At 39.0% G+C, this 101,615-nt stretch overlaps 1 protein-coding gene across 2 annotated transcripts; it reads right to left on the reverse strand.

The window, feature by feature from the left end:
- Nucleotides 1-21,768: 21,768 nt before the first annotated feature.
- Nucleotides 21,769-99,252, reverse strand: LOC110469774 (guanine nucleotide-binding protein G(t) subunit alpha-3). 2 transcript variants are annotated; one of them, XM_085568373.1, is made up of 8 exons: nt 96,085-99,252; nt 74,624-74,666; nt 70,570-70,711; nt 66,397-66,554; nt 62,485-62,613; nt 58,310-58,439; nt 57,961-58,114; nt 21,769-57,273 (listed from the first exon to the last, which is right to left on the reverse strand). In XM_085568373.1, the coding sequence occupies exons 2-8, from the start codon at nt 74,626-74,628 to the stop codon at nt 57,083-57,085; spliced, it is 909 nt and encodes a 302-aa protein (XP_085424499.1). In that variant the 5' UTR covers nt 74,629-74,666; nt 96,085-99,252; the 3' UTR covers nt 21,769-57,082. The 2 variants fall into 2 exon arrangements, with proteins under 2 accessions (XP_085424499.1, XP_021384540.2); XM_021528865.3 differs by lacking the exon at nt 96,085-99,252 and adding an exon at nt 81,880-87,041.
- Nucleotides 99,253-101,615: the final 2,363 nt, after the last annotated feature.

Raw genomic sequence — 101,615 nt, forward strand, 5'->3', positions numbered from 1 at the left:
TCTTGACACAGATGGAAAAGTGATGAACACCTGAAGGGGAGATGGGAAATAAAAGGGACAAGATACAAGTGTTATTCTGTGTTGGTTCCCCATCTATTTACTTAATTTCTTTTGATCTCAGATTCACTCTGTGCAGAAAACTTGGAGCCTTTTTTTTATGCTTTCCTTTTCTTTTCCTCGGGAGAGAGTGTGGACTGAAGAGGGGAGGGGAACATCCTTTGGGACTTACCAGGCATTCATCTTCAGCAGCTGAAGGCAGAAATAAAAATCTCTTCTGGCTTGGTTATTTCATAATTTAACATTATTATAAGTTTCTTCCAACCACCTCTAAAATATTAAATACTCTTGCCATAATCCTGGCAGCGTGATTCTCTGTATAACTATCTTTGGGTTTTCCCCTACTTACAGCTGCTATCAAATGTGTTTAATGACAGTAATTTGCTGAAACTGACTCACTAAAGTTGTCCAGGAGGAAAAAAATACCATTCTAGATTCCCTGTTCCCCTAAAACACAAATCAGGGGTGAATCTGAGCCCTCTCTCCCCAACTAACCATGAGCTGTAACTTGTACATCAGGTTGCCATTGTGGGTTTTCCCCCCTCTCTGAAAGGATTTCTGCCTCTTGTGTCCTGAACACCTGGAAACAGCTGTGCCACCTGGGCTGAGGGAGTGGGGCTTTGCACGGCCTGCCAGAGTCCTGGAGCATCCCCTGGGCTGGGCATCAGCTGCTGCCCATCCGATGGGCAACACTGGAAACACCGGGGCAATTTGCACTTCAGTCTTCCCAAAAGATGCATCAGGATTAAAATTCCAGCCTTGTAATTTCTTTCTCATGGTGTTTTTATTCCCACTGATGTAAGTGAAAACAGGATCTGTCCAGACAACAATAATTATTTCCCAATGATGGTAATGGGCACAGTGGGAAAGTACTCTTGCAACAAAGATTGTAATGCATGAAGAAGCCAGTGGTTCTGGTTGCTGAGGGACTGCTTTAGTCCTTAGACCCCCTCCAGGGCTGGGGCTATCTGTCATGCTCTGTCACTGCAGACAGCTGGTGCACAGCAGGCAACGAGCGTGTTGCTGTAGGCTTTTGTGTTGCTTTAAGATTTTTATAATTAAATATGAAGCAGCAGTTGAGGATAATACAAACTTGACAGGATGTTTTCTCAGTAAACCAGCACAATTCCATTGGCTTAGTTTACAATAGTCAGCCCTGATGTACTGGGATCCTGGCTAGTCGTGGTTACACTGCTTTCTCTACATCAGTGTATGTGTAATTTCTTGATTTCTTTGTGCTGAGGCTACAGAACTTAGTCAAGGTTATGGGGCATCTTGCTGCATGTTTTCAAAGTAGTGTTCATAGTGTTTCATGGTGTTATGATAACCCAAATAATAATAATAAAAGTTCCAGGGTAAATGGTAAGTTGGAGAGGCATGATGTAGTGATTGAAGTCTGGTGTTTGTCAGGCTTCCACAAGTGGGGCTCGAGCTCAGCTGGGGAGCTGAGAGTTTGAGGCTCTCCTGCTGCAATCTCAGTCCTTTAGAAGGGGCTGTAGCCTGATTTGCTCCATACAGAAGTAAAGATTTAGCAATGTTTGCATTATCTTATCCTATCAGTTTGAGCAGGTTTGCCTGAAATTTGCCCTTAAAATACCGCTCTGCTTTTTCTTATTGGCTTTCATTTTAGTGAACATGCATAAATGTATATCCAAAACCCTTGTATTAGAATAAATGTTTTAATGTTTGGTATAGTGGGTGGCTCAATGGTTCCTGCCAATATAACCACAGAAATTAGCATCACAAATAAAATCGTGTCACTAGAACTGAGCTTTGCATAAGTCTGATGTTTGACTGTAGTATATTCCAAAGAAAGCTGTTATACAACCCTTCCAGGTTCTTCTAGCATATACACATATAAAATATTTTAACTAAATGTAGGACAAAATGTGTCCTAAGAATTTTCAGATTTCATTTACTTGACTGGTTTTTTATATAGCTTTTGGCAGGGAGAGTTGTAGGAAAAGCACTTGGTGTGTTCTACATGTTTTGGTTAGTTTTGCTGATTATATAACTTTTCTCTGAAAGTGTAAGACTGTTATCTATCTTTATCTCAAGCCCATGTTTGATCTCCCTTGCTAGGCTGCTATTCTTACTGCGGCAAAGCACACAGAGGTTTAAGCAATACAGCAAATATCTCTTTCCAGGGCTCACACTCTTCCTTAGCAACTCTTACCCCACATTGCATTAGTCAGCCACTGCCAGAAGTAGATACTGTTATAGTCACTAAGTTATGCTCAAGGATTTGTGTCACTGGGACAATTTCACATAAGCTATTGTTGCCTAAAAAAAAAACAAAAACAAAAAATAAACCCCACCAAACCAAAAACCAAAACTTGCAACAGTGTTAAAATAGTAAGATAAAAAGCAGGTCTTTAACAGAAGCTTCCAGGTGCCTCCATGTCTATGGGCACACCTGGCATCAGATTTCTACAATTTGTTATAATATTAGCAAATTTTCATTAGTCTAAAAAATATTGTCCAATTAGAAGAGCAGTTGGTTAGACAATTTCCCCCAGGTTCTGCTCCATTGAGTTTTTCCAGAGGCTTTCTTGTTTTCTGAGTTCTAGTGGAAAAGAAAATGTCTTTGTCAGGCTTCTTCTTCTTAAGAATAAGACTAAACAGAATTCCAAGTATGCATTAGAAGGATTAGCTTATTATTCTAAAATCCAAGAGAAAGTGCAGGAAAAATACAAGGAGCTATATAACCACACATTGACACTCTATGAAGCTACAAAATATGAAAAATGTATAAAAACCTAAAATTTTAGCTATCACTATAAACATGGTGATGGTAGGAATTAATTAATTAAAAGGCAACTTTTGGTCTATTCCCCTGAGTGGTGTCACATAATTGCAAAGAAACTGTCTCCTATGGTTTTGACTTTGTGCCCACGACAAGCACATGGTGGAGCCAGTGTTGGAGTTGGGGAAAAGAGGTGAAGATGCTGGAGAATTCTCATGAATTCCATGTCCATTGCTGAGGTCAGTGTCCAGGCTTTCAGCTGGACCAGCCACCTGCCTCCTCTGTGCTGGAAATGGCTCTGCAGGCAGAGCATCCCCTGCCACCAGAGCTGTGCTCCCGCCCTCTGCTTGGAGTGCGAGACAAACCTAGGGCAGGGTTATTCTGGCAAGGTGTTACAGTGGCTGTCTGGCACTGAAGTGTGTTGAGGTCTGTCATAAATTCTGAGTGTGCTGTGTTTGTTCCAGAGTACCTGGAAAGACTGAACCATTTGGAAGAACCATGAGTGCATCCAATCAGGAAACAGTGAAGCTAGTTAAGTTTTGGACTTTTGAATTTGATTTTAATGGATCAAGGACTCCTCTGTTTATTTTATTTTTTTATCTGTATGCAGCTTTTTATGAAAATATGCAGGAATATTGAAGCTCTTACATGCTTTTAAGGTTTTTTTTTGGTTGAGAACTTTCAGCCACTGCACAGAATCTGATATCCTTCTGACACTATCCAGTGCATCCATCCTCAGTAACAAGGCAACAAAAGTTAAGTAGCTGCTACCTTGAACCTTTACCCCAAATTTTACTGGGGGCAGAACACTTACCTTTTATTGAAATAAAGACTTTATTTTCACTATTTCTTGTTTCAAAACTCCTCATTTTTTCTCTAGTAACTGAGGTACTTTGATGCTTTCACTTCCTATTGAAATGAATAGAAGAATGTACATTTGAATCCCAGCCTGGTTTCAATTTGGAAGGAAATGTAACAAGACTATAAAAAGCAGAGGACTGCAGTGTAGCAATCCACATGGGGTGTTTTTGTAGAAGTGAAGCATCATTACTAAAGCCTGCTTATGTAATTTTTATTTTTCTGAATACATTATTAAAAGAATAACATTGTCATGACACAGTGTCTGGTGGCCTTTATATTACTTTTCTGAGCAATTACTTCATGGCTGCTATTCAGGTTCCTACATTATGTAGTTTCCCATATTATTCTCAATGTAATCCAGATTATTTGCTCACTGAAAACACTGTGCTAACACTATAGAAATGTAAAAGATGCATCCTACCTCAGCTCCTGATTAAGCAACGTGTCTGGTGGATGTAGCCATGATTGGTTTTGACATGTTGAATATTTCAATTTTTATAAGACTTTGATCAGCTACTTTGTGCAGACTTTTTTTTCTTTTTTTTTTTTCCCCTTGTACCAGTTTCTGCCTTTAAACATAATTATGTCAATTTAGAGCATACATTTATATGGAAAAAGAACCAGATTGCCATGGCTATGCTTTGTCAGATACACATAAGAAACAAATTTACCGTAGCCTTTAGGAAAAAGAGATGTTGAAGAAATGTTTGAATCCTTATAAAAAGGATATATTTTAGATGAAAACAGCCTTCCTGCAAGCTGTAGATCTGTTTCTTTTCCTTCAGATGTTCCATAGTTGTAAAGGTGTATAATTTCAGAGGATGTCACAGTTGTCATGGTGATTGCATTAATATTGCATGGGCATAAAGTGTGCAATAACATCATGTCAGCTCCTCTTGCCCTCAGGCTGCCACAAGTTGCTAATTTTTTTTCCTTCAAAATTGTGCTAATTTTCCCCTATGAACCTTCCTGTTACAAATATAAGCTCTTTAATTGTTCACTTTTAATTTGCATAGCTAAATTGCCACTCTGTGAGCAGTCTGTGGCAGTGAGAGCAGCCCTGAGGAGAAAGACTTGGTGGTGTTGGTTGATTAGAAGATTGACAAGAGCCAGCAATGTGCACTTGCAGCCCAGAAAGCCAAACATGTCCTGGGCAGAGAGGGCAGCAGGATGAGGGAGGTGATTCTGCCCCTCTGCTCTCCTCTGCATTCAGCTCTGGCATTCAACTTAAGAAGGATGTGAACCTGTTGAATCGAGTCCAGAGGAGGCCACAAAGATGATCAGAGGACTGGATACCTCTCCTGTGAAGACAGGCTGAAAGAACTGGGATGGTTCAGCCTTGAGGAGACTCTAGGGAGACTTAAGAGCACCTTCCAGTACCTAAAGAGGTTACAGGAAAAAAGGAGAGGGACTTTTTACAAGGGCATGTGATAACAAGGTAAAGAGAAATAGCTTCAAACTAAAATAGGGTAGATTTAGATAAAATATTACGAAGAAATTCTTCCCTATAAGGGCGGTGAGGCATTGTAACAATGCTGCCCAGGGAAGCTGTGGCTGACAAGCCCTGGAAGTGTTCAAGGCCAGGCTGGATGGGGCCCTGAGAAACCTGGTCTAGGAGACCTGAAAGGTGTCCCTGCCTATGGCAGAGGGTTTTGAATTAGATGTTGCTTATGGTCCCTTCCAACCCATCCATTCTATGATTCTACGGTTTGCTGTAAGGAAGGGACTTCTAAAGATGCAAATTTATTATTTAGTTGCATTGCTTAGCTAAGACTGGGAGGAAGAAAGAATTGTGGATGTGATAACTTAAAGTTAGGGAATTATTCTCTCTTTTATCTGCTACATTTCTGTCCTTTCCCCTTATATTTTAGTCATTTTTCTGTTTCAAGTTTGAACTTGCACCTTTCTGAGTCAATGAAATTTTGATCAATGGCAATCAGGTGAACCTTCCCATTATCTTTTAGGATAAAACAATAGCAAGAACCGAAAACCACAGAAATTCCCATTGATTCAAGCTGTGTTGCAATTGTGAATATTTTGGTAGCTCAGCTCTTCAATGCAAGTTGAATTTTGTGAGATAGCGAAGACCATGGGCATACCTGGCTTCTTCCTTCTCTTTAGTTAACTTCAGTGGGCTTTGCTAAAGCTCCTAAGGATGCAAGAGATGTCCTTCCTTCTGCTTCCTGCATATACTGGGTCTCATCAAAAGTGGAAAATGCTGTGTGAACAGCTAATCCCAAAAGCATGTCCCCTGCTTGTGTACACCTGCACTGCCTGCATGTGTTTTGTTGTATTTTGATAAAACCATTTTGAAAGGGCAGCTGCTGCAGCACTGAACTCCCTGCTTGTCAAGCACTATCTGAGAGCTGTCTGAGTCAATAACCTTCTGCTCCTCCATCTGCACTAGCTGTCTTTGACTTGGATGTTTAGTTTAGGATTTCAAAGCCCTAAGTAAACCCTCTCTGCCCAAGCATATGTTCGTTAAGTGGCTCAGGGAGATTAATTTCTTTCCTGATTCTGTATGGTGACTACTCTGGCACCTTCAGTGCCTGTAGCAAAGTCCACAGAGTGAGTGGGAGAGGAAATCTCCTGCAATACATTTACACTTTATATGTGAGCAGTGCATTGTCTGCTCTCCCTCACATAAAAAATTGTGTTGATCAGATTTCCTGCCTGTGATACACTCAGTGTCTCAGAGGGGTTTGTTAGTTGTGCCTGTTCAATATTCATAAACATAAGGCTGTGTTTCTGCATGTAGCATGCTGTGTCCACATTGCATAAACTTGTTTTCACCTTTTCCTTACACTCTGGCTGCCTTCTGCCCAGCTTCAGCCCTGCTGGTAGGGAAGTGAGTGTGCCTGGCCAGAGCCTTTCCAGCCAGCACCCCTGAACTTGTCTCCTCCTTCCTCTGCACGTGCTGGGCTTTGCTCTCCTGCTGGCTCTGTTTGCCCTCAGCTCATGGAGAAGTTGGCAGCTGTCTGTGCCTGGTAGCTTTATAGTCCATTGCATTCCTACTTTTTGGTATGAGTAACCTTGCCTGGAGTTTGGCATAGACAACTCTCTGTTGGATGGAGTCATAAATACTTCAGTTCGAGCTGCAGGTGTAATGCCTTAGATGATGAGTAATGGGAGATTGCAATCAATTCACTTCTAAGAGCCTTATAACTCACACTCATAAGGCAAGGCATTTTTCCTCCAACTGTTTGGAGCATTAAATCCAAAGCTCAGCATTAGAGACCTAGGAGGGCCCATCAGCAAAGTGTCACATGCATTAAGCCATGAGCAGAGAGCCTCTGCACAGCAAGCACCACAGTATTTAGGAAGATGCAGTAGCTGTGCTCCAGATCACTTACTCAGTATTAAAATTCAGCTCCTCAGCCTTATTTTTCAGCACCTGAAATATTTCAGCTGCCTTTATTTTCGTTCTCTTTCTATTTAAAGTAAATCAGGTTTATTTTTTAAGCTCTAGCTTATGAGTCACTGTTAATGGGAAGGTGGAGAAGGGCCAATAACGCATTTGATTGAGAAGATCTGTTCTGCTGGGGGTTTTTGTGAGGAAATGAAAACCACAAACTGTAATAAATTTACTTATTAAATAAGCATTAAAGTTTTTGCTGTAAAATAGGATTCTTCATGATTTTTTCCCCCGAGTCAGCAAAGTCCTGTATTTCTAGAAATAAGAAAGTGACTCCATTTAGCAAAGGGCTTTTAACTGGTAATACTACAAAACAAGAGGAACACATGGTCTACCAACAGAGGTCAATTTCACTGATTCAAGAGGCATCACCACAGATACACACAGAATTTCCCTTATCCTTTGTAAGGGCTGTGGGGTTTTCAATATCACTGTAGAAGCAGAAAAATGAAAAAGCCTTAAGCCTTTTAGTGAGTTTCTGGCAGTACTAGAAATGGAAAATATCAGAAATCAGGAAAGATGGTGTCCAAGACACCATTCTGCTATACAGAATTATGCCTTGCTGACATCTTTCATAGGAAATTACTCCATCAAAATGAAATAAGAAGAGGTGTTGCTGCTACTCTGGCATGGACCAGTAGAGCTTTTTTTTAAGCACATACACAATATATGGACAGCTCCATTGCAAATGGTGCTCCCAAGCATATTTTCTGGAGGGTATAAGGGTAACCAGAGCCACCTTCTTCATTACTACTTCCTCTAGATATTTCTTGCTGTTGAATGGTGGACACAAACTGCAGTATGGCCTGTAGCCTGAAGGCTGTGAAAATCCAGCCTTGACACCCTGTAACAATCATTTGTGCACTGTACAGGTCACATAAATCTCTTTTAAAAGTATCATAGTGCTGCTGGTTTTAAAGTATGCTTATTTACATTCAATGTAGTTTTGGTACTGCTGTGTTCATGTTCAATATAAAATAACCCACACTTTTTAAGAGATTGTCAGCAATTTCTTGCTCTTAGAAGTCAATAACCTTCCAGGTTAGCTGAGCTTAGCTGTAATCTTGGTAGGTTTTATTCCTGATGTCATCTTTTTGTGTCCTGCTGGTATGGATTTACAATAACCATTTCATCAAGATCAAGCATATTAAGCACAGATAAGTCCATAGTTTGAAAAAGGAGGCACTTTTCATACTGATGTAGAAGTCTCTATTTGTGTAATGGACACTTCTCCCTTGTCACTCTTGTCACTGTTGGTGTGGCCAAGATCCTATTTGATTTTCCTGTAGTCAACAGTAAATGCCCTACCTGCTATGAACAGATTTAAAACACTGGCTGTAATTAATTTACCCTGTCCTGTAGATAAATCAATGTGCCCTAATCTAAACACTTCCAGCTCACTTTATCCACCTACATAACTTTGCCTCAAAATGCCTCTCTTTGATTGTCTGATCAGCAAAAGGTCTGACACTGCTTTCCTTCATCTCCACAAAACCAGTGCTTTCATTGCACGGGCAGGTGGCTGTGCTGGGCCAGTCTAGGGCAGGCTGAAGTAGAAGAGTCCTGGTAACAGCACTCTGGATGAAGTTTAAAATGTACATAAATCTAGAAACATTAAAATGTCTTTGCTTTCCATGCTATGTAGTTATAAGTACAGCTGGAAAAAGATATTTTCTTCTTTGTCCCAGTATAAATATAAGCTAATGACAAATTTGTAACAGATTCTTAACCTGTGACAAAAACCCTGCAGTGTATTGATGAATAAATTGATTTCATTTCCCCAAAGGGAGCTATAGGCTCAACATTATCAGCTGGGGCAGCACTGCAGCAGAAGGTGATGTTGTATAGTAGTATCTTTGAAATGAAATATTTTATCATACTGTTTTATTGCTTACTATCTTGAATAATGGTTCTCACACCATGACCCTGGATCGAGGTAATCTGCAAAAATCATGAGAGGTCTGCCAGTGTTCCCCAGCCTGCTCTGCACCGGGGCACAGCAGACCTGAGGGGCCCTGCCTGGTGCCCTGTGCTGCAGTGAGAGACAGAATCACAGAATCACAGAATGATGAGGTTGGAAGAGACCTCTAAGATCATCAAGTCCAACCTATGCCCTAACACTGCAACTAGACTATAGCACCAAGTGCCATGTCTAGTCTTTTTTTAAACATATCCAGAGATGGTGATTCAACCACCTCCCTAGGAAGACAATTCCAGTATTTTATTATTCTTTCAGTGAAAAATTTTTTCCTAATATCCAACCTGTACCTTCCCTGACGTAGCTTGAGGCTGCGTCCTCCTGTTCTGCCAGTTGCTGCCCGGTGGAAGAGACCGACCCCCACCTGTCTGCAACCTCCCTTCAGGAGTTATAGAGAGCAATAAGGTCACCTCTGAGCCTCCTCTTCTCCAGGCTAAACAACCCCACCTCCCTCAAACATTCCTCCTTCACCCTTTGTGCTCCTCCTGGCTGCAGTGGGGTTTGCATCAGGCCTTGCTGCAGGAGGGGGTTGCAAAGCCCCCGACAGCGGCGGTCCGGCTGTGCCGGCCACGGCAGCGCATCCAGGGCTGCTCTGTTCCCTTCATTTGTCTGTTCTGCCAATTGCTCTCGTTCTTCCCATGGAGAAAAGACACACCATCAAACTTGGCAGAGGGTGAAAACCTTACTCATGCATGCTTGCTTTGGCTCCGATATCCAGCACGTGGAAAGGGTCAAAGTCCTGGAGCAATGGCCCAGTGAGCCGAGCTGATAGAAGGCAAAGATGCACATCCTGCTTCTTCCTGAACAGGGAGCCTGCAATATAGTTGGCAAGTAAAACTGTGCAAAGTCCCTCCCACAAAGCATTTTCCAAGGTAGCAACTGGGATATCTGGAGCTTGAAGGGGTGCCTGTGATGCAGGTTTCTGGAAGTGCTGGGATAGCCAAGCTTTAAGGAGAGATACTGTGCTAGAAGTGAACAGAGGAAGCAATGTTCTGCTTTGCACTCCAGCCAGCAATAATCTCTTTTCCTGCTGAATGCTACATTTTTTCATTATAAAAACATTAATCTGTAGGGTATTGGGACATGGTCAGATCCTGCCAAGAACAAATTGTTAAGTAGTTGCTGTGCTTATTCCCTCTTAAAGCTGTAACTGTTGGTTTTCATTTTGCAAAATAAGTATCATGGGGCAAAAATGTATTGGCTGTGGCATTATAACCATTTCCCAGAAAGATTAATTCTAAACTGAGAGACTTGGAAACAAATCATTCTTAGAAGGCTCTGTTTGTTTAGCAGCTGTTGTTTATATATGAAACAAAGGCTGTTTGGTTACAATTGTATGATATACCCTTACATTTCAAAACAAGGCTGACTTTAAAGTCCCTATTTTCAGTTAACTTTAGGTCATGGTACAATACATGAGTTTCAGGCTGACAAGGAACTGGTCATTCCTCCACAGGCTCTCGCCCTTTGAAGGGTCAGATGCAAACTGCACCACCCAGAGGCACCACAGCAGCAATTCCTCTCTTAAATTGTGCCCTCTGCTTTCTTTGGTGGCTCCCAAGTACATTCAGCACTTCAAATTCCCATTTGTGTGACCCTGTGACTATCCAACCCCCCTAAAGTGTATGACAGAAAGTTTCAAACAGGGATGTGCACCAGCTGACCTTCTCATTTAAAGGCACTTTCTGGAATTGCCAAAGAAAGTGCAAGGGCTTCTGTCAAGTGTATTTCTAGAAGGTGCCTGTTTGTTCCATGGCACAGACCTAAAGCCCATCACATGTACAAGTCCATTTACACAAATCAATTGTCTACTGGATCTATTACAGCATAATAGCTTTCAATTAAAAATGATAGCAATAATGAATATGCTGAGATAATGAAATATGTGAAAAAGGGAAGAATCTGGAAACGCGCAGTTTGCCCCAGCCCGAGGGTTAGCACAGGCTGGCACAGCTCCTGCCAAGATCAGCAAGAGTTATAGCCTTCCACAGCAAGATCACTTTGTCCTTGGACTTTATTGACAGTTATGTTTTGTTGCAGACTAAAAGTGAAAATACTGTCAAATACTCCATCAGCTCATCAGACAGCTTGTTTTCCCCCCATACAGTTAGATTTTGAAGCTGCTGCCAGTCACTGCTATGGAAGCTGTGTCATACTGCTCCTATTCCCAAGTTATCACAATTTGGGAATGTTTATCTATCTTCCTGTAATGACAAATATTGCTATTGTGCTGATGATAAATACTGGAGTCATTTTAATAGTATTTTTGCAGTAATTTATAAGCATTTGTAAGGCTGAGACAGCACAAGGGAACATAGAAAACCTAATTTTTAGCACCTGTGTCTGCAAGAAGAGGAGGGTTACAGCCTCTCCAAGACAGGAGTCCTTTGAGCCCTTTCATATTTGGCTGGATGAACTTTCCAGTAATTCTGAAATAGTGTATTGAGAAAATTCTGGATTTAGTGACAAATGACTTAATAAATCCTTTCTTTAGCCTTTTAGTTGATTTCCACCAGAGAGAGATATTTAATTTTATATGTCATACTCGCAGGTATGAGGCTACCTCCACCAATCTTTTTGTAGTGTTACCTCTTGGCTGGTTATTAAATTAGTGCTGTCTACAAATTTATTTGGTCATAAATTATTTGGTAATTATTGAGAAGTTCCTTTCACCCTGTGTGTCAGATGGCTGTTGGGAAGTAAAATGGAAATGAATGATTGAATGATATTTTTTCATGGTAATTTAAAAGTGCTTGGGAATAAGTGGAATATAAGAAAAACTGCTATGTTAAATATCTGAATTTTGATTTTAGTATAAATGTCAAAGAAAATAAGGTCTCTGGACTAGACATCAAACTTTTTATTTTAAAATCAGATTCTTAATATATTTGGTTCAAAATAATTGGTTCAAATATATTTGGTTATATTTGGTTCAAAATAACCTGTTGAGAGATTTTATATCTAATCGACTTAATTAATTGCTACAGCAGTCCTCTTTCTTTTATTCTGAAATTGGAAATGAATAAGAGCTTAAATGCCCTCAAAATATGTTTGGCTCCAGAAACCTTCTTCAGCTTCCAATGTTTACAAGCAACTAGCAGCACTGCCATGGGGATGTTGTCTTTGGCCCAGCAAACAGGGATGGTATTTCAGGTTTTCTTTCTCTCGAGACACTGTGAGTGCCACTGGGCACTGAGCACACTGCAGGTCTGCAGCTTGGCTCACCACGTCTTTGCTGAGAATCTGTGGTGGGAACAGAAGGATTTTGAAGCTGGAGAGAGTATGGGCTCTTATGTGTGGAGTTCACAGCAGCTAAGGAGTTCACATGATGTTAAGATGGAGATCATGGAATATCCTGAGCTGGAAAGGATCCACAAGGCTCATTGAGTCCAACTCAAGATGCTGCTCTGCAGGATCTGCTGCCTTTACACTCCACTTGTGCTCCTTTCCTGAAGAAGCTATCAACTCCCAGCAACCAGCCATCTTCTAATATGAAATACAAGTCATGCAGCTTTCATTATTTTTATGATTTGATGTCTCATTTTTAGTGTTGCTTGTCAAGAATCATTTACATGATGGCGTCAAGGAAAGATTGAGGGAGCATTAAGTAACTCATGAGCAGCAAACAAGCATCACAGGCATGGCAAAGCATAAACCCAACTGCTGTACATTGATTTTAAAACAAGGTACTGTCCTGGTTCCAGCCAGGACAGGATTAATTTTTGCAGTAGCCAGGAGGGGTCATGGCTAGGACCTGAGTGTTTTTCTACACCACCTCATTGTTTTTGGGGCTGAAGTAAGGTACTCCTGTTGAGTAAAAGTGGCTGAAGAAGGAAGCCCTTGGGTAACACCAGTTCTGAGCATTGCTTACCTCTCTCTTGTACCCTTGTAATTTGAGATGTGGTGATCACAGAGATGATTTTCAGAGTGTATTTTTTATATATTTGGACCTGCTGTTTAATCAGGCAGAACATTCCTATCCAAATATGTATGTATTTCTTAGTCTGAAAAGCTGAGCTGATTTCAACCCTTTCTTTTTGCTACTCCATAATGTTTGAAGGGCTGTGTGCAAAGAGGGCAAAGTTAGCCTTGGCTTAGAGGAGAATTATGTCAGTCACAGAGTGGGATCAGTTTTTAAATTATGCACAGATGCATGTCTTTGCTGATAGGATCTGTCAGACCATATGAATGAACACAAACATATTCCTGCTTGTTAGACGTGGCAGTGGAGGATAAGACCTGGAGCTTAATGAAGAGAAAGCACAAGCTTCTCCTGTCAGCCAATGTGGAGACGGAAGCAGAAAACCTGGAGGTTTAGGTGCACCTTCAGTTAATCCATATGGAGCTCAGCTCACTTTCACATAGAGGTTGCCTACAGATTCTGTGTGCTCTGCTTGCCCAATTCATTATCACAGTGCAACAGTTCCTGCAGTCAGGTTATTGCCATTTACCTGCAGCCAGGTTAATTTTTAGCCTGATCAGTCTGGTCATACAGAGAAATTGACAGTTCTCTGTTCATGGTTTGTCTGTTCATGGTTTGTCCTCTCCTCCAAGTTTAAAACAAACAACCAAACCAATCAAAATAATACAAAAAGAAATATCAAATATTAACCATTCAAAATTTGGATGTAGTTGGATAACTTACATAGCATAATGTTTTTGGACATTTATATGACTTTGATTTGAATTTCATCTCATTGTTAATGCCAGGCTGGAAGGGGCTCTGACCAACCTGTTCTAGTAGAAGGTGTCCCTGTCCATCTTGCATTTCTTACCACCATTTTTTTCTACCTTTTTAAAATTAAGGGTTTCTCAGTGGAGATATTGAGCTGTTAAATGCTTCTTAGATGAGTGAGGAGGAAGGCTCAATCTGCATGTGTATTTTTATATTTGGAGCCACAGCTCTGATGCCCTTTCTCATGTCTTCAGGACTGAGACACTACCTGCAAGCACTGTTAGATGAAATCCTCAGACTTTGGTAAGCAAACAAATAGTTCTGATGTTTGCATCCTTCCAACTCATTTCACCACGCTCAGTTTTCTCTGAAGTCCATGTCCTCAGAATGTCACCATCCTGCTGCACAGGTCTAAAAATGCATGTCTGACACTGAAATTCATAGTTTTATTCTGATACTCCAAATTTAATCTGTAAAATCCTTATTATACTGGCATATTTAGCTAAGAAAGTGAAAAAGGCTCTTCCATGGATGTCACTACTTGAGCACAATACTGAAATCTGCTTAAGAAAAATACTAAGTGATCTGGACCATAAAACTGATGTCTTCTATTTCATTGTTTTTCACTTTTTTGCTCTACTCTTTTCCTGATGAGTAGCTGATAAATTAATTTTGTCATAGGTTTATGAGACTATTGTTCTTTTACCATGGAAGTAAAAAAAGGAATATTCTCAGGTACCAAAAACTCTCTTGTCTCCAGAATTTTCATCTTGACTAAGATTGTTCTATTGGAAAAAAAATCAGGAAAATATTAACCACAGATGTTTCATACTGGTATAAACAGAAGGTTTTTTTTAATTATACAACTTATAATTACTTTCAAAAAAATCTTTTCTCCGTGCCTCTCTTTTGCTAGACCTTAGAAAGCTGTGGTTCCACTCAACTTCCCTGGAGGGGAAGGTGGCAAGACTTGTGAATTCATCTCCCTTTCATCTGTAGTATATTAATTATTTTTCAGCTTTTTTTTTAAGACTTCCACAGCTTGTAATGGCTCCTGTTTAACACAAAAATTATGTGACAGAGCAGGAAAACAGAGAAACATCACTTTTGCTGCTTGCCATTTGACTAATTTTTTGTGTAGTTACCTGGGAGAAACCTGACCAAACCAAATTAATCCCAAGGCCCCTTGAGTGAAGAATGTCCTGAATTTCAGTGTTTCCAGGGAGTGAATTCTACACCACACAAGAAATGCGCAGCCCTGAGCTGGTGTCCCTGGCTCATGCAGGGTGTCCTGCTTTGGCTGTGATCAGCAGAACAGCTCCCAGCACCCACTGCCATCCACTCATCTCTTTTGTTTCTTCCCATCCTGTTCACCTCTTAAGATTCTGTGCTACCCTGAATTTTACCTCCTGCTTCTATGTCTCTCCTTTCAAGCTGGCTGTGAGTTTCTCAGCTGATTGAACTCTCGCTGGGAGATAACTGCACATTGTTTTCATGATCAGCAAGGCCTCTCATCCACCAGGTCGTCTTAGCAGAAAAGAAATCTGCAAAATATTCACAGTAGATTTAGTTCAAGCCACAGACAAGGCTTGAGCATAAAAACCACAATGAAAAGAGAGAACTTTTCTCTGTGTGTTGTCCCTGGACTCTGACTGATGCCAGCCAGCTCTGCTGAATGAAAGTGTGGCTTCAGAGCTTCCAGCAGTGATGAGCATTTCTGCCTTTACAAATGCAACCATGAAATTCTTCACATACAGAGTCAAACGTGCCTGTCCTCTCACAGCCTGAGCCGGCTTTGTCAGCTGGCATCCTCTTGTGCAGGCCTGAGGAAGCAGAGTGTTTCTCTGTATCTGAACTGATAATTTTCTGTGGCTATTTTTAGAGACCTGAGGGTGGACTTTTGTTTTTTTCCATTTCTTTCGCAAATGAAATTTCAGAGTGCCTCACTGAGTTTTGACTGCTTGTTTTATTTCTTGTGTCTCTTCAGTTATCATTACTCCAGGGTGATTCACACTGCTTTCTAAATGCATATGTTTGGATGCCTATTGTGGGGAGCTTAGCAACTGCATCATGCTGAAAGCCCAGGCTGGCTGAGGCACGGCTGATGCTGAACCTTTCCTTCTCTTTGCTGGAAAAAGGTCACTGCTGTGAGCTCACGAGTGAGCAATGGTCCAAAATGTTTGATTATCCTGCTTTGCACCTCTGCCTTCTTCTTCCCACATCTTCTCCTTTCCTGGCCATGGTGCCTTTTCTTTACTCTGTTACCTCTTACCCTTCAACTGAGATTTTGCAGCACTGACAGTCATGGACCGAGACACCACAGGTACATCAACAGAACCCTTACTCTTGGTCACTGGTTCTTCATTTTAATTATGTGACAAGAAGTCACAGGCCAGACATTCCTCTGTCACACCTCAAATTACTCCCTTATTTTTTATTGCATTTTCAGTGAGTAAACTGAACAGACAGTCTTCAAAACTCAGGACTTGAATCCCAAGCTGTGTCTACAAGTCACTTTGACAGAGTCTTAGCCTAGATTCAATTCATTCTAGTAGACTTCAGTCATATCCTTTATTCATAACATGAGTTTCTGGTTTTCTTCTTAAATCTGCAGGCTAAAATAATGTAAGGTAGAATATTTTATTTCTGGTGACTGGCTGACTGATGATTTCTAGAAAATTAAAAATAAATAAAAATGAAAGAAAGGAAGACTTTAACTTTTTAAAACTATGTCTGCTGTCAGTTTATGCTTGTCAGCCTGCTCAAAAGAAAACACTGATACAGAATGGAAAACTGCTTGTTAGATTTTAGGCACAAGCAAAATCATAGACTGACAAACTGCAAAAATCTACTTGTTTTTGAGGAAAAAAATGGTTGTTTAGACAACAAATTTCTACCACTGTTGAAATAGAGACAGAATAAAACCTGCATAATGACCCAAATGGAGGAGGCAGGCTCTGATAAATGGGTAGCAATGGAAAAGGAGGCTCCATGTTTCCCTTGAGTTGCATGGCAAACATTAATAAGTTCTTCAAGGAAAGCTTCACTAAAGACTGAATATACCGCTGTAGTCTTCAAGCAATTATATTGAGACATTTTCTACAGCAAAGCCTGGATAATTTTAGGACAGCATGCTCTTTAAGCCATCGAGGTGCTGCTGCTGGACCCGCCCTTGGTGGCTGCTTGGCTGATGCCAGAGCTCCCATCTGCTCTCATTCACTCCACACAGAAAGCTGCTGCATTTTGTTAATCTTTCTTTATCTTGCTTTACCTATCCACCATTATCATCTCCTTTAGGTTATTTTACTGGGTTGTAATAGCAGTGTGGTTAGGTTTATCCTCTTTGCCCATGAGCAGCTTGGTGGGGCATCAAACACTCAGTAATAGGCCCACCCTGTGAGGACCTCAGGCTGGGATTGCTGCAGCTCGGGATCCACCAGCCTGCAAGGAGCAATCTCAGTCCTTCAGCAACTTGTGAGAACCTGAACCCCAAAAACAAGAGCCTTCCTTTCAAACCCTTTGCTTTCCCAACTTGTTAGTGTATAAATTCAAGGCTCCACACCTGCAAGGTCAGCACTGAGACTGGGAGATTTATTTCTCTTAGCCAGTCCCTCAAAGCACCCACTTCTGCAGGCACAAATTCCCTAAATGGAAGAGCTTTCATCTCGCTGAAAGCACAAATGGAAAAACTTCTGGCAAGGTGAAGGAGGGTAATGATTTTTGGAAGGTGTTAGCTGGGTAAGAACCAATATCAGCATCAAATTTACTGAATTATGTGGGAAAACATGTCTTCATTTATAAAGGGCAAAGGGGTCTTCATAACCTACTGTAAACACAGAAGAGGAAATACAAAATTAGACACTAGGTGTTAAAAAAAAAGAATGTGTTTATGATGCAATACGTACAAATTTTCATGGATACCAAGAAGTATATTTTAATTTATTTGCTGAACAGACCACAGCAACTAAAATTTGAGCAATAAAACCAGCAATGGCACATTAGAATATTTTGGAGACTTGTCTTCTGCTTCAAAATGGAATTGTTGATCTTTTTTCTAAAGTAGAAATCACAGACCTGCTGTTCCTTCTCTTAATTGCAGCCTGGAAGTTAGGTAGTGTTCTGAGCTAAATTTTTCTGATGAAGGTGAATCCTTGCAATTAACAGTGTTAAATTCACTTTTAAGATGAATCTAGCAAAATAAATCTGCCATTTTGCATATGGTAGCACATGTGATTGTTCAGCATGAGTGCTGCCCTCACATATCTTAGTATAGTTAATTCAACTCTTAGTATAGTAAACCCAAATGCCAAAAACATTAAATTGGCTGGATTAAAATAGATTTTTACACGTAAAATAATCCTGTTATTTTTTTTTCTTCCTCCCATTTTAAAGATTTCTGATCTTGAGCTCACTTCATAGAAAATAAAGACCAAACTTCAGTGAAATATGTCTTCTAATTAGTGCCTGATGAGAACGGGAGTTTGATTTTGGCTTTTGGGGGTTTCTCAGCTTCTGAATGAGGCAAACAGGCTGCAGGCTCCACTTAGTCCAGGTGTCTTGATGGCTGGATTACCCACTGCACGGGAGTAAAATTCTGCCTCTCTGCTAGCTGTCTCTCTCATTCTTCCTTTCCACTCATACTTGTTTTGTTCTATCCCTAATCACATGTTTCTGCAAGCTATTCTTTCTACATGCATTGGGTATCACAAGATTATTTGGTTTAAGGTCATGAGACTTCAAGTTCTGCTTTTTTTCTACTTTTAATTGGCCTCTTAGAATTCACCCTGTTAAGTTGAACTCTGCTGAGTAAAACAGAAGAGCTCAGTCCTGGTCAGACCTCGCATCTCAAGTGAAGCTGGTGATGAAATGCACCATTAAAAAAAAAAAAATGCTCCTATGAGGCCCTAGAACACCAGTGCTTGCAACCCCACACTGCTCCATCCCAGTAGGGTTTGAGACATGACTCCTTTCTTCTCCTGATATGAGCCACTAATTTGAGTGGAATTGTTTGAATTACATGAGAGGATGGAGCTGAAAGCTTGTGCTTTCAGCACTCTGCTTCTTGTTCTGAACTGTGGCAACTAAGTGTCATGTACTAAATTTATTTGTCCTGGAATGAGAAGAGGGACTATCATCATGGTAAGACCCCCATGACACTTTTGTTGTTTTGGGTAATGTGTGTTATTAATTAACTCACGTCATAGTCTTGTAAGGAGGAGTTAGCCAATACAACTGAAAATAGCAGGAATTTTTGCACTCAGGGTTTGTCTGTATCAGTGATTTCTGAGAGCATCCCCATGCTTCCTGTGCCTCCATTAGCTCTGGAGTTAGATGCCAGTCTCTCATTCCCTCTGGCCCTGCTGCCAGCTCCAGAGCACCTCCTCTCCAAGGGGGCTGAGCTGCTGCAGTGCCTCTGCAGCACTGGGCTCTGTGGGCTGTCCCAGCCTTCCCAAACAGAGCAACTGTGGCCTAATTTAAAACTCTAGTGGAATTCCAACGCTTGAGTTGGTGGGTTTAGTCAGGACTTTTTCATTAGTAAAAGAACAATACCTCTCCTTTCTTCTACAAATCCATGTGTGCAGCTCTGTTTCTGCTAGTGGATCTAAGCTGCTCTGTGTTACTTACAAGCAGGGTGTGTTAAGGTCATGAAAGGAAGTGGAATGTTTGCAATACAGTGCCTCCACCTGGTTTTGAAATTACATCTTTCAATCTTTTAATTAATTTTCTGATTTTTAGTCATAATATTTCCAAAGTGTGTGAATAAACTATCCTATGGCAGGCTATAAAAAGTTAATAATGGAAATATAGAAGCATTCTACTCTACTGAAAAGATGCTTCAGGATTTCCATTGGCAAATCTCACTACCTATAATTTGTCAGTATAAATCATGACACACCTTTTGGTGCTGTAGAGTAAATAATTGTATTCATAAAACGTTACCGGGGGTGTTAAAAACTACACCAAACACGACAACAGCCATTGCCTCCCATACGATGCTACATGACCCTGGTGCTGCATGGCCCAGGTCATTAACCCAGAAAGCAGCTATTGATTAGATGTCACTGTGTTTGTTACTGAAGGGCTCTGACATTAACTCAGGATTCCTTGCATGGCATTTGCTAAGTGCCTCTGTTTAGAGTTCAGGACCACACACAGTTTGGTTGTTTGGGTTTTTTAAATTGAGATCACTGTTAATAAAACTCAGTATTTGTCCTTGCTAAAATTTATTACCTTGTCTTTCCTTCATTTTCTTCTCTTATCTTGTATATTTGAATTCCTCACTTCCAAAGTTTAGCCTTCAGTGTGAACAGTTCTGTTTATCTTCATAATAGAATTAGTAACCAGATATATCAACTAAATAAACTTGTCTCATAGGAGAAAAAAAATCTCCCACTTTCTTAACCATCCAGGGAAGTAGTTGCTGGATCCTGCATATATTCTGGATGAGATCTTATCCCAAAATGTTTTTGTACTACCCTGATGCTCCAAGAGCTCATTTAGAGCAAACATGCCATCCAGGAAACAACGGGAGGGCGCTGTATTCTTGCCAAGCCTCAAATATTTGCTCTGAGACAGCCTTCATCAGCTGCTTGCAAAGCTGCAGTGGGGCCAGGCACCAAAACACTGCCCTTCAGGCTTGGCAACCCATTTAGGGGACTGCCATGCATTTTTCAGACATGGCCACAAACATTTATTTTCTTGCTAGGGCAGTGGCTTGAGTGTAAATTCCTTCTGAATTCTTTAAAACCTTTTTTTTTTTTTACGTTTTGTGGTTAGATGATTTTCAAGGAATTAGAAAAAGAAAAAAAAAAAGATGGCTTGAAATGTCCCAGAGTTGATCAAGTAAAATAAATCTGGTGGAGTAAGGATTACCACCCTGACACATACAGCTGCTCCACAAGCCCTGTGTGGGAGGGGAGATGCAGGGCACAAATCTCCCAGAAAGGGAGGGGGAAATCTCTGGTCTGTCATGGCATCCATCCTCCAGAGCACCCCAGAAGAAGCCACAAAAGTCTCCTTATTCATGGCGTGTCTGGCAAAGGGTGAGGTCAGCTCTCGGTAAGAATGCCCCAGCTCTGAGCTAAGCAACTTCTGTGTGGGGGTGGTGTTTTTGTTAACATCAGCACAGCAAGCATAAACACAGGTTTCGTGGAAATTTGATGATCCTGATAAAATTATTCAGTCCAGAAGATAAACAACAGCACATTTGGATTCATTTAGTCTACCATTTTCTTTTCTTTTGACTATAAAAAAATGTGACTTGAAAGAAACTTCTGCATAATATTACAAGTGATCTTGCAGCCTAACAACACGTTTTATTCAGAAAAATTGAATTTTTTTATGGGAAAATGCCACATGATGCTCTGAGAGGTAGAGGAAGCTCATGACCATGCTTTATCTAAGGGATTAAGACCTCCCACCATGGTTGCAGATCTTGGCATCTTGCTCTTCTGCAGCAGAGGAGGTCTGAACCTGTGGCACCAGAAATGCAAGTGTTCTGCACTGCCATCCCCACAAAGCACCACACCAGCTTTTATATTTATTTTAATAGATAGATTTTGGATGGTGTTAGTTACCCATAGATGCTGAACTGCCAATGAAGCTTCGTAGGAGTGAAGATGTTGCAATTCAGATTATGCTCCAATGCTGGTAATCACAAAGTGGGTATCAACACTCTTCTGCTATCTTATCTTTGAAGATTCCTTTGCAGCTTGTTTCAATGGGTGTGTGCTGGTGAAGAGCACAGTACCATGTCTCTTAGCAAAAGGAGTTTGTTTTATGGCAAAACAGCTATTCAGTAAAGCATATTTTCAAAGTAAAGCACTTACATAATAATCAGGCTTCACTTTATTTTGGAATATTAAAGTTTTCTTGGACTGAGATAAAGTGATCAATCTAGACATAAGAATTTCATTTAACCTGGTAGCTAAACAGAGAAAATATCAAGTGCCAAATCCAGTTTGGACCTGCAGCTTTGCAAAGCCTCTGTCCTGAAGCTGCATTTCAAAGTAGATTTTGTCTGAGAGATAGTGGGCTTCTTTTTTTTTTCTTTTTTTTTTTTTTTTTTTTTTTTTTTTTTTTGTGGGAAAGGTGGTGTTTCAGGCTATTTCTTTTTGTTGAAAGACTCTCAAGGAGAAATTCTACAGTAATAAGGAAATTAATAAAATCTAATTTTTTTCTCCTGTGAAATTTACTGATTGATTCAGCTCTCCTTTTAGTCCCATGACACATGAGGTAAATTGGAGGAGGCAGTAACTCTATTAACAAATAAAAGATACAGGGGATGGCCCCTTTAAGTAAAGGATGGTTTACTACCTTAATAAGAGCCATGGTGTGATGCTTCTGCCCTTGAGCACTCTTTTCCTTCTTTGATGTCTTCTATCTATTTATAAAGTGCTCTGAGATTACAAGGATGAAGCACTCCATATAAAGTACAAGGTTGTTGTCTGTCTGCATTAAAAAACGGCAAGATAATTTATGATTTAGAAAGAGGGGGAAGGAATTCAGCAAAGAAATCAGCTTGCTATGTTTTGCTATAAGATATGAGAAAAAATTGATAAAGCTGACACACTTTTCCATTACAGCCTAAATTACATACATAGCTTCAGAGAGATTCATCTGGTTTTCTACTCAGAGCAAAAGAACGTGAAAAAATAGAAACCAAATCTTAACAATAAAAAAATTGCTGAAAGTTGAAATGGATGCAGAACTGTGGGTTCTGGGCTGTAATTACAGTCTAATTCAGGCAAACTGCAATTATACATAAATAATAAGTTGGAGTTACACTGCCCTGTGGAGATGAAGTACTGAAACCAATCTCTGTTTAAGGGAAACTTGCTACACCAAAGTGGAATAAAACAAGTTGAAACAACAATAAAAATTGCTTGTTCTGTGCAGCAGACTTTATTTTATTAAACATGGTGAAATTAATACACCTACAAATATCTAATATAATGGTTCTTCTGGCTAGTATAATGGATTTTTAGTTTTAAGGATCAAATCAAAACACAGAAGATACCTCCAGGATCTGTTCAATAACATGTGACTTTTTGATGTTGTTTCCAAGGTGTGTAAATCCACACATGCAGGTAACCAGGGTGACCACCAAACCACAGCTGAAATGCACGGAGTAGATTTACTTCATTACCTTATTAACAACGCCAGGTGTCATGGGGACACATGCTCCATCAGGCTCAGCTCATCCCAGAGCCCACAGGCACATGGGGGCAGAGGCTGCTGGAGGCTCAGCTCATCCCAGCAAGGTGTGGGTGTCAGCCCCTGCCTGCCCCACTGCACCAAAGGGCTTCATCAATGTGCAGTTTATCACAAAGCTGTGCTTTTCTGGTCTCTGAGCTTTTGAATTCTCTCTCTCTGTCTCCATTAGGAGGCCCAAGTGTGCCTGTGACAGTGTGTTATCTCTGCACAGGGTGAGGATGAACAGCACTAGGCATAATAACTGGGATTTCCCCACTCCAGTATTTTTAGCATTCTCAGCTGCAAGGTCACTTGAGTGAATTTACCTCTTTGACATCCTTGTGCTTTTAACCCTTTCCTCCCAACACAAGGTTTTGTTTTGTGTTCTAGGCAAGGCCTACCACTTTTATGGTGCCCAGGTCCTCTTTGGCTGAGGAAAGCTTTGGAGTTTAGGAATCCTACTAGGACTGACAGGAGTCTTGACTTGGCTGAGCTTCTATGATCTTAACGCCTGCTCTGTGTCACTGAGGCTGGGTGCTGGGTGCTGGGTGCTGGGTGCCCTGCACTGGGTGCAGCAGCTCCTCCAGGAGGGCCCCAGGCTGAAGCCCATCCCATGCTGGATTCCATCTGCCACGAAGTCCATGAACCTCCTCCTTCTCAGCTCAGTGCATCCACTGGCAAGACCTTTGGGGCAGTCCACCTTCAAAAGGGCTTCAAGCACATTGAACCAAACGGTCTCAATCCAGCAGAGCTGCCAAGCCCATCCTTCATTGCCCTGTGAAATTACAAGTGAGTTCAGCTGTCGTGTTCATTTGTACACAGAGGCCAATGAGCCTGTCACACTGCCTGCTGTGCCAGGTTAGAAAGAGAAGATTAAAAATGACACTCTTTTTTCTTGTGTCCCACAGATAAGAGGTTTTCCAGTTCCTTTATTCTCAGGAGTTTAGGAGCTGTTTGAGACTGGCTGTTACGAACAAATCCAGTTAGCTGATTATCTGCTGAAAAACCACCCTAATAAATACCAAAGATTTTGAAAAAAACCCCAGCCCCAAGCCCTTGTGTCTTTCTTTGTATTTGAATTTAGCCATCACTCCTCTGGCTGACATATATATTACATCAAGTAGCAGAAACGAGTGAATTATTGGACATGGTGTTAATTTATTCTTGCCTAACTCTGGGCCCTGCATGAGGGCAGCTATTGCTCTGTACGTGGCAGATATTTGATATGGTGTGTGTCCGTCTATTGTGACTCTGTAAAGCTTCTGAAGATTAACAAAGAAAGGATGTAGAAATATACTGCCTGAAATGTCAAACACAAAAGTGAAATAAAAAGTAATATATAGGAGAAATGGGCACATTAGTACCTAAACCTTTCAGGGAACCACATAATGCAGGTTCAATTTTTGACTCCACTATCAGTTTTTTATGTGACCTTGGGCAAATCATTTAACTTCCCTCTCACTATTTCTCTACTGTAAAACTGAAATCAGGCTTTGTCAAAGGAAAGGGAAAGAGATAAGCCTTGTTTCAGCCCAGAGATCATCTCATGTGGACAATGGAAATATGAATCAATTTCTTTGAAGAAAATGATTTATATGTTCCTCCTGTTCTAGTAATACAATTTGCAGTGCTTAAATTTTCTCTCTTTTCTATTGTAGATCTCATATCTCAACAAAATAGATTGTACTGAAAACTAACTGCCCACACCTCTCCAAAGCCATTCACTCAAATGAAAGCAGATATTTGACCTCTTGACGCATAAAAAATAAGCATTCTACTCAATTTCTTCCTCCATTAAACTGATAGAGTTTTTCTTAGAAGAATTACCTTTGGCAAAATATTCATTTGTTGTACATTTTCAGAAACTGTGGCAGAAATTGGATCCGAACAGTGGCTTACATATTTCAGCAGCAGCTATAAAAATATGGAGAAGATTAAGGTATATCTCTCTTGTCACCAGTAGACTTTTGCTAGACCTCCCTTGGGCTGATAGCACTTTTAAAACACCTGCATGTCCTAGGATTTATAGCCTAACTGTGTGCAAGTGAAAAATTACCCTAATTGGTATCAAAAAGTCTTAGTAAATATATTAGTTTGGAGATCATTTATTTTGTTTCATGCTGAACTGAAATAATATGTTCTGCCTTGAAGAACTACTTCTGTTCCACAGTTTAAACACATGAATAAATACTTAAATCACTCTTTCCTGTGACAAAGCTCAAAGGGGGAATCTTGGCCACTCTACCAAAGCCAGTCGAGATGTGGTGCTGCATTCCAGCTCCTCAGGGCTCATGAAGAGCTGAGCTTCATCCTGGACCCACCACGCTGTGGTCAGGAGAAGACTTTGTGCTTGGATGGCTCTGTAACCTCCTTGCTGTATATTTCAGAAAAACCAGGGACCTGAACTGCAAAACAAAATGCCTCTAAGCAGAATCAAATTTATGGTAAAGAAAACAGGCATTTTTGACTTCTTATAATGTGGTCATCTGGAATATCTGTGGGGGAAAAAAAAGCATAGGATTATATAATTAAAATTACCTAATATTGAACTTACATAAAGACATTGAACAGGGTTATTTACCTATTTCTGTCACTTCCTAACTTTTCTGTGTCTAACTTGGCATCTTTGGTTGTATCCCTTACTGTTCATGAGTAATCTGGGCAGCACATGCTCTCTGGATGAACAGATTTTAAAAACGTCATTATTCATATTTTTATGAGCAAAACTTCCTCCTCAAACATCAGTATGTACAAAAATCACAGTCATCTGAGTACTCATGGGAAAGGGACTGGAACAGTATGAAATGCAGAAGTTATGCTCTATCATATCTTCATCTTTCATAAAATCATTCATTCTATCGACAGCTTTTTATTTGCGAGTCTCAGGTCTGTCTAAATATCTACTTATTCAGAGAAAGTACAGCTCCACTGTTTTCCCAACACTAAAAAAAGATATATTTTTATGTGTTCATCACAGTAAAAATGTACTCCAATTTTTTTTTTTAAACAATGACTGGACAGCCCCTTTCTTTACAAGAGCTCTTTCTCTTAGAAGTTGTCTTTCAATGTGTTCCTGAATTTTTTAGGATTATGCACTGATGTAGTACAGGAATAAGGCTGAATTGAAGGATTTTATTCTAGGAAAATGCAGAAGATATTGTCTCCTTTCTGTCCTGGAACAGTTTTTAAAATTCCTTTCACATTTAGGGGTCAAGCCCTGAGGAATATTTAAGGTAATATGCATTATGAATTGAACATGGCATGTTGACCTATTTTTAAATAGACTCTATTTTTTAGTAGATAAATCATTTTTTTTTCTTTTTTCATAAAAAGTTTGCATCCAGGCAAAGGATACCGCAGTACTTGGTGATCCAGGCCTATGAGTTGTTCTGCCAGGTTCTGCCATGTTAAATTTGCACACACCACATCATCTTCTTGACCTCATTTACCTCTAAAGACGCAAGTGCCTGAAGCAAAGGATATTTAGTTTTAAAGCAGTTGCTTTTGCTTCATATGTTTAAAACTATTGAATAAAGTCTCTCTGTAAAAAGGCTTGTGTCCCTGCAGTGACTGATTGGTACGTAGAAAACACCAGAAAGTATTATCCTCTACTGGAGCAGCAAGTGGGCAGCCTTTGACAAAAACATGAGGAGACAACAGATATGTTAGTTGCAAACATTCCTTTTCTTAACCTTTTCTTTCATTGCTCATAAAGGGAAAAAAAAAAAAACTTTTTTAAAGGATTTAATGTGCCAGAATGGCACAGATGTTATGGTTTCCTGAAGGCCGTGAGTTCTAAATATAGAAGTGGGTGCTGGCAGAGGCAGAGGTCTGCTCCCCCTGGAATGCAGATGATCCACTAAATTCCTTGGAGAAATGCACTGAACCCCTTTGGTCAGAGAGGGTGTGGTTACATGGACAAGGTGCTCAACAGTGTTTCTGCTTGAAAAGGGATTGGTACAAATAAAGAGATAGGAGCACTGAAATGCAGGTGAACTGCAAAAGAAATGGCATACTTCAAAACAGCTCAGGTGACGCACAGCTTATTCCCCTCTTTCAAAATATTAGTTCAGGCTCTGCAGCAGCTGGAGGGCTACCTTCCTTCCTTCCTTCCTTCCTTCCTTCCTTCCTTCCTTCCTTCCTTCCTTCCTTCCTTCCTTCCTTCCTTCCTTCCTTCCTTCCTTCCTTCCTTCCTTCCTTCCTTCCTTCCTTCCTTCCTTCCTTCCTTCCTTTCTCTCTTTTCTCTTATTTCCCTCCATCTCTTCCTGCCCATTCCTTCCCCCTGACCACACATCTTTATTTGTATTCTGGCTGTCTAAACCTTTCTCCACATTAACAAAAGCCAGGGCATTTCATTAAAGCAAAAAAGAAAAATGAGGTTACATAGAAAAATGAAGTTACACACCCTCCAATGTGAGTCACAGGAACCAGGGCTAAAAAAGACAGTGTAACAGTTTGTCCAGTTTAAGGGACAAATCTGAAACTGAAAGTGTGTGTGACTTTCTCCAGTGATTCTAATTTATACACATGGTTGACATTAGTTGTGGAATCAGAATTAAACTGTGTTGTATTTTTGATAAGGCCTTGTAGGGCACTAGAAAGTTCCAGAATTTACTCATGTTATTTTTTACTTAACTTTTTTACTTCCTTAAGTATTAATACATCTCTATTATTACGCCACATTAATTATTCTAGTTTATTGCTGTTGCTGTTTCTGGTGCTTGGTGTCGGAAGCTTAGACATATTTTTTGTGGTTTAAATCTCATGGGTATGCACTGCTTGCCTGAAATCAATAATAGTGAGAACCACTGACTCAAGGCTTTTGTATTTTTACTCAGTCTATGCATAATTTGGTTTTACTTTGAAGGAGTTTCGCTCAACAGTTGAGCTGGTGACACATTTCTGTAACAAAATACACCTTGCTCACCTCCATGGCCATCAGAGAGCTATGGGAATAATCTGGAAGTAAGGTTTTTGTGACTAAAATGAATTTTTGGGAAACATCAGGTTCTGTCACTGAGAGATAAGTGTGTATGTTCAATGTGCTGCCAAAACCTTAGGGATGGATCTCACCAAAGGAGACTTTGTGGAAATTTTGGGATCTCTGATCACTATTAGAAGCATGGCATTTATGCAAACAGCCTCAGCCAGCATTCACAAAGCATTTGCCATCAGAAGCTGTGTGCCTTTGGCAGTGCTCCTGTTCCATGCACACAAACCCACTTTGCCAAGTCCTGGCAGCACCTGCCTTGCTGACTGCCACCACCTACCCACGAGCAGCAGAGATTGCCTCCTCTCTGGGCTGAGCTGCTGAGTCAGGAGCATGTTTCCCCCTCCTGCCCCCAAATTCATCCATGGGGCTGTGAAATAATGCTGGGATTTGCCTTCTATGGCTGTTGGTGAACAGGAAACTCTTCTGAGAAAGGTGATGGTAGAAGTCACTCAACCTTTGTCCCTCCATCTGAGGCAGATGCCTGTCATACACACTGGAGGACAGTGTGTGTCCCTGAGGAGGACACACAAAAGTTATATTCCTCTCAGCCATTCTCTGGAATGTCCTTCAGTTTGGTGGCCTTTCTTTGCTCCCTGTGTCTTCCCACACCAAGACATCCTTCTTTAGAAATGACTGGGTCCAGGTAAAGTGAGAAGGGAGGTGTTGAGTGTCCCATTCGTCAGCTTTGGGTTTCTTTAGGTCTGCTGTATTCTCAAACCCCACCTGCATTCTGGCACAAAATACTGGATATATACTCTGGCATTCTCGACTGCACCCTAATCTAGTGCAGGCTAATTCACAGATTTGAGGAGAAGAACACACCACATGCATTCAAATCTAATTCAGTCTTTTTGCTATTTTCATAAAACCAGTGTGTGATTCATAGAATGCTAACTACATATTTTCTTTTGCAGCCACTCATTCTATGCTCACTTATGGAAGTAATTTCCACCTAAGACTTGCTTTCACGGCAGTGAATTTTCTGGTTTCCCTGTCTGACCCTTTGTTTGTGGTCTCCCAACACCCATCCATTATAAAAGCCAGCTTTACAAGCTCAAACACAAGCTCCCCATGAGCCAGCATCCCCTCTTCCACAATGGAACAATGAAGAAATGGATATATGTTTATTGCTGCATTGATGATTTGTCTTCAAGATTCTTTTGCATTCAATTCTGCACAATTTAGTCTTTTATTGAAGCTCAGCTTCATTACATTTATTGCATTTCTTCTAAATATTATTTCTGTTGAAGGAAGGAAGAAAGTGATGAGATCATCTGTGTAAAAGTATGACACTGGGAGTGTCATTATTGCTTTGAGATGGAAAAAATAACACAAAGGGAAGCAAAATGTTTCATATCCCTACAGATACTTCATCATAGTTTCATTCTGTGGGTCTCACAGTTCCAAACATTTCTTCTTCCAGGGATGACCAATTATGAACTTGTCAGTGATATAATGAATTTACTACATTTCAAGAGCATTTCCAGATATTAAAAGTTTATTGCCCTTTATGTAATTTTTACTTTTTCCTAGAATAGCTTTTTTCTTTTTTTTTCCAAATTTTTGACCTAAAGTAGGTTATTTTCATAGATGGGTGCCTTTAAGAAGACATGACATTGTTAATTATGTAGTAAATTATATTAAGAAACAAGATTGTTGATAGTGATATGAGAAAATACTATTTATGTATTCTAAGGGCACAAAAGTTTGAATTAAATCTTATTTGAAAGTATTAATTAATGATTCTGCTGTTGCTAATATCTCGCCTACAAAGAGATATAATTTTATGCAGTGCACAGGAAGTGATTAAATTAAAGGGATAAAATATTGATGTCTCCAGGCCCTGAGCTGGTACTGTAGGTTAGAAATAAAACATGAAATGTTGAGGCTGATAATTGTAACACAGATAATTTTACGGAGATCTTTTTGTCCTTCTCTACGGTTTCTGTTTTTCATCCTGTTTTCTGATGGTTGCCACAAGAATGCAAACACAAATGTGAAGGTGGCCATGAGTCAGTATGAGAGTGGGCTCCTGTCTTTTACAAAAAAGACATTTCCCATCAGCAAGATCTCACAGCCTTGAATTTGTGAGTTTTTAAGTAAATGACAGGTAGTGACCAATTCAGTACCCAAATGATACAGCAGTGGTGCTCTGGGGGAGATGACCAAAAACACCCATGATGCAGATGTGTGGAGTAGGTTATGGTAATCACATTGACCTCTCCTGTATTGCACACTGAGATGGAAATGGCTGTGCCACAATTCAAGGAAATGTGATTTGCTTCCCAGCACTCTGATTCAGCCCCAGCACAGGGATCAGCTCTGCCCCCAGCACTCTCCTAAATGGTGGCTGCTTTGGCTGGCATCACTGAATGAGGCTGGACAGAAAAGGATTAGAGGATTATTCTATTCACAGACATAGAACAGGAAACATTAAAATTACTAAGACTCTTCAGCTCCCTTCCAGAGTCCTTTTTTAGGTATTGGGATAGTCTTGGATGCAAAGGGAGTTAAGATGTGATGTGAGGAACCAGTTTAATTAAGACTTAGAGCTCATTTGTATTTCAGTGGCATCTGTTGCCACTTTAAAATTTAATGGAGTCAGATTCTTAAAGATTAAGGTATTAGTATTTTCCAGAATACTGGTTAAAGATTAAGTCTAATCTTGATTTGTAAAAAACATATGGATAACACGAACTTCACATACATACTTGGCCACTTTCAAAATAAGACATTTTATGAGCTTACCTGAAATGTAGATGTGATGTGATTATGAAAAGCAGATGTGGTACATGTGTATGTGATGAAACCTCCAGTTATGCATTTATAGGCACTAGTAAAGGGTGAACACGTAAGTCACTGACATCAACTCTATACTTTTGCAGCTTCCTTGAGATTCAGACTTTCATGCTTGTGGGTCTCTACCAACTGAGAATCTTCCATGTTTCTATAACTCCATGATTTAGTAATGCCTGTGAGTAATGCTGAGCCTGTTGCACTGTACCTGTAAAAATATAGATGCTTGTACACACAAAATATCTGTTTCTTTACATGCTTTTTCAGTCTCATTTTCAAATTATGTCATATTGCAGAGTGCTTAGTAAGATAGCCAAAATTTTGTTATTACTGTTTGTACCTCATAGTTTTGTTACTGGGGCAACTGGGGACTTTTGCTATGGAAATGCTGTTTTCAGACTTTGAGATATTGGCAGTGCTGCACAGACTTATTTCAATTCTTAAATAAATTTTTGAGATGAAACTGGAATTAATGAGTACGCTTTGAGAGAGTGCTGAAATACCTTGATGTAAAAAGCTAGACTAACTACAGCAGCAAAATAACGAAATGGCAGTAAAATGAACTTCCAAACATTTCAACATAAATAAGACTAACTGTCAGAAGGGAGAGAATCTGCATTAGTAATTTGCTGGACCAAGATTTCAAATGTAATTTGATGTCTTGATGGCTCCTGAAAGACAATTGAACATTGAAACACTGAAACCACAATGAACAACATTCATTTTCCACTGAAATACAGTGGACATTGAAAGAAGATGCAGAGTGCCTCCTAGATCCAGACCTGCACTAATCTTTCATGATTCTCTGTTTTATGCTTCCTTGCCCTCTCCCTCCCCCCCTTTTTTTTTTTTTTTTTTTTTTTTTGGTCTGATACTAATTTCTTATACATCATGACGGGTTAAGAACCAAATCTCAAAGCTCAGCTTCTCTCTGATGTGCTTTGACTGTGTGACGCAACAGGAGCAGCAGCTTCAGAGCATCAAAGCTGGAGCCCCAACTTGCTGGTATCACTGAAGGCCAGGCAGACCTCCTGCTGTCCTCCTGCAGCTGCTAGAGGTCTGTAAGGGCCATGTGCCAGTGGTCAGACAGAGCAGAACTGTATGTGGTCCTCCTGGGTTTTACTGGACTGCCAAAGTCTTTCCCAGGATGCTGACTTGGGACCCACAGCACAGTTCTCTGCTGATATTTGCCATTATTCCAGCTGCTGTCTACAGTGGCTTCTCCTTCTCCTTTGGAGGAATGAAATATTCAGTACAGAGGAATGAACAGAGGTGAGGCCTTTCACATATTTTTTACCACATCCTTTTCTCAATATGCTCCCACACAAAAGGTGTCTTGACTTTAAATACAGATCCATTCCTAAGCCACTGTTCAAACTGAGCTAAAATAAGTCATAGGTATTTGATGGGACAGGAGAAAATAAGGAGTCATCTCATCTCAAATTATTAAGAAAAACAATGTGATTAGTATCCTCTTACCCTTCTTGTCTTCAGTACAGCTGCTTCCATCACAGCTGGTCACCCTTGGAGTTCCTGCAAAACCCAAACCAGGAAAATAGGCACCTTTATAGCAGCCACCTGGCCTATTTTATCTTTATAAGACTTCTTCAAAAGTCATTCTTTCTCTCCATGAGCTAAACAGCCTCAATGAGTGGCTCTCTGCCTGGAATGCCTACATTTAATGAGATGAATTCCAGTGTTTCTGACATTTTTTGCCACGTAATGAAGACTCCCCTGGTGGAACAGACACAGGTACCTGTTTGTCACTCACACTGCCAAGAAGCATTGTGATCAGGCAGTGGGAGGAAGTGATCACTCTCCATGCTATTTCTGGACCAGAAATGCATGCCTCACTAGGAAAAGTGCACTGGGATTTTTATCTTAGTAAGGATGGATAGGGAGGGGGAAAAGGCAGCCAGCAATGCATAAACAGAGCATTTGTATCTCTGTCAGCATCAGTCTGACATCTCTGACCTTCTATGCTCATCAAAAAAACCACACATGCGGAGAAGCCAAAATTGTAGAAAATTTAAAACACAGCATGAAACGAAACTGAATGGTAAATGAGAATTTATCAGAAACGTGATTTCCAGAATTAGGATGCCTCTTGTTACCTGTTCTGCCCTATACCTGATGCTGTTCTCTGAAATACCAAATTACACTGTTCCTCACTGGGTTTTCTCTCATATTTGCTGGTTACTCAGCCACAAAATCCTGTTTCTGAGTGTAAGTAACAGGAGAAAAAAAATTTCTTGAGGCTTTTGTTTCACAGCTCACAAGCTGGTCCCAGCTGCATGTGAATCATCTCCTGGCTGGACACAACCCATCCATGGCTTTTTGAATTCATTTGGGGAGGCAGATAAGAGACAGCATGCCACCTACTTGTAGGCAGGGATTTTTCTGGGATTTAGTCAACTTGCCAAAAGGTACTTCTAGGTTTTTTTTTTTTTTTGTCCAATGTAAAAAGTGCCCTAGAGACTGCACAGAACTGCTGCACTATCTAATTAACATTAAGTGGAGTATTTTGCATGGAAGGTCAGAGAAGAATCACTCCCATAGTTTGTTTGCAGGGACAAGTCCTCAATGTTAGTGGTTTTGATTCCCATCAGGCTCTGACCTGGTTGCCACAGCCAAAGGGAATGTTCTTGGCACACTGAAATAAGTATGTTTTAATAATATTCTAATTTTAAAAGTCTTTTTTTTTTATTCCCAGCATTTTTCAATCAGCCCCACATTCCAGTTTCACTAGTGGGCTGTTGTGAATCACATGAAGTTCTTATTCAGTGGAGAATGCCTCTTGGGTTTCAAATAAGGGTTTCAAAAGCAAGAAGGTGAAATAGAAGCCTGGAAAAGATGACATTTTACAAAAACCCTTACAAACTTTAGTGTTCTGAATGCTGCAGCCAAAACCTAACTTGATAGAGAAATATATGACTGGCTGATTGATCAATAACCTGAAATTAATTCATCCAGACAGATTCTTCAGGGAATTCTCACACTATGAAACTTCCTGGGTGGTAAATCGGATTGATGAATCTTCAAATGCTAGTTATGTTAACATGAGCTAGTTTAAATTTGTCCTCTGCCTTGTACTTGCTCTAATTGCCTACAGACAGTAAATTGAATGCCATATCTGAGCATTGGTATGGTGTGTGCTGTGATGTAGATAATAGAGAACAGATAGCATGGAAAACTCAGTCTGTGATAGGCACTCACATGTCAAGTCTAGAAATACAGGGTTTGATTTAATAGGAATTGTGACAGTAAATTAGTGACAGCAGGGATATTGCTCTGTTTCACATGTAGGAATTCTGGCCTGCTACCAAAGGACAAATTAATACTCAGAACTGAGAAAAGAAGTGGTTGTTGTATTTTGTTATTCCTGATTCCCTCAGCATGTAAATGTAAAAGAGGAGAATCCTGCAGCTCCCCAGCTCCCTCTCAGAGATGCTGAGTTCTGCTCTGACTCTTGCTTCAGGCTGGGGTCATTAACATGGGAGGCAACAGGAGCTGTGAGGGAGCTCAGACACAGCCCCAAGATATTCTCAGTGGTGGAGGCAGGCAGGAGGAGCTGTCTGAGCCAAAAGGCTTCTCAGAACAGATGAACCACACCACCAAAAGTGAAATCTAACCAGAACTGTGTCTGCTTCTCTTAATCACAGGAAAACATGAGCTGAAGCAAGACAGGTATTTTCATTCCTGTGTATAAACCAGCCATAGGTAACGAGTCATGATGAAAGGAACTCAAGTCTCTGAATCTCAGAGGTAGTCCCCCACTTTAAAAAGTTGTTTGGCTCAGGCTCTTAAGCTTCCCTTGCGCCAGTGAGGAATAAAACCTTGTCACATTCAAGTGCAAGCCTCAAGGAATGCCAGGATGAGCTTCCCCAGGCCAGAAGAGCAATGTGAGGTGAGGGACTTGGCAGGGCACTGGTGGCTGAAAATAAAACCACTAAAAGTGAGTTGTGATCAACTCCTTCAATTAGGCTTTTAATAGAAGAGCTGCTGGCTGTGTGTTCCTTTAGACTCTAGGAGTGCTAATCCTAGTGCTCTGCTCAGGGAATTCAAGTCACTCATAAAGGACTAAAATATTGGATTAGAAGATCTGTAGAGAATATTTTTGTGGTGGTACACATAAGTTTTAAAAGGATGTTGTAATTTCAGGTAAATTCCCACTTGCATTTCCCTAATGACTGAGCATAGCCTGTGGAGAACCCAGCTGGAAAGCTTTATGATGAGTGATTCCAAGCAAACTGGTGTCCTCTCCCTCCTCTGGGCAACCCTCTGGGGCTCACTCTCAGAAGTGAATATCCCACTGGATATTTTATGTCAGTGTTCCTTTGCAAGCTTTTCCTCAGTGTATAGACTTGGCAGCCTAGAAAGTAAAGTTGAGTGGTGGGAAGGACTCAGTTAGTGGGGCAGAGGAACCAAATTTAAAACATTAAGTCTTAAATTTACTTCCTGACAGGCATGGCCACATCAGAGGGAAGGAAGCAGTGACTTCAGTCCTGCTATAAGCATTTAATTTCCATGTGTTCTCACAGGGTGCATTTTGTTCCTCAGCAGATGTCCTGAGGGAGATCTGGTTATATATATACATTTCAGAGAGGGTGCAGTGAACAAATGTGAAGTGTTTGGTGTGATATCCAGACTGCAAACTTTGGAAGCAGATGTGCAGTGGGGACAGCTGGCTTTAAAAATAATTGTGTCAACACCTGCTGTCATTTCTGTAGTGCTGCTTGTCTAGGGCTTGAACCTACACTTGCCCTTTTTTGAGCAGTGCCCTAAAGAGGAGGCTGATGCACAGAAAGTGTTCACAGTCCATACCTACCAAAAAACATAGACAAAAAGCCTTTGTTATAATTTTTATCTATTTTTTATCAGGAAAAAAAAAAAACAAAAACCTAATTTAGTAATCATAATTATTTTTGAGATTCTACTATTTTCAGACCCTGAATTTCAAAATGGGTAGGAAATCCTCATTGTTGGCCATATGAAGTGATGTAAAAGGGAAATAAATAAAGAATATCACAAGCCTGAAGTTGAGATTTATCACAATTTGAATTCCTTTGCAGTTCAAGTATACGGCACTCCTGATAAGAAAGATCTATTTCCTCTCTGTTTTTACATATCAGTAACATTCAAGCATCAAGCATCTTTCATTTTTCCTGTCCAACTAACCATTAATATGGATGATGCTGTTCAAGGAATTTGAAAGAATCCACAAAACCACATGTAGATGTGCTAGAATGCAGTACCAAAACCCAAATGAACCATTCCTGGGGCAGCTACTGCTTGTATCATCTGTCCCAACCCATTCAGGGCTGCCTGAATCAGACTCTGGTAGCAATTATGGCATTTTAGATTACAGTAATTTAAAATCCCAATACCTTCTCACCAAGGCTAAAATCACACACTAAGTGGACTATTACCAGACTTGCTGCACTGAGGTGCATTTAAAAGGTTGTATCTGTCTGTAGCAAGGATGTTGACAATTCCTTCTAATAGCATTTGGCAATTTATAATTACTATGTTCTTTCTGAATACCTTCTGTCATGTTCATGTTCAACCAGAGATTTCCAAACAAAATTATTCATACAGAGCCATAATTAATTGGAAGAAAGCCAGCTGTCTAAAACAAACACTACCATTAGCATCTTTGGCAAGCCCAAAAATAGTCTCTAAAGATGCTATTGTCACAATGAATAAGCTTTTAAAACAGTATAAAGATGTGTGCTGCATGTTAAAGGAATTATTCTGCTCAGTCCAAGACCTTGAGACCTTATATTAATGAACTTTAGGATGGACATGAACCTCTGGAGCAAGTCCAGAGGAAGTCATGAAGATGACCAGAAGGTTGGAGCACCTGTTCAAGAAGAAAGGCTGAGACAGTTGTGGTTCAGCCTGGAGAAGAGAAGGCTCCAGGGAGATTTTAGAGAAGCTTCCAGTAGCTAAAGGGGGCTACAGGGAAGCTGGAGCATGACAGGACAGGGAGGACTGGCTTTAAACTGGAAGAGGGAAGGTTTAATTGGATATTAGAAATAAATTCTTTACTGTGAGATTGGCAGAGCACCGGAGTGGGTTGCCCAGAGAAATTGTGGATGCCTGATCCCTGGAAGTGTTCAGCACCAGGTAGAAGGAGTCTGAGCAACCAGGGCCAGGGAAAGATGCTTCTGCCTGTGTCAGAGAGGTGGAATGAGATGACCTTTAGGGTCTCTTCCAACCTAAACCATTCAATGATTTTACGACTTTATCACTAGAATAGCATTTTGTGAAGCTAAGAGGACTACAACATTGCTGTTAGTTGTTGTCTGATTTAAGGACCAGGTCACAGGACACATTGCCCAAAGTTCAAACAGAACCCAAAATGCCAGCTTAGCTCACCTGGAAGCTTCAGTTTTGGAGCACAACTAGAAGGAATGAGTTTTCACTTATCTACCATTTGCCATCATTTCTATGTATGTGGGAAGCTGTGGAATGTGCAAGTTCAGTACTCAATATTAGGGTGCAATGCAGAGACTCTAATCAGCCTTACCTTATTTTCCTTTGGTCTATCTGAATTGTGGGAAAGGGCACACACCTTAGATAAGCATGTGAGTGTGTTACTGGTATAATTCAGGAAGGAAAACCATTTCAGCAATCAAGAGAATATTTTATAGAAGAAACCCACAGGAAAACAGTATAGATCAATGAGATGGAGGGTGCTATTCAAGACTCCTTCAATAGAATCAAACATGCTTCATCAGTAACTTTTCTGATCAATAATGATAATAAAATGTACATAGTTCATATTTTATTATAATGGGCCAAATTTCTACTTCATCAGCAAAAGCCATAAGCAGAAAGTTCTGGTTTCCTGGTCCTTTGCCCAACACTGCCTTGTGAGCTGGTCTGGGCAGCCTTGACACTGCTCCTAAGTGCATCTGCTGGCCAGAGTCTCCACTGGAAATTCAGAGCTGTGGTTAGCTAAGTGCACAGCTTTGTAACCACACTTCCTCTCTGCCCCTCCTTGTGCCCAGCAGTGACCCTGCCTTTAGAGGAGATAAGAGGGAGTGGCAAAACCTAGCTTAACCTATTATGCACAGAAGTGAAAAAGTCATCTTCATGTGGCTCACTTGTAATCTCCTAGGGGCAAAAGGCTTCCAGTCGTTTTATAGTGTATTTTGTCAGTTAAGATATATTAACAGTTTTGTAATATAAACAATTAAGACCCTTACTACAACCCAGTCTTATAAAGAGATGTTTTCATGACATATTTTTTTATTTTCTAAAAACTTTAACACTATTTGCTATATTAAATATAACGCAATGAAAGGAGAAGGAGCTTTATTTGTAGTGTGTATGCTACTTATTAGAAATTTGAATTAAATAGATACTTTCTACTCCGTGTGATTGAAACAGAAATTCCTCCCAAACTGTGTGTAGCAGAACTGAAGATATGTTTAAGAGGAAAACATATTATTTCTCTCCAGCTTTCTGATATTCCAAAACAAATTGAGTTTTGTGAAAGATATGACTGCAGATATGTAACGTCATTTAGCATGGTGCAGAAAGAATTGTATGTAATGGATTGGTTAAAGAAGAAAGGTAGCTGATTATGGGAACACTGTGAAGTGAAATATTCTGTCCTCAGTGAATTAAAAATGCACATGTCTGTGTTGACCTACAGGTGTGCATATTCCTCCTCAAATGCCAAGAGGAAGTACTAGCAGCAGTCCAGGGTGATGCTAGAGGAGCTTGATTAGAAAACCTGTTTTTACCATTGTTGCCATTACATTACTGGGAAATGCAATCAAGCACCAACCCTTCCCATTTGAAAGGGATGCTGGTCTGAAATGTGACCATCAAGGGTGGAGGCTGCTGGGGGAATGGATTTGTGGATCAGTCCTGCTGATGGGCAGGCCTGTACACAAAGGTTCATCAAAAGTCTGTTTTGTCTCTGTGCTACTGTCAAGCTCTCCCACAGAACTAGGAAATGGAGTAAAAATCAAAGGGGATTTTAAAATTGTTAAGACCTGTGTTTCATCTATTTCTGTACAGCTTTGAAGATACATTGTTTTGATAATGCAGGCAATAAAAGCAACACAGTTACCTCTGTGAACTGCTCCAAGGGAAGAGCTATTCACTGTATGTTCATTTTCTCTGTATGCAATAATTCATCAGCTGCAGACTCCTTGTTTTCTCAGTCAACTTTAACCATTTCCTTGCCTGTTCCCTGCATGCAATAACACTAAACCCCTTCAGTAAAATTGTTGCTTCCTTCACAGACAGAACTAGAAAGTGTATGAATAATCTGTACACTGTGACCCAATCCCTTCCAATTCAAAATAAAAGCATTTCAGAATAGGTAGGCAAGATTCCTGCAGCTGCTTCAAGAGTGTTTGACTAGCTAACCTGGGTGGATGTGAAAGTGTCAGAGTCCACTAGATGCACTAACTGCACCTATCCTGACCTCCAAACTCCTCATTGCAATCCTACACCAATGTCCCCCTCACATGATGGCATAAAAAGCCACATGAAGATAACTGATTTGCTGAGATTCATTCCCAGCCTATACTGTGCTTCCTTCTTGGCAGTGAATTAAAAGTGGCTGAAATCACTGTTGGTTTCTATGAGCAGCCCTTAACTTCCATGTGGCAAAAGTTAGAAGAAGTATATTCCACTCACTTCCTGGTTTTGTGCTGGGTGATAATACTGTCCTTTTTACCCTGTTCTGCTTTGGAAACCACAGTCTCAATGATAGTCTGAGTTCCATGTCTGGTTCACTGATATGTTGGCATTGGGGCTGCCTCCCAATAAGCATGGCTCATTTAGGTTTGCACTAAACTAGGACCCTCTTGAAAAATTACTGCTAGAATGTTGTCAGATGAAAGATAAGGGATCTGTACATTTTCCTTGTATTAGCAGGGGGATATGGGCACATGGAAACTGAGAACTCATTAGCTTGCTTATCTTCAATCTAAGATGCATCTCTTTATCTCTCTCTCTCTCTTTCAGGCTCTCTATCTCCAGAGACCTAAGAAGACATAAAGTGTAACTCACCCAAAGACATAAATTTTTTAATTTTTAGAAATTTGGGATGTATCATTGTAAAGGATCTTTGAGAGGGAGCTGCAGGTCAACATCACTGTCCAAGGAGTACATGGTATTGCTGAGAAATGTAATGGAATGAGGAGGCATATGTGGACTGAGCAATATTTCCCACTAGCACCAACAATGAAAGTATTGTGATGTATATCACACTTTTACTATCCATCTTCATTACCTTCTGATTTTTAGGGATCTTCATTATGACTGCCTTGCAACTCTTGCTACACTGGTATCTCCTGCCAGAGTGAAAAACCCCACTGTGTCTGAAAAGTCATTCCTTTTCCAGTGAGAAATTGTGCTGAAGTGAGTTATCTTTCCAACACAAGGAATGTTACAGGACATCTGATGATTTTGCTTTGCTCTAAAGGATTTTGCTTACTCAATAAAAACATTTAGACTGTGACCTTCCTCTGTAGTATATCTTGGTGTTTTGATTTCAGGTTACTGATAAGAATAAAAGGTCTCCATGCTTTTACAGGGAGATGGAAAGTAAGAACCAGTTTAAACTCTGCTCTTACCAATAGGAATTGTAGAGTGAGAATCTGATTCTTACCTCAACTGAACCACTTTGCATCTGGACTACAGCAAAGTGAAATAATCAGTATCTGATGTAATCTTTTCCCCTAGCCGAAACTGGTAAAGAATGTTAAAGCAGACACATTCCTGCCCTGAATGAGCAATTGAGCTCTTCAGATGGCCTTTTACATGCTGGTACACCTTGCTCCTAATAGTGCCCCTGCCACAGCTTGAAATTTTGGCTGTGACTGAAAACTACACATTAATGAACCTTTGATAAAAACTGTCACACAGATCCTGCTATTGATATTCAAAGAGCCAAAAACATGTCAGGAACTATTTAATGGCAGTAGCTCTTCAATTATTAGGAGAAAATGTTAAATACACTGGGTAAAACTCATCTGGTAGGAAGTCACAGTAATGAAAGACTTTTTCAGTAGTAGAATATAATAAAGATGTAAGACTTAAATGAAATGTTGCTAGAACTATGATCTCTGATCTCTGTCTCCTGTGGCATCATTCACATCATTGTAGTCATTCTAGTGAAGTGTGCTTTGTTTCATTTTTTTTCTTTTCATCTACAAAGGGGAAAAAAAAACCCTAAGTAAAAATCTCAGTCCTGTAATGAGAAATGAAGTATGCAAGCCCTTGTATGCTGAGATCCAAATATATCAGACTGCAAAGTGAATTCACCTTTAGAAAACCAATTTAAATTCAAATTAAGGCCATATCTTATGAATTAAATATGCAATAGTAGTATTGTTTTCTATTGAAGTCTACTAATCACCCTGTGAAGACTGAAAATATGACTATCCAAATGAAAGTGGTCATAAAAGAGAGAAATCTATTACACTTTTTTTTTAACAGAAATCTGTTTAGAACTTAGTTAAATATTTATATTAGCTCTTTTTTCTTTTCTTTTCTTTTCTTTTCTTTTCTTTTCTTTTCTTTTCTTTTCTTTTCTTTTCTTTTCTTTTCTTTTCTTTTCTTCTCTTTTCTTTTCTTTTCTCTTTTCTTTTCTTTTCTTTTCTTTTCTTTTCTTTTCTTTTCTTTTCTTTTCTTTTCTCTTTTCTTTTCTTTTCTTTTCTTTTCTTTTCTTTTCTTTTCTTTTCTTTTCTTTTCTTTTCTTTTCTTTTCTTTTCTTTTCTTTTCTTTTCTTTTCTTTTCTTTTCTTTTCTTCTTTTTCTTTTCTTTCTTTTCTTTTCTTTTCTTTGAAATAATGGATAATGTGAATAGGAAGACATTCCATTATATGTACTTTGCAATTCACTCATGAGCACTGGATTCTAGGAAGTGTTCCACAACAGAAAACAAAAATCCATAAAACTATTGTTTATCTTATAAAAACATGCAACAAGCAGATCCCAGCACATAAAAATATATATATATTTTGTTTTATTAGATATAGTAATTAATGTTTGATGCACACACATTTATACTAATGAAAATTTTAATTCATATATATATATGTATATATACACACTCACATGTTAATGAGAAACATGATAGTCATAACCCATCAGACAGATATGGCAGGTTTCAATTTGCATTAGACCTTGCTCCTGGTGCTTTCCTGACTCACCATTAGATCAATTCCTTGCCCAGAAACATTTTGTCTTGTATCACTGAGCAGGGGAATGGCACGAGGGATCAGCATCAACTTTGAGGTTTCACCAGCACAGCAAAGGAGCCTCAGGCATGGAACTTTTCAAAACCTGAAATTAGCAGCTGAAGTCTCATTCACTGATTTTTGGCCTGTAGGAAGGACAGCAGAGTCAGTGATTCCTGTGGGATATCTGCTCTGAGAAGGGCTGAACTTAGCAAGGCTGGTTCCATTGACTGGACCAGGCTTCACACTGGGAACAGAATGGCTGCTCTGGGTCAGATCAGCCTCTCCCTAAATTAGAAGCTTGACTCCAATACTGATTTCAACCTTGACAGGAGGAGAAAGAAGAGATACAAAGGACAACAGCAGGACTAACATAGCTCATGGCATGCTTTCTTCCAGTCTGTCATATTTGGAGGTGTCCCTAATGAGGAAGATCACAAAGCAGGTTGGATCCTCTCCCAGACTTTGGTTGTTTGAGGCTATCTTTTAAAAATAATTTAAAAACTCCATACTTAAGGATAATGTTTTTCAGAAAAACACAGAAATATTTTGACTTGTAAGGTATATTCTTCTATGCAGTTGCAGTTGACAAAGTTCTCCCACCCATAAAACAGGCAGAAGCCAATTTCAAATCTGCAAACTCTGTGAACAGAAATAATTTGCTGAAGAGTGTGACCTATTTAGCCATGCTAGAGGGGAATTTCAGTAGGTGAATGCTATTCATCATAACGGTCCAGAATACACCTAACACCCTTCTTCCTTGTGCCCCTCCCACACGACCTCAGGGCTGTGTGACTTTTGATCTCTGAAACACCTGTGTACCTACATTTTTTTATATAATTTAAATGTTCCACTGTTTATTTTCAATTAAAATTTTGCCAGTTTTGAGAGTGCTTCTGAGGACTCAAGTGCTCTTTTTTCCCTTCTTATAAAACAGGCAGAGCAGCAGTTTTCACTGTGACCTGTACTTTTTTGTGTGCTTGTGTTTGCTTGTGAAGTTTGAAGGTCATGGAAAATACGAGTGTGAAAAAATTCGATTATGATGTACATTCTCTAGTTCATTCTGTTCCAATGGTAGCCAGTATCACACTCTATACAAAAGTTATTTTGGAAATAATACTTTCAAAGAGGTCTGACACAGAATTATGACACTTCTATGTATTAGGGATAACGATAAGCACATAACAGAGAATTTATTTCTTTTTAAGTGCCCTAAACTGAAGTAAAGCTGGTTCACTTTTTCTGTTTCCATTGTTATTTTCTCAAGCTTCAAATAGATTTAGACAAAACAAACATACACAAAATCCTTTTACTCACAAAAGAGCTTTTCTTGAGGAAAGAAAAAAATAATTAATAGATAGTCCTTGATGCTTATAGAAATCTTTGAAAGTTCAGAATGAGTGAAACTCTGATAGATGAAATAGAAAAAACAGAGGTTAAACCTTGAGATCTGCAGAAGTTTGGAAAGCATTTGGTTGCTAAGAGGTCACATATTTTTAAATTTACTATAGAAAAATACTTTGAAAGATTTCATATAATTTTATATAAAATAATTTTTCAATTTACAATGTAATTTTTATTATTGCCTGTTTTTGTTGATTTGAAATGATAATGTCAGCTGCTTTCTGTCTTGCAAATATAAAGTTAAGCAATTTAACTTTGCTTCTAGCACATCAGAGATTATGCCTACAGATGCATGTTAATCTATGTTTGTACATGTGTGCCATCCCATGAAAATCAGTGGGAAATATGTAAATATTATGCAGTTTGTCACCTGTTTCAGCTTTCCTCAGAAAACTATTTCCTTTACCCCCTTTTTATACTAAAGGCTAAGAACAACCTATCAGCAAATTCAGTGCAAATCCAAAATAAACTTCCCAAATCCACTGGAATCATCTGGGATTTACAGCAGAGTGTTCAGGAAATGGCAGCACTTTGCCAATGCCCATGGCAGGAGGAGCCCACACAGGGCTGCAAAGGAAAATCCAGGAGTGAAGGTGGGCAGCCAGGTGGGTGCCAGGTCCTGGGGTGGGTCTGTGCCCCCAGAACAGCCCTGGGGCTGCTGCTGAGGAGAAAAGGCAGCAGGCTGAGCTCACAGCATCCTCTGCCCTAAGGAAAATACTGCAACAGCAAATTCCCTTGCTAAACTGCATGAAAATAAAACCATCAATAAACTTGAAATATCATGATGCAAGGTCAGCCTCACATTCTTTCTCCAGTCTGGCTATAAAGTGACATCAGCAATGAACTCAGACTTTATAGCTGCTCATTTGTCACCATGCCCAGAATACTCCTCCTAGGCAGTTTGGTTTATGCAGCACAAACTAGATCCCCAGGATGGCTGGTGACTACTCATGATGGGTGACTGTCTGACAAGTGATTCAGATCACAGTGTGAGATGGAGGAGAGGAAAAACAGGATTACATCCTAAAAATTTCTGCCCTGAGAAAGAATCCAGCAAATAGTAACAGAGAGAAAAAATTTGCAGTGATCTAATATTCCTATTATGTTATGATTATCTGCAGAGCTCGAGCTCTGCAGTGTTTCCCTCTTTCTCTTGCTCTAATCTATGTGGGCATTTCTATTATGCCTGTCAGCACAGAGTCTGACTGTCTTCTAAGCAAGAAGAAATAGTAGCTCTTTTTTATCCCATCAACAAAATACAAACTTTATCTCAACTAGTATGAAGTCTTCTAAAAATGCCAATGTGCCAAGAAAGGGAGCATGGAGATTTATCATGGATACAACACCTCATTCTCCAGTCTGCTTTCTGCTCTATTTATGCATTGCTTTGAGTCTCTCTGTGACGATGGGAATGAGCTGATGTCTGTGGTATTTATAGGGTATTTATATAAGGAATGGTTCTTTAAGTATAGCAACAAGGTTAAGTGTGATGTAGCAGTTCAAGAAGTGCTTTTGACAGCTGAGCACCCCCTCCCAGAAAAGCATTTTATGCTTTATTTTTATTGCAAATATCTCTTAAATGTAAGATACTGAGCAATACTGCTTGCAGCACTAGGTCTGTCATAGACAGAAAGACACTGAGCAAAAGTGACAAAATAATCACAAGTCATTGTGCAAGAGATGCTTTAGTCACATTTTATATGACGTAAAACTCATTTTAAAAACGTTCACAAGAAGTTATGCTGCCTGGACAGTGATTTCAGTTTTACCTCAGTCAGCCCCAGCTCTGCTGCTGGCCAGAGTAACAGGGTAGAACCCCCTTACCTCCATTCACATTTCAAAATGAATGAAGCTACCAACAATGTTTTGTTTACATCTTCACTGAATAAAGAGACAGAGAGGTAATGTGTAAAGGTCCTTAGAATTCCAAGAAAATATATTTTATGCTCATACTTCATATTAGTAATTCAAACTGTCATACAGTATACTTTAAGAACAAGACAAGAAGGAACTTGTTCACTTTGTGAGTTTGTCTTTTTTCTCAGAACAGTCCTTTGAAACCTTATTTGCATTGAAAATAATTATTGAAAAGCTGAGTGTCATGTCAGGGTTCCTATTCTACTCAGAGGATGTAATTTTGCTTTGAAAATTGGTCTCTCATCTTGAATGAGCAAATAAGCATCCTGGTGGATGCCAATTAGATGAACTTTTGTATCCTGAGTAGAACTGCTGAGAGCAATTTTGATGGACTGAATTTGCATCTGAATATGCTTTCAACTGGATCTAAAACACATTGTAAAATCAGATTGGTCTCTCCGGAGTTCCTTCAATGGAAAATATTCCAGTAATGTAATTTTATTTGGAAAGATTCAGAGCAAGACATTTAGATTTCTGTTTAGTTCCTAAGACTTTTCTTTTTCTTTTAACTACCCAAATAACATATCTTGAAAAGTCAGTAGGAAAATATTTCAGTTTTTCTAAAAGTAAACACTGAGAATGGTTTCATCTGTAACCATTGTAACACTGATTCCTATCTGTAACACTGATTCCTACCAGAAAAAAAGTCAAACACTGAAATCCTGAAATTCTTTTGAAAAACAACTTCCATTCTCAGACTTAATCTGTAGAGGGAGAAGCATTGATTGCTTAAAATGTTTCCAGCTGCAGTAGTCTAAATCAGGAATTTAAAAATATTTTTGATAGATGCTGCCTTTGCTAATGGCAGCACCGGGTATAATCACTGACAGGAATAGCACTGATTACTGGTATCAGGCAAAAGCACTTCCAGCTCTGTCTGTCTACCCTTCAGATTCAGCTTCCATGCCATTATGATTTGTGCTGTGATCCCAGAACTGCTGAGATTTGTACCAGGGTTTTTGGGCACTGTACTAACCTGGATTTTCAGTGTCTCCCTACATCTGAGGCTGATGTTAAGGGAATTCTAAGTAGATTCAGGGAAACTATTTTTGGGAGAAGCTGTGCATCAGCATCCTTCCATGAGCAGTCAGGATTGGTGTGCACTTTTAAAATCTGTTCCTCTGCATCCTAAATACCCCAGGCTACAGTAAAAGTGCATAATTGCTTCATCTTGCCTTTAGACAAATGATATGACAAACTTTTGCAGTAAAAATACTTTTTTCTCAGCTCCATGGAGCTACAGATTGGTGCTATTGATGTAGTGCTGTCATTTTTGTTCATCTGGACTCACAAAAAAACCTCCAGAGTTTTTTGGTTTTTTTTTTTTTTTTTTCTGAAGCAACTATCAGGGAAGATGAAAAGAGCTGTACTGCCTCTAAAACCTCTTGTGAATTGTTGATTCTGCTTGGATTTAAGAGATCAGCTTCAGCAGTGGTAGGCATTGCAATGTCAGGACAGGACCTGTGCTCTGTGAAAAGAAATCACACCAATGGAACAAAGATTATCCAAAACATCACTCTTATGTAGTTCCTCAAGTCTAAAAATAAAATCCTGTGCAGAGTGAGGCATTAATGCCAGCAATTGCTAAAGGAAAGACACCTTAGTGAATATAGAGAGAGACTCCTGTTCTTAAAAGCAACAATGGTAAAATTGCTGTGCTTCACTGAAACAGGCAGAACGAGCAGGAGATGCCTCTCTCCCTTCAGGAGTCTCCTCTCTGTCAAAGTTATTTTTCTAAGGAATTTCCAACATGGTTAATCTTATCCCAGTGCTAGACCTGAAGGAAGCCCTGATGAAGATATTTGGTGGCTACTTTTGTTTTGTGTGTCAGAATAAACACAAGTGAGTCAGTCCTTTAAAATCAATAACTAGAGGCCAAGGTGGAGGAGTCATTCTGTGGAAGCTTTCTCCTGTGCTGGGATGCAAAGACCAGCTGAAGGACTGCTCTGCAAGCTGCACCCTCCTGAGAGTGGCCAGGAGAAATGTCTTTCCTAGGTTTTTGCTTTTCCTTTTGAAGGGAGATATTTCTTCAGTCACCACCTTTACTATTCCCCTGAGCTCCTGTGCTGTGAGCTGTTTTTTGTAGCCAAATGAGGCTGAATTTATCAGATGCTCTGATACTCTGATTCAGCCACTAAGCCTGCACTGTGATGAATGTTGCTGTGGGCAGACGATGCAATGGCAGGGAATTTTTGAAGAGCCTGCAAGGGAGGGAGGAGGGAGAACAGTGTCATCATGACATCTCAAAAGCCCATCAGTTTCCAGGAATAAAGATCACCCGTATCCATTCCCCACCCTTCCAGACAAAGCCCTGGCCTGTACTGCTTTCTGGAGGAGAACCTCACATCCCTCACAGTGGTTACATAAAGACCTGATGCACACAAAGGCAGGCCTGTGTTTATAGTGGCAGCTAGACAAACTCATAAACAATACCTCTCCCAACAGCACAAGTTCATACAAAATCCCAGTCTTCAGCGAGCTGGAAGATAAACATGAATCTGTGTTTTTCTTTTAAATAGAAAATTCTACAGCAAATGATGGCTTTATTGCTTTAAATGCCCGCTTCACAATTTTGGGGGATAAAGTTTGAATCCTTATTATAGGTTACTAGAAGCCCAAGAATCACTTTGCTACAGCTAAGAAAAGCTTTCAGATGATTATGAGTTTAAAGCTTCAAGTTGTATATGCTGCTGGGTCAGCAGCCTCCTAACTGTGCTGTATTTTTTGTAGCTGCAGAAAATGGCATGTTGCAATTGAATTGTTTGGAAGAAAATACATATTACATACAGATGGAGAGATTGGGAATTCTTACCCCCCAGGAGAGCTCTGTGAAATTGAATATATCAAAAGCAACCCTTAAACTTTTCATACTCTCATATAAAGATGCTTGCATATATGCACACGTGCACATTTTGGCACATCACTGTTCTGACTTATGGACAGTGACAGATCTTCATCTTGAGGGCCAAGATTGCTTCTGCCATTTCTTTTCCAGAGAGACCTGGCAGAACATCTTCACCTCCTTTGTAGTCAGCTAGCCTGCACAGAGGTCAGAGTTAGAGTTCCATAATTTCCAGAGACTATGATCAGTGCTAGGTATAGCCAACTATGATACCATGATTATAGTCAGAAAAATTACCCAGGTCACCTTGCCCCTGTGAAAAACAGGAAAAAAAGAAATCCTTTCCAGAAGGTCCAAAAACCTTTGGATTGCTTGTCACAAGGTGTGAGGGGAAACATTATCCTAGTGCTGTACTTGAGCTTCTTTTTGTAGGTGATGAGCTGGTGTTGGTGACCTGGCCTTCTCCTCAGACAATAAAAAGGGTTACTGGACAATATTAATACAGATCTTTGTTAAAAATGAACTGGAGATCTGGATCAGTCTCACTGAAAGCTGAAAGCTTCTCTGGGAAATTCTGTAGGCAAGTTCGGCCCTCAGTACATGGCATTTTTTTCCCTCATCAAACAAAATTGCCAAAGTATAAAAGGTTTTCCTGCAGATCACTTTCCTCAGAGGAAGAAAGTGAAGCTGATGAACCTGGGAATTGAAAACTCAGTGTTAGCAATACAGAATCTGTCCAAATTATGAGGAACCTTCTGTTTCAGCCTGCCAGATTGAACACTCATTATTAATCCCATTTTCAGTACTGATTAAATTAAAATTATTCTTTGTATTGTACAGTACTATATAACACTGAAACCTTGAGGAAGTAGAAGCTAAACAGGGAGACTAACAAGAATCTTGTAGCTTACTCTATAAATTAGAAAAATCTGGCTTGTGGCATCTTCAACCTGAGCAGGAAAGATCCACTTGCTAATAAACTATCCATGGAGAGGGAGAAAGAGAAAGAGAACAGGCTGAACCTTCTAAAAGATGCCAAGTGGAAGTTTTTTCTTGGCTAACATATTTTCTCTCATGACTACTCTCACTCAATTCCTGTTGAAAGCAGCTGCTTCCCTAGAATGGGCTGCAGCTTTCCCAACTTTCCTCTCTTGGCCTCACATCTGTCAGAATTTGACATAAACACTTGCACTAAAAACATGCATGCAAGCCTTTTTTGGTTTTTATTGGCCATGAAAATATTCTTGCAATAATCTGTAAAGATACCACACATTCTTTTGCCTCAGAAATGTGTTCTCTGTAATACCTTTTTTCCAATGTTGTCTTTAGGGTCAGTAAGGATTCAGCTTTTATACTTATTTTGATTGCATATATAAAATATGTTGCTATTATATGCCATTTGGTAGATGTTATTTGATTTTGGCATTCAGTTAATGGAAATATTGAGGTACATTCAGACTTTCGACAATTTTGCTTATTTTTCATAATAAATTCTATTATGTACCATTCTTGTTGGAGAATCCATTTATGAAGAAAGTAACATTTCAGATTTCAGTTCTATCAAGCACTAAATACTCCCAGCAAAGTGCTTGAGTCCTTCCACAGAGGACCTACATAGCAAGGTCTTTTTTGGTATCAGATTCTCCTTCAAAGAGGTCTGGATTCCCACTTGTGTTTAGAAAAGTCAATCTCTGCAACAAAACCTCCTCTGCAGGATTTCCTATTGACTGCCCTGAGCTCCTCCTGCTGCTTGCTGACTCTTGGTAGCTCATGCTCGCCTGCTGAACTTTGCCACTATGCTCAGGGGAGTGATTTTTGCTTCAAAAGCTGCTTGTCTGTATCTAAATCCCCTTGCTGTGTAAACTGCAGCATTCTCCAGCACCCAGGTCTGAGTGTCTGCCTGAACTACCTGGATATGAGAGCCACCACCTTATTTTAGGTTCTTAAGATCCAAGACATGGAAAAGCAAAGGCTACCACTGAATATTCCATACTTCAAAATCAATGAATCTCTTTGCATTTTTCTTTCTACTTCTTACTCCTTTTCAATCCATTTGTTGGATCTGTACCAGCAGACAGAACCACATAACTTGCACTACAGGATGAAATGACTTTAAATGGCAATGTGGCACTAGTACAGCAATAGCATCTCAGCAGCAGACAGTGTGAGATTAATGTCACCATTAGCAAGTGAATGTTTGATATCTTAACCTCAAGGATTCATTTGGCTTGTAAATCTGCAGGGGCTCGGCTGGGTTCTCAGTTGTTACAGATCACAGAAATAATGTAAACAGGCATTTACTGGGGCCTCATGGAACTGGAAAGTCTGTGTTTGCTTGAACAGTCTTCATAAAAAGTAGAAATCTTGTTATAATATAAACATGAATGTATATGTATATAAACATTGTTTTATGGAAGAAAATTTAATAAACCTAAATTCAGTAAGCAGAAGTTAAAAGCAACTGCATATAAAATATTGAAAGGGGAAAGCAGCAGCTGCTTCATACTTGTGAGTTCAGGGATGGCAAGTAAATATTTAGGGTATAATCCTCACTGTTCTCGTCAAGCTAAGCAAAAATATTTTATTGGGAGAACAGCAAAATACCTCTACCTGTTCAGCTCCTGAGCTGGGAGAGCTGAGGCATGGCAAGCAGATTCTGAGAGTTTTCTGGGTGCCATTTGTCAACTGGCACCCACAGACCCCATTGTGTCCCTAAATCAAACAAAACCCACACATCTGGCAGGGCTGAGCCCTTAATGATGGGGCTACTACTGCTCTCTGCTGGTGCAGTCAGACTTAGGAAATCACTTCTGAACTGAACCAGCTCTGAGAAAACAAATGCTGCTGCTGCCTAGAGCTGTGCAAAGGGTGAGCATTCCCCATCAGGTAGGTTCTGACATTTTCAGCCTTTATTTTTCATTCTGGCTTTAATAGACGCTGGCATATCTTGACCCCTGACAAGGGAAATATTTGGGATCTACTACAATATTCTATTTCAAAAAAACTAGGCTTTTATTTCTTAACTTTGAAACTTTTCTGTTATAATATGCAAAATAAAACAAAACAAAACAAACAAAACCCTAACAGAACAAAACCCAAAAAAACCCCAAAAAACCAAACAAAACCAAAATCAAAAACAAAAACAAAATAAAAAACCCACAACTGTTTAGAAAGGGAGAAAATTATTTAGTCTGTAAACATACCTGTCCTTCATTTAATCCCCTTTCCTCTGAGTGTGGCCACTTTCACCTTCTTCCCACCTATTCTCTGAAGCCACAAAACTGTTGTGCAAGTATTTTCTCTACCTCATGTGCCTTTTCAGAGGGATATTAATTTAGAAATTCAAATGACTTGTAGTATGAAAAACACTGGCTTGAGAAAAAGCACTGATAAACAAATGATAGTTTGTTTATTACAAAGAAGACATCTAAAGTATGTTATAAACATCTAGATGTCATTTTACTTTCATGAAAGTTCTACTTGCTGTCTCTATTTGCCTAATGGCTTCCTTTTTTTTCTGATGGAAGTACATTAAAGTAATGATGCCTTAAGTTTTAGCTTTCATGTTTTCCATATTGTGTACTGCATTACTATTTAATTCTGAACTTCATATGAAGTGTTTGCAAGTTCTCCTCACAGCTTAATTAGACAAAACCATCCTTTTCCAGCCTGAGAAACAAGGACTCCATTGCAGCTTTAGACTCAAGAAATGTAAATAGTGAATTGAGGGGAGCAACCTAGGAGGATGGGACTTTATAACCTGAAGCTGTAACTGCACAATTAATCTCAATATGTAAATGGACCAAAACTTCTAAATGCATGAAAATTTGTAACTTGGGTCCATCTTGGGCAGAACCTCTTTAGGCATCAATCTCTCCCCTTGTTTAATTTACATGGGATCAATATGACCCTGTTGAATAATGTGTCTTGTTGTTTACTGATGCCTAGAGAGGCTACCTGGAACAGAGGCTGGCCAGAGTTAAAGGCATAAAGTAGGTATTTATTAAAAGGCCTTCAAAGGATACACCTTGGGTAGTGCAAGAGCCTGGCTGTGGCTCTGCCCAAAGTGGACCCAAGATGAACCCCAAGTCATCAGTTTTCACAGCTTTTAGGAGTTTTGGTCCATTTAAATATTGGGGTTAATTGTGCAAATACAACTTCAGGTTATGAAGTCCCATCCTCCCAATTGCTCTCCTCAATTCACTGTTTACACTTCTTGGGCCTGACACTGCAATGGTGTCCTTGGTTCTCAGGCTGGAAAAGGATTGTTTTGTCAAACTAAACTGTGAAGAGAACTTGCTAACATTTTATATGAAGTCCAGAGTCACACATTAGGCATGTAAAAAATATAAAAGCTAAAACTTAAGAAATCAAGGCAAGAAAATAATCTTAGTCACTCCCACACACATATGCATGAAAATACAGTGGGAATTCTCAAAGACCCAACATAAAAACTAACTACTAATTGCTTTTTTATTACAAATACAACATATATTAAGCATCAATTTTAAGCAGAACTCCTAAACAAGGTTATTTTGACTCTTCAAAAATAGCATAATAAGATGTAAAAAAAAGTTTCAAATCAAAGTAATTATGAAGAAATGTATCACCTGTAGTATGTCATGTTGTTGATGTCATGCAGAACAAACCAGTAACATTTAATTCATGGTGAGCTCTGACCAAAACTCAGTATCATGACATCTATATGGTGGGTGTAGCACTCAAGCCAAATAACTGCCCATTTTACAGGGGAAAAATACACTTGAAGAGACATTAAGGATTCCTTTTTGTAAATCTCTATTTCTGACTGGAATGAACATGATGTCCCCTTAAGCTGCAGCTCTTTACCACAGCTTCAATCAACACACACAAACTTGTAAAAATATCCTTAGATCTGCTATGTTCTTTCCCCCATAAACTAAATAGAGTATCAGTCTATCTCACTCCTTTCTACACATCTTGCTATCACAAAACCACCCACTGAACAGGCCTGCTAGGTAGAAAATTGTAGTTTGGTATCTTTTGAGTAAGATCTCATGTGCATGCCTCTTGTAGCTGAATAATTTCATTTTACAGCTCCCTGCTCCTGTGTGGACAGGATTTGCACTCAAGGGTAAACAGAGCTAAAAGGTTTGATCAATGCCTGTTCAGCATGTACGTGCCCTTTGAGCTTAGGCCTCAGAGGATCCTCATATGTGCTACTTCAGAATTTGTGATTTGTTTTTAATGGGTTGAGATAAGAAGCTTTTACAATGCTCATGCTCAGAGTCTCACTGTTCTGTGATTTATGTGCCATTCCCATGCTTTTAAAATGTTACAGAAAAGGACTGTATTTATGGCAGGTTTTTTATGATGTTGCAGAAAGTGGTTTCAGAATATGTAATGCATCATGCAGGTACATATTGTAAGAAGGATATGTTAACTTTTCTGAGTGTCTTGCTACTTTCATTCACATTAATCAGATTTATATATCCCAGTGGATGAAAGTATGAACTGCAGAGATTTTAATTCAATCTGCTAGGACAAGTGGCTGACTCAGAGTTGAGAAGGAGCATGACCTTTCCTCATCAGTTTTCTCTTAGCACCAGTGTAGAAAATCTTCTTGTGATCTTCAGTGACGAAAAATAAACCTTTGGTGTTTCTTGAGTGGCTTTTCTGGCCATTTTGTCTCTAGTACAGCTGCTGTGCATAGAGCAGGTTTCAGACTGTTGGAGACACCTTTTCTTCATCATTCTCAGCTTATGGGATCAATCTAGTTTCTAGCTGAGGCAAAAACTGCAGTTAGGGTTAGGGGTTGGAATGGCTTCTATAATTTAGTGCAATTTTTAGTGCAGACACATTCCTGGGATGAATTTTGGAAACCTCTGGTTATCTTTTCTCTAGAAGTCATGTGCCATGTTTCCATCTCATCTCAAAAATTTATTTTCTTTGCAAAAAATCCCTGTGTTCAACAACACGACGTGTGCATAGAGAGAAAAGGATAAAAAGCCACCATGTACTAAACGCACATGGCAGATATCACAGTCTTCACTCTTCTTCCTGGCCTCCACTACAGCCTGTTCACCATAATTCCCCTCACCCTTCACTTTTTGCCCCTTCCTTCAGGCCAAGTTCAGGTTGCTGCAGGGCTCTGCAGGGTCAGGCTTCAGTGCTGGGTGTCAGTGCAGGCTCAGCACTGCTGACCACGGGTGGGTGTCTGAAGCCAGAAATTCAGCAACTGCACAGGGCACATTCAGAAATACTTAATGACCTTAAAGGATTAGCCAGGACTAAGAAGAAAGTGATCCTGCTTGCTCTCTGGGGTAACTCAGCCCAAGCAGGGGCAGGTGGCCAGGATTTCACCCCTTGCAGTAAGAGCTGTCGCCCTTGGGCCCTTTCCCTGCCTCCCTCTGTGTGTGTCTGTAGGAAGAAATGAGAGGCACTGTGGGTGGCACCAGCAGCCTGGAGAGGGATTATCTGGGATATAGGCACAGGGTTAGATGCCTGCAGCACTGCTGCACACAGCACTGGGTCCGGGCACCCATCCCAGCCGAGCTCCCCACGGTGTCACCGGGAGCTGGAGCTGCAGGAGCCCCCGAGCCCCCGAGCTGGGCTGTGTCCCCACTCAGAGCCTGGGTCCTGGGACACTGCCTGCAGCCTCTGCTCTTGCAGGATCACCAGCTGGCAGCTCACTCCTGTCACTGGGCACACTTTGGTCTCCCAAACTTCTTCCACATGAGCTGGAGACCCAGCCCGAGCAGTCCTACCTGTATGAGCTTTGAGGTTGAGGTTTCAAGCCTGTTTGACTTCTCAGGTATTTGCTTGAAGAATGTGTTTGAGATACGTTTCTTCATTAATTTTTTTTCTTAAAGATCTTGGCTTTTGTTATGCCATCAAGGCATCAGGAATTAATGTTGATGTCATAGTAGTTCAAATTATTAATTTCAAATTAGATTTATTGCTGGAAATGAATCCAGAATCCTTACCACTGGAAATCCATTACTTTCAACACAAACAATAAATTAATCAAGGGAAGCACTACAAATGAGACCGCAGCAGAAATCCAGGCAATGCAAAATGTATTTTGGCTCTTCACTTCCCACTTCTTTTGGGAGACCTACACACCCTGGTGGCCCTGCTCATGTGGACAGCTTGCAGGATGCTGCTGTTCAGTGGCCAAGTTCTCTGTTCTAATTAGATTAACCAGAGCACAGGGATTCTATGGTGAAAATTAAGTTGAAATGTATTTTTAAAAAAAGAGACAAAGGCAGAAAGAAACCCTTCATCAATGATTCTATTTAAAAAGTAAGTGTTATTTCAAGGCCAAATTTCAAATTTCAGTTGAATATTTTTAGAACTCTGTCATGCTCTAACTTCAGCTGGCAAATAAGAGCCACACAGCTGCTTGCTCACACACATGCCAAAACCTGCAGTGGGATGGGGAAGTGAATGAGGAAAAGGCAAAGTCTTTGGGTTGACAGTAGAACAGTTTAATAACTGAAAGAAGTAAAATATAATAATAATAGCAACAATAGTAACAATAATAATAGTAAGGAGAATAAAAAAGTGAGAAAGGAACAAAATCTAGGAAAGCCAATGGATGCTCAATGCAGCTGTTCACTACCTGCCAGGGACCCATTCCCAGTCTGTCCCTGAGCAGTGATTAAACCTTCCTGGCCAATCTCCAGTTTCTTTACTGGGTGTGATGTCTGTGTTATGGAACATCCCTTTGGCCAGTTCAGGTCAGCTGTCCTTGCCATGCATGCATCTTGTGGCATCTCTTACTGGCAGAGCATGAGATGCTGAAAAGTCTTTGGTGTAGGATCAGCACTGCTGACCAAGAACTAAACCATCAATGTGCTATCATTATTCTCAGACTAAATGCAAGACTCAGTACTGTGACAGCTACTAGGAAGAAAATTAACCCAGCTGAAATCAGGAAAAAGTCCTATTCTATTTAAAATAGTCAAATATTTCCTGTAGTTAGTCACAATAAATCAGCAGGAGTTAAGGGAGAGCAGTTCTGCATTAGCAAGATCTTTGTGTACAGAAAGGTGCCCTCTGCCAAAGTCCCAGGGATGTGCTTTTGCCATGAGAGCTGGTGGGTTTACATCTGCTCTGCAGTGGTAGATGTTAAGATGTTACTGCTGCCATTCCTGCTGAGTAGCAGGATTATTAATTGCTTTTTAAGAAATTCTCATATTTAATTGTAAACCAAAAATGTTTCAACTTGCGTTTGTGGCTTATGCAGAAACTGACAGTCATAATTTTTTTCTCCTTGAGGATTTACAAAATTTGCCTCCATCTTACTGCATTTAATTTTTCTCAAATTGGGAATTTTGTCAATTTTGTATACTTATGTCACTCAGTTCTTCTAACAAAACAGCATAATTAAACATTCAGATTTACGCTGCTCTTCATCAGATGCCATCTAAGTCTGGGGGATTGCTGCTGCTGAATAAATGGCATGTCACTTTCAGTTGTTTATGCAACACGAATACCAAACAGAATGTAAATTATGTATTGATACTGTTTAAAGCTATAGTTTTCTTTAGGCCTCAATTATAAATTCTTTTTCATCCTATCACCAGAAGACACAGGATACTGAGGTGTCCCCAGTTTCCTGAGAAGTGCTGATTGCCTGGTCTGGTGGAAGGTGTTGCTGCCTATGGCACAGAGATAGGAACTAGATGATCTTTAAGGTCTCTTCCAAACCAAAGAATTCTATGATACTATGATATTGATTTAAACAGGAATGTGACTTTGATCCCATCAGGGTTTATCAGCAGCTGTCATCTTTGTAGAATAGGAACATTTTTTTTAAATCTCCTTATGATATCTGGAAGGTCTGTGTTGGTCTGCAATGCCTGGGCTGTACCCAGTGTTTCAACTGATAGTAATGGGTGACTAATTGATATTGCTTCTTACACAGAGAATTTTTTCCTAATTTGAGTCAGCACATCAGATGAAGAGAGGAAAGTAGACTGAAGCTCTGAGCAAGGGAATAAATGGTTAGAAAAGCCCACAGTCTTTCAGATTTTCTTTGATTATTATGTCTGTAACTGCATCAAAAACAAATTTGACATTCTGAGTGTCTGTGGCACAGGTCAAGTGACAATATATCTCTTTATCTTGTTTCCTTATGTTCAAGTCTAGAAATTGTTTCTTGATGTAATTTGCAGCATCTTCAAATGTGTTTTGTCCTAGTGGAAAGAAAAGTAAAAGCAAAGGAAGACACATTTCAACTGGCACTTTCTAACAACTGCAAAAAGAGAAGAAATAATGTTTTCTACCTTTTTTTCCATTTTCTATCTCTTTGAATTAACTTCATACCTTAGGTATAAAAATTTTGTATCTAAACTGATTTTTCTCTGGAAATTTCTGACACAGCTTTATATGTTCTCTTGCATCAGCTGGGAACATCTGGTATTTTTTAATTTTCCAGTAGACACTACTGTGACATACAAAGAGACAGACTTCCCTTATGGAATGAGTTCTTAAAATAGGGACAAAAATTTTGGATTCAGTTGTGATGTGTGTGTGAGTGATGAGATACTGATTTGTACTGAAATATTGGCTGAGTCCATCACAGAACCCTTCAGCCATCTGAAACTTTTAGAATTCTCAGCTTATTCTACCACCAATTGAGAGAAATAAGCATCTCCAGGCAGAGAAATTAACCCACCCTAGGATAAACATGGTGAGTGGGTGAGATGAGTTGAATTCTGGCTGTGTCTGTCTCATACCATTCTTTCATGAGAAGGTTCTTAGGTAAGAGGTTTACTATTTAAAGGCTTATATATAAGTGACATGAGTCAAAGACTCAGTGTTTCATTCATGGCCTACACTAAACATCTGAATGTGTTTTCTCCTGAGCACTCCAAACTTACCATTATACTCAGGAAAGCAGATATTCAGGTGAACTTTTGCTATTTTCTCTTGAAAGAGGTCTTTTTTGTTTAGGAACAGCACAATGGAAGTGGCTGCAAAGCACTTATGGTTGCAGATGCTGTTGAACAGATGAAGGCTTTCATGCATTCTGTTCTGTTGAGGTGCAAAAGGTAAACATGAGACTGAAAAATCTCATCCCCATATGTCATTTTTACTGAGATGTTCTTTACTGGAAAGAACCAATACAGTGTAATAGCATTTAAATGGTTATCAGGGAATGGGAATGTACCCTCAGAGAGTACATTAAAACCTAGAAGCAAAAAGGGTTGTTTGTCTGTTCTGACTCACCACTTCTTTATCTTCCACCAGAACCATGTCATAGGCACTGAGTGCAGCACAGAATATGATGCAAGTAACTCCTTCAAAGCAGTGAATCCACTTCTTTCTCTCTGATCGTTGTCCACCCACATCAAACATCCTTTGCAGAAAAAATAGCATATGTACAATGTGAAGCACTCATAAGGATGTAGCCACGCTTTTAATGCACAGAGTTCAAATGGAGATGAATGACAAATACCCAGCTTTTCTAAATATTGGTCTCTTTCTACGCCAATAGGTCATGGAGTGCTGTGTGTTGTTACTCATGGCTTTGTAGTGGGTATAAAATGAAATAAAAAGGCTTAAATACCTGCATGTAAGATTAATACTCAGTACTTACATGTGGCACTTAGTGTTGAAGAAGTGAGACTCAAGTGCAGGACTAAGACTTGCAGGGTAAGATTTATTTAGGGCAGAATTCTGAGACATGGATAGAAGATCCTTAAATTCAGTATAATTTCTTACTTCATTGCTTTGCTTGCAGTGAACTGACATGACCAATAAGACAGGACTGAAGGCCAGTCACACATTTCCCCCTGTGCATGAATAGCTGTTTCCATCTGGAGTGATCCCTGCTGCCCTGGAGTGGTCCCTGAGCTCACTGCATGACCTGCATCCCACCTTTGCAGGGTCTCTTCCCTCTCCACCTCGTCAGCTGCTCTTAAGCAGCAGCTCCTGGGGAGCAGGAATTTATATAGCAGGAATCCTGCTATACAAAGGAATCCCTTCCTTTGTATAGCAGGAATTGTTGGGCTGTCCTTCCCTGCAATAACTTCCTTCCACCTTTGCCAGGAATTGCCTTTGTAGTGTGATATGAGCTTTGTATGGGCTCTCTATGGGATCCAAATGTGCCCTCTGGGCACACCTAGCTGGGACTCAGTTAGGGCCCTTAGCTTCCAAAACTCCCACTTACATTTGCAGTTCTTCCATGATAAAGGGCTGTTTTCTTCTGAAACAAAAGGTGCCAAACTTGAAGATGTTTCAAGTGCATTAGAAAGCAAGGAAAACAGAAAAATCAAATTTATCCTGCCCTTTGGTTTTCTGTTTCCTAGTCAGCATGATGACTTATACCTGTTCCCCCTGTTGTTGAATTTAAAGCTGTAAAACTTAATCCCCTGTTGGATTACCCCTTCCTTCAAGAATATGCATTAGATCTCTGGATCCTGCAGTATCTGAAAATTAAACAATTCTTATAGCAATGAATATTATGGGATTCAGTAAAAAACAATAATGTCAGTAGTAAACAGAGCAAGAATAATTTTGTTACTGAAACATTGTTTTTTGCAGTATCTTAATCCTTTGTTTCCTTCACCATCAACAATACAGTTGATGTTATAAAAGGTTATTTTTTATATTTTTTCATCCTTCTTAGGAAAAAATTAAACCCTTTCCAGTGCTCATAATGAACTGCTTCTGCTGCTGAGGAGTAATATTTTCTTTTCTGGGACATTTTATCTTTTTTTTTTTTTTTAATCGGGTGTCAATAAAAATGAATTATTTTGGAAATCAGGAAGTTGTTGCAGAGCAAGATTTTGATAATCATAATGACATTCTTCCAAGTATATCTTCACTGGGTTCAGAGGGTCTACTGAAGAGTGGGGTCAGCACAAATAAAATATCTTGACTTTTGTCTTTGATTAGTACTCAAAAGTCACCTATAATTACATGCTTTTCTTGATTTATGGTGTATAACTCTGAAATTAGGCTTATGGCAGGAAAACAATAAAATATACAAAATTTAATCTTCAGGAAAGTTTTATTTCAGTATATGTAATCATGTGAATCAGTATTCACTTCCTGTCAGCTTTTAGCATACAGCTTTTTGAATATTCATGAGAAGTCAGTTAAAAAGGACAAAACCAAGGCCAAAGGCAATGCTTTAGGGCAGTTTTTGTTGTACTAACCTTAGTTTGCTTCTCTTTTCTCAGCCCAGAACTAAACACACTCACATGCAAAACCGAAGTCCCTCCATAAATGGTAGAAAATGAGGTGATCTTGTTTTACCAAGATATCCAAAGTTAGTCTAGAAAGCTCTATATTTTCCCAGAACTGCTCTTGAAAAACTTAGCTGCAAATACAGAATTAGCTATATATTCCTTCAGTGGTACACACAGAGAGGTCTGAAGACTAAAATAAAACTGGCCTGATTTCAGTCAAACTCTTCCTTGCACACCAATAGGAAAGACACTGAAAGAGGACCTATGAAGATCAGATCTCCTCTGAAAAACATTTAAATATGTTCTGAGCTTTAAGTCAACAGTAGTGAAATAAATTGAAGAGCAGGTGGAAGATAAATAGCACTGAACCAGCAAAGTAACCACTAAGCAAGGAGCAAATAAAAATCAATGTTTTCTGTGCAAGTGTAATTCAGTTCCTGGGAGCAGTACTGGGATTTAGACTTTTACTGCACAGATACAAAATGTTTTCTGTCTCATTCAGGTCAGTAAGGAGACAAATGTTTAGTAAATGAGGCATCTGTTCATGGGTTTTTTGTATTCATGCATGGCTTGTGACCTGAAGCCCCATCAGCCAAAACTCACTCTGAATGTGCAAGTGTTCCTCCCTTTACAGATGTTTCCATGGTACTTATCAAACTTAGTGCAGAGATCAGGATCCTCCAGCTATGGTAATGCAAAGTAGCTGTACCTGGCTGGTTAACATGGATTTATAGTTATTTTGCACCCCTTTAGCAGCTCAAACCCCCCAGATTCCTTTGTAGTGATTTTACCTAATATTACTCAACTACCTGAAAACATCAATGAACTTACTCACATGACACTACTGTGATGCGCAGCAGAGGGTAAAAACAGTGGAGTTTGTGTTTGTGGTGGCTTTAAGAGCCTTCCTCTTTATGGCAGACTAAGTTTTGTAAACTAAATTTTCCAGACTAAATTTTGTAAAGTAAATTCCCACTTGTGCTGCATTTCAGCTAGACCCAAACACTAATGCTGATATTCTCATATCAAGGCTGATAGCATCCATGTCAATGAGGGTTTCCCTCTGGTGGTTTCTTTCTCCACCCTGAACTGATTTCATACATGAACCATGATTGTAACTGAAGGCATTCAAATTCCCAATGTGCAAAGCTGGAAATACATTAATCAGGGAAAAATAAGGTGATGTCCATGACATTGCACTCTAGCTTTTGTGGGCAAATCATGAATTTTCATGGCTGACCCGAATATTGATAGATGATAATAATTTATTTGTAAGACATCTACTTCAGGATCTCATTTTGTATGTGCAATCTCTATTGTGTTAAAGCATCTGTGTGGTGGCATAGATGGTTTGGGGAATGCTTAATTGGCACATGAGGAGAAAGAAAGAAGCCAAATTAAAGATGTAAAAGTTATAATCCTCATGCTTTATAAATCTGTCTGTCTCTATAGGCAGTTTCTTGTCTAGACTGCATTCCTCAATATGCACCCCAGCTTTTAAATTGAGAATTAAATGGATTTCAGTCCACAGAGAAAAGCATTATAGAACTCTGAAATGATAATAATTAATTCAAATTCATTTTCATGTGCAATTAGATGTTTTTAATTGGTTCACTAGATCTTGAATATCTGAAAGTGTAAAACATTTCAAATTTCTCAGAGGCAGTATTTTCAATTTTTTTTCTGAATATTTTGGTTTTCATCTTAAATGATCATGAAAATATGCTTGATAATGCTGAAATTCTCTATGGGACAGAATTTTTTTTTTTTTTGCCAACTGTAGTGCTTTCCTGTGCTAAAAGCAGTTATTTCCATTCTCAAAAGAAGAGTGAAAGGTTGAGAGTGTGTGCAAATTGGTAGACATCAAATGTTTTTTGTGTGCTCATAAGGACATCTAAGTAGACAAATTTCATAAATGCCACAATTATTTAAATGGCAGGATATAACTAAAGCTTTTTAGACATTTACATATGTAAAAATGCCCTTTTAGAACCTAATATTCTGTGACCTGTTTTTAATGGTCCATTATACACTCAAAGTAGGAGTACTGATAATAAAATATCTTGCTTTTTCAGCTGTATAAAAATGCTAAATAAGGCTGGATTCAATGATATCACAATGATATCACCTGTGTTATAATAATACCTGTAAAAGAAAATACTTAAGAAAAATAAAACCCAAGAAGACTGTGAAATATGGCTTTCATACCTGAAGTTTAAATCCTTGAAAGAAAACTGAGTCTCTATAATCCCAGTTGTCTGCACTCGGGAGTGCAGGACATCTTGCTCAGTGGGGACATAGTCTGGCATTGCCAGCCTGTCCAAATCATTGAGGTAACTAGGGAGAGTAAGAAAGAAATGGTGGTTGGTGAAGTCAAAAAGTCAAATGTCCATTATATAATCATTACACACTGAACCCCTTTTAAATATGTTAAGCAATATGCATATTTAAATACAGTACTGTTGGTTTTTATACAACTGAGTTGCACAATTCAGAGCCTTTTTTTTTTTCTTGTATATAGAAGTGCAATTCAATTGCACATAATAAACATTTTCTGAGATTTGCAGCTAAGGAAAATCCTTGTTTTCCCTAGGGATGGTTTTCAACCATGTTGTCAGACAAGGGATTTTGGCCATTTTCTCTCAACAAGTGGGAATTTCTACCTCAGGGCAAGAACCACAAACATCCTGCAGAAGCAGACGCATAAGGAATTACCTCAGCCTGTCAGACTGGTTGCAACAGTATTTTCCTTCCTAAGTGAAAGGGAGAGAGAGCATAATGGTTTGGAGGAATTTAGTTTTAAGGGCTGGTTTCCCTGTAGACCTCTCAATTTACAACAAGAAGGCAGATGGTGATTTTAAAAAAGATATTTTTTAGTCAAAACCAAAAGCTCCAATGAAGCTGAGGACCTCCTGGGTTAATATTCTGGAGAGCCCTTGAAAAACTGTGGATTATCTGATTTTCTGGTATACTGAGATAAAATCTACATTACATGGGAACCCAAAGGAGATCTTTGAAACATGTTTTTGTCCAACACTTCTCCTGTCTCTTATAGGGGCAGACAGCTTTCTTTAAATGGCTGGGCAGAGTCTCTGAATCCTAATGGCTGGTCTGGGAATCTGTGTAGAGGGATTATGAGTTGACAAAAGGAAAAGAAAAAGATGATGCCTGAGCAACTTCCTGCGTTTTAGCTGCTAATATTCAAATAAAAACCAAGGCCAAAAGCAAGAAGCCACACAATAGCTGAAGCATTTTCAGTGCCCACTTGACACCTGCCTGTGTGTCTCCAATGTCTGTTAACTCCTTGCTTTCTTTTTTACACTCTACACTAAGTCTGCAGTCTCTACATTGAGCCCAACAGGAAATTCTGCTGCTCAGTTTAACCGGAATCTTCAAAACGAAACCTCACAGATCATCATCCTTGTGTGCAATATTTAATTGATCTATAAGTTTAAAAAATAGAAGAATAAAATTAAATTCAATAAAATAAAAATTTAAAAAGCTGGAATCTTTTATTTAAATATTTCCAAGTAATTTTTGGAAAAGAGTTTTTCTTATTTTAGGTAGAATAAACTGTATTCAGTCTGCAAGGAGTGTTGAACCTGATTTGAGTAATTCAATGTTTTCCTATTATTTGAGTCCAGGAAACAATCTGCTGGGGAAAGAAAAAACAAAAGCAATATAGCTCTGTTTCTCTGAGTAGGGCCTGAGGCAAACTCATCTCAGCTCACCTTTGTAGAAGGCAGAAACAAAAGGCATTTTATTTATAAAGCATGTAAGCACTAAAATAAACACTTGAATATAAAATAAAGTTCTGATAGTTCTTAGCCACAAATGCCTAAATTCAATTCAAGGCAGCCAATTGTAATTGCATAAAAAATTAGACTGAGTCAATTTTCCAGTTAAAGGAGCAGGAGGTAATTTCAGGCTCTTGCTAGAGCCGTGGGCAGCTCCAAGGGGAGACTGCAGAGCATCTTCTCGCTGGGCAAGGAGGGGATGGAAGCAGGCAGTCAGTAAATGCTGATCTTTTCTTGGCTTGTGTGAGGTGTCAGGACTCCTACCATGAGAGGAAAATGACTGAGTTAACAAGATGCACCATGTACTACTGGGAGTTGTACAATGACATGTAAAGTTGCAATTTGTAGTCCCAATCTTGCCCCTTCCATACTCATCATTCTGTTTTAAAACAGAATTAGTTCCAGGTGAGTCTAAGGGAGAAGTTACAGCCAAATTTGACAAAGAGGGAATTTCTCTGTTATTCAGAAGAAGTAATATTTTTTTTCTCAATTAAAACACACAAAGGAAAAGCAGTGATCCAATTTCATTAGCATTAATTAATAATGAAAAATCTCAGAGAACATAACCTCAGAAAGTCAGTTTACTCAGTATTAATCAAGATTCTATGTAGGACCTGATTCACAGGCGCTGAGAAACAGGGTTTGGGGTTTAAAAGAAATTGAACTGCAGCATTAGGTGGTTGATTGACTGTAGCTGACTTTGAACTGATCATTAGAAGCCCAGCAATAAGGGCAAACATTAAGTTGATTTTAATGATTCAGAGCCAAAGGCTAAAATTTTAGAAGCATCAGGTACCAAAAGATGAAGACAGAGAAGCAGGATTTTTAAGAAATTAGCAGAAGTGTGCAAGCAGATGAAAAACATAGCACTGTAGCTGTTTTCAATGTAAGTCTAAAAATGAAAAATAACTACAGACACAATCTGTATTAACCTCCTTAAATACTGAGATCAATTTCATGTTAAAACAGGACACAAACAATAACACTGAAAGGGAATTAATTTAGGTTCTTCTATCTTCTTTGTAGGTAATAAAACCTTATTTGTCTGGCAGAGGGTACACAGAAGAGTGTTAGCTCGTAAACAGGGTTTAAAAATATTTTTAAATTTAAGAGGTAATTTTCCTTTTACTTATTATGGGCTTTTAGTGGGAATGGCAATGGAACCTGTCAGAAAGGGCATGGTAGAAAAAATTGCTCTGTACCATCCTTATAAAAATAAAATGCTTCTAGAAAATACTGTCAAATCAGGCACAAATCAACATAGGCAATATTTTCTTTGTTTAGGACCCTTGCAAAAGATTTTCATTCTTGTTTGGAAGGTATAAAGAGAGGAAGAATTTTTAATATTTTCTCTGCATATTCCCTGCATTTTATCTACAATTATTGAACTATGGATGACTTCAGGTTATCTCCTGAAGTCCAACATTCAACCATGTCTTTCTTTTCCTGACTTGTGGAAGGCTCACCCAACACCTTGGAAGGTTTTACCCTGCAGGTGCCCTCAGCCTGTAGGAGGAGCTCCAGGAGTGGGAAACCTCCACCTGCAGGTCTCAGAAGATGGACCTCAGCTGGAACAAACCCCTGCCAAGTTTGGAATCAGACTTGAGCACTCTCAAAAGACTGACCCAGTGACACCTCCCTTCAGGCTGTGTAAGGGCTGAGTGAGAAGGCAGCCAAGCAGGACTGGGGCCAAGCAGGACAAGCAGCCAAGGCAGGGAAAGTCCTGAAAAGTCTGAAGTCACTGGTAGATCTGAGGTAAGAGAGGTGCCCCAGTTGGATGGTGATCCTACATGGGGGTGGGCTTGAGCAGCCCTGGTCAGCCCCCTGCTGATGTGTCTGGCACCTCCAGGGTCCAGAAAGGGACCGGGGGCTGTCAGGCTGGAGAGCAGCTGCAGCACCACTGGTTAGGCTGAGGTGGTGATGTAGGGAGCACCTGTCCCTGCAGCTCGGTTAGTTTAGAGGAAAGTTTTCATAATTTCCTCCTGACTAATATTTAGCATCTTGCAACATACAAAAAGTATCACTCTGTGTAAAGCCTAAGCTGTTTCAAGTCACCTTTCCCTCATGTTGTCAAACTTAGAAATATGCAGAGGGAGAGCACACTTTTTTCCTTCTTAACCATTCAAACAAACCCACAGAAGCAAATAATTTCCGAAACCTCGTTTTCACTTGTTTCCTCCAGTTATACATTTGTGATATATTATAAACCACAGCAACCCCCTCATTTGCTCAGGTTAACGAGCAATGATTTCCACAGGCTGTTCTGAGGGGGGACAGATGTTGTTGGGGCAGAAGGCAGCTGTTGAGCAGCTGTGTCACCTACTAGGCGGCCGAGTCGCTGAGCTGGTACTCCGCCGCCCTGGCGAAGCAGGCCCGGGTGCCGCCGTCACGCCACAGCCGCTGGATGAGCTCAACCAGCTCCGGGGACATGCTGCCATCCTCCAGAGTGGTTGCCATGGCACACAGCTTCCCTTCATCTTCCTAAAGAGAGATTTCAGTAAATATCGTGCCAGCGCGCTGTGCCCCTTCACCTCCTTGAAGATGAGCTTGGTTTATGATGAATTGAAAGTGCAAAAATTCTCATTTTCACTCTTTTTTCCAGATTGCTGTACTCGCCTGTGCATGTGAACATCTTTTTACAGGTTCACTTCCCTTTAGGTAGTGCCAAGGTTAGGAAAAAATTGAAATTGTGATGCACAGGGTTTTCATCTTTTCTTGTTTTGTTTTGATATGAAGGCTCAGTTTCATTTTACCATAGACACTCACAAATAGTCCAACTTGGATGGAAGGCTTTTACATTAAGAGAGTTATAGGTTATCAAAAATTAAATTAAAAAGGACATTTAAATGTAAAATATATTATAACTATATAAATACAGAAATCTATATCTGAAGGAGGTTTTGAATGTGTTTGCAAGAAAAGAATTTCTAGCTTTAGACCCCAGTAAGAAATTTGACAAAGTGAATATAACTAGTGAATATATTTGTGGGGAAGAACAAACCTTTAATGAATAAAATCCCAAACATTTTAGATATATTATTCTGTATTGTCTTTCTTTTGTAATCAAATAAAAATATTTTAAATAATCTATTTCATTAAAAATATTTATCTTCAGTAGTTAACAGCTTAGGATTTTACTGTAAATAAAGAGCAAGATTAAAATAGTCATTTGATACACTGCCACAACAAGGGCTAATTAAAAAATATGGCTCCTTTCTAGTCATAGAAGTAGGCAACTCAAGTGACTTGCAAAAGTATAAATGGATTCTGATAGACACTGTTTTGGCAGGGAGTATGTTTTATTCAAAATCAGGAAGCATCTTCACAAAAATTTTTAACAAATTTATTTTAGGAATGTGCTATATTTTTATGTCGCAAGAGGAGATGCAGTTTATGGAAAATTTATAAAAGTCAGAGACACATCAAAAATGAGACACTGCATTTTCTTATGAAAGAGAAATTGAGTAGGCATGGAAAAAAAAAGCAAGAAATTGAGTAGGCACGGAGGAAAAAACCCAAAAACAGAGGAAATAACCACTGGAAAATTGCCTTCACTGGAACGAGGGAGGAGGACAGCAAGATAATTGCTCTTCTACATCAACCAGCCCCAGCTCCACTTACACCCCCATCCCCTCCTGCAGTGCTGGGATCAGCAGAAGCGAGTCACTGTCTCCTGTGTGCCCCACATTTGTCTCCAGGGTGCACACTTGTTCAGCAGAAAGATAAGACTTGGAATGTTCTCTGCTTCAAGATATGACATATCATGGAATGATTACAGCTATCCACCTACTAGGTTGGATTTGTGGGTTGAATAACCGACAACAGGAAGCCTTTAGCTCAGAGTCTCTAGGTGTAGAGGGTAAATGTTCATTGATTATTGTGCAAAAGGGGTCAAGTGTAGATTTTTGTGCTTACATAATTGTTCTGGGTAATAAGAATAATAAGAAGTAGAGGTGGAATGTTCTGGGGTGACTTTATGATGCTCGTATCCCCATTCATTTGTTTAGCCCAGAAATAAGTTTTGCACCTTTAAGATTGGTTCTGAGAGCGAAGTGGGGAAGAGAAGAAATGTGGAGTTTGTTATCAGGAACTGCACTTGCTCCCCAGCATCCTCTCCTGGACTGTGCTGTCTGCAGCATGGACAGACAGCGGGACAGAGCTCTCCTTTGCTTTTAGCCAGGTTTTAGCTGGCTGAGCCAGAGAACTTCCCTGGAATGTGGTTTTTCTTTTTCCAGGAACTGTTCAAACTTGCTCTGGACTGAACACCCAGAAAAGCACTGGCAGCTCCCACCTGTGGTCCGGACCACAGGATTTCCAGTGCTGGGTAGACTGATAAGAGACTGAGCGAGCTGAGCTACAGCCCACCAAGGGGACTTTCTGAACTTGTCATCTCTTATTGTTTAATATTGTTCATTTTTTTGTTCTGGTGAATGCCTTGCCTGTAAAATAAAATAAACAGTTTTCCCCACTTTTCTCCAAGGAAATATTTTTCTGAAGCGGCTGTGGGAGGACCTGCTTGAATTTGCTTTCTGGAGGAACCCCTTCAGAGCTTCTCTCCCAAAATTGCCCTAAACCAGGAAAATTATAAGGGCAGCAGATTGAATTTACCACATTATCACCCTGATTTGTACAATATTTTACTTCTTACTGGCATTTACAAAGACTTAAGATGATTTTCACACTAAAATAGATTGGAATGATGTTTTAGAGAGAAAATTACCTCAATCCCCAGAACAGATGTTCTTTAAATTAAGTGTTAAGGCCTTTCTGTACCAGTAAGATGTATTTGCAGGCAGATCTGGAATATGGATAAGCATATTGCTTTTGGGGCCAAAATAATCCCAGTCCTTTGAGCGGCTAAATCTGGACCAGAACACACAGCAAGAGCAAAGTCCAGCTGAAATCAAAGCTTATATCAAAACAACTCAAGCTTATAAATTGTTTATGATTTTATGGGAAACGTAAACTAAGTTTTTGGAGGTTTTTGGAATAAAAGGCAATGTTGAGTGGCAATTCAAATAAATATGACCAAAATTTCTATTTCCTCTAAAAATCACATGCAGGTTGCTCTTCTGTCATTCTGGGAGAGAAGAAGACAGGCGCTGCAAACTTTCTATACAGCTGTATTCACTTGTGTTCCTAGAAGCCTATTCTACAATGACAGCAAGAGTGAGCTGACTGTGCTATAAATGATAAACATACAAAAGCTGTGTTTTCTGCATTTGGTTATATATAATGCTAAGAAATGGACTGGGCTATTGTGCTGTGAAGTCCCTTGAAAAGGGTATTGATGAAACTGGCATAGAGGGAGTCGAGCCTGTACAGATATTTCAGATAATTTGTCAGGGTTGAGAAAAGAGACTGAAATACAAGGGCACAGGGAGAACATATCTCAGGAAGAGGTGGCAGGGTCTGCACCATGTAGTGGAGACCAGGGACTGAGCCAAGCAGGACTTTTGGCCAGTGCTGCAAGGTCCAGCTGTAGCCATGGCTTGGGCCATGCAGGGTGCTTGATGGCTCCTGATGCAGTACAGCACATTAACATTGCCCTGTTTTCTGTGTGCTGCTTTTGGGCCTTGTTACATTTGTTTGAAGGACTTGTATTCATGGAAAAGATTTAATTTCTGTTTTGTCAAATGCCAGAATGAGCTTTAGTAACCCCTGAAGATTTTGTTTATCATTTTTTTAGGTCAAAGTACCACATGTCATTATAATGAAATGTAGACTTCTGGAACAAGTAAAGCTCTTTCAGATAAGCAGATGTTATTGCATCCAAGATAAACCTCTAGGGATTAGGCAGAATTTGCCAAAATTGGAATCAACTGATTTTCTGACAGGCATTTGAGGAATTCTCAGCAAGATCTGAATTGCAGGCTAAAAGACTAAATCATTGCATGGAGAAGAAAAGTTTTTCCTTTATTTCTGTCCTTGAAAATTCATCATGATTGACAAAAGATAGCAGGTCTTCTTCCTGTAGCTTTGCCTCCATCTGCCTGTGCAGAGGATTTTTGACTGTGTCAGGAGTGTTGGACACCACTTCCCTGTGGTGTATGCCAGTACTGCATCCACACAACAGGGAGGTCTCTGTTCCAGGAGCAATGTCAGACTGAAATGCTCCCAACATGTCTACATGACCTTTCCTTACATGGCTGAACCCCAAGGTTTGGTCATAAAAGGAAAATATTTTTTACATTTCTCAATAGCAATACATAAGTGACTAAGCAGCTAAGAAAAGGTTTTTTTTTTTTTCCTTTTCTGTTTTTTTTTAATGTCTTTTGTAGCAATCAAAACAGGAGTCTATGCAAAAGTTAGGCATCAGTTTTGAGAAAATAAAAATAAGTGAGGACATTTTGTCACATGCAATTCAAATGCTGCTCAGTTTCTACTGTCAAAAAGAAAATACTGGATCTTTTTTGTTCTACTAGTCTCTAGTATTACATTACAAAAAAAAAAAAGTTTCCAATACCTATTTCAAGAGAAAGGGTGACATACTTACAATTCTACCAGGGTTTTCATAACTGATTCCTAACTTAGTCATTGCTTTCACAATGGTCAGGATAGACTGCACAGTGTTACTGTAAATGATAGGTCTGAACTCCATGCGTTCCTCGTAGGTGAAACCATCTTTATGGATGATCCTGGTGAAAAACAAAACAACAACAAAAGGCTTATGGGATACATTAAAAAGTAATGAAAAGTTATATCAGGGACTTTTGTAGTCAATGTGAGAAAGAATTGAATCCATCTGGCCCTTGGAAAAGCATTTTTCAATGGTTGATCTACCTCTTCTGCTAGAACAGGAAAACAGCAGTTTCTGTCTTTGTGAGGTTAGTTGTCTGCACCCAGTCTGAGTGAATAGATGCTGGGGGTTAGTCTAAAACAAAGGATGAGTCTAGAACAAGAGCCAGGCCCATACGTGGAGATACAGGGCATGACACATTTTTGTACTTAGCTCCAAAATGTTTTATTATTGGAAACTACAATATTAGTCATGGGCTGTCACTGCTTGTTCAGTCATCCTGATTTTTGTCCAGAATCTTACGTAGATAGAAAAATTATTGGAAAAAATGTTTTAGCCCTGGGAGGCACTTATCAAGGAAACAAGGAAAAAAAATTAATATTTCTTTGTGAATCAACTACAGTTTCTAGTTATAACAAAGTCTTATTATTTCCAGGCTTTGGAGACTTACATTTTATTCCATAGGGCAAAGAGACTTAGTAATCAATTTCAGTAATCTTTCTGACAGAGGAATTAAATTTCATAATCCTCCTTGACTGGAGAATGGCATGTGGTTAAAGTTCTCCAAATCAGTGTGCAGATTATATCATGGCTTAGAGACATCTTTTTCCATGAGTTGTGAAAAAGGATGAAATCTTCGCCCACATTAGCTGGGTGTGCTCTCAGTGAACAGACTTGGAACTGCTTTGGCTGCTGGAACCAAGGCTCTATCCTTCCTCACCTCAGCTGGTCAGAGATGAATGCTATTAAATACAGAATTTCAGGGCTTTGGGGTTTGGTGTTTTAGCCCATCTTGCCTGAGATAGTCTGGAGAGAGCTACCTCAGTAGCCAAGTCAGAAAGCCTGTTAGAAAACAATTCACTCACATACAGACACACAAAACCCAGATGACAACAGATGTGTCTCAACATTTCTCTGATTTATGGATATCAGAAAACTCAAAAGTTGCATTCCTGTGCCTGTAGGAATAGCATCTATAGGAAAAAAAACTCTCTCTAAAATGTTTTCCCAATCACTTCTTTATCAGGCAACTTTATGAACTCTCTTTTGAAGCCTTGACTTTTTTGTTTTTTGAATGCTGCTTTCATCATGAATTCAAATGAATTTTGCATGATTCAAAGGAGTTCTATTGAACTTGGGAGAAAGAAAAAACAGGAGCTCATGGAGCAGAGATCACCCCCCATTTAATGGATGCAGGTTCTTATTCACAAAAGCAGGGCTTCTCAGATAGGTGACTGATTCAGTCTCAACAGGCACGATGAGTTACCAAATATTTTGCTTCCTGCTTTTCTTCACTGAAATATTTGTAGAAGCTTCATGCTTCTAAATAAGAGCACAGCACAGAGATATGCAACTTGGTTTTCAAAAAGTTAGATCACACAGTTAGAAGCACAGAGCTCCAGAGATGTTTTCTGGTTTTTTTTTGTTTGTTTGTTTTTTGTTTTGTTTTGTTTTGTTTTGTTTTGTTTTGTTTTGTTTTGTTTTGTTTTTAGTAGCTCTCATAACCATCCTCATCTTTTTATGCTGCAAGAGCCTTGCAGCATATCTGTATTTTGAGTATCAGAAGATATTTTTTAAGGCTTAGTGGGTGGATATAACTTTGATTAAGACTGAAAAAAGTGTGATTTATTAATTAGAAAATTATGTTTTTAGTTATAAAATTACTATGGTTTTGCTGCATGATTTCTTTTGCAAACATCTGTCAGTGTTCTTTAGCAAATGTTATGCTTCATTGAAAAAGATTAACTAATATTGGGGGTTTTAACTGAAAAAAATCCCTTAGAAAGTCCTTGGTTGTGACAGAAAGATGACATTTTATATGAAAAAATACCATTTTTGTGAAAGGTTTTCCTGTAAAATAATTAATATTTGTAATCAATTTGACAGGTCATGACTGCACAAGTCTTTTTATGTAACTCAGCTTTCCCCTTCCTGCTTTTAAAGCTTGCCAGCCTTCTTAATGTGCTCAGTTCAGAGGAACATCTTTAATCTGCTCCTGCTTGGGGAAGCTTTGAGCACAACTCAGCTCAATGTTTTGCTGAGTAGGGAGGGTCTCCTGCATGGAACACAAACCAGAAATAAATTTATCTATTATTTAACTGAGGAAAAAAAGTTTAGCAAAGTATTGGGTGGATGGTTATGAATATGTTTGATTACAAAATTAGTTACTTAAACATAGAAATCTGTTCTTATGATATAATATTTTTAACTTAAGTCTTTAAAATGCATTGGTGAAGATAATAAATAGGTAGGAGAGCGAAAGTTCAGGACACTATTATTGATTTCATAAACAGGTTGCTTGATTTTTACACAGGAAGAGATAAGGGCTTACAAAGTGGGATCAAATTTAAATAGCTGCAATCCCTGTGTAATTTTTTCTATATTTGGACAGTTTTAGGAATCCTGGACCTCTCTATGAAAATAAGACTAGACACAACAGAAGTATTTTATCAGGTTGTGCAGTAAAGAGGATTTGCCATTCAGTGTAAGTACCGTGCCTTAAACTTTGGTGGATTATTAATTCAAAACAGATACATAATTAGCATTTGGCTGCTCTTAAAAGAAAAAATCTATGAATTTATTTGTAACCTGTTTTTCTATATATGAAAATATTGTCAAACTAAATTGTAATTAGCACACACATGTAGAGGGATTCAGCCTTCCTCTGAATCCAAGGAAAGTGAAGTCCTGACTTCAATCTCTGAGGGACCTTGTGCACTTTGAACAAACAACTGCAAGTATTTTTGCAGTAGATTTATGATGCACTCACAATATCTCTGTAACCAGATAGTCAGTCCAAATTCAAACATGGATTTCTGCACATGAGCTTGTACAGCCTGTTTTTTTTCCAGATTGATTATTGTATGAATACTTTTTGTGCTGATAATTTTCTTACTAAAAGCAGTTCTTGCATCAGTCCCTACCCATGGTATCGTGGGTAGCAGCTGCTCACTGTGCAGGCTGCTGGCTAAATGTGTTCTCCCCTGGCCTGTGGGAGACCTTTTTAACCAATGAAACAAAACAAAACAAAACAAATGCAAACAAAATAAACCCTCACAAAAAACTCACAGAAAAACCCAACCTCTTGCAAAAAAATATAACCCCACGCCCCTAAAAAAAAAAAAAACGCAGGAAGAAACCCTTCTCTGTTCTATGGTGTAATGTGAATATTTTGATATTTACTCTTGAAATACAGTGAAATCAAATGAAATTAATAAGAGAGATGATTCACACCAAGTGTAGTTAAACTGTGGAACTACTCGCTGTAGAATGCTGTGGGTGTTTTTAGTTTACTCTGGTTGAAGAAAAGATTCAGGGGCAGACATGAGGGCTGCTATAGAGGCAGAGTGGTGCTGTCTCCAGTTCAGGATGGTTTCCAAGCCACAGATCATCAGATCCTGCCAGGGTATCCAGCACAAGTGTGCTGGCTTGGCTGCTCTGATGGTTTGCAAACATCCTTCAGTGGCATCTGCAGGAGACAGGGTCTGCCAGGTGGTTCAGCCACCACTGCTTGCCTCTTGCAGGCATATTCCCACTACAGAAACTCCCACCAAAGCCAAGGAAGCACATTCCCTGGTCTCCATGCATGGGCCCAGTGCATGATTTGGTCATTCAGGTTTTACTGAATCCACCTGTGTGTCTCAGACACTTGGTGATTTTCTTTATAGTGTATTTGAATGGAAACCTGATTTGAATGATGTTTCTTTGCATTTTATTCAAATAAGCATAAATATTGTAATAAGACTTTAGCTAGACAGCTTATACTACAAATACCTAATTCAACATCTGATATGCATATTCAGATACTTACTTCATTTGCTTTACAATAGTGCTCTTTCCTGACTCTCCAGCACCTGCAGAAGGGGAATGTTGAGAAGATATGATTGATAGATGAATAAGAAGCAAGTATTAAAAATAACTCTCTGGAACACTGAATTTTCTATCTAGGAAGAGAAGTACGGATGTCTTAGTTTCTCATTGTACTAAGTATAAACCCTCCTTAATGTCCATTTGGATTTAAAAAGAACAAAGTCTGGGTTAAAGTATTAATACTGAAAAGGAAAGGGACACTTGAAAATAAGTGAATATTCAGTCAATTAAAGAATGTAACAGAATTTTTAGTTAACAAGTAAATAAAATATGGATAATATTTTGATTTCATCACTGGCAAATGGGCAGGAAAACATAAAGCTAGTACAGCCTCTTTTAGTGTGCCATTATTACCTGGTTTGTAGCTGCTCTTTTAATTTGTATTATGACCATTTGTAAGCCAAGTGAGCTAGTTCTTTAGCCAGCTTCTGTGAGCAACTGGGAAACCAGAGTGTAAAGATTTATATGTGGTCTAGCTCATGGCACAGAGGCAGCACATGAACAATAGAACAATAGTGTTGACACTGGTTTTTTGTCAGTTCCTCTGCCACTGGTCTGCTGCCATGGCTGGAAGTGGGAAACCTGCAGAGCAGTCCACCAGTTCCACCTTGGGAGTGATTCTGCAGGAAAGCCCCACAGCTGCTGAGGAGGTGCAGGCATTTGCTTACACAGCCAGTTCAAGAACTAGGGCATAGGATTGGCCAGATTATGTACTGCTAATTTGCCCTCTTATCTCATGGAAAGTGAGTAACCAGAATGAAAAGTGCCTCCGTTGCAAACCAACACAAGTAACTGACTATCAGCTTCGGTCAATGAGAGTGATAAGGGTTGGCAAGAGCTGCCGAAAAAAGAGACACCTGATGAGAGGATTTAACTTTGGGAATCCATGGGATAGGATTCATAGAATCAGAGAATATGCTGGTCCTCACAAGACCCCTCAAGAATCACACCATGTGCCTGAGAGCGTTGTCCAAACACTTCTTGAACTCTTTAGGCTGGTGCTGCGACCCCTTCTCTGGGGAGCCTGTTCAGTGCCCAGCCACCCTCTGGGTGAAGATATCAGACCTAAACCTCCCCTGACACAATCTCATGCTCTTTCTTTGAGTCCTGCCACTGATCTTGAAGTGATCAGTACTTGACCATCTGTTTCCCCTCATGAGGATGTTGAAGACTGCAGTGGGATCTCCCCTCAGTCTCCTCTTCTCCAGGCTGAACAGATCTCAACTGCTTCTCCTAAAGATTCCTTTCCTGACCCTTCACCATCCATCCTCATGGCCCTCCATTGGATGCTCTCTAATAACTTAATGACTTTTTATATTGTGCTGCCCAAAACTGCACACAGAGCTCAAGGTGACAAATATTCTTCAGATTTTTAAGAAACTGACCTATTCATTACCAGAATTTGTGTTGTCGTTCCTGGCTGTGCCTGAATCCCCCAGGACAAGGCTGGCTCTCCTGGCTGCCAGGGCTCTGCTGGCTCATGTTCAATTTGCCATTGACCAGGACTCCCAGGTCCCTTTCCCCAGCCCTGCTCTCCAGCCTCTCATTCCCTGCTCTGACTGTACATCCAGGGTTGCCCCATCCCAGGTGCAGAATGCAGCACTTTCCCTGGCTGAACTTCATGTGGTTGGTGCTTGCCCATCCTCCAATTTGCTGAGATCTCCCTGCAGGGCCTTTCTGCCCAGGAGGGAATTGACAGCTCAGCCAAAGTCAGTTTTGCTGAGAAACTTCCTTAGTATTCCTTCAAGTCCTGCACCCAAGTAACTTAAGATGGTGCTGAAGAGAACCAGGCAGAGGATGGAGCCCAGTGGGACCCCAGCAGTGACAGGTCCCAGCCTGATGTCCCCCCATGCACTGTGACCTTTGTGCCTGGCCCGGGAGCCAGCTGCTCTCCCATCGTGTAACTCACTTATCCAGCTGTGAGCTGGACATTTTAGCTTTTGTGAAAGCATCAAAAGCTCTGCTGAAGTACAAAAATATTCATCACAGCTTTTCTTGTACTAGATTACCTTGTCCCTTATGGTGTCAAATATTTCTGACAAAACCAAAATCAGAGGCCTAAGTTTTTAACCAAGAACTTCTCAGTAAATAGAACAAACAGATTACAGGCTTTTCAAACACATTCTGTAAAGGTAACAGTATTCAAATTACAAGGATTAATTTACACAAATGACTCACAAGACACAGCAAACCATACTCAAAGCATTTTCTGAAACCCATAATGTGAATGTTAGAAAGTTCAAGATAAAAACAAGCCCATGCAAAATGGGCTGATGCTGCCATCTGCCACAGTTTGGAAAAAATGCAAATTTGTTGTAGATCATTTATTATCCTTTCAGTCACCTTCTGAAGAGCTTGGTAAAGCCCTGTCAGCAAGGTAGTGTTTGCTACACTTTTTGTGGGGAAGAGAGGAGGCTGTACTGAGAATTAACCTCATGGAAAGATGCCAGGAAACATAATATAGAAATTAACTTCTCTTCCAGATCTGAAAGACACCATTAAAATAGAGTGAGAGATGTATTTTATATGTTTTGGATGCAATTTTCTTTAATTTATTTAATATAATTGGAAACAATTTTCTTTAATTTATGATCCAATAATGCTTTTATCCAAACAACATGTGACTTTCAGACTATGGCTTCAGCATGGAGTATCATCATAGTTGTAGCAGCATTTTCTCCCCAGGAAGTGGGTCAGGAATAATTTTATTTGCACCTGCTTTTTTAATTCCTTCCCTTGACCATGTAGCCTCCTTCTTTGGCCAGTCCCTGGTATGGAAAACCAGGGGTAGAGCTGCATTTCCACTTGCTGCAGTGGGTTTCCTCTTGCAGGAATAGTGGCAAAAGCACATTACAAAAGACCTAGAGTGATTACACAGGGAGCTGAAGGCACCTTCATCAAGCCCAGATTTTCTGAATCATAGACAAGAACTTAGGACAAACAGTCTTGTCCTGAAGCTCAGAAAGAACTTAGAGTTTTGAGAAGCTCTGTCAGCTAACATCTACACTTCTTCCCAGAGATCACCTCCACCATGCCCCAGGGCATGCCATGTTGAAGCGCTGAATTTTGCTGGCTGCAGCTCTCACTTTGGGTACTCCAGAACTGCATCCACCCATGTCCCAAGCCTTCCCTGGTTCTGGGCATCCTGGGACTGAAGAGCAGGCTCAGCAAGAACAGCCATGCAGCAAGGCTGCAAAGGAGCTGTTCCCCAGCAGCTTGACACAAATCCCCCTCCTGCTCTGGGAATGCTCAGCCTCTTCCCTGCAGGACACTACGGCATGTAGACAGAGCAGAAATAGAGAAAAAAATGAAGGTGTCCTGAAACCCAGGGAGAATCTCATAAATTCAAGGGGAAACAGGCCTTCAGCTGTGATTTTACATTTTTGTTTTTCTAAGCAAAATTTGTTCAAATATCTGTGGAGAGTACAAGCTTTCAAGATTAGCATCTGCTGAGGCATTGAGCAAGGTTCTTATATATTAAGATGCTCAGATAAAGAATTATTATTTTTACAGTTGTTTTTCCTGTGGAAGGAAAAGTTTAGTTTAGTAAATTTTCCAGAATTAAACACAGGGAAATAAAAAATTCCTGCTGAATATTTTGTTTTAAGCCTGTCAGAAAGCCCACTGACATAAGTCAGCCAAAAGCAGGAAAAGAAAATATTCAAATAAAATCAGAAAATATTTCACACCCCTGCCTGATCTTTGCCTGTGCAATTCAGAAGTCTGGATATTGTGAACTAGAATGGAAACAATACCTTAGTCCTCTTATGAGACTCAACAAACTTAGTATATTAGCGAAAGAAACTAAAAAAAAAAAAAAAAAAAAATTAAATCTAACCTTCCTGAGACAATAATGTCCTTAAATACTGCCCTATTCTCCAAAAAAGAAAATCAGTATATTCCCATCAGTGGGATTGTTAGGCTGTCTTTGTGCCCAAACCCTATGTTTTCAGGCGAGGTGTTAATAGCAGGAAGTTAAGCTTCAGTAATACAGTAACTGTTTCATTTAAGTGGTGTTAAGTATCTATACTACAGATTTCTACATTCAGACTACTTACCAGAGACTCTTATAGTCAGTGGAGAGAAATATTTGCTACAAAATCTGAACTAAACAGCTTCAATTTCTGTTCCCCTGAGGCAGATGTTTAAATTAAATTATGTGAGTTGTGCCCCAAAAGGTGAGGTGAGGATGACCAGGTCTGTTGAGGTTGGCTTTCATCCTGACACTGAAAACTGTAGACAATGAGACATGGAGTAATGCTTTGAAAAGAAATAAGTTAAAATGTTAATGATTGTTTAAACTGTGTTCTTATATCTGTGAAATAGAACTTATAATTCTAATTTCTGTGAAACATCACTGTGAGCATCAGCTCTTTTGGCCGTGTTTGGAATGTGCACTGTACTTTGCGCAGCTATAAATCAAAAGCTTGCATCCTGCACATCATACAAACTACAGGTGATGTGGCAGGCCAGATACTGCACTGATACAAAGAAATGAAACTTTCACCTTGGAGTTTGCTCCAGACTCATAAAACAACCTGATCTTTTTGAATTATAAATATGTAGAGACCATATTTGTGGGCGTGTTGGGGGATGGGATGGCTTTGGCAGCACGGGAGCACCGAGCACAGCGGATTTAACGCTCTTGGCTCCTGGCAGCTTGTGAGGAACGTCACAACATGACATCATTTCCCTCCTCCCCCAGTTTATATGTGCATTTAAACTGTAAATCATCCCAACCCAGTTAGTGTGCTTGTCTGGGTCACGGTGCTTGACATAAACAAACATAATGCCTTTTTTCTGAATATAATTTCTATCTTTTGTAAAGGGACCTACTGGAGGCTATAGAGACACCACACTAGATTTCAAATAATACTCTCAGAAAAAAGTCAGAATACCCTGGGGTTTTTTACATTTTTGGTGTAAGGAAAAAAGTGATTACACTGAAAATCTTATGATATACATTTCTTCCTTTTTTTGAGTATTTTCTACCAACTTACCGAATGCAAAAACAAAATATGGCATCTGGTCTGAAGTTTAAAGGTAACATAAAGTCTGGCTGAACAGAAAGCTAGGACTAGGTAGGACTAGGCTGTCTTGAACAGAGCTTCCCTTATTTATGAAGTCTAAAATCTGTATCATTTCTGATATCACCTCAGATGTGTGGAAAGATTACAGGTACAAATCTGAATTTAATTCCTTCCTATCTGGCTATTTCTCACTCTGGTGGTTCAATTGGCTCCTGATACACTGTTTATTCACATTTTTTTAAGAAGAAAATTTAAGTTATGAAGAATTTTATATATTTTTTGCCTCTTCAACATATTTTTTATGAAGGCTTTCTGATCTGTTTTTCAGGAATAAAAAGCCTTCAAAAACATTACCCACTGACAAATTTGAATTTTTATCATGTGAGATGTGAGTAAAGGAAGATATTGTAAAAATCTATAAAAAAGCATTTCAGATCCAAATTATCATCTTCTCTCATGAAAAGAGTTCTTGTGTAGCTAATGAAACTGAAATTTGTTCAGGTTGGAAATGACATAATAGAAGTCTTTCATGTAGCTTGCATTGAATTTAAAAGTATTTTACTAAAAGTATCTCAAGGTTTCTATTAATAGTGTCAGAAGAAGACTGATTATATACATTAGGAAAAATTTAAAACTAAGTCTTTAATACTAAATACATACATATGTTCAGTGGGGGTGTGGGGGGGTGACAATTTACTTGGTGTCCTGCTATAAAACAACCTTCAGTAAGTCTGTAAGGGCATAAAAGCTTGAAGATAAAACTGCTTAACTTATAAATTCCTCTTTATCTGGAAAATTCCTCTTTATCCTATACATTCCTCTTAAAGGATTTCTTTCTTTTTGCTCATGGATAAGGTTGGACAAGGTGAAAGAGAGGATGCAGAATTAGATGAATCCTGGTTTTTACTCAGTGTCCCAATGTCTTTTTGTAATAATACGTTTAAATTACTTTAAATTTATGGAATTTTCAATAAAAGTATTGTTTTGGGATTTTTTGACTGAATTAAGATTTCCTCATTAGGAGCAATATTTTACATTACTGTAGCATAGAAATTCTTAGTATTCTTAACTGGACGGAAAGTTCTGTAAGCCACAATCCAAATACTGATGTTACATATAGAGTATTAAACTTCTGCTTTCCTATTATTATTTGAGAAACCTGCATGTTCTTCTCTTATTTATTTTTGAATAATAATTCTTTGATTTTTAAAAGGTATAAATAGACCTTTTTCATAAGATTCAAAACAACAGAGTTTATTTACTTTATTTAATCTAGCTTTGTCTGAATAAATGTCAGTTTAAAACCATTTGCAAGAACTGCAGTTTGTAACTTGCAGTTACAAGAAAGGCAAAAAAGGGCACACTCCAATGATCAAAGACTGGTTTTCTCTTCATTGGAAGAATCCACTGTTAACTTTTACAGGAGGCTGTTAGAAGAAAAATGTTAAGACAGTGGTGGTATTAATGTGCTCTCATAAATTTCTTGTAAGCTGCACAGCACCATGGGAAAAAAACCCCAACCAACCAAGAATAAAGCTGTATCATGAAAAAGAATGTATTTTCTTTTGCCATTACAGCCTCTTTCTGCTAATAAATTGATCATAGTGGGGATTAGAAGTAGTAGTTTGTGAGAATACTTATCTGTATTCATCTGAGTACTTTTCATTCCACTTTCCATTATACATCAAAAAAAGCCATTCTAAATCACTTTCTGTTTCCTTAAAAAATGGAATGGAACACTTTGGAAGATAAACAATATCAATATCTTGTGACACATGTGGATTTTTATGTAACCACTTATCTAACCTAATCCTCCTGTAAATGGATGCACACAGATCCGTGAAAAAAAAAAAAGAGATTAGTGTGCTGTGTTCTCTGTAAGTTTGTATCATAACATTCTAACAGCAAGTTCTCATTTCTCAAACATATTCAAAGTCAAGGATTAATAACATTTCAAATTGCATACATGCAGTGACATGACCATTTCCAGCCTAATCCTTGTGACTTCATGAGTGGTCACAACCAGAAAATATTTTAAACATATATTACAGAATTGTCTTCAAATAAAATAGTGAGAGGTGAGAAATTCACTGTGCTGAAATGTAGTTCCAGAGAAAAACAACCTCTCAATGGAAAAGCATTATGAGCAATTTTTAATTTTATTTACCCAACAGTAGTAGTTTGACTGTCCTGGCTTCCCTCTCTGCATCTTCCTGGAGTTTCTTCTCCAGTTCTCTGGATCTCCTGGCTGAGTCCTTGCTCTCTGAACTGGCTCCACTGCCCATTTCGAGATGTTAAAAATCCTCTTTGTGCAGCTGATTTACTTCTTATCAGACTGTTGCTTTAATTTAGAAGGACAAACATCAGGGCTCAAAGAGAATTTTAAAATCCCATTAGCTGTCTCTGATCAGCCTTCAAATCAAAAGGTTTTTTTTCACCTGTCACATGACCTGGAGGTGCTGCAGTCAAACATTTACATAGGAACACAAAAAGGAAGTGTTATGATGTCATAGCATTAAAGATATCCATTCAAGATCAAACCAAGGTATACATAGATCTCCCTTCTTGTTCAGGGAGGCTTTGTTTCACATACTCCAAAAATGTGCAAAATGTCTTGAAACAGGATTGGAAATAACTATAAAGTAAAATTTTCAGCTTGTGAAGCAGTATCCATACCCTGAAGCAAAAAAACCAGCATTTACATCTTTTGGTTTTCATCTTTCTCAGGATCATAGTCTAAATATATGTATTCTATATTTTCAAATGACAGAATTTGAATTTACACAGTAAAGACATTTTTTATTTATTATTTTGGTTTATTATTTTTGATTTATTAACTAGCATGTGGAATGTTTGCTGCATTTTTATATTATGGCAAGTACATTTGTTTTTTTGGAATGGTAAAGGACACCTTGCAGTAATTTGTAATAATTTTGTAATAATTTTTTGCAGACGTTCCTTGAGTAATGTCAGAGTCTTTGCCATTGCTAAAAAATATTTTATTAGCCGTTATCATTTTTGGCTGACAGCACAACAGCTTTTCTTATGTATAAAGGACACGGGTCAGATTGTCCTCACAGATATAATACTTTCATCTTAATTTCTTCATAGTGCAGTAGTACTATAGAAATGTTTTATGTGATATGATGGAAATATTACTTGGCATGTGATATCAGCAGTATATTGAGAAAGTATATATACTGTAATAATGTGGCAGTGAAAGTGTACAATTACTGTTAGAACTAAAAGACAAAAAATACATTTTTTTTTACATTTCTCTTCAGATTAAGGATTTAAATTAAATAAATCTCACCAATGTGAAAGACTATAATTCATTCCAGACTTATACTTACTCAGTTTACAAAGTATTTTGGTTATATAAAAAAAGCACAAAGGTGAAATGGAATTACAATTATCCTATTATTCACTAATACTAGTTAATAATGTTCTAACTTCACAGTGTGTGTAAATATATAATGTTCAGCATGAAAATAATGTTTAAAGGCAAAATAAGCATGCAGGTTGTTTCAATTTATGTTAGAAGTAAACTTCCCCCCAGCAGAGGTGTGTGGCCCCCAGGTGCAACAGGAAGGAAACTGCTACTGGGTGGGGAAGGGGAGAGTGAGCAGAATAAATATCATCAGTGCACTCTGAATTCTGAGCTAATAGTGCTGGAAAAAAGACAGGTGCTTTGCTGTGCTCATCCTGTTCAACACTGACTTTTCAGGCTAAATTTTCAAACCACAAGCTGCACTAAAGACACAAAGTTGTGGTTTGTCAGTATATTATTCTACTTGTATATTTTGTCAGTATATTCTTCTTCTTTTATATTTTTTATCACTATATTCTTCTTCAGCAGCACACAAAACCATGTAGTTTTCAGCCTCCTTGCACTGAGTTGTCTGAAATGAAAAATCAATGCTTGTTAATGGCTGGGTTTTTGCATATATGCAATGCAAGAAAATTCTCTGTTTTGTTAAGGTTATATAACTGCTTTGTTTATTGTTTAAAATAGGCCACCATAAGGTCTTTACACAGCCATAGTAGTAACTGATTTGTTTAAAAAATGAAAATAAGGAACTTTGGAAGTGTGACATCAGTGCCAGGTGTCTGTTTATCAGAACTGTAGGCAAGTACAGTGTTCTAATGGATTTCAGGGGAGTTGAAAAGTAGGCATTTCTGAAAACTAACAGAACTAAACAGTAACAGATATCACAAATCATGGAGATGAAAATAATTTCCAAATTAAAGGCCCACTTCACTACTGAGTTGTTCTACACATTTACTAGTATAATTCTATTAATTTTGCATTTATTTTTTGTGATATAAACCATTCAGCTTACAGGATGGGTGTAAATAGATCCTCCTTTACATAATTATTTTCCTAGATGGAAAATAATGGAAAATCAATGTGCATACCATAATAGAAATTTCCTAACATTCTCTGTTATTATGACTCTGTACAGGAATCGGCTTTAAAAAAGTAGGTGTCCAAATCAAGTAGACTCTTAAGAGAATGTGCATAAATAAAGATAAAACGAACTATTTCATAAACATGCAGTGTCTATATTATCCATTTTATTTACTCAGTTCTACCTTCAAACTCTTAATAGTTTACTGATAAAAGACCCCACAACAATCTGTTTCTATTTCTTTAATGAGTAAACAGGATTCTATTTTACTTTAGACATCTTTCTCATCATCATCACTAAGAATGTTTTGATTGAGAAAATTTCTGCTGATGATTAAGCCAGAACTAATAGAAAATGCCTTACAGAGTCCAGTTGATTCTAAAATGCTTTTTGATATCTTTTCTTGACCTCTTCTAGGTGCAATAATAAAATTATGGTCTTACCTTGCTTCTATTCTATTGTTTTAACTGCCTTCTATTTGAATGAAAGTCTTTCAAGGTAAGTCTGGAAAATGCTCCTTTGAAATGAAGTTATACTTTTTTAAAGAATATGAGTTTTGGGGCTGGAGTTGTTTCTGGAGATTCACTCTAGGTGGTGCTGATAATATAGAGTGCTCACTAAAGCATTCTGCAGCTGTATGAGCTCTCAGACTGTGAGAAGCTGCTTCAAGTGATCTCTTCAGAATTCATGGATGGGCCATTTCGGATTCCAGTTGCAAATTTTTATTTTATATTAAAGTTGTACTGGTGTGGGATTTTTTTTGGCAAATAATATAGATTGTCCTGGTAATAGGATTCTCAAGTTCTTAGGTTTTCATTTTAATTTTCAATTTTTTCTGAAAGTGCTAAACATGTCCTGTCAAAGAAAGAGGAATAACTTAGGAAATCCATACGTTTTAAGTTTTGTCTCTTTATTTCTCTCTTGGTCTTTGCATTTACAATTTGTTCAGATTGGAATTTGGTAACCTTTTCCACTAAAATGAATATTTTGCCTTTTCCCTGATAAAATTGAACAGAATGAGATGGATAAAAAAAGGAGGAAGTTTTAGAAATAGTAGATTTCTCTAAATTTAGAAACTTTTTATACAAATCTTTCAGTATGCCTCTAAATAAAGGAAACTTGAAAAATCTTCAGTACAATGCCATTTACAATCAGAGGAAACCATTCATCTCTTGTCTGGGGAATGAATTCCTTGCAATGTGCCTTGCAGTGTTACACACTGGCAACATTTCAATGGGGAAAAGACCCACTGAAATACTGACAAACCCATCCAGTAATTTGCTAATTACCGATGTGCAAAGATACCTGCTCAATGACACATATTTTAGCTTTTGAGACCTGTTAAGAGCTTTATCTCTGGCACTGGGCCACGGGGTCAAAGTGTCTGTGGAGCTGGGGCAGTGTCCCCATGCAGGGCTGTGCTGCTGTGTCACCTGTCCAGGATGGATTGTCACCTGCACAGGGCAGGGCACTGGCCCTGCCTGACTCCTGCAAGCCAAGGGCCACGGGAATGTTGGTCCTGTGGGTCTCAGGTTCAGTCAAAGAGAGAAACTGAAAGTTTCTACCCAGGCAGAAGCCTGGGAAAGAGCCTGAGAAGAATGTAAATAATTCTTTATCTCTCTTGTTTTTCACATTGTTTATAGTTAAGTTCTATCGCTGTGCATCAAGCACTTTGCACCGATGCTGTGGGTTGTTCTCACTTCAGAACCAATGGAGTTGGTCCTCACGAAGCTCTGTATAAAAGAGCAGTGTATTTTGAATAAACTGGAGTTCAGTGTATTTTGAATAAACTGGAGTTTTACTCTCAGCAGCTTCTGAGTCAGAGTCTTCTCATTCCCATCCTGCCTCAACGGCGACAGTTCCTCCTTTGCACAAGAATGTAAGATGGAGCCACAAGCTTCACAATTCAGCAATGAAAAGCCCTGGGAAACTTGAAGTTTGAACTTATTTCTACTTAGAACTGAGGGTTGGACTAGAGACCAAAGGAGGTCCCTCCCAACAAAAATAGTTATATTGCTTTGTTAGATAAATTTCAAATACTTTTACCTTAGCTTTAATTTATAAAGCTAGTCTACAAGCCACAAAGGCCTTAGTTTTGATTATTTTTTTTTACCCTCAATATTAACAAAAATATAAACCTTGATTATTTTCTTTTTATTTGCTCTGTCTCTACCTAGGCTTTCTCTTTTCTAAACAGAATATAAATGTGAAAATCTAAGTGAAATCTAAGGTTTTTGTATCATTTCAGCCTCTCACTCCCCAGTTTGTCATCTTCTCTCTAGGAAACTTTACCAAATATCAGAAGAATAAAGGAAATCCTGGCCCTTAGCTCTATATTAATACAGGGACGATATTGTAATATTTGCAAAGCCATTTAGTTCTGTAAGAAAGGTAAAAATTATGATGTGATCATTCATTTTTATTGCTTACAGAGGTGGAAAAAAAAAGAAGAAGGATAGAAGCAATATTACAGATCAATGAAAATATTTCAAAAAACAGTAAACACTTCCTGCATTTTCAATCCCGTCAAGCATTTTTTCCTCAAGTACTGATATAAGCAGCAATACTTTTCCTTTTTTTTTTTTTGTGAAAATCTTAGTCCCACTATGGCATAGGTGAGCTGTTCTGGCTTCATTATCCTTCCTTCTGTGATTTCAGCTCATGTTGGTTCAGTGGAATGTAACATTGTGTGAGAAAAGATTATTGAGCACTAGGGGGACTCACTGGCTGAGTATTTGTCAGGTAAGACCCACTGAGTTCTGTTTTTTGAAGTTTGCCAGTACTTTACCTGAAACATTATCTGTGTTATCAGGGAACCTATGCCAATTTTGACAGTAGGTGTGTGGCTGAATTGCTGTGTTCAGATTAAGAACTGGCCATTCCAACAGTCTGAAACTTGATATATATATATATATATATATATATATATATATATATATTTGTCTGACCAATGCAAAAAAAAAAAAAAAAAACAAAAAGACAAACTAAAAACCCCCCAAAAAACCCAAAACAAAACAAAAAAACCCCAAAGAAACAAAAAAAAAAAAACCCGTAGCAGCATCCAGTGCAAAGCTATTAAAGCCCAAACCCTTCAGTGTCTCTTGAACCAACACTCCTATTCCAGGAGTGCCTGGGATGTGTTTGACAGAGCTGCAATGAGCTTGGCAATATCCCCAGACTTCTCACATAAGAGCAGCAAATATTTCAGGCTCTGATCTTTCTACAGAGATTAACAAATGATCTCTCTGCTGTGATAAGTTCAATTTCTCTTGTGAAAAATTTCCAAGAAAATGGAAAAGAGCAGTCAGGAGATAGTGCATTATAAAATGGTGTGAGGTCTTTGAACTCATGTGTTTCCCACTGGACTGTCTAAGGTTCTCCCCTGCTGACTCCTGTAAGATATCCATCTGGTATTTTTTGCAGGGGGAGAAAAAGTTAAAAAAAACCCAGGAATCTTAATAGGAAATGGGTGATGCCTGCTATCTCTGAAGAAAGGATTAAGTTTCTAGTACAAGGTGAACAGTCAACACAGTACATAAAAAAAAAAGAGCTTAAAACAATGGGGAAATATTTTGTCCACTTCCCACTCTGAACAATTCCAATTCCCACTAGAGCCATATATTGACTCATCAAGTCCCATTGTTCCTTGAAAACCAGAAATTAATGAAGAGTAAAAGCAAACACAATTCTGACTTGACTTGTAGAACCCTTTTAATAACAAATATTTTAACCTTTTCTCTTAGTGTCAAACAAACATGCAACACAAATTATAGAAAAAATAAAGACATTTTTTTTACCAGCAGACTAACATTCCTTCTCTTTTATTTGGCAGACTTTTCCAGCTAAGAAAACTTGTGATGGTGGTCCCCTCATCAGAATGCATGCAACTCTGCACTGACACAGCTGTGTAGTGCCTGGATAAATTCTGATTTCTGGATGCTGACAAGGATGTAAGTGTGTAGTTTCAGAGCTTGAAGTGACTTCCAGGATGTTAGCTGGATTGAACTATTTTTCATTGAGGGTGTCCACAAAATTTCCATAAGAGCTGTTGCCATATTGCATACCTATAGAAATTAATGTAGAAGAGATTGTTCTGCTGCTGAACTAATGTGCTTCATCTGAAGAGATCTGTTTTTTTTTCTGCATGGATTCTCATATTACATACTTATGGAAGCTGGCTGACATCTGCTGCATTATATTTGTTCTTTCATTCACACTCCAGGACATAATAACTAAGTAAGATCCTTATTTTGATAGATTTTTAGTGAGGATTTTTTAAACAAATTTTAAAAATACCTACATTTTTTAAAGATTCATTTAATTGTAACCCTATGTTAAATATTTAATAGGATGGAGCATGATAGCTAAATGTGGTAAGGCAGAAGAGAGAGATTTCCTAGGAATCCATAATATTGAAATTTGAAATTATTCTGGAAAAACTCGTCTGTCTTGTTCAGTGTAACTTCTGAAAGTAATTTCTCCAGAGAAGCAAAGTTGTCTCCTATTATCCTTGTGTTTTGTAACCATTTTAACCTCTGATTTAATCTTATACATTGTCTTTCTACATGATCAGATCTCCCTAACTTGTAAAGGTCTTTAACTAAATACCTAAAGTGCTTTCTCTCTTGATGGTATCCTGCAATACTGTGAGATGGTGACTCTACAAACCTCATCCCAAACCATGCAGGATATGGAGGTAATATTGGGAATTTTAAGGATTAATGACGTTTTTTGTATTCTTCCATTCTAATTATGAAACAGTGTTCTAATTAATACAACTCTAGCTGACACCTTTCCCTAAAAATATATGCATTGTCCTGGGAAGAATTCAAGGGAAAAGGGAAATGATCTCATTCTTCTCAGTTCCCACTCCCTTTACAGAAATTTTAAACAGCTGAGCATTTCCTCCTGAGATAGATAGGCTGAACTCCACCCCAAAATGTTCCATTCTTAGGGAAAGTAAAACAAAAACAAAATGTTTTTATTACTCTCCTGGATGTATTGAACACAGATCAGTCTCCCTGGGTATTTGGGAAGGGAAATCCTAAGCATTATGTTAAGAGCTCCACCCACATTCAACAAGTTGATGGGGAAAATGTAAACCTCTGAAACCTCAGCTCTCATAAGAATTGAGGTCAGGACTTAGGTACAAAGGAAAGGGAAGAGCCTACAAGACTAGACAAACATTTCATGAATGCCAGGAGTGTCTAAGTGTTGTTCCTTAAGAAATCACTGACAGGAGTGAGTCTATGCCCTCAACAAAGGGTAAAAAGAAATGTAATTGGATAATTATAAAATGACACGTTGAGATGGGGAACACCACCCTACCTTCAGACATCATATTAGTCTATGCCTTCAGGGATGATGTTTTTTGCTCCTCAAAATCAGACAATCTTTTCTAGAATTAAATATCCTTCCTGTTATATTTTCAAGGTTAGAAATTTAGGTGGACTTACTTTCTAGTCTTTTGAGATCTTGTTTTCATGGCAGCTACAGATGTTTTGTGAAAATGTCTCTAATTTCTTCCCTTTCTAGCATCTTTCATGTCTCAAAGTTAGCTTTATCTGAGTCTTCTTCTAACTGAAATGTGGAGCAGAATCTGCCAGTTCTTTGTACATTGGCTGTTTTCATATTTTCTTGTTTGAGTAATTTTCTCATTAGAGATTCTGCAAGGTAAGGCTGCAGGTATTTAAGACACTGTGTAGGATAACTTGAGTTACCCCATGGTAGTGTTCAATGTCTGAAACGTTTTGTTTGTTCTGGCAATTGATGTTGTGTTTTTGTATTTATTACTAAATCTGTGGTGGTAGCACTTTCATGGGACGCAGGATGACATTTCTTCAGAAGTCACTGCAGCGCCTGTCTCTTATTTTATGTGCTGTGCAGTTGGCAAGCTGTGTTACTGGTATCTCACACAACTCTGGGAGGCTGTTTGTCTGTGTGCCCTCTGCTACCCCAGAGTCACCCTGATGAAAAGTCACCTCTGGGTTGAGTTGCTGGTCGGATGCCAGGCACTGCCCTGTGTGATTCCAGCTCACATAGCTGCCACAGTCCTGCTGGCTTAGCAGGACTCATGCTTCAGTGTGCTGCTCTGCTTGGGTCTTACATTTCATTTGTACCTGCTCAGTTTTTAGATCTCCCTGAAGCACAGATGCCTCAGGGCTGGACTCCTGTGTGTGTGATCAAACTTCTCATATGTAAGAATTCAATCCCACACTCTGTTCAGATTCCTACTGTGCAGTTAAACCGTTCCTTACAGACATGTAAGCAGTGTGTGCTGCTTTTCCACGTGACCTGCTCTCACGAATTATCTGGTGGCATGTGACAGAAAGAAACATGTCTTCTTACTTAGTATTTGCCCCCTACCCTCAGTTATATGTTGAATTTATAGGCATCAGCTATATTAGTAAACTGAAGAATGCCTGGCAATTTTCCTGGAACTCGATTCTCTGTGCTTATATGTCCTAGGACAGCCCCAATAAAGCATTTGATGTGTTCATGACATTCCCTGAACAGCTTATACACTTGGCCAGACAAAATTGGCACAGCTGAAGGCAGATCACTTACAACCTGTTTGGTTTGAAGAGTAGCAGTTTATTAATAGACTTGAGCTGGACTGGGATAATTGTTCTCAGTTCCTATAGGTGTGAGCCACACGTTGAGTCACTCATGTGACTCAAGAACACAAACCTATTCAGCAAAATGCTCCTTCAGTGTTCTGTGGGCATCTGCCAACTCCCTTCCACTCCTGCTAAAACTCTAAGTATTACTAAGAGAAAAGCAGAGCAGCCTATTTTCCCATTTTTCCCACCAGTTTGTTATTCTTCTCTGTCATGTGGAGACTCCTTAAGGTTAACAGCTGGAAAGTCCTGTGCTCAGAAGAGAACATGCAATGACTTGCTCCCTGCTAATCTGTTCAAACTGTTGGCCTGTAGCCTGTATCCAGAACCAGCATTTTTTGCTCAAGGCTCTGATCAGCATCCTCCCTGTATCGTTATCTTGGGGAATATGATCCTACACAGTAAGGGTAAATTGTGAAATTGTCTTGCCAAAGAAGGGAAACGGAGCTGGGGAAGGGTCTGGGGCACAAGTCTACTGATGGAACTGGATTCTGGAGAAAAGGAGGCTCAGGGGGGACATTATCACTACCTACAACTGCCTGAAAGGAAGTTGTAAACAGGAGTTCAGTCTCTTCTCCCAGGCAAAAAGTGTCAGAACAAGAGAAAATGACTTCACACTGCACTGTGGGGGTTTATATGTGTGTCATATAAACTGTAAATCATCTCAACTCAGAAAAGGTGTATTTAAATTTGAATTCTATATATCTTTAGTCATTCCCTTCAATAATGAGAAATGTGTTTGTAAGTGTTTCTGAATACATGACTTGGAACAAAAATATTGCACACCCAGTATGCTGTCAAACAAATCTCAGAATTCTCTACCATCAATAAGTACACCATATGTGTACTTATTGACAAACAATAATGAACAAGTTATTGTTTTGGTTCTTGATGAACATTAAATAGAATTCAAACACCTCACATGGCAAATACACACATATATGAGATTATTCAATAACAGAATGTAAATTTCCTCTCTCTCTCCCTCTCCCTCTCTCTCTTTAATTCATCCTTCCTTTCTCTCTTGTCTTTCACTCTACCCCTTTATCCAAAACATGCTGTTGTGTGCTTATACAGTAGGCCAGGGACTAACATACCAATTTCCATGCCAAGTGTCACTTACTGATAAACTGAGAGGTTTTGTAGGTTTTGTGTATATGTAGCAATTTATTGTTCATTTTTATATTGCGTATACTCATTATTAATATCTAATTAAAATAATGAATGGTTAATAAATTTTTTTTGTCCTTGAAGTGTATATTTTAACATGAGTTGCAACTGTCTGCAGATGCCTACAGTGTACAAGCTTGCATCTGACAAGTCACCTTCAGTCATTTTTATAGGCAATAAAAAACAATAGACACTTCCACAGTTCAGTTTCCTCTCATACTTGAAGTATGCAGTGCAGAGGTCTCATCTTTTGTTGCCAAAAATCTTCAGCAAGAATACTAAAATCTTTTTGTCTCACATTGTCACAAAGGTTCTTCTGAGCATGTTTCTCACCAGAACAAAATCCTTTGCCTCAGAACCCTCCTGTTTTTTTTCTCACTGTTCTAAATTCAGCAGCTCTCCTGGGAGAATTTTAATAGTGTCCCTCCCCCATGCATGGAGCTGCTGCAGAAGCTATGGATGAACTGATTTTCTCAACGTTGTTGGACAACTGACAATGTCAGCAATGTCCAGAAGGACTCCAAGAGACAAAGGTCAGCTTCCCATTTTAGGAAAACACTGTAAAAACCTTGAAGTTAGGAACTTTTCCAGACTTCAGTGCATGAACACATCTGCCTCATTACTGGCAGCTGCCTGCAGAGGTTATTGGAGGCTGCCTGCAGTGGTTGGTGGCAGCCACACCAGAGACATCCTGATAAACTCCAAGACCTGCTGGGCAAAGGGTCCATGTGAAATTCATGAGTACTCCAAAAAAAAGTTTGGAAAATTGAGAAAAAGTTGTAAAAATGGCCAAAGCCAGTGATGATTTCCAACATGTTGTAATAGAGATGAATAGACGTAGTAATTTTATTGATAAAATCAGTTATTTTGTTAAAATAGTCCAGCGGTTGATCTATGAACACAAACTGAAATGGTGATCAAGGGCAATGGGACACAGGGAATATCCCTGTGTTGACAACTACATTCATCCATTCATCTTTGGGTTTACAAGAGATTCTTTGTGTGTAGGGTGGTTGTGTTTTCCCCCCATTCTTCATGCAAGATAACACATTTAATTTCCCATTATACCAGATTAATTGTGTAGTTTAACCATTCATCTAGATGTCACTTCTACAAGGACAGTTTTATGTACATGTTATATATAATTTGTAACCAGGAATGGAATCCATCTCTGGGATGAATTCTACCCACTTCTTTATCTTGCAGTCAAAATAATAAACATTTGTTCAGAACGCACATCTTTCAGAATGAAAAAGAAACAGAACAAACCCAAACCCAGAAACAGAAACAAAGCAGAACAGTTTTCTCTGGCAGAAAAAGAAATATAAATGAACTGCACATGCAAAGAAAAAATGGTTACCATGTATCTGACCACAATGAATTATGATCCACTACAGAAAAATCTCTGTTTTACTACAGGCTGAGTTATGAATTGCTTTGAGTCTGTGTGGGTGTACATGGAAATCATACTGGAAAAAAAAGAGACAAGGCTTTAGGAAGAGGAAAATGTTGAAAGCCTCATTTCTTCATATATACTAAGGGCAAGAGGAAAGTGATATACAGATATCTTCTGAATATGATGCCTGTCTTAGACTTACAGATCTGTCATAACAGGCATACCTGAAAGGAATTATAGCTGATAATATCCAAGTCAACATCGTCAAGGAGAGTTCTCCCTAGAAATAACATTACATGGCTGGAATACAAGAGGAGTTTCATAATACAAGGGAAGGTGCTTGGTTTCATCATATTCTTAGAGAAGCCTCTTAGAGCCAAGTGCAGAAGCTCATAATGGAGGCAAAAGTCTTTTCTCCTTGTTACACATTTTCTAATTAAAAATGTCAGGTGCATTCTACATAAAAATGTTGTGTGCACATACATTACCAGGCTGAGGATTTTTTTTCTAGAGCCTCCAAATACATGGTCATTCATTGCTTTTGACAGGATTCCAGGACTCAAAGGGGAGTCCAGAGTAAACAAAACAGTATTTAAAAAAAAGGACAAAAAAGAAAAAGCTGTGCATTAAAATAGTCCAGATTAACTGAGGAGTTCTGGTTACCTCAGTACACAGTTGCTGATTTCACACAGATTCAAAATGACCATTCAGAATTACTCTGACCATCTGAATTAGCCACCCCAGCACGCAGTAGTGCTGACCTGGGCCTGTGAGGTGAGTCAGAGTGCTCAGTCTGGGCAGCAAGGCTCCTGGTGCAATCAGTGGTAGGAGCCTGTCACCTCCAGGAGAGTGCCTGAACTCTCCAAAGAGGTGTCGAGTGTGAAATTTAGTTTAGACCAACAACAGAAAATGCTAAGAAGGAAATAATAAATTAAGATGGCTCTGTAGGCTAGTGGTTCAGTTCTCTGTAGTGGATAGGCAGTCAAGAATGTACATATTTTTTCTTCATATCTTGTACTTAACAACTGGTAAAACCACATTAAGGATTTTCTCCCCTCTTTTTAGACAGTTAAACTCGCCTTTTAAAGTCTGATTGAGGATGAGAGGCAGGTGGAAATAGCCGTGGCTGTTTTGATAATGATTATTTTAAGGACTTTATTTGAAGGACTTTATGGCATAAAATATAAATCTGAACCTGACCACATTCAGGGTTGTATCATGCCAGACAGTGAATACTGGGATTCTCTTAATTCATCTCAAGATTCTTAATTGTTCCTAGGGATTCTCATTGGCAACAAAGTAGGTGATCTGAAATTTATCTTGTGCATTTTTCACAATAGGAGCATATAAATTTGTGTGAGCCTTATTACCTTAGAAACTATGAATGGATCTTTACTTCAGAAAATCCTAGAATATTTTGGGGTTTTTTCAAGTTTTTTGTCAAGACTTGAAAACAGCAATTAAAGTAAGGAAATTGTTTAACTACTTTGAGCTACTTTAACTACTACCTGTTTCCTTCTTTTGTTAAGCATTTAATAAAAGCTAGAACATTGCTTAGGTGGTGACAGAAAACACAGGTCTTGGGCTGAAACCTCCTCATATTAGGGAGATATGCCCATTTTATTGTTCCTGATCTTTCTTCCCCTCCATCTTTTATTGTTGCACTGATTGATGATTACAGAGCTCCTGCAGAGGGAGTTTTGCAAGAGTGGAGCTGTTCAAACAATATCAGGGAAGTCTTATGTTTTGTGTTATCCAGTCAGAAATTTTAATAATAGTTCAAAACTAGATTTTCTAGTTTTGGACTGGCTTGTGCTGCATTGCTGTTGAGTCTACATAGAAAGAGGCCCAACACCTACTTGGTGCATTTCAATGCTATGATAACACCAGTTGTAAAAGCATGGTTAGTGATGTAAAAGCAAGGTTCCTAAAACCTCAGGGATTGTAGGAGCTGCTGCCTTACACTGATGGCAACTAACTGATCAGCAAGACATTTATAAGCATAAATGCATGCCTTCTTTCTATAAAAGCTCTCATTAATTCCTCTGGCAATGTTTAGAAATTGTATCTCTGTACACCTTTTCTGTTCAGCCCTGCATGCTGCTTCCACCAACCAGAATCCTTTGCCCTTTTTTTTTCTTCACGAGTGCTTAGATGAACACAGTGCTTGGTTCTAATTTTGTATGCATTGCTTCCTTCTCTATATATTTTCCTCAGCTTCTCTCCTTCAATTTCATGGTATTACACCAGGAAAAGGAGGGATCCAGAGATAAAACAGGATAGGACGGGCTTCCTGAAGCCCTGTACTGATACTGGCTCTGAAATGGGAGACCTGGTGCTTACAAGCATCCATATAACATGAGGCTGAAGCGCAGTGTAAAAAGGAAATAAGATAGAGAATGAGTCAGTCCACCGTCTGCAGGCTAGAACTCCCTCAGCAGTGCCACTTATGTGAGTTTCCTGAAGAAGAAGAAGCAGAAGGAAAGATAAGAGTTTTAGATTACAGTACCCATGGATGGATAACAGAGAATGCTGGCCACCTCCTGTTTATCTCAGTTACTCAAATCACAGCAGTCCCATCCCACTTCTGCTGGATCACTTCTCATACCCATTCAAATTATTTGAACATTCAAGTAACCAAAAAAAATATGTGGTTAACAGAGAGTCAAGCACAGTCTGATCCTGTGGTTTTGATGATAATCTGTGTTCAGATAGAGGCAATTCTAAAAATGTAAGTCAAATTACATGATGTGCTGGCAGTCTAGAAAGCCTACCTTCAATCACAGAAGAATTACTCCTCTGCCAGATGATGCTGTTGAGGAATTCATGGAGTTTAGAATCATACTAGGTATTGAAAAAAAGAATACCAGGATATTTCTTCTTTTTTTTTTGTACACCACTTCACAGGACCTCAGAATAGCAATCAAGTCCAATATTTTGGTGTGGTTTGTTAGGCAGCCAAAACAGAAGTCAGCTCTGCAACATGTATTCCACTAGAGAGCTCCAATGCAGCAGCAGCAGCAGAGTTTGGGATTCTATCATCATGCTGGTTCTGGATTCTCCACATCCTCCCTAATGGTTTGTTCAGCTGTAATCAGTGTGGGCCCCTCCCAGTCAGGGACAATGATGAGGACAAAGGTGGCTAAATTCTTGTCAGGATACACCATTCAGGTCCTCTTAATAATAATATGACGTAAATATACGACCACACCTCAAGCCACAACCCAACATTACAGCCTCCATCCCTAAACTGATCAAGTTTGTCTTGCTCCCTTTCTCCTACAAACCCTTTTTCTTTCCCCATTTTGCCTCTTAGGATTTTTTGCCTTAGATGTGAGATTTGAAGCAAAACTGAAAAAGGTGTTTGTTAGTATTTTTTAAAGCTGAAATCAGAATTTTGCTAGACTTTATAACATATATGACTGAAGCGCTAAAATAAAAATAGCGCTAAAATAAAAACACACAGTTCATAAAAAGATAGAAAGAGATGGGATAGCAAATTCTGTATGCAGACTGGGAAGGAACTAGAGAAATCCCCAAACCAAGTTTTTTCACTCTGGAAAAGTACTGAAACAGACATACAAAAGCACTTGTATAATAAATACCTTTATAAACAAAGTTTTAGGTTAGAGTGAGTTTTAGAAGTAGCCTTCCAAAGAAGAAAAGAGTAATGTCCTCCAATGGAAACCTGAAATTAAATGAAAAGTCGGAAGCTACCATTACACAGGTAAGTATAATTCAATCCTCTAGGGGAGATTTCAGAGAAAATGAGATTACGCTCTCCTCATCTCGTGCTGTGCTGCATCTTCCCTTTTCTATGTTCTATAAAGCATTTCATAGGAAATGAAATGTGACCATAAAATTAATCTTTATTTGTTCTGGAGTCATATTTTTCCTTCATGTTTTCTCTCAGTGTCTTCCTAGATTCTAGCCTTCCCTGGCACAGCAATTCCCATCCTTGAATATATGCACCAAAGACAGAGCAAGCCTTGGGACTAATACTCAATTTTGCTACTCCAAGAAGTAGAACTGGGAGGAGAGGTTGGCTGGGGCTGAACATCTCCCCCTACAAGAGGGAAGAGGAAGTGGTGGGAAAATGTGCCAAGCTGGACTTGCTGCTGCTGCTGCCCACTCCCAGGAGACAGGGAAATAGATGTCAGAAACCAGATGGTGTCTGATGCCTGGTGCTGGAGGGAGCTGCTCTTCCCCCTCTCCCCAGCCCTATGCACCAGCCCACTCACCAGAGAGAGGAAAAATGCCTTTGCAAAGCTGCAGTTATCAGAAACCATGGCAGGGGAGTGGTACAGATGTTTGGGGTTTTTTTCTTCTGTCTGCTTTTCTAAGCAGATGCCCACATTTCCCATGGGCAAATCAATCATCAGTAGGACTTAATATCCTCTACAGCTGAAATGTGATTTCTGACACTGCCTGTTAGAGAGTAGGACAAGGCAATCTGGTTTCTCAGAACAACATTGAGAGACATGGCTGTGGGCAGCCTCTCAAGCTATCATCAATTTATCTCAAGTACAATATATTTCTGGCAAGACAAACCTCTATTTGAGCTAATTTAGCCTTCTTTATGTCAAAGTTTATTGACAATAGTCCAATCTGTTGGGAGTTGCCTTTTGGGAAACTCATCAGGTATTTCTATAAAAACTGCAAACCATTGTGTTGTTCTATTTGGAACATTTTGTACAGTGGAGATCCTGCCTAGAACTTGTCTCTGCTACACCTCTTAGCAACTGCCTCCCAAAATGCCCAGACACCTTCTCTTTTTTTGGCTGTGCAAATTATATATTTTTTCATTTTTTTCCCATTTTTCTCCTTTTTTTTTTTTTTTTTTTACTTTTTACTCTTTTTATCTTATTGGATCTTCAGGTCCAGTAGCTGAGTTTGAGATATGTTTATGTTATAAGAAAGAGATATAAAGATTAACAGAGGTAAGATAAAAAGTTTATTGGTGTTTGCCCTAGAGCACAGGCACATGCCTCTGACTGCAGAAGTTGGTACCCAGGAATAGTCAGAAGGGCCCTATTTCATAGGCAAACTTATGTCCTGTGTTGATGATTCATTGCTGCCACTGAAATAAAACACCACTGCATATTTTCAGTAAGGATACACATCCACCCCACTCTTTTAAAACTTAAGTGGATTTTAGTAAGTCTGAGTAATGTATTCATGGCCACTGTCACAGACATGGTTGGTGTCCATAGCCATTCTTTCATGGCTGGCATCCACTCACACTTTCAGAAATGTTTAAAAGTCTTTATAAATATTGAATATTCTTTACATACTGACCTTGATTCTTGGAGGCTGTAAATAAAGTCAAGGACTTCCACTTCCCACAGGTGATTATCTGCTGCCTTGGTGGTGATTTGCTTTATCAGTGATGCTGCTTATAAAACTCCTTTGCCCATTATGCACAACTGTTAGAGATTGCTCTCTAAAAAGGAATGTGTTGAGGAAATTTCCTTTAATAGATTAAACAGTATCTCTGGCTATTCCTTCTTATTAGTATTTTCTAGTTAACATAGTTGACATAGTACATATTTTTATGTACTTTCTGAGATGCTTTGTGAAAGTCATCATTTCAAATGCTACTTGTCTTAATTGTTTATACTACTGCTTCACCTAAGCAGTGGCTACATCTTCTGCTAGCAATATAATTTCATGTTTAGGTCTTTAAGTATTTTTGAGAGAGGCTACATGGCTTTTAGAGAAACACAGTTGCCCTGATGTTTTTATTTGGAGGAACTGCTGTATCATGTTACTACAAACACCATAAAAATGACAAAAGAAATTAATTAACTCTGTTTAAATTATGTGTATGTATAATTTCTAGCAAGCTTTAATTTTCTAGTTGTATAGAAACCGGATTTTAACTAATACAGGCTAATACTTCATATCAGGTCACTTCTGATTTATTTGCATAGATTTGTACCATGAAAATCAGTGAAGTAATGAGAAGATCCTGGAAAACACAGATACTTTCTGTGAGAATTTAATTTCTTGCCATATACTTTTTTGAATGAAAAATTTATATTTGTGTTTATCTTCAAAATAATTCTGTAACTGGAATGATTGTAACTATTGACAGGCAGGCTTGTTAAACTGTCTTCTTTTGAATAGATTGTTTAGGAACATTTTAATTTTCATGTTTCAGGTTACAATTCCTGTATTTTAGTCTTTTAATTCTCACAGCACTGACGTTTTGAAACCTTCTTAGGAGTAGCAGATATTGGAGAATGTAAGGTTGTATTTTTTTACCCCTTTAAGTTACCAAATTAAATTGAATGACTTTTCTTTACTGTGCCTGTGAATTTTTCTTCTGCTGCATTGTATCAGCATGTAGATGCTATGATTTGTTGAAAAAAGAAAGAAAGCCCCAGGAGACCCACTTCAAAACAACAAACCCCTAAATCCATTTCTAGCTGTAAAGGGACTTGCCAGTTTTGTTTTGCTGGTACCTGTATGGGATGTTGAGCCTTCAGTTTACAGAGTGCTGCTTAGTGGAGCTGCTCTCTGTAAATGTGACAGATTCATGTGGTCATTCCTCCTTACACTCAGCCCCTCTGACTCAGCCTTTTGCTGTCCTTGTCCTCTGTCCAGCATAACCAGCAGCTTCTCTGTTCTCACTGCTTTTTGTCATTTGCACAACATTCCCTATTAAAGACCAAAATCAAATGGGTCAAAAATACATTTAAAAATTTGGTTTTCTCTGTAGAAGGAGGGAATATGGAACTTTTCCAGGGGAATACAAAGCTTGGGGAAGGGGATATATTATTGTTTTGGGTTTTTTAGATACTTTCTCAAGACTGAGACAGAGGCTGATTCTTATGCTTTGTCATTTAATTGTGACCATTGAAAGCAGCCTTATACAAAAAAAAAAAAAACCAAAAAAACAAACCAAACCAAACCAAACCAAACCAAACCAAAAAAAAAAACACCAAAAAAAAAACCACCCCAAAAAATAAAAAAGAAAAGAAGAATTCAAGAATTCCTGTGACCTGTAACAAAAACAAAACAATCCAAGTCAGGAAAGCAAAGTCTGAAAAAATACAAAAGGAAAACATATCAGCACTTTCCTAAAATAAGAAAATGGGAGCCTGCTACACTATATTATTCTACTCACTCCAGGGAATTTCTTGCAAATCTGCTCTGTGTAAGCATGGAATATCCTTCTGTGCCCATAACTGTTAAGGAGCAAGAATATCAGTGGGGTTGCTTCCATGATGGAAGTGCAAGAGTAACAGAAGGTATTTAATGATCCTTAACATGCTCATGTATATGTAATGAACACAGTCACAAAACACTAGATTGTTTCTGTTTTCTCCCTCATTCTCTGTAACTAAATGCAACAATGAATCTGATGCACTTATTAGGCTATAGGTGGATATAAGGGCGTTTAAATTCTTTGTAGTTAATTCTTGCTATCACATAGTCTCATATATAGTGCTTCAGAGGAGCAGCTATCTTGATAGCCCTGCATTTCCCACAGCTATGGTTCAACAAACCCCAGGCACATTACTAGAGCACAGGTCCTTCCCCTGATTGCTCAGTGATTAGAAGCCACTTCCTGCCTACTAAACTCAAAAATGTAATTAGCTTCAAGATGCAGGAAGGCTCAAATTTAGACACAGCTGGAAATGGCACTTTTTTCCCCACTCAGTAAAAGAACAAGGACAAACTGTTTATACAAATATTGACATGTTGTTCTCAGCAGCACTACACAAAATGCAGCTGGTCACTGGCAGTTCTGTGCCTCTCCCAGAGGCAGCTACAGACATTGTAAAACATGTTTCCACCAAGCACTTCACAGACAGCCTGCTGCTTTAAAGGTCACAGCACTCACCTATCATGTTTTCTTGAAACTGATAACTATAGTTCCATTTTGTTGAAAATGTCAGCATTCCTTAAAAAAACCCTAATTTTTGAATAAAGGCTACTTGTGCAATTGCTGTGTTACACATTTCAAAATGTCTGACTCAGCAGTAAACTCATTTTATGTCCCCTCAGCTCCCTGCAAACAGTGCCTACTGTAGTGACCCACCACAGCCACTGAAAAATTCATGGACATATCTCTGGATCTGTAAAAAGGCTTCACCAATTGCAGAAGGAAATTCATCCTCCCCTGTTTGGGGAGCTCACATTTGATATTAAATAATTCACTTAAACTTTGGTTTAGAGTATTTCAGTGTATGTAGCAGAATATAATCAACCCTGCCCTCCTTAATGCAAAGGGATCTTTATGGCAGTGTTCCACTGTGGCAAACAAGATATCTAAAATCAAACCTTTGCGTACTCT

The sequence above is a fragment of the Lonchura striata genome, chromosome 1A (genome assembly GCF_050655825.1).
Source record: "Lonchura striata isolate lonStrDom1 chromosome 1A, ASM5065582v1, whole genome shotgun sequence".
Lineage (NCBI taxonomy): Eukaryota > Metazoa > Chordata > Aves > Passeriformes > Estrildidae > Lonchura > Lonchura striata.

Excerpts from the sequence above, each read along its gene's own strand:
- LOC110469774 (XM_021528865.3), bottom strand. The coding sequence starts at position 81,997 with ATGGGCAGTGGAGCCAGTTCAGAGAGCAAGGACTCAGCCAGGAGATCC. Across the intron at positions 74,667-81,879 it reads AGTCAAACTACTACTGTTGG|GTGCTGGAGAGTCAGGAAAG; the intron begins GTAAATAAAATT and ends CCCCTTCTGCAG. Across the intron at positions 58,115-58,309 it reads TGGTGGAAGATAAAGAAGTG|AACAGAATGCATGAAAGCCT; the intron begins GTGAGTCAGAAC and ends GCACCTCAACAG.